This window comes from Mytilus edulis, chromosome 4 (genome assembly GCF_963676685.1).
Source record: "Mytilus edulis chromosome 4, xbMytEdul2.2, whole genome shotgun sequence".
Classification (NCBI taxonomy): domain Eukaryota; kingdom Metazoa; phylum Mollusca; class Bivalvia; order Mytilida; family Mytilidae; genus Mytilus; species Mytilus edulis.
The window spans coordinates 58,363,981-58,478,773 of record NC_092347.1 but is presented as its reverse complement, the minus strand read 5'-3'; the positions used below and the strand labels follow the sequence as shown (position 1 = coordinate 58,478,773).

General features: G+C 32.3%; 1 protein-coding gene and 2 long non-coding RNA genes across 5 annotated transcripts; 2 read left to right on the top strand and 1 right to left on the bottom strand.

The window, feature by feature from the left end:
- Positions 1 to 3,941: 3,941 nt before the first annotated feature.
- On the top strand, positions 3,942 to 19,477 carry LOC139520070 (uncharacterized). Its single transcript, XR_011663812.1, has 4 exons — positions 3,942 to 4,045; positions 9,477 to 9,554; positions 12,515 to 18,320; positions 18,812 to 19,477. It is a non-coding gene; the product is annotated as an uncharacterized lncRNA (long non-coding RNA).
- Positions 19,478 to 19,500: 23 nt separating this feature from the next.
- Positions 19,501 to 29,067, top strand: LOC139520069 (uncharacterized). 3 transcript variants are annotated; one of them, XR_011663810.1, is made up of 12 exons: positions 19,501 to 20,505; positions 20,856 to 21,049; positions 21,419 to 21,487; positions 21,829 to 22,035; positions 22,407 to 22,475; positions 22,824 to 23,475; positions 23,824 to 24,475; positions 24,814 to 25,019; positions 25,389 to 25,457; positions 25,775 to 25,842; positions 26,475 to 26,539; positions 26,781 to 29,067. It is a non-coding gene; the product is annotated as an uncharacterized lncRNA (long non-coding RNA). The 3 variants fall into 3 exon arrangements; XR_011663811.1 differs by having other exon boundaries at positions 20,844 to 21,049; positions 24,826 to 25,019; XR_011663809.1 differs by having other exon boundaries at positions 20,844 to 21,049.
- Positions 29,068 to 40,360: 11,293 nt separating this feature from the next.
- Positions 40,361 to 102,617, bottom strand: LOC139520068 (scavenger receptor cysteine-rich domain-containing protein DMBT1-like). Its single transcript, XM_071312487.1, has 33 exons — positions 102,385 to 102,617; positions 89,895 to 90,052; positions 84,389 to 84,554; positions 79,695 to 80,033; positions 77,774 to 78,094; positions 75,468 to 75,791; positions 74,772 to 75,086; positions 74,132 to 74,284; positions 73,419 to 73,586; positions 72,804 to 72,960; positions 71,576 to 71,736; positions 70,697 to 71,023; positions 70,091 to 70,411; positions 68,852 to 69,175; positions 67,690 to 67,998; positions 66,641 to 66,958; positions 65,724 to 66,092; positions 64,888 to 65,211; positions 64,007 to 64,336; positions 62,721 to 63,023; positions 62,281 to 62,385; positions 60,685 to 60,897; positions 59,909 to 60,052; positions 58,179 to 58,352; positions 56,858 to 57,187; positions 55,828 to 56,154; positions 54,768 to 55,097; positions 49,692 to 50,045; positions 48,940 to 49,257; positions 47,654 to 47,980; positions 46,894 to 47,244; positions 44,167 to 44,478; positions 40,361 to 41,758 (listed from the first exon to the last, which is right to left on the bottom strand). The coding sequence occupies exons 1-33, from the start codon at positions 102,479 to 102,481 to the stop codon at positions 41,376 to 41,378; spliced, it is 8,952 nt and encodes a 2,983-aa protein (XP_071168588.1). The 5' UTR covers positions 102,482 to 102,617; the 3' UTR covers positions 40,361 to 41,375.
- Between the last annotated feature and the right edge of the window lie 12,176 nt (positions 102,618 to 114,793).

Here is a 114,793-nt window from a genome sequence, read left to right as displayed (position 1 = left end):
TTGCTTACGCAAATTTACAGATCTAACATTGTTGGGCTGTTGTTTAGACGAATGATACGAAATTGACCGGTCTTATGATGACAAAAATATATATATATATATTCGAGTATCATACATTTGAATTAATAATATGAGTGGAGCTTTCACTTCTCTAATTTAAATCACCTTATTGTGATCCTGTCATTCGTGATACATCCCCCTTTTTTCTGACAATCTTCTAACAGATTCTATATGCATACCTAATCTAAACAAACTTACTGTAAAATTGAAATAAAAGGAGATTTTTTAAATTAAAAACACTAATGAAAAAGTAAAAACACAAAAATACTAAACTCCGACGGGAAAATTCAAAACGGAAAGTCCCTATCAAATGGATAACAACTGTCATATTCCTAACTTGGTACAAGCATTTTCTTATGTAGAAAGGGAAACAACTCTAAATGAAAATTACCAGAAAAAACGACGAACTTGCAATAAATTAGGTTATTTGTAGAAACGGTGGTTGTGTTCGGTAATTCATTGTTTAATTGTTGAAAAGGAGGATCGGGTTATTTTAACGTTTGTCTTTCGCTTACTTATGGGAGGGTCTAATACGCGGAAGTGAAAAATGGGTATATTATAACTAATATCTCTGGAACCGCTAAAGCTAAGTTAATAAATAAAACTGATTTTGAAAGCTTTTATAATTGTCTATAAGATTAAAAATATATATTTGAATATGCTTTTTTACCGAAAAGTTGACCGGAAGTCTTAGCGTGTCTCTGACAACACAATTTTGAACATTAAAACTTAAATTCACGAAAAAGAATAGAACCCGGTCAAAATCTGTTAATTGATTCATAAATTCAATTTAATGACAAATAATATGATATAAAGAAAAAAATATAATAACATTACGTAAAAAGGGTAAAAAGTTGACCGGAAGTCCCCCTTGTATAAATGACGAAGTCAAATTTTCAACTTTGAACTAAAATTCACAAAAAAAACCAAAAAAAACCCGATCAATATCTTGAAAACGATTCTATTCTGAAAGGCTCCTGGGTTTCAATAATTTAACCTCAAATTATGAAGAAGCTAGACTAATAAATATCTCTCTATTTTAGATTAGTTTCTGATTTCTTTGAGCGACACATGACACAAACAAACACTGAAGTATAACGTTCGTTCATTCTAAATATTGTAGGCTTTAATGTGGAATACGTGACTATATGGAAAATTGACCGTATTGTACAACGAAGTTACTTAATTACAAATAATGTGATTTAAAAAAAAATATATAAATATTACATCAAAATTGAAAAAATCTTGCCCGAAAGCCTGTCTTGTGTATAAATGAAGAAGTTAAAATTTCAACTCCAAATTCACGTTAAAATACATAAATCGGACAGAATCTATGATAGAAAATATGAAAAAATAGATAAAAAATATCTAGATAATATGCAATAAAATTAATGAGCAAAACATTAAAATAAGATAGCAAAGTCTTGACCGACAGTTTCTTTAATGCTGTTATATCAATAAAAAATGTCCCTATTGTTATAATGAAAAAAGTTACGGACAAGTTGTTTTGATGCATTAATTGTATTGTTATTCTATAGAAGAGAAGTCTCTAACCGACGCAAGACGGCTCCATCTTGGTGAAACGGAAACACAACCAAAAGTCCATGAATATGGTTGACTTCAAACGATTTTTCTATCTTTCGACTAATTTTGGTATTGTCAAAGTTGAAACCACTTTTCAGTCTTTTTCTACATGTTGGTAATTTTTGTGAAAAAATCAAAATATCGGATAAAGTTTTAAACTCGACAATCTTAGAATCATTCACACAATGTTTGGAACAACTCTTTTGAGTAGTTTCAAAGGAGTCAAATATTTTTCAAAAAGAGTTTTCGTTGACAGACGACAACGGACGACGTGTGCATTTAGTGATATCCACTGAACTTACATGGAGGTCTATAAGCCATCGAAACAGATAACAAACGACAGAAAAAATCTGATTAATTGATAAACGTCCAGTGTCAAATATTTCACTGATGCATGTTTAGGACGAGAAAAATATTTGAAGGTCAAAGAAAGTAATTAAATGCCTACAAATATTTTTTTTAATTTTGCTACAGTAAAAACAAAATATAATAAAATCTTAGAAATTCGATTAAACTGAAAAAAAATGTGTTCCTTTTTACAGAATTGGCTATATTGATGTAAAAAAACTTTGTAAAAATCCTGACCAAAATTTATTCCAACTACATTTTTCTCGGTTGTTAATAGAAATAATACCACTTATAGTTATAATCCAGGTATCCGAACCCCGGCCTTATGAATGTTTAAAGCCTAACTGCAAGAATACTATTAATTTTAATTTGTTGTTAATCAGTCCTGTTTGTGAAATGCCCTGGTAGAGGGTCCATAGGGAAGCTCAAAAGCTCCTGGGTTTCAACAATTTAACCTCAAATTATGAAGAAGCCAGACTGATAAATATCTCTCTATTTCAGATTAGTTTCTGGTTTCTTTGAGCGACACATGACACAAACAAACACTGAAGTATAAAGTTCGTTCGTTCTAAATATTGTAGGCTTTAATGTGGAATACATGACTGAATATGGAAAATTGACCGTATTGTACAACAAACAACACTGTTTAGTTCCGATAGGTGGTATATGGTACATGAATAAATATGGTGCTTGAACTTGATGGCTAAATGAAGGTCTGATGATGTCACTTAGTTGCTCACTAATGGATATTGAAACAATATGATATTTTTTTTTTTTTTTAATTATAATCATCTTTATTGCAAAATTACACCCATGAGGGTCAAGCAATACAATCAAACAATAATTTTATACTATACAATGCAATACAATGAAATACAATGTAATACAATGAAATACAAAATGATACAATACAATATATAGAATAATAGAACATTCGAGTTCAATTATAAATTTATGTAAAAAACACCATCATAAATAACCTTGCATGCACGGGTCTGACTCCCTCAGTTCTAAAGACTGTTTTATGAAGTCTCCAATATGACAAACAAGTTCAGGGATGGGGTTTAGAATGTGTTTAAGTTTATTGAATGCATCAAGATGTTGAAATAATGGTACATAGTCTTTTAGATAAGCAAAAAGATTAGAACACAAAGATAAGTTAATGTCACAATACAAAAAGAAATGAAATTCATCATCTAGGACTTCACATTTTTTACATAATCTTTGTGCTCTTGGAATGTTTCTGTACCTTCCTAATTCAATGCCTAGGGAATGATCACTTAGTCTAAATTTTGAGAGTAACTGCCTATGTATAAAGTTATTGCAATTTAAATATTCCTCAGACTGACAATTATTTTTTAATTTCCCATAAAGACAAAGTTTGGATGAGGAATCCATTTTTGAAAGTTTAATTAAAGTATTTTTTTCATATTCCTCTGAAACACACTTTTTTATATTACATTTTAACATGTTTTTTGATTGTTTAAAAGGTACATTATTATTAGAGTAATTTTCTGGGTTTATTTTCATTTCTTTAAAAATTGTATCTGCAAATGAGTACCAAGAATAATATGATACTACAAAGGCTATCCAGATTGGGGAGTCAAAATGCTATAATTATTATACCAAATATACATGTTACTAGTACAAATGTACATTATTGCGATGCCGATATATATAAAAAAAAATTTGACATTACGCCTGTACCTGGACCCGCCCCTGCAAAATGCTATTGTTCTGCAAACGAAAAACAAAATGAAACAAAATAATCCTCATTTAATTTTTCTAGTGTCTTTGCACCTTAAAAATCCCAATGAAACAGAGGTTGGCCTATTTTTTTTTATATAACTTTAGAAAGGTTAAACTTGTGTTTTGAACTTGAATAGATTTTACAATACTGTATTTAGGCTTCATGGTTCATTAGACAAAATACCTCACGGCTATTTATTGGGCACTGAGTACTTTTGTTCTTATTTGTGAACACTTTATCATGATGAATTCATTTCGAATTACTAGTTATACAGAAGTGGCTGTTGGAAAGTCTCTTGCTTAGGTAGGTGTCATTCTTTCTTTAAAAAAGGTTTTACTTTATGACCCCTTCTAGTACTATTCTGCAGCCAGTTTAGTACGAACTTTTCAAACTGCAATACTAGTATCAAAACAACAAATATAATGAATAATAGAGATAGGCCATTTTGTACATGTACCAAGGGGAAACTTCGTGCAAAGCATTATTATTTACTGTTTCACTGCATTTAATAGAAAAGTGGACTTGTGGCAAATAAGCTAAGATTTTTATAGAACATCCACAGCCTTTAATACAGAGATTTTTGTTATAAAATTTTAAACGTAGATTAATTTTTATGACGTGCTAGTGTTTATTTTTTACAAAAAGTTCTAAACAACCTTTAAGTTGCAAAAAAAATCGTGTTGAGTCACTTCAGTCGAGCGCACCATAAAAGGTGTACTTGATTTGATCCATATTTATATTTGTTTTCACCAATAACTAAATTTATTAACTTGTTTGAAGGAAATCATTGCTATCAAGTACCGAATTGCCAGTACATGTACAATGGGACAGGCTGTGGATTTTTGTCGAGCCTGCAACTTTTGTTGCAGAAAGCTCGACTTAGAGAAAGTGATCCGGCGGCGGCGGCGTTAGCTAACTTCTTAAAAGGTTTATATTTTAGAAGGTGAAAGACCTGGATGCTTCATACTTTGTATATAGATGCCTCATGTTACGAAGTTTCCGTCACTCACATGTCCAATGTCCTTGACCTCATTTTCATGGTTCAGTGACCACTTGAAAAAAAAGTTCAGAATTTTTGTAATGTTGAATTCTCTCTTATTATAAGTAATAGGATAACTATATTTGGTATGTGCGTACCTTGCAAGGTCCTCATACCCGTCAGACAGTTTTCACTTGACCTTGACCTCATTTCATGGATCAGTGAACAAGGTTAAGTTTTGGTGGTCAAGTCCATATCTCAGACACTATAAGCAATAGGGCTAGAATATTTGGTGTATGGAAGGACTGGAAGTTGTACATGCCCAACTGGCAGATGTCATCTGACCTTGACCTCATTTTCATGGTTCAGTGGTCAAAGTAAAGTTTTTAAGTTTTGGTCTTTTTATCTATTATTATATGCCAAAGGTCAACTATATTTGGTGTATGGAAATATATTATGATCTATATGTCAGTCCCGCAGGTTTTATTTGACCGTGACGTCAATTGCATGGTTCATTGCACAGTGTTAAGTTTTTTGTGTTTTGGTCTATTTTTCTAAAACTATAAGTAATAGGTCAACTATATTTGTTGTATGGAAGCTTTGTTAGCTGTACATGTCTGCCTGGCATGGTTCATCTGACCTTGACCTCATTTTCATGGTTCATTGGTCTTTGTTTAGCTATCTTGGTTAATGTTAAGTTTATGTGACCGTTGTAATAAAGCTTTATACTTAACACTATCAATATAATATCAATGATTAGTAAAGAAGGCGAGACATTTCAGTGTGTGCACTCTTGTCTATAAATGTTCCATATTTTTAGCATTGAATCAACACAAGGGTACACAATCCTTAATGATAACATGTTATAACTTAACAAATTAATGGTATAGTAATAGAAGTGTTGCACAAAATGAATGTCAGGTTTATTTTGGTGGCTGTCGAAAATGAGTTTAAAGACCATCTGGAAAGATTTAACATTCAAATTTCATAATTCAGTAATCTGCTTTGAATTTGTTACACTATTATATGCAGCCTAGCCGATCAAGTAGACCGGAATGGCATGCATGCTTTTTTGTGTAAATCGATTTGAAATAACATGCCATAGACATCAATAGAAATTTTAAAAAAAATTCTATAAAGTATTATGTAGTATAAAGCATATTCAATACTTTACCAGCTCTATGTGTTTTATAACGACCGCAAACATTTTTTTTTGGACTGTATGATGGGGGGGGGGGGGGGGGGGGGTGGCCCGCTCCAGTCATGCTTCAATGATTCCCTATATAATCAACCAAATTTGTCCCACAAAAGGGGGGCCCTTTATTTATAAAGGTATAAACACCATATAGAGGGTTTGTTCCTAACCTGTTTTCAGGATTGTATTACATGTAATATAATATAACTTTTTTAGCACTAACGCATTAACAATAAATGGTTATGGATAATTATGAGAAAAATATATAAAAATAAAAGAGAAGCATATAAATTATTACAGAAATCAAGTACCTTTTAAAAAATAGTTTCTCACCATCAAGCATTCATTCGAATGGTTGACAACAATTTTGAATATTGTTGGGGAATTACTATTCAGAATTGATATAAGCAAGTTATATGATAGAGAAGGTAATTTGTTGTTCAATAGAACATTATTTATTTTTTTAATGAGGTTATCTCTCACATAGTTATAGGATGAACATTTTAAAGGAAAATGTAGTTCATCTTCAATGTCTCCATTGTTGCAGCAAAGACTTGCCCTACTCTGCTTTGGTATTTTTAGATATCACCCTCTTTCAATAGATCTATAAAGTATGAGCACTTAACCTTAATTTACATAATGTTGATCGATCATATTTGGATTTGCATTGATCAACATCTTGGATGTCAGTCTCTTGCATCTGAAAGGCTATATCATTGATTCTCTCATTAATGGGTTTTTAATACATTTTAATATCAAAAAGATTTAGATTAATGAAATGAAATCCAAGTCTTGAAATAGCATTTTTAGCTCACCTGGCCCGAAGGGCCAAGTGAGCTTTTCTCCGGTGTCCAGCGTCGTTAACTTTTACAAAAATCTTCTCCTCTGAAACTACTGGGCCAAATTTAACCAAACTTGGCCACAATCATCATTGGGGTATCTAGTTTAAAAAATGTGTCCGGTGACCCGGCCAACCAACCAAGATGGCCGCCATGGCTAAAAATAAAACATAGGGGTAAAATGCAGTTTTTGGCTTATAACTCAAAGACCAAAACATTTGGAGCAAATCTGACGGGGTAAAATTGTTCATCAGGTCAAGATCTATCTGCCCTGAAATTTTCAGATAAATGGGACAACCAATTCTCGGTTGCTGTCCCTGAATTGGTAATTATACGGAAATTTTTGCTGTTTTTGGTTATTATCTTGAATATTACTATAGATATAGATAAACTGTAAACAGCAATAATGTTCAGCAAAATAATATTTACAAATAAGTCAATAATAAGTTGACCCCTTTAGGAGTTATTGCCCTTTATAGTAAATTTTTAACCATTTTTCGTAAATCTTAGTAATCTTTTACAAAAATCTTCTCCTCTGAAACTAATGGGCCAGATTAATCCAAACTTGGCCACAATGATCTTTGAAGTATCTAGTTTAAAAAATGTGTCTGGTGACCCGGCCATCCAACCAAGATGGCCGCCACTGCTAAAAATAGAACATAGGGGTAAAATGCAGTTTTTGGCTTATAACTCAAAAATCAAAGCATTTAGGGCAAATCTGACATGGGGGCAAAATTGTTTATCAGGTCAAGATTTGTCTGCCCTGAAATTTTCAGATGGATCAGACAACCTGTTGTTAGGTTGCTGTCCCTGAATTGGTAATTTTAAGGAAATTTGGCCGTTTTTTGTTATTATCTTGAATATTATTATAGATAGAGATAAACTGTAAACAGCAATGATGTATAACAAAGTAAGACCTAAAAATAAGTCAACATGACCAAAATGGTCAATTGACCCCCTAAGGAGTTATTGTCCTTTAAAATAAATTTTAACAATTTTCATAAAATATGTAAACTTTTACTAACATTTTCCACTGAAACTACTGGGCCAAGTTCATTATAGATAGAGATAATTGTAAGCAGCAAGAATGTTCATTAAAGTAAGATGTACAAACACATCACCATCACCAAAACACAATTTTGTCATGAATCCATCTGCATCCTTTGTTTAATATTCACATAGACCAAGGTGAGCGACACAGGCTCTTTAGAGCCTCTAGTTCATATGTATTATACAATAGTTTTTTTTTCAGTTGCTTTTTAGCTCACAAGTGAGCTTTTCCCATCACTTTGCGTCCGGTGTCCGTCGTCTGTCGTCTGTCGTCCGTCATCCGTCGTCCGTCGTCGTTAACTTTTACAAAAATCTTCTCCTCTGAAACTGCTGGGCCAAATTAAACCAAACTTTGCCACAATCATCATTGGGGTATCTAGTTTAAAAAATGTGTGGCGTGACCCCGCCAACCAACCAAGATGGCCGCCATGGCTAAAAATAGAACATAGGGGTAAAATGCAGTTTTTGGCTTATAACTCAAAATCCAAAGCATTAAGAGCAAATCTGACAGGGGTAAAATTGTTTATCAGGTCAAGATCTATCTGCCCTGAAATTTTCAGATGAATCAGACAACCCGTTGTTGGGTTGCTGCCCCTGAATATGTAATTTTAAGGAAATTTTGCTGTTTTTGGTTATTATCTTGAATATTGTTATAGATAAAGATAAACTGTAAACAGCAATAATGTTCAGCAAAGTAAGACTTACAAATAAGTCAACATGACCGAAATGGTCAGTTGACCCCTTTAGTAGTTATTGCCCTTTATAGTCAATTTTTAACCATTTTTCGTAAATCTTAGTAATCTTTTACAAAAATCTTCTCCTCTGAAACTACTTGGCCAAATTAATCCAAACTTGGCCACAATCATCATTGGGGTATGTAGTTTAAAAAATGTGTGGCGTGACCCAGCCATCCAACCAAGATGGATGCCACAGCTAAATATGTAATCTTTTAGATATTTATTGAAAAGTAGAATGCTTCTGCTACATAAATATGGGCTGTTTTTGACAATACAATGTACATATATCGGGTACTAGCATCATTAAGTCATGCTAAATTACTGAAATCTTCACAATTTTAGCAGTTTAGTTAAATTTTAGACGGTTTCCGTCTTACATGAAAGTGGCCGCATTCGTGTTCATTCATAATATTGAAATGCAAGTTGTATTTGGTGATAATACATAACATATATAAAGGTTGAGGATGAACACGGATGCGGCCACTTTCATTTTTGACAAAAACCATCTGAAAAGAGACGTTTTTTGGCATATTTGATGGATTTTTCATATTTAAGCTTAAATTGGAGCATTTTTAATGACTAAATCAGTTAAAATCTTTCCCAAAAACTTATTGAATCAATTGAAATAGACACTCAAGTGTTTAAAAAATGTCAAAAATCTTTCGCTAGATGAACTTGAAATTTGAGGCCAAAATCGGTCCTTACCAGACCTACTCCTTTAAAACATTGAGGACTTATGGAACTTTATTCTTCAAAAGCGTCCAGCGTATCATGCGCTTGGAAATCTTTTCTCTAAATTAGTCTAACAGAACGAAAGAAAAACTTCTGATTGTCAATTTGGATATCTTCATATTACTTTGATTTAAGTATATTTTTTATTTCAATACTAACTGTTTTCTCATACATATAAGAATAATTTTATTTTGTATTACAGATGGATGAGCCCAGATGAAAGTTCAGTCCTGACACCTACAGGCAGACGATTTCATTTTAGTTGCCAGGTTATGATGATGTAAGTATTTGCTCATTACAATTGTATTTGAAACTCAGGCGCGTAGCTCCCTATACGCCAACACGCAGTTGCGTGCACATCAATTCGGCATTGCCTTTTATAATCAATTTTTCGTAAATTTTTGTAATCTTTCACAAAAATTCCTCTGAAACTACTGGGCCAAATTTAACCAATCTTAGCCACAATCATAATTAGGGTATCTTATTTAAAAAATGTGTGTGGTGACCCGGCCAACTAACCAAGATGGCTGCCATGGCTAAAAATAGAACATAGGGGTAAAATTTAGATTTTGGCTTATAACTCTGAAACCAAAGCATTTAGAGCAAATCTGACAGGGAATTAAATTGTTAAAAAAATCAATATCTATGTTTAATAATAATATATAATATGATTCTGTTCAGCAAAGTAAGATGTAGAAATAAGTCAACATGCCCAAAATAGTCAGATGACCCCTTAAGGAGTTATTGCCCTTTTTTAGTCAATTTTCAACAATTTTCATTAATTTTGTTAATTTTTACAAAATATTTTCCTAAAGGGCCAATTTTATTATAGATAAAGAAAATTGTAAGTGGCAAGAACTTTCAGTAAAGTAAGATCTACAAACACATCACCATCACCAAAACACAATTTTGTCATGAATCCATCTGTGTCCTTTGTTTGATATGCACATAGATCCAAGGTGAGCGACACCGGCTCTTAAGAGCCTCTAGTGGTACCGTAGTTTTCAGTCAATAACTTGTCTTATCAAAAGTGTATAAATCTCTCTGAAATGATACCACAAGTTTCCATACTATAAAGGATGGTTATAGGGGGTAATGGAACAAATCATTAAGCAATAAGGGGCAAAAAAGGGGGCACAGAGGTTTTTCTGGACAACTTAAACAATTTAAAAGCAGTGTAAGTAGCATATTAATCTATTGCAATAAAAATTCATAATATCTAATAAAATTTGTAGATTTAGCTAACAGAGTCCTTATATTTGTATAAGTAACATTTGTTTATAGGGGAAATTGTTTTAACCTTGAATAAGCTTCAATTTAAAATTGCTTGCTAGTGCCTCTTTGTGATAACCATTAGATAACTCTGGTTCATTTCTCAATCATTCTATCATGAAGGGACAATCAATAATTCGATTTTGATTGATAGTCTTTTTCAAAAATGATGAATGGTTCTTCATATTGGTATGTTATCATTTTAAACGTTTCAAATTTATGAAATGATATTCGTACACCAATGTTTTTGATACACCAATAACAAAAACTGAAATATATTGAATTGATACATTTTGTAATTATTCAAAATTATATCAGAAACATATATTATAAAATAATGAACCTGTTAAAGGGAGACAATACTTGCATAACTTTTTCGAATTGGCACATAATACAACGGAATGTCACTCTTGCTCACAAATGGCACATCAATATAATTAATTAACTCTACAATCGTGCTCCACCTTCAATGATGATTCTAAATTAATTATAAATATAACCAAAATTTGTTAATCTATAGATAGTGAAGACTAATGAAAGCTAACCCACTGTTAAAATATTTCTTTGCAATTTTTTGAAACTTCCTCAGAAAAATGCTCGAGCCACTTGACTTTCATAGCTCATAATTAACGTTTTTACACAATATTTAAATAAAGTAGCTAAAGATTATTCACTTCTCAAAGTGTAAGAAGCAATAAAAATCGTATGCTTGCACCATCTTACCCAAATACAGATTTAATTCAGTTCTGAACATTTCGACATTTCTTTTCGTTTATTTTGATGAAAACTGGTTTTAAACAAATCACAAGTACGTGTTAAGATCCGACTAAATACCTATATCCCGATATCGTCAGGTAAATTTGCTAGTAAATGGGAGGTAATCCAATTAAAATTTTAAGAATACTATTAAAATTATCCTTACTTGTGGAAAGACCTGCAATTGTGAACAATTGGATTTTAAGTTTCTTTATATTTTTTATAGCCTATAGAAAATATATAACATAGGTAACTTCAAAGAAGTGAAAGTGATGTATGTTTATCTATACTGAGCTAAAAAAGTTTAGCAACAAAAATATGAAATTTTATTACAAAATGATAATAAAAAAATGGAGTTATGACATGTCAGAAGCAACATGAATGTTGAACACTCATATTCATTAGGATATTTTTTGTATGGAGCACGGGAGGGTCAAAATGCGGAAATGAGTATAGTGTTATTCAAAATCAATTTCTCTGCCATGTTCTAAGTGCATCAATGAAGGATTGGCAGGAACACCAGCAGCTACCCTTAGTCAATGCACTACTCTTGTGGCCAGAAAAAACTTACCACATGTTGACGATTATTGTTTTTGGTCTACGGCATATCGACCTATCCTGTGTTGTTGCAATTTATTGATTTCTGTTTGCTAGTCCCTAAACTGTTGACTTATGCACATAAAATCGAGCCACGACGTCAGCAACACTCATGCCGGCATCAACCATTCTAAGAGCCATCTGACCGTCATTTTCCGAGAGGCATGGTTGACGCTTCATCCATTTTTTTCAAACTTTTATGTGTTTTTCTAACTAATGGTGTGTTTCTGAATGTGTGTGCAAAAAAAAAAAGAATTTTGTTTTAAAAGTACAGGTACAGAAAGTAAATATCAATTACACGTGCAAAGCTGAAATGGCATGAAATCAATCACCTGGCAAAAAGTACGACTGTTTAAAATTTCAGGTAAAACTAAGGATTATATCAATGATGTTTAATAAAAACAACAAATAACAATGAAAAAAAAAGTGTTGCTAAACTTTTTTGGCTCAGTATATTTCATTTTTATGTTTTCATATGTATGGTGTTTTTTTCTTTCTGTTTTTTATAGGTGTATTTCTTTCTTCTTTTTTTTTTTGGATCTATTTCCATTTTCAATAGGTCACTTTAAAGAATTATAAGTGAGGTATGGTTATCTATTTCATTTTATGTTTTAGGTGGCGTCCAGGATCAGACAGCAGGTAAGTTTTGATAGGATTGTGTGCATGTTTGTATGCCTTTTTGTCCAAGTTTCCTCTAGGTGGCGTCCAAGGATCGGACAGGCAGGTATGTTTAGATAAGATTGTGTGTTTGTATGCATTTTTGTCCAAGTTTTTTCTAGGTGCCGTCAAAGGATCCAAGGGAAAGGTATGTTAAGATAAGATTGTGTGGTTGTATGTATTTTTGTCCAAGTTTCCTCTAGGTGTCGTCAAAGGATCCAAGGGAAAGGTATGTTAAGATAAGATTGTGTGTTTGTATGTATTTTTGTCCAAATTTCCTCTAGGTGTCGTCAAAGGATCCAAGGTAAAGGTATGTTAAGATAAGATTGTGTGTTTGTATGCCTTTTTGTCCAAGTTTCTTCTAGTTGTCGTCAAAGGATCCTACGGAAAGGTATGTTAAGATAAGATTGTGTGTTTGTATGCCTTTTTGTCCAAGTTTCTTCTAGGTGCCGTCAAAGGATCCAAAGGAAAGGTATGTTAAGATAAGATTGTGTGTTTGTATGCCTTTTTGTCCAAGTTTCTTCTAGGTGCTGTCAAAGGATCCTACGGAAAGGTATGTTAAGATAAGATTGTGTGTTTGTATGCCTTTTTTTCCAAGTTTCTTCTAGGTGCCGTCAAAGGATCCAAGGGAAAGGTATGTTAAGATAAGATTGTGTGTTTGTATGTATTTTTGTCCAAGTTTCTTCTAGGTGCCGTCAAAGGATCCTATGGAAAGGTATGTTAAGATAAGATTGTGTGTTTGTATGCTTTTTTGTCCAAGTTTCTTCTAGGTGCTGTCAAAGGATCCAACGGAAAGGTATGTTAAGATAAGATTGTGTGTTTGTATGCCTTTTTGTCCAAGTTTCTTCTAGGTGCCGTCAAAGGATCCAATGGAAAGGTATGTTAAGATAAGATTGTGTGTTTGTATGTATTTTTGTCCAAGTTTCTTCTAGGTGCCATCAAAGGATCCAAGGGAAAGGTATGTTAAGATAAGATTGTGTGTTTGTATGCCTTTTTGTCCAAGTTTCTTCTAGGTGCCGTCAAAGGATCCTACGGAAAGGTATGTTAAGATAAGATTGTGTGTTTGTATGCCTTTTTTTCCAAGTTTCTTCTAGGTGCCGTCAAAGGATCCAAGGGAAAGGTATGTTAAGATAAGATTGTGTGTTTGTATGCATTTTTGTCCAAGTTTCCTCTAGGTGCCGTCAAAGGATCCTACGGAAAGGTATGTTAAGATAAGATTGTGTGTTTGTATGCCTTTTTGTCCAAGTTTCTTCTAGGTGCCGTCAAAGGATCCAACGGAAAGGTATGTTAAGATAAGATTGTGTGCTTGTATGCTTTTTTGTCCAAGTTTCTTCTAGGTGCCGTCAAAGGATCCTACGGAAAGGTATGTTAAGATAAGATTGTGTGTTTGTATGCCTTTTTGTCCAAGTTTCTTCTAGGTGCCGTCAAAGGATCTGAGGGAAAGGTATGTTAAGATAAGATTGTGTGTTTGTATGTATTTTTGTCCAAGTTTCCTCTAGGTGTCGTGAAAGGATCCAACGGAAAGGTATGTTAAGATAAGATTGTTTGTTTGTATGCATTTTTGTCCAAATTTCCTCTAGGTGCCGTCAAAGGATCCAAGGGAAAGGTATGTTAAGATAAGATTGTGTGTATGTTTGTATGCCTTTTTGTCCAAGTTTCCTCTAGGTGTCGTCAAAGGATCCAAAGGAAAGGTATGTTAAGATAAGATTGTGTGTTTGTATGTATTTTTGATCAAATTTCCTCTAGGTGTCGTTAAAGGATCCAAGGGAAAGGTATGTTAAGATAAGATTGTGTGTTTGTATGCCTTTTTGTCCAAGTTTCCTCTAGGTGCTGTCAAAGGATCCTACGGAAAGGTATGTTAAGATAAGATTGTGTGTTTGTATGCTTTTTTGTCCAAGTTTCTTCTAGGTGCCGTCAAAGGATCCAACGGAAAGGTATGTTAAGATAAGATTGTGTGTTTGTATGCTTTTTTGTCCAAGTTTCCTCTAGGTGTCGTCAAAGGATCCAAAGGAAAGGTATGTTAAGATAAGATTGTGTGTTTGTATGTATTTTTGTCCAAGTTTCCTCTAGGTGTCGTCAAAGGATCCAACGGAAAGGTATGTTAAGATAAGATTGTGTGTTTGTATGCATTTTTGTCCAAATTTCCTCTAGGTGCCGTCAAAGGATCCAAGAGAAAGGTATGTTAAGATAAGATTGTGTGTATGTTTGTATGCCTTTTTGTCCAAGTTTCCTCTAGGTGTCGTCAAAGGATCCAAAGGAAAGGTATGTTAAGATAAGATTGTGTGTTTGTATGTATTTTTGATCAAATTTCCTCTAGGTGTCGTCAAAGGATCCAAGGGAAAGGTATGTTAAGATAAGATTGTGTGTTTGTATGCCTTTTTGTCCAAGTTTCCTCTAGGTGCTGTCAAAGGATCCTACGGAAAGGTATGTTAAGATAAGATTGTGTGTTTGTATGCTTTTTTGTCCAAGTTTCTTCTAGGTGCTGTCAAAGGATCCAACGGAAAGGTATGTTAAGATAAGATTGTGTGCTTGTATGCCTTTTTGTCCAAGTTTCCTCTAGGTGTCGTCAAAGGATCCAAAGGAAAGGTATGTTAAGATAAGATTGTGTGTTTGTATGTATTTTTGATCAAATTTCCTCTAGGTGTCGTCAAAGGATCCAAGGGAAAGGTATGTTAAGATAAGATTGTGTGTTTGTATGTATTTTTGTCCAAGTTTCCTCTAGGTGCTGTCAAAGGATCCTACGGAAAGGTATGTTAAGATAAGATTGTGTGTTTGTATGCCTTTTTGTCCAAGTTTCTTCTAGGTGCCGTCAAAGGATCCAACGGAAAGGTATGTTAAGATAAGATTGTGTGTTTGTATGCCTTTTTGTCCAAGTTTCTTCCAGGTGCCGTCAAAGGATCCAAGGGAAAGGTATGTTAAGATAAGATTGTGTGTTTGTATGTATTTTTGTCCAAGTTTCTTCTAGGTGCTGTCAAAGGATCCAAGGGAAAGGTATGTTAAGATAAGATTGTGTGTTTGTATGCTTTTTTGTCCAAGTTTCTTCTAGGTGCCGTCAAAGGATCCAAAGGAAAGGTATGTTAAGATAAGATTGTGTGTTTGTATGCCTTTTTGTCCAAGTTTCTTCTAGGTGTCGTCAAAGGATTCAAGGGAAAGGTATGTTAAGATAAGATTGTGTGTTTGTATGCCTTTTTGTCCAAGTTTCTTCTAGGTGTCGTCAAAGGATCCAAGGGAAAGGTATGTTAAGATAAGATTGTGTGTATGTTTGTATGCCTTTTTGTCCAAGTTTCTTCTAGGTGCCGTCAAAGGATCCAACGGAAAGGTATGTTAAGATAAGATTGTGTGTTTGTATGCCTTTTTGTCCAAGTTTCTTCCAGGTGCCGTCAAAGGATCCAAGGGAAAGGTATGTTAAGATAAGATTGTGTGTTTGTATGTATTTTTGTCCAAGTTTCTTCTAGGTGCTGTCAAAGGATCCAAGGGAAAGGTATGTTAAGATAAGATTGTGTGTTTGTATGTATTTTTGTCCAAGTTTCTTCTAGGTGCCGTCAAAGGATCCAAAGGAAAGGTATGTTAAGATAAGATTGTGTGTTTGTATGCCTTTTTGTCCAAGTTTCTTCTAGGTGTCGTCAAAGGATTCAAGGGAAAGGTATGTTAAGATAAGATTGTGTGTTTGTATGCCTTTTTGTCCAAGTTTCTTCTAGGTGTCGTCAAAGGATCCAAGGGAAAGGTATGTTAAGATAAGATTGTGTGTATGTTTGTATGCCTTTTTGTCCAAGTTTCCTCTAGGTGTCGTCAAAGGATCCAAAGGAAAGGTATGTTAAGATAAGATTGTGTGTTTGTATGTATTTTTGATCAAATTTCCTCTAGGTGTCGTCAAAGGATCCAAGGGAAAGGTATGTTAAAATAAGATTGTGTGTTTGTATGCCTTTTTGTCCAAGTTTCCTCTAGGTGCTGTCAAAGGATCCTACGGAAAGGTATGTTAAGATAAGATTGTGTGTTTGTATGCCTTTTTGTCCAAGTTTCTTCTAGGTGCCGTCAAAGGATCCAATGGAAAGGTATGTTAAGATAAGATTGTGTGTTTGTATGCCTTTTTGTCCAAGTTTCTTCCAGGTGCCGTCAAAGGATCCAAGGGAAAGGTATGTTAAGATAAGATTGTGTGTTTGTATGTATTTTTGTCCAATTTTCTTCTAGGTGCTGTCAAAGGATCCAAGGGAAAGGTATGTTAAGATAAGATTGTGTATTTGTATGTATTTTTGTCCAAGTTTCTTCTAGGTGCCATCAAAGGATCCAAAGGAAAGGTATGTTAAGATAAGATTGTGTGTTTGTATGCTTTTTTGTCCAAGTTTCTTCTAGGTGTCGTCAAAGGATCCAAGGGAAAGGTATGTTACGATAAGATTGTGTGTATGTTTGTATGCTTTTTTGTCCAAGTTTCCTCTAGGTACCGTCAAAGGATCCAACGGAAAGGTATGTTAAGATAAGATTGTGTGTTTGTATGCCTTTTTGTCCAAGTTTCTTCTAGGTGCCATCAAAGGATCCAACGGAAAGGTATGTTAAGATAAGATTGTGTGTTTGTATGTATTTTTGTCCAAGTTTCTTCTAGGTGCCGTCAAAGGATCCAAGGGAAAGGTATGTTAAGATAAGATTGTGTGTTTGTATGTATTTTTGTCCAAGTTTCTTCTAGGTGCCGTCAAAGGATCCAAAGGAAAGGTATGTTAAGATAAGATTGTGTGTTTGTATGCCTTTTTGTCCAAGTTTCTTCTAGGTGTCGTCAAAGGATTCAAGGGAAAGGTATGTTAAGATAAGATTGTGTTTTTTTATGCCTTTTTGTCCAAGTTTCTTCTAGGTGTCGTCAAAGGATCCAAGGGAAAGGTATGTTAAGATAAGATTGTGTGTTTGTATGTATTTTTGTCCAAGTTTCTTCTAGGTGTCGTCAGAGGATCCAAGGGAAAGGTATGTTAAGATAAGATTGTGTGTTTGTATGTATTTTTGTCCAAATTTCCTCTAGGTGTCGTCAAAGGATCCAGCGGAAAGGTATGTTAAGATAAGATTGTGTGTTTTTATGCCTTTTTGTCTAAGTTTCTTCTAGGTGCCGTCAAAGGATCCAAAGGAAAGGTATGTTAAGATAAGATTGTGTGTTTGTATGCCTTTTTGTCCAAGTTTCTTCTAGGTGCCGTCAAAGGATCCAAAGGAAAGGTATGTTAAGATAAGATTGTGTGTTTGTATGCTTTTTTGTCCAAGTTTCTTCTAGGTGCCGTCAAAGGATCCTACAGAAAGGTATGTTAAGATAAGATTGTGTGTTTGTATGCATTTTTGTTCAAGTTTCTTCTAGGTGTCGTCAAAGGATTCAAGGGAAAGGTATGTTAAGATAAGATTGTGTGTTTGTATGTATTTTTCTCTAAATTTCCTCTAGATGACGTCAAAGGATGAGACAACAGGTATGTTAAGATAAGATTGTGTGTTTGTATGCATTTTTCTCTAAATTTCCTCTAGGTGACGTCAAAGGATCAGACAGCAGGTATGTTAAGATAAGATTGTGTGTTTGTATGCCTTTTTCTCCAAATTTCCTTTAGGTGGCGTCAAAGGATCAGACAGCAGGTATGTTAAGATAAGATTGTGTGTATGTTTGTATGCCTTTTTGTCCAAGTTTCTTCTAGTTGGTGTCAAAGGATCCAATGGACAGGCATGTTAAGATGGATGAGCACAGATGAAAGTTCAGTCCTACACCTGGAGAAAGATGGTTTCATTTTAGTTACCAGATAATGATGATGTAAGTATTTGGTCATAACAATTGTATTTAAACTATTTAAAAAAAAAATTTAGGTAATAAAAATCAGTTTTTCAAGTCTACTTGAAAATTTATTACAAAATTGTCATTAATTTCTTGTTCAAATTTATTCTCTAATGAAATATAATTCTAAAAGAATTATTGTATTTGTAAATAGACTGATCCCCCCAATTTAGGATTTGAAATAAAACAGGCATCACATTAATATCTAATTTAATTATTACAACAAATAGACTTAATATTGACAATTTGGATATTTATTTACATATTTATTTACATTTTAATTGGGAAAATATGACTTTGTTTAGATTGTTTGTTCAAAATGTATTCATCAGATTGTTTTGGTTTAAGCCACCACATTCTGATAATTATCTGCATACATTAATTTCAGAATTAGTGATGTGATCATAATAAACAGTCGATCTTCATAATACTGATTAAAAGATAAAATGAAAATGGTTAATGAATTACAGGCAAAAAGAGCAAAGACACAGAAAATTGCGCCATTGACACAGATCTGGATAAGAAGCTTAAAGGAATGTCCAAGTTTCAGTGGAGATGGCAGATGAGTAGCAACTCCATGGAAGATGTTTACTTAGATCTTCAACCAAGTCCGAGGCTTTGCCATGTAAGCAATCAAGCAGCAAGAATAGCAGCTGGAATGAAGATTAATTATTACATTGATCTTCAAACAAGTCTGAGGCTTTGTCATGAAAGAAATAATGCAAGTATATTCAAGCTAATTAATTCTGTACATTATCAGGAAAAATGTGATAAAATCCATAAGGATTACATATAAGGCAACACACATTTTTGTTATTTTGCACATTTACAACAAACAAAAATAGATGTTTATTAGTTTGATAAATGTTTTTCCGGTAGACGAATACAATTTTATATCATTAAAAATAAATCCTGATAGAACTTTTCACTTCAAGGGAGACTAGTACAATAAACAGCAAGAAAGTTTCTTTCAGTGGGGAATAACTCACTATTACGCAATCAGAATACAGAATAGATTAATAAAAATTTAGGCTGGCAATTTAACAAATTTGTAAAATATATAATTTGTGTCAATTTTAATTCCTTTTTAGGTTATAAAACAGTGCCAATGTTTTCATGAAGGGGAGTAAGACTTGTGGTATAAGATATCTTAAATACAGGTACATATATAATTCCTCTATTTAAACAAATTTTATCATCATAAAACAAGTTTACAGGATAAAAACGTACACTAGGCTTAAAGTTGAAAGAGGTCAAATGGTTTTTTGTTGTTGACTAAAGGTTCTAAAATTTTGAATTGATCACACTGAATTCATTGTAAAGATTTGTATGCAGGCTTTGGCTAAACCACAAAATGAAGTACCAACAAAATTACAATTGTTCACCAAATAAAACGCTGAAAATGGCCCCGTTGATGTAGGTCAGGATATGAAGCTTGAAGGAATATATGTCTATTTCATTTATATTAACCAACAGAAGTCTTATAAATATAATTTAATTGATAATTTTAGTTTTTGTTCAAGAAGCTGGCCAGTCAAAGTTTCAGTCCAGATGGCAGATGAGTAGCAACTCCATGGAAGATGGTTACTTAAATTTTCAACCAAGTCCGAGGCTTTGCCATGTAAGCAATCAAGCAGCAAGGATAGCAGCTGGAATGAAGATTAATAATTACATTGATCTTCAAACAAGTCTGAGGCTTTGTCATGAAAGAAATAATGCAAGTATATTTAAGCCAATTAATTCTCTACATTATCAGAAAAAATGTGATAATTAAAGTCTATAAGGAATATCTGTAAGGCAACACACATTTTTGTTATTTTGCACATTTACAACACACACAAATAGATATTTATCAGTTTGATAAATGTTTTTCTGGTACAGGAATAAAATTTTAAACCATGAAAAGTAAATCCTAATAAAATTTTTTACTTCAAGGGAGACTAGTACAATAAACAGCAAGAATGTTTCTTTCATGGGGAGATAACTCTCCTCACGATTACACAATCAGAATACAGAATAGATTAATAAAAATTTAGGCTGGCAATTTAACAAATTGGTAAAATATATAATTTGTGTCAATTTTAATTCCTTTTTAGGTTATAAAACAGTGCCAATGTTTTCATGAAGGGAGTAAGACTTGTGGTATAAGATATCTTAAATACAAGTACGTATATAATTCCTCTATATAAACAAATTTTATCGTCATAAAACAAGTTTACAGGATAAAAACGTGCACTAGGCTTAAAGTTGATAGAGGTCATATGGTTTTTTGTTGTTGACTAAAGGTTCTAAAATTTTAAATTGGTCACACTGAATTCATTGTAAAGACTTGTATGCAGGCTTTAACTAAACCACGGAATGAAGTACCAACAAAATTACAATTGTTCACCAAATTGGCCCCGTTGATGTAGGTCAGGATATGAAGCTTGAAGGAATATATGTCTATTTCATTTATATTAACCAACAGAAGTCTTATAAATATAATTTAATTGATAATTTTAGTTTTTGTTCAAGAAGCCGGCCAGTCCAAGTTTCAGTCCAGATGGCAGATGAGTAGCAACTCCATGGAAGATGTTTACTTAAATCTTCAACCAAGTCCGAGGCTTTGCCATGTAAGCAATCAAGCAGCAAGGATAGCAGCTGGAATGAAGATTAATAATTATATTGATCTTCAAACAAGTCTGAGGCTTTGTCATGAAAGAAATAATGCAAGTATATTTAAGCCAATTAATTCTGTACATTATCAGGAAAAATGGGATAAAGTCTATAAGGAATATCTGTAAGGCAACACACATTTTTGTTATTTTGCACATTTACAACACACACAAATAGATATTTATCAGTTTGATAAATGTTTTTCTGGTACAGGAATTAAATTTTATACCATGAAAAGTAAATCCTAATAGAATTTTTACTTCAAGGGAGACTAGTACAATAAACAGCAAGAATGTTTCTTTCAGTGGGAGATAACTCACTATTACACAATCAGAATACAGAATAGATTAATAAAAATTTAGGCTGACAATTTAACAAATTTGTAAAATATATAATTTGTGTCAATTTTAATTCCTTTTTAGGTTATAAAACAGTGCCAATGTTTTCATGAAGGGGAGTAAGACTTGTGGTATAAGATATCTTAAATACAAGTACGTATATAATTCCTCTATTTAAAAAAATTTTATCATCATAAAATAAGTTTACAGGGAAAAAATGTGCACTGAGTAGGCTTAAAGTTGTAAGAGGTCAAATGTTTTTTTGTTGTTGGCTAAAGGTTATAAAATTTTGAATTGATCACACTGATGTCATTGTAAAGACTAATGTATGCAAACTTTGACCAAACCCCAAAATGAAGTACCAACAAAATTACAATTGTTCACCAAATAAGACTCCATTGATGAAAGTCAGGATATGAAGCTTGAAGGAATGTCTATTTCGTTTATATTGACCAACAGCAGTCTTATAAATATAATCTAATTTATAATTTTAGTTTTTGTTCCAGTAGCCGGCCAGTACCAAGTTTCAATCCAGATGGCAGATGAGTAGCAACTCCATGGAAGATGTTTATTTAAATCTTCAACCAAGTCCAAAGCTTTGCCATGTAAACAATCAAGCAGCAAGGATAGCAGCTGGAATGAAGATTAATTATTACATTGATCTTCAACCAAGTCTGAGGCTTTGTCATGAAAGAAATAATGCAAGTATATCTAAGCCAATTAGTTCTGTACATAATCAGGGAAAATGTGAGAAAGTTTATAAGGATTATCTATAAGGCAACACACATTTTTGTTATTTTGCACATTTACAACACACAAAAAAAAGATATTTATCAGTTTGATAAATGTTTTTCCTGGACACGAATACAATTTTATATCATTAAAAATAAATCCTGATAGAACTTTTCACTTCAAGGGAGACTAGTACAATAAACAGCAAGAAAGTTTCTTTCAGTGGGGAATAACTCACTATTACGCAATCAGAATACAGAATAGATTAATAAAAATTTAGGCTGGCAATTTAACAAATTTGTAAAATATATAATTTGTGTCAATTTCAATTCCTTTTTAGGTTATAAAACAGTGCCAATGTTTTCATGAAGGGGAGTAAGACTTGTGGTATAAGATATCTTAAATACAAGTACGTATATAATTCCTCTATTTAAACAAATTTTATCATCATAAAACAAGTTTACAGGATAAAAACGTACACTAGGCTTAAAGTTGAAAGAGGTCAAATGGTTTTTTGTTGTTGACTAAAGGTTCTAAAATTTTGAATTGATCACACTGAATTCATTGTAAAGATTTGTATGCAGGCTTTGGCTAAACCACAAAATGAAGTACCAACAAAATTACAATTGTTCACCAAATAAAACGCTGAAAATGGCCCGTTGATGTAGGTCAGGATATGAAGCTTGAAGGAATATGTCTATTTCATTTATATTAACCAACAGAAGTCTTATAAATATAATTTAATTGATAATTTTAGTTTTTGTTCAAGAAGCCGGCCAGTCAAAGTTTCAGTCCAGATGGCAGATGAGTAGCAACTCCATGGAAGATGGTTACTTAAATCTTCAACCAAGTCCGAGGCTTTGCCATGTAAGCAATCAAGCAGCAAGGATAGCAGCTGGAATGAAGATTAATAATTACATTGATCTTCAAACAAGTCTGAGGCTTTGTCATGAAAGAAATAATGCAAGTATATTTAAGCCAATTAATTCTGTACATTATCAGGAAAAATGTGATAATTAAAGTCTATAAGGAATATCTGTAAGGCAACACACATTTTTGTTATTTTGCACATTTACAACACACACAAATAGATATTTATCAGTTTGATAAATGTTTTTCTGGTACAGGAATAAAATTTTATACCATGAAAAGTAAATCCTAATAAAATTTTTACTTCAAGGGAGACTAGTACAATAAACAGCAAGAATGTTTCTTTCATGGGGAGATAACTCTCCTCACGATTACACAATCAGAATACAGAATAGATTAATAAAAATTTAGGCTGGCAATTTAACAAATTGGTAAAATATATAATTTGTGTCAATTTTAATTCCTTTTTAGGTTATAAAACAGTGCCAATGTTTTCATGAAGGGAGTAAGACTTGTGGTATAAGATATCTTAAATACAAGTACGTATATAATTCCTCTATATAAACAAATTTTATCGTCATAAAACAAGTTTACAGGATAAAAACGTGCACTAGGCTTAAAGTTGATAGAGGTCATATGGTTTTTTGTTGTTGACTAAAGGTTCTAAAATTTTGAATTGATCACACTGAATTCATTGTAAAGATTTGTATGCAGGCTTTGGCTAAACCACAAAATGAAGTACCAACAAAATTACAATTGTTCACCAAATAAAACGCTGAAAATGGCCCGTTGATGTAGGTCAGGATATGAAGCTTGAAGGAATATGTCTATTTCATTTATATTAACCAACAGAAGTCTTATAAATATAATTTAATTGATAATTTTAGTTTTTGTTCAAGAAGCCGGCCAGTCAAAGTTTCAGTCCAGATGGCAGATGAGTAGCAACTCCATGGAAGATGGTTACTTAAATCTTCAACCAAGTCCGAGGCTTTGCCATGTAAGCAATCAAGCAGCAAGGATAGCAGCTGGAATGAAGATTAATAATTACATTGATCTTCAAACAAGTCTGAGGCTTTGTCATGAAAGAAATAATGCAAGTATATTTAAGCCAATTAATTCTGTACATTATCAGGAAAAATGTGATAATTAAAGTCTATAAGGAATATCTGTAAGGCAACACACATTTTTGTTATTTTGCACATTTACAACACACACAAATAGATATTTATCAGTTTGATAAATGTTTTTCTGGTACAGGAATAAAATTTTATACCATGAAAAGTAAATCCTAATAAAATTTTTACTTCAAGGGAGACTAGTACAATAAACAGCAAGAATGTTTCTTTCATGGGGAGATAACTCTCCTCACGATTACACAATCAGAATACAGAATAGATTAATAAAAATTTAGGCTGGCAATTTAACAAATTGGTAAAATATATAATTTGTGTCAATTTTAATTCCTTTTTAGGTTATAAAACAGTGCCAATGTTTTCATGAAGGGAGTAAGACTTGTGGTATAAGATATCTTAAATACAAGTACGTATATAATTCCTCTATATAAACAAATTTTATCGTCATAAAACAAGTTTACAGGATAAAAACGTGCACTAGGCTTAAAGTTGATAGAGGTCATATGGTTTTTTGTTGTTGACTAAAGGTTCTAAAATTTTAAATTGGTCACACTGAATTCATTGTAAAGACTTGTATGCAGGCTTTAACTAAACCACGGAATGAAGTACCAACAAAATTACAATTGTTCACCAAATTGGCCCCGTTGATGTAGGTCAGGATATGAAGCTTGAAGGAATATATGTCTATTTCATTTATATTAACCAACAGAAGTCTTATAAATATAATTTAATTGATAATTTTAGTTTTTGTTCAAGAAGCCGGCCAGTCCAAGTTTCAGTCCAGATGGCAGATGAGTAGCAACTCCATGGAAGATGTTTACTTAAATCTTCAACCAAGTCCGAGGCTTTGCCATGTAAGCAATCAAGCAGCAAGGATAGCAGCTGGAATGAAGATTAATAATTATATTGATCTTCAAACAAGTCTGAGGCTTTGTCATGAAAGAAATAATGCAAGTATATTTAAGCCAATTAATTCTGTACATTATCAGGAAAAATGGGATAAAGTCTATAAGGAATATCTGTAAGGCAACACACATTTTTGTTATTTTGCACATTTACAACACACACAAATAGATATTTATCAGTTTGATAAATGTTTTTCTGGTACAGGAATTAAATTTTATACCATGAAAAGTAAATCCTAATAGAATTTTTACTTCAAGGGAGACTAGTACAATAAACAGCAAGAATGTTTCTTTCAGTGGGAGATAACTCACTATTACACAATCAGAATACAGAATAGATTAATAAAAATTTAGGCTGACAATTTAACAAATTTGTAAAATATATAATTTGTGTCAATTTTAATTCCTTTTTAGGTTATAAAACAGTGCCAATGTTTTCATGAAGGGGAGTAAGACTTGTGGTATAAGATATCTTAAATACAAGTACGTATATAATTCCTCTATTTAAACAAATTTTATCTAGCATCGGTAGTCTTAAAGTTGTAAGAGGTCAAATGTTTTTTTGTTGTTGACTAAAGGTTCTAAAATTTGAATTGATCACACTGATGTCATTGTAAAGACTAATGTATGCAGACTTTTGCTAAACCACGAAATAAAGTACCAACAAAATTACAATTGTTCCTCAATGAATTGGTGCCCAAGAAAATAAAGAAATCTACAATTATATGCAAACCATATTCCAACACTGATTCTATTTATTTTGTAAGATTTTTTTATTGACTAAACATTTTACTTTTCAGGCTAGCAATAATTACTGCTTTTCGGTAAGGATAGAGTTTTAGAATGATCATTAGAGTAGACTTTTGAGGTAAGAAAAAACCATTGCATAGATTTATAAACTTGTTAATTACAGATTATGTAAATGCCCTTAAATTTTGTTTAAGTCTGTGACATTTAAGACAAAAGCTAGGCATGTGGGTTTCACAGAAGTCTAAGGGTGAAATGGGATTGGCTGATTTTTTATTAGCATGACACAGGAAAGTCAAGGGTCTGGGATTAGATGGAAAGCCATAATACTTGGTCAAATTGTTTTCCATCGTGTGTAGTTGACCATAATGTACCACCATTTTGATTTGACAATTTTTAAAGAAGTCATGGGAAGTCTATCACAATTTTAAATATTATGACCAAAAATCAACTTCTGAACACAACTCTCTGATCGAGACTCTTTTACAGAAAGCTCCTGTACGTAATTGGATTGTTTTTCCATTATGTATAGTTATAAAAATAAGGAGATGTGGTTTAACTGCTAATGAGACAAACTATCCACCAAAGTTTAAATGAAGTGGATGGAAGCAATTATTGTCACATTGATGTTTTCTCTGCATCTTCTTTCACCTTGATATGTTATATATCACATATTTCTATATAATGTACATAAGTATACCAACAGTGATTACTTTTTTACTATTTTCAATGACTAAATATTTTATTTTTCAGGTTAGCATTAAAGCTTGTCCTTACAGATTGATGTTGGAAATGGCTATTAGAGTATACTTTAAAAGGTAAAGAACTATTTTATAGATTAAAAAAAAAAATCTATTTTTAAATCATGTAAGTTCCCACAATTTTTATAATCTTTTTACAATTTAAAGTTCTCTGGAATGACATTTCAAGTTTTAGGAAGCGAAAAATTATGATTTTGAAAGTTTCTCTGCTTTAATTGTTATTCCCAGTTTGCTATTTGTTGCCTGTTTCAGTTTCTTAAAATATTACAGAAAATTGAAAAGTGTATTTCTTTTTCAGATAATAATTACTGTGGCTGAAGGATATAATTATGTGATTAATTCTACATACTCCTTGGAGATGTTGTGAAGGTTGTTAATATGTTGACAGCTGGGCATGCTCTCTTTGCAAGACATCAGATTAAAATCCCCATTCTGACAGGACATGACTGCTGATTTGTATATCCTGCGCTACCAAACAGATGCCTTACTTTTGCAAGGATTTTACTGCCAGTCTGAAGAAGACCAAGAGTGACCTTATTTCCGTTTGGGGTCTTTCTAACTCTACCGAACAGTTTCCAATATGAACAGTTCATATAAATCTTGCATAAACAAGAGCAAGAATGTAGTTGATAAATTCTAAGATAATTAATTAAAGATTATCCATTTTCCACAAGAGTGGAAGTTTTAGTTAAGGTTAGTGTATTGTGTTTTGAATTTTCACTTAACTTTCTTTTTCTCTCTTCCATTAAATGCTATGGATTTTTGAAGTCCATGGTTCAAGTTTCTTAAACATCAATAACCATGTCAAACCTTCTTGGAATTTTGTGAAAACTTACACAGCAGTAACACAGACAAATCTTTGGGGTTCTGCGTAATCCTTTCAAAAGTTTTTTATTGCTGTTATTACAAGTTGTGTAGTGTACATGCATGTGTTCATTATTTTTACTTGTATCATATACATGTTTTTTGATTGATGATTAAACTGTAAAACTATTGTAATTTGAGCAGTACCAGAGTAAATGAATGATTTACAAAGCATCCATAAAACTTTTCATGCATTGAGTTATGCCAAGGCCAAAAAAAAACCCAGAATATTGATGAATTAACATCCTATTTTCAGGGAATGTCAAATAATAGTTTTTGTAAAACAATAATTTGTGTACTGAGTGTGCTTAATGAAATGTAAAATTTAGTATGTTATTGAATTACAGACCACCTTAATTTATAAATGTCCATATTTTGAGTTAAAGCCGATAGACTTTTCTATAATTTTGATATAATTTGTCTCATAAGTAGTGCACTACACCTTAAAAAACTGTCAAAACAAGAATAATTTTTTGTATTTGTGTTTATTGTCTAAAAGAAATGCACTTTGAAATAACTGTTCTTGGGCCTAAGAGATGAGTTCAGTAAATGTAGATTTTTCAAATTCCGTGATAAGCAGCTATGTACATAAAAGTTGAATTAGTTGAATTCCATCTTAAAGAGTTCGCTTAGTCTGTAAAAAAAATCACTTTTCAAAGATAAGTGTACCCATTTCCTTTCATATGAAACTTTTTCTTCTTCTGTAGAATAGTTAGTGGTTCAAATATATGCCTGTTGAGAATAAAAGTACATGCAAGTTTCAGAATTTCCACTAAAAAATGAAAATAAAATTTGCATCAAAGTACACTGTCTGCAAAAAAAGTTCAATGCAAGAGTCTTATTACACTCAGACTTTTTGTATCATGTCAATTTATCATAGAAATAACCAAAAAGAAACAAATGTCTCTTTCCTATAGCTTCTATATGCACTTTTATATGTAAATATGTGTTACGGCTTTAATTGACCTGAACTTATTGTTAGTCTTGTATCTCCTTGGACCATTTCCTAACTGTGTGGTATGCTATTGTAAGTTTTCCATCCAGAAAGAATTATTTATGGCAAAATTGCTTCACAAATTTTAATTTAGTGGACAAAATTACATTTTTTTTTAAACAAACCCCCCCCCCCCCCCTCATACCATCTTTAATTTTCATTTTATTTAATGCATAAAATAACAAGCCCCCTATTTAAAATATGCGTTGAAATGGGATAAATAAACTTGGTTATCAGAATTTGTGATTGTCTCCCCTTATTAAAAAGAACTTATGCCAGTGTAGGAATTTTACTGGAAATATTTCATTGTAAAGGAGGGCCTTCAATACAATTTGAAGTAGTAAGCTGAAATCTAAAAGTAGGTGGCTATTTGACATGCCAACATACTAACTTGCTGCCTTTACGTCATGGGGTCTGGGGGTAATTAGAGCAGAATCTTGCATTCTTGCAATCTCCTGGCATCTATCTTTCAAATTACATTTATTAATGTATGGAATTAAGGAAGTTCGCTTGTCGTGTTTTGGGATATTTGTCAAATCTTAAGAATTCTCTGGTTTTAATCATTTGATTGTCGTAAAAACATTTGCCCATTGAACCTGTACTTTTATTCCCCAAGCCCCACCTACAATATAAGAGGGGCATTATGTTTTCTGGTCTGTGCGTCTGTTGGTTAGTACACCTGTTCCCTATGATATGATCTTTTTAATTTAAATGCCAAATTAAAAGTTTTGACCCCAATTTTAAGATCCACTCAACATGAAAAATGATAGTGTAAGTGGGGCATCCGTGTACTATGGATACATTCTTGTTCTATTTAAAAATGTTTTACATGTATAATGATAAGCCATCTGTAAAAGTCTCATTAAATTTTAATAATTTTTTAATAGTTTTTGAGAACTTAAACTTGTCAATGTTAAAGCTATGATAAGTCTAGAGAGAATATTTTTCCTGCCAAATTTCAATGGTTTATATCTTGGCAACAAGCACATTGACCTTTAAATTATTTTTGCTCTTTTGATTCCTTTATTAGTCACGTATCAATATAAACTAGTGTTTTGAAAAGTTCATTATTTTGAAACTGAAAAGAAAACTACTTTCCCTTTAAAAAAAAAACACATAACAGCTATGATAAAATCTTTAAATTTCAGCCTTTTCATACTTCATATAATTTTGTTTTGCTCATACATCGGTGACAATTCGTAATTATCTAATATTATAGGGGATGATATCTATTTGTTTGTCCATCATTATCTCCAATTCAAATCTCCAATATGTAATCCCTAAAGTGCATGCCTCGAGTACATATATGTAAAGTTGGGTTACATTAAAACAGAATTTAAGGTTTCAGCAACACCTGAGGGATTGCTCCAGTAATTTAAGAAGATAGACAAGTTTTGGTTCCTACGGCACCCTCATCAGGATTAAAACTACAGAAGAGCACAAAATTCCCAAGTGATGTGTTCTTCACAATTTGTCACCATAAGAAGAAATTACAAATAGAGTGAAAGTTGTTATGACAGTAAACTGCTTTAAGAATGTTAAATAAAATATGTTTTTTGCAAATTTGGACGACAATTAATTGCAATTATGTACCATTTCAACAATAGAAGTAGTATAGACTTGCAAATCCATACCATTCCAACACTGGAAGTAGTATGGTTGTCTGAGCGAAGCCAATTGGAAGTATGTACCTCTTAGTGAAGCTAATTGGGAGCACACCCTCTGTCTTGTTGCGAAGCTGATTGGAAGCAGTACATATATACCTCTGTCTGCAAAAGCTAATTAGAAGCAGTACCCCTGGCAGAGTGGTCCCAATTAGAGGCATGTAACTCTGAGGGAAGCCAATTGGAAGCATGTACCTCTGCAAAATTTGATTAAAAATTATTCAACAAATTTTATTTAACATCCTTTTTAAAGTTTACTTTCCAAATATACATACAGCCAATAATAATGGTTTTTTTTAAAATAAAATCATGTATAAAGACCATTTGTGTCAAATTTTCCTGAAATCGTGAAAATACATAGGCGGATCCAAGGGGTTGGCCCTGGGGGTCCCGGGCCCACCCTTTCATGGGAAAAATTTGGTTGATTATATAGGGAATCATTGAAGCATGACTGGAGCGGGCCCCCCCTTAGGTCAGTCAACGGCCCCCCCTTAGGTCAGTCAACGGGCCCCCCCTTAGGAAAAGTTCTGGATTAGCTACTGAAATATGATAAAAATGAATTATTTCAAAAGAATTGTTACACAAATTTAACTCAAAATACTCTTAATATGTAGAGATGATATTCCAGTTTGGTCTTTTTTTGGTTTTCCCCTTGTGTTTATCTTTTATAAGAAAAAAGTTAAGTATGTCTTTCCATTAGATGGAAATATCCAAGAAACCAAAATGTCTAGTATAAAATGTCTGAAATTTGACCGATCATCTATAAAAGTAGTGAATGAAGGAACATGTATAATTATGTATTTGAATTGACTAGGTGAATAAAAAGCGTGTAAGCAAACTTTGGTTTTTTATTTTCAATAAATTCATTTAAATGTAAAATACAATAAAATATTTTTTTTAGATTAAATTGTCAGAGGATGGGGTAGATACATCCGTTTTTAAGTTAATGAATTCTAAAGAACAGAATTTGCAATCATATCAATTTGTTAATATATTTGGTCTTGAAAAATCCTTGAAATTAAATAATTACTCTTTGCATCAAATAGATTTTACTCAAAATTATTTTGTTATGAAGTAGTTTAAGTGAAAATGGAAACCCTTATTATTTCTTTTAACTGTTTTGAATTATCAACCTCATATACACTTTAAAAATTTGATTTTAATAAATGAAGAAAATAGTTGACAAATTTCAGTTTAAATTCAAATTGTAGATTTGACATGATAAATTATGAGATTTATTATTTTTCTTAACGACTCCCTAGTAAGCTTTAGATTAGAAAATCTTGAAAAAGAAAAAGAAAAAAAGGTGTACTGGCAGTGAAAGGATTAATCATTTTAGAACAAATTCAAAGTTTTCCAATGTTTATAGCTGCATGTGCAAAAAATGCATGCATACTAGGAATTGGTATTTGTTTACTTGACAAAAAGAGGATTTTTATTTTCAGTCTTCAGGTCATGTATTAAAAAAAATGGATTTCTTGAAAGTTGGCTTTTGAGGCTTGAACTTCTTTTCTTTACACTATTGAACCCCAACCAAAAAGATATACTAGTTTTCTCTGCCAATTAAAAGTGGTGTGTTTACAAACAATTTAAAACGTTTTGCTATTTCAGTTATTGTTTGGATATAAAATACTCTTTTACTTTGATAGAAACAGAAATCATCACAAATTCAATATCTCAAAACAGAAATCATAAGGACTCCCCAGTGAGAATGTGGGAGCCCTACAGTTTTCACTTTTGTTCGTTTGTCTACAATATTTCTAAATGTAAAATCTCCCCTAAATTAGATAGGTAAATTGAAACAATCTTTACCATTCACTGTGCTTTCGTTTCTGTTATCTTAATTTAAGTTTGTCTCAACTAAATTTAACTAAATGTACATATTATAATGCTTATTACCACTAAACTCAGTTTAAGTTATAATTTTGGCAGCTTCACGCTTACAGTTGAGTTCTTGAGTTATGTCCCTTTATAACATTATATGCTAGTGAGGGCATCATCTGTGTCCCAATGGACACATTGACCTCATTATTTTTTAATATAGTGGAAGCAGATAAGTTGTTATTTAGGTATTATGTAGCATGATTAATTATAATTAAAGTTTGCTTATGTTTCATAGACTTATGGTCAGAAATATTTTGAAAACCTTCACTTTCTACCCAGAGTGTCGAGTTTCTTTTTATATACTCTAACTTATATATTTTAACATGATTGTGTATTTTGTTTTGATTAGTTCTCCTTTTTTAATACTGTCCAAAGTATACATCTTGAGACAATTCTTCCAAGCAAATAGTTTCAAAAAAGGTTTCGAACATTTTTCCACTACATTGATTTTATCTCGTTTTAAATACAGTTTACAAGTATTTCATTAATTATCATTATAATGATTTTCTTTATGTGTATATTTTTATGCTTATGAGTTGTATTCATGTATATTGTATGTATAACAATTCCCTAGCCTTAAAAGTGCAACAGGAATTGATTGTCCTCTTGTGTATGTGTAATACATGTACATATATGCGTAGGAATTTTAGCACCAAAATATTTGGGTTGTAAAGTGACATCTTTATGTATTTTAGTTCTAGCTTGAACTTTTAACATTGTATTTTTTAGGGATGTTTAAAGAACAAAGTGGTGCATAATTTTGTATTTAAATATTAAATTAATTTTTATGTAGGTAGAATGGCTATTATATATATACAAACATAATCGTATTTCAACTTTTGTACCAAATATTTTATAGCTGTAGTCCTAATGACAAGATTTTTTTTTTACTTACATATTTACAAACAAAATCATGTTTTCTTTTTCTCATTTACCTACTGAGGTCAAACACTAGAGTTTAACTGGCATTGACAAAAGGACACAAATTTTTTCCCCGAGATTATCATTTTCTAGCCCACTGCAGACAGGGCAACATTCAAGTTCTATTCATATTATGAATATACTTTGATACATGCATTTAAATATTTTTCAAAACAATATACGTCCGAGTATGTCTCGTGAAACGACTTGTCGCATTGGGTCGGAGCATATATGACTGTTTCCGGACCCTTAGGTCGGACCCAGGTTTCCAGTTTATCCCAATATTGGGTTTGTTTGGTTGTTCCTGGCTGGCGAGGTCGTTGATGATCGAGTTATTCATATGTTCAGATATTCAGTTTACAGTCATGTCAACCATTATATCTCTTGTTCATACGAGGTTTACTTTTTCTAGCTAAGTTGTACCTAATAGTATATTTCAAGGTTTTTGTTATTAGGAGTAATTGTGGTTATTGCTTTTTTCATATGTTTATATATTAAGACACATGTATGTAATTATTTAATAAATTCCGTTGTCCACTATGCTTGCTGGGCTATCACACTATATAACACTGTATATATTGTATTCATTTATGCCTTATAATAGATATGAGCATATAAGGTATACATATAGTTATTCAAATGCAAAAGGTTGACATGAGATTATTTCTCTAGTACTGGTACAAGTTATTGAATTCATATTGTATAATGTATGTTTATATTGATAATTTGTCTTATTAAATGGCAGCTCACAATATGCTGTACTCGAGCTAGTCAAGAAACATAAGTTTGTGTTGTGTTCTTCTTTAAGGAGTTAGAGGTTAAATGTATTTAGTGGAAAGAAGACTAATTTAAGATCTTATGTCCTTTAAGCTGTCTGAGTAATTGATAAAAATAAGATGTGGTATGATTGCCATTTAGGCTCAACTCGCGAAAATAAAAACAACCATAGGTCTCGGTATGGCCTTCAACAATGAGCAAAACCCATACTGAATAGTCAGCTATAAAAGGCCATGAAATGACAAATTTAAAACAATTCAAAAATTTGTTTTGTTAGCCTGTGTATTTGAGGGAAAGAAGTTGGGATAATATTATATATATTTTATATATAAGTATGTCTGAACCAGTGACGACTCTACAATAGATTTTATCCATCTGATCACCAGCAGTGATGGTGATACAAGGCTAACAATACATTCTGTATATGTAATTCATCTAAACATCTGGTGAGCAAGTTATTTGGCAATTGCAAATGGCAGTCAGCAGGTTTGAAGAACATGCCTTGTTCAACCTGCTTAAGTCAAATGTGTTTTGTTAAAATATACTTTTTCATTGTTTTGGTCTTGTACATCTTTATAGATAGGAGTATGTAGACAAATTTATTGTTTATGTTTGAATTCATAAAGTGAGACAAATAAAATATTGGAACTATTTAAATTTATTTTATGTTGTACTAAAAGATGGTTTACAGCCTTTAAAAGGGCCTCTGGGAAGAATAAATTATTTTACCCTATTATTATTATTATAATTATTATATTAATCTCTTAAATAGGAATGGTGATAAAATTGATCAGGACATGAAATCAGAACCAACCAATAGTGTTATACTATTTAATAGTGGTTTGTTAAAAAGATTTTGTTTTCATCACACTTCTGAGGTCTAAACAGGGTCAGCATACAATTCTAAAGACCTGAACAGCTGACATCTAAACACTTGAGAAATCTAATATTTGACATCTAAACACTTGAGAAATCTGAACATCTTACATCTAAACACTTGGGAAATCTAAACATCTGACATCTAAACACTTGTTGAAATCTAAACGTGTTTAGATGCTAAACATGTTTCAAAATGTACACAGAAAAAGTGTTTAGAATTGTATAAAATCAATGTTTGCAAGAAATGGACTGGATATAAACATTAGGGTCTTACTCTTACAATAGAAGTGATGCTTTTATTACAACAGTTAAATTGTTGGCAACAAAAATTGAGCACAACAAATGGAACAAAGTGATGCCGTATTTTTTCTCATGTCCACTATACGAAATGGATCAAATTTCCTTCAGTATCTGGTTTTAAGATTATGAAAAAATATTATTGTACAGCTTAGTATGTGCTTGTAAAATCTTGCCCCCCTACCCAAACTCAAAATAAAATTGAGAATTGAAATAGGGAATGTGTCAAAGAGACAACAACCCAACCAAAGAGCAAATAACAGCCTAAAGCCACCAATGGGTCACAAGTGCAGCGAGAAAATCTCGCACCCGGAGGATGTCTGAGATCATTTTTTGAACTAAATTCATAGAGCCATACCAAGAAGGTCTTTTTGAATTAAAAAGATTTTGGTAATTTTATACATAAGCATATTTGAGAACTTCGGAGAAAACCTAAAGCAAAAAATGCAGGAGAATTCTAAAACGTCAGCTAAATACCAATATTATAATAACAAACGGTAAAGCTGTCTACATCCAAGTCAAGAAGATATGAATATATGAAAGAGATGCAACAAGCTTTTGAGCTGGAGCTGGGATGTCAGTAACTGCTTGTAGCTTTGTTAATTTATGTATCTTTGTCATTTTGTTTAGCTTCTTTTGTTACCTATTCTGGTATGGGACTCAGACTTCTTTTAAACTCAGTTATACTGCACGTATAGTGTTGTGTATGTTTTTTTCTACATTGGCTAGAGGTATAGGGGGGGGGGGGGGTTGAGATCTCAAAAAAACATGTTTAACCCAACGCATTTTTAACAAGGAGGCTATTTTGCCGGAGCCGGTAAAATAGCCCCTGCCTATATGAATCATTGACCTTGACCTTGCAGATACACATTTCAACCTTATTCAAAATACCTGCTATTGATGAGTGCAAAAATATAAGATATCAGCTGTATCCTTTAAAGTTATTAAGTTCTGAGATAGACACATCTTTGTATACTTTGATGGCAAGTCAAATGAAATATAAGTGATCTTCACCTTGCAGAAAGACATTTAAACCTTATTTGCAGCACACCTTCTGGTGATTTATAGCAAGGATATCATAAAGTATTAATAATATTCTGTATGACATTGAGAAGTTCAAAGTCTGATTCAACTTTGAAGATTTGAACTTAATTAAGTTTGAGACCTTGACCTTGAAAACAGACATTCCAACCTACTCATGACTCATCTTCTTATGGTGATGAACAATCACATCAAATATTATTTCAAAATATCTTTCAATGCAATTAAAAAGTACTGAGATAGATAAGACTGTACATTTGAATAAGTTTATCTATATTTGTGACCTTGGCATTGAAAACAATCAGTTCAATCATATTCAAGACACACCACACCCTCTGTTGGTGGGCAAAATTGATACAAAACATCATTTATATCCCTCAAAGGCTCTCAGCACTGCACACAACTTGCTGACAGAGAAATACAAGAAAACAGTGTAACATCCCTCTTTTAAACATCTTTTGTGAGGGTTGGGGAATGAGTAAATTTAATAAAATGTAAGAAAATATATGCTGTTACTAACTGAACAATAGCGCCTGATGATATATGCCTGACCGGGTTCAGTCTTTTACAGGACCTTCTTCAGAGGCTGAATCTTGGAGCTCACTGGTAAACATTTCAACCAGACAGGGCACAACATCCACCACATGTCTTTTGAAATCATTGAAGTCCTCTGAAACGATCCTAATGACCACACGTCAGACGTCCTTAGGAGTAAAAGAGAGGATTATTGGATTCTCCAACTCAGAGCGCTAAAACCCATTGGAATCAACAGTTTAGAGACTTCCAAATTTCAGTACACCACTCTCTCTATTCTCTAGAATGAGTAAATCTAGTTTGTCATGTTATTATTTTATTCATATGGTTTACAAAATTTTACAATAAACTTCTAAAGCAGATTAATCATCATCTAGTCTGTTAAACAATAACAATGACAATTGAACTACATCCAACGGTAATTTATAAAGCCAACCTGTCTGAATGGTACACAAGTTTATATAGTTTATAAGGCCCTTTAAAGCTTGCTGTCTGCGTGAGCCCATGCTTTGTTTTAAAGGCCGTATTAACTATAACTGTTTACTTTTTCCACATTGTGACTTAGATGGAGAGTTGTCTCATTTTGCATTCATACCACATCTTCTTATTTCTATACTATTACAGAACCACAAGGATGAATAAGCAAAGATGTAGTCTATGTGGTTTTGTAAATGTTGTTCACTGGAGAAAGGAGACAACATTTTTCAGGTTTAGTATTGTTTTTTGGTTATTTTGATTTTCCTTTTGAAAAGGGGTTTTGGGTTGATGGTATTTTTAAGACTACTGGAGATCAATGTGAAACGAATTTAGAATTTGAGGTATGGGAATATGATTTAACATAGTGCATACATTGTAGAGAATCTATCCTGCAATTGATGCCCTTTTGTTTTTATGCATTGCATTGTATTCACACAGAAATCTTCAAAAAAATGTAACTGCTGCAGGATTGATGGTAGACATGGACAGAATCAGACCCCACTTCTTCACACAAAAAGAAGAAAATACAAACTATAAAAAAAGAAGATGTTGTATGAATGTCAATGAGATAACTCCACAAGAGACCAAAATAACACAGAAATTAACAACTATAGGTCCCCATATGGCCTTCAACAATGACTAAAGCCCACACCGCATAGTCAGCTATAGAAGGCCCTGAAATGCCAATGTAAAACAATTCAAACAACAAAACTAACGACTTTATTTATGTTCACATTTTATTTGGGCTTCCACATTAATAATAATAGCATAATGGATGATTTTTCTCACAAACTCATCTTTCATTCATCAAAAAAAATTACAGATTGGAATGATAACAAATAAATGACAGAAAAATATAACAGATATTGTGGATTCATTATTAAATATTTGTTGGATATCAATTTCCGTGGATTGCTAATTCAAATGTTCAACGTATTTCAATTTATTTTATAGGCTTTGTATGCATAGATTTACAAATCCACGAAATAAAATATCCATGAAACTGCAAATTTTCCTCAATCCACAAAAATTGATACACACTAAAATAAATGAATCCACAGTATTTAGTTTTTACTGCTATTAAACTACAATTTTGGCTTACAAATCATTTATTTCAAATATATGCCAGGGATACAAGGTATTTGAGAGCTCGTATAAAAACTTTTTTTTATGGATTTCATGATAGAATAAAAACCATACATCTCTGAAAATGATTTTTGTTTATAGATTGATTGATTGTTGCATGCTTGCAGTCCTGATTTTTCCTATATATGATTATATTAATTATACTTCTATATTTGACACAAGATGCAGATTTTAAAATTCACATTTTATGAATCAATACATGTTTTCTCCAATTTTGGATACATTATTATTAGTTTGAGACCAATTTTTGTGGATTTGGTATGTACAGGTGAACCCCAAAATTAAATGTTCCACGAATGACAAATATTCTAAAAGCTTTTGAGTAGACTTAGGCAAAACAACAAAAACAAATATCCACAAACATCCAAATTTTCTTTGATCCACCAAATTTGGCACCCACAAAAATAAATGAATCAACATTTGTAGTGTTTACTTCTATTCAAATATGAACTGATGGCCATTTAACATTGACAAAATTCTTCAAATATAGAACTGGATGAAGTGTTATGCACAGAAAACCAAATCTCAAATAAAAATAAAATAAAGATGAACAAATTACAAAAATTGGAAGTTGCATGAAGCAAGTCAAGTGTCTGTCCAAACCTAGGGCAAACAGTTATAAAATTTTCTAGTACAATTATCATCCTCAAACTCTGAAATCAACCAATCAAAATACTTGATTTGCTGTTTTTGAGCACACATTTTTACTCTGAATACAGGTAGTTTTATATAACCGAGAGCACATGTTAAATATGATGATGCATTTAAGTAGTGGACTTATATAAAGATGTAAAAGACTTAGAGGGGACATAATTAAACATTACCATATGACTCCTGTACCTGCATAAAGTCAAAAGATTAAGCTGGAATGGTTCTAACACAATATGGAATGTGAATATAGATAACGGTCATGACCATACCTTGTAACAATTATTTTGGAAGCATATGTTATGCACAGGTATCATATTTTGTTGGTATATAAATGCATCAAGCAGGATTCAAAATTTGTCCAAGAGAGATTCTGAATGCATTAAAGCTTGTAAAGCATTTTTTAAAGGAGCAATGTTATTAACTTTTTCTATCATATCTTTAAAACAAAGTGCTTATACTGTTTTTTTATATGTAATAATAATTTTCATAAATCAGAATGTTAAACATGTAAGAGAGTATACAGTGTTGATATGTGTCATCTGCCACAGATCATTTATGGTTAACTAAAGCAGTAAAGGGATATTTGTGACCATCAAATCAAACATTGATGCCTACAAATCTTAAAAATACAATAATACTGTTATCAGAACTATTATTCAACTGTCAGAATTAAAACACAGGCTATTGAACAAATTGTAAAGCATCTATCCTGCAATTGATGCCCTTTACTTTTTATGCATTTTCAAATCAAAATATATGTAACAAACAGCGTTATTTTAAAATTCCTGTGATAATTGTGAAAAAAGTGGGAAATAATAAAATATCTAAACTAAATTATGGGAAAAAACTAAATGATGAGAAATGTAATCTATGCATATACATAGGTAGTCAGTATACTTAAATGGAAAACACATAAGAGCATAAAAAAAACACCCATGGAAAAGAGAAAAAAGTAAAAAATATTCTGTGCATTAATTTGCTTGCTTTCAAACATCCAGTTAAAGATAAAAAGATAAATGTCACATAAGCAACTCTACACAAACTTTGAAGACATTCTTTTTGTAAACAGGAACAATCAAAAAATTTTAAAAATCCTTTTCAATAGAAATTGGTTGTTTTAACTGCCTGGTTTATAAAACAATAATTGATGATCCTTGTTTGTGCCTCAATGTTGAAAAAGCATGTGATAAACACATGTTGCATGATTGGTGAATTCCAAACCAAAAAATATACACAATTTTCTATCTATCTTATTGATATCCATTAATACAGAATTTGTAAATTTGGTTAGAGCTATTTTCCAAATGCCTGCAGGTTAAAGGTTTGATTGGTGTGCCTAACTTGTTAGCATAACTGTTTTCTCAAGCATTGCAATTAAGTTTTACAATTGTAATGAATAGATAGGTGGGGCTTTAGCTTGTATTAAGCTTTTGGATGCTTCTGCAAATATTTATACAAACAAAGCAAGCAAGCCAACCAAACCTTAAGAAATCAGCTCTAAACGTTGCATTATTTTACTTTTTTGTAATGTTCATTCATTAAATAATATTTATATACAGACCTGCCAACTTTCTGGATTGATAGGTTTCGTGCATGAGAGATGTTGAACCCTCTATTAAGAAAGTTGGCAGGTATGAGTATGAACTTGTAAGCACTATTATAAATGACTTTGTTTCTACAATACTGTAAATTCAGAAATTATTGCATGTATTTATTATTGCAATTTTAAATTTTGAAACTTAAATGCGATTTTTATTTTTACGATTTTGAGATAAATCCTTCTTAATTCAGATAAAATATTACAAAATGGGAGTTTTAATTATTGCGTTTACAACTCTGTCGCATTATTCACAATAATAAAAACCTCACAATAATTTCTGAGTAACACAATTACATAAAATATCCACAAAAAAACACTCTTTCTACTCATTGCCAAACAATTGATTAAAATTATCATTTGATTATGGCAATTTTAGAAAAAAAATCACCTAGGAGGTTGAAACTCCATTCTTATTCTGAGTGAGAACAGATTTTTTAAAATGGTTCCTCTTAATCTAAATTTTTGTGAAACTGGTGATACACTCCCAACTACTGTGGATTCATTACTATTCGTTGAATACCTATTTTTGGCGGATTTTGTTGGTAATGGAAACCATGAATTTAAATGTTTAACGAATTGTAAATGTGTTGTATGATTAAATGCAGACCTTTTGAAAAACCACGAAATCCAATATCCACAAAAATTAGTACCCACGAAAATAAATGAATCTTCAGTAGGTTAAAAGAGGAGATCCAACCCAGGTATTTTTTTTCTGGAAATGCCCTTATCAAGGTCAAAGTTTTACAACAGAAATACCTTCTACTGTTGAGTCATTATTATTTGTTGGATACCAATTTTTGTGGGTATAGGTGATCCACGAAATTAATTGATCAACAAATGACGATTTTTCTTTAGGCTTGTATACAGACTTCAACAAAACTGCTAAATTACATATCCACTAACATGTGAGATTTCCTTCATCCATGAAATTGGTTCCATGAAAATAAACGAATCCACAGTATTTCAAGGAACTTCAGACAAGTTTAACTGTAGGAAAATAGTAAGCTGATCTGAATTAATCAAAGGATAACTTTAACCACAAATGTCACATTGGCAATATAAGGTTAAATCAATCAATACGTTATAAAAATAAGTCTGATAAGAAGATATAAAATCATAGTTAGTTCTGTACAAAATTACAAATCACAGCTTTGCCATCACAAATTATATATCTGATTCCGATTTCCCTTCATTTGAGTCAGTCATTTGATCGTAATTTGGATTACCCAATGACATTGTAGGAGATTTTGTGTCTTTGCTACCATTTTGAAAAGATGTTCTTGCTTTAGAGAAATGAGCTCGTAATTTTGTCAGTGTCACTCCAACTCCACCCTCTGTATGAACTGTTGTAGTTGGATTAGGATCGTTCATATCGTTTTCAACTAAGACTTTTTTGTCTGGGGATGCAGTCCTCTGCCTCCAAAAATATAAACCGACACCGACAATTAATGCCATCAATATGAGAATTATGGGTATTGTTGCTGCTAACACTACACCTTGTCCACCTGTTAACTCGGATATTAAGGACTCACTTTTTGTCTTGTTACCTGAAATGATAAAATAGTATTTCTTTTTAAAAGGTGGTACATGAAGCTACAGAGAGACAAATCTGAAAAAAATCTAACAAACGTTTTAATCACTTTCTATTGTTAAGGAAATTTGAAGTTTCTCAATATTTTTTCTATAAAGTGTCTGAGAGGTTCATTATTATTGAAATTTTATTATTTCTGTCATTATCATTTTTGTTCAAAAATTTTTTTTCCAAAAGCAAATTTTAATAACACAAAATTCATATTTTCATGCCAGTACTGAAGTACTGGCTATTGGCAGGTGACGTATAGATTTAATGAAATTATCAACTAAAAGGTTAAAACTTAGCCTTTTTTTAAAACTTTTTTATCATCAATGTATTGTGCAAATAAAAGGAGAATGTGTCTGATGACACGAATGCTGTCACTCAAGATATGAAATCACTATCCAAATTTAAACCCTGTCTGCTAGTTTTGGTTCTTAGTATTGTGTATAAAAAGTAAAATCACAAAAATACTGATCTCAGAGGAAAATCAATTCGGAAAGTCCATAATGAGTTTCATAAAATTTGGATGAGGGAAACTTAAATTAAAGAAAGAAAGGAAATCAAAATAGGACAGATGGACCTCAAGACAGATGTTAGCCCTAAATTATTTTCTATATGTAGCCCCTTGATACCCTTGTCAGGTGGTAGTGTAGGGGTAAATGTATGTTAAATCCTGACTATTTAAAAACAAATAAAAGATAAACTAGAGGCTCTAAAGAGCCTGTGTCGCTCACCTTGGTACATTTGTATATGTGAATATTCAACAAAGGACACAGATGGATTCGTGACAAAATTGTGTTTTGGTGATGGTGATATGTTTGTAGATCTAACTTTACTGAACATTCTTGCTGCGTACATATATCCCCATCTATAATGATTGGCCCAGTAGTTTCAGTTAAAAGTGTTAGTAAAAATTTACAAATTTTATGAAAATTGTTAAAAATTGACTATCGATTCGTCTGAAATTTTCAGGGCAGATAGATCTTGACCTGATAAACAATTTAACCCATGCCAGTTTTGCTCTTAATGCTTTTGTTTTTGAGTTATAAGCCAAAAACTGCATTTTATCCCATGTTCTATTTTTAGCCATGGCAGCCATATTGGTAGGTTGACCAGGTCAATGGACACAATTCTTAAACTAGATACCCCAATAATGATTGTGGCCAAGTTTGGTTTAATATGGCGCAGTAGTTTCAGAGGAGAAGATTTTTGTAAAAGATAACTAAGATTTACGAAAAATGGTTAAAAATTGACTATAAAGGGCAATAACTCCTAAAGGGGTCATTTGACCATTTCGGTAATGTTGACTTATTTGTAAATCTTATTTTGCTGAACATTATTGCTGTTTACAGTTTATCTCTATCTATAATATTTTTCAAGATAATAACCAAAAACAGCAAAATTTCCTTAAAATTACCAATTTAGGGGTAGCAACCCAACAACAGGTTGTTCGATTCATCTGAAATTTTCAGGGCAGATAGATCTTGACCTGATAAACAATTTTACCCCTTGTCAGAATTGCTCTAAATGCTTTGGTTTTTGAGTTATAAGCCAAAAACTGCATTTTACCCCTATGTTCTATTTTTAGCCATGGCGGCCATCTTGGTAGGTTGACCGGGTCACCGGACACAATTTTTAAACTAGATACCCCAATGATGATTGTGGCCAAGTTTGGTTTAATATGGCGCAGTAGTTTCAGAGGAGAAGATTTTTGTAAAAGATAACTAAGATTTACGAAAAATGGTTAAAAATTGACTATAAAGGGCAATAACTCCTAAAGGGGTCATTTGACCATTTCGGTAATGTTGACTTATTTGTAAATCTTATTTTGCTGAACATTATTGCTGTTTACAGTTTATCTCTATCTATAATATTTTTCAAGATAATAACCAAAAACAGCAAAATTTCCTTAAAATTACCAATTTAGGGGTAGCAACCCAACAACAGGTTGTTCGATTCATCTGAAATTTTCAGGGCAGATAGATCTTGACCTGATAAACAAATTTACCCCATGTCAGAATTGCTCTAAATGCTTTGGTTTTTGAGTTATAAGCCAAAAACTGCATTTTACCCCTATGTTCTATTTTTAGCCATGGCGGCCATCTTGGTTGGTTGACCGGGTCACCGGACACAATTTTAAAACTAGATACCCCAATGATGATTGTGGCCAAGTTTGGTTTAATTTGGCCTAGTAGTTTCAGAGGAGAAGATTTTTGTAAAAGTTAACGCAGGACGACGACGGACGACGACGACGACGGACGACGACAGACGCCGGACGCAAAGTGATGAGAAAAGCTCACTTGGCCCTTCGGTCCAGGTGAGCTAAAAATATGAAAAGTGGGTTGAGTTTAGAGTACAGGACATTACAGTAATACATACCACTACAAATGACTCCTGCATCTTCCATATGGTTACAGTTTTGTATATTAAATCCATTATGTGTACACTCCTCTATTCCTAGTTCTGTTCCCCGACAGTTGACATTGTCTAACCAGATTGGCCCTGATCCTAAACCAAACTGTCCAGATTTCTTTGCAATGCCACTTTTAAATCCTAGTTGGCGGCACACAACAGTTGCATCACGATCGTCCCAGTAGTCATCACATACAGTGCCCCATTCATTGGGTCCACTTAATAATATTTCAACTCGACCATAGTATGAACCAGTGGATAATCTGACACCTTTAATAGCTGAAAATACAAAATTATTCTTACATTTAATATAAACAAACATTTGCAATACTGTGGATTCATTTATTTTGGTGGATACCAATTTTTCCTTGATTGAGGAATTTAAAAAAAAAGTTGATATTTGATTATGAGTTTTTCACCAAGTCTACATACAAGCCTATAGAAAATTTGTACTTTGTTGAACAATTAAAGGAGTAGGTTCAGTAAGACCCCTTTTTGGCCCCAAAATATAGCAGTTTTTCAAAATTGTGACATTGTAATCTTTTAGCTATTTATTGGAAAGAAGAATGCTTCTGCTACATAATTATAGGCTTTTTTTGACAATACAATGTACATATATCGGGTACTAGCATCATTCAGTCATGCTAAATTACTGAAATCTTCACAATTTTAGCATTTTAGTAAAATTTTAGACGGTTTCTGTCTTAAATGAAAAGTGGCCGCATCCGTGTTCATTCATAATATTGAAACGTAAGTTGTATTTGATGATAATACATAACCTATATAAAGGTTGGGGCTGAACACGGATGCAGCCACTATCATTTTTGACAAAAACCATCTGAAAAGTGACGTTTTTTTTTTGGCTTATTTGAGAGATTTTTCATATTTAAGCTTGAATCAGAACGTTTTTAATGACTAAATCAGTTAAAATCTTTCACATAAATTAATCAAATCAATTGAAATAGACACTTAAGTGTTTAAAAAGTGTCCAAAATCTCTCGTTAGATGAACCTGAAATTTAAGGCCAAAATCGTCCCTTACCGGATATACTCCTTTATAGTTATCCTTTACACACGAAATCAACAAAAATAAGTATCTTTTTGAAACTGACATGAAGAAGTGGCAAGATTTTAAAGAGAAGTGCCCATTTTCTTGTGGCTTTACAATGTTTGTCTGTCAATATTGCTGTGTTCTGCCATTTGTATCTTACTGATGAATTTCATTCTTTTGGCTGTGTTTTGCCATTTGTATCTTAATGATGAATTTCATTCTTTTGGCTATGTTCTGCCATTTGTATCTTACTTATTTCATTCTTTTTGCTATGTTTTGCCATTTGTATCTTCCTTATTTCATTCTTTTTGCTATGTTCTGCCATTTGTATCTTACTTATTTTATTCTTTTTGCTATGTTCTGCCATTTGTATCTTACTTATTTTATTCTTTTTGCTATGTTTTGCCATTTGTATCTTCCTTATTTCATTCTTTTTGCTATGTTCTGCCATTTGTATCTTACTTATTTTATTCTTTTTGCTATGTTCTGTCATTTGTATCTTACTTATTTTATTCTTTTTGCTATGTTCTGCCATTTGTATCTTCCTTATTTCATTCTTTTTGCTATGTTCTGCCATTTGTATCTTCCTTATTTCATTCTTTTTGCTGTGTTTTGTCATTTGTATCTTACTTATTTCATTCTTTTTGCTATGTTCTGCCATTTGTATCTTACTTATTTCATTCTTTTTGCTATATTTTGCCATTTGTATCTTCCTTATTTCTTTCTTTTTGCTATGTTCTGCCATTTGTATCTGACTTATTTCATTCTTTTTGCTGTGTTTTGCCATTTGTATCTTCCTTATTTGATTCTTTTTGCTATATTTTGCCATTTGTATCTTACTTATTTCATTCTTTTTGCTATGTTCTGCCATTTGTATCTTCCTTATTTCATTCTTTTTGCTGTGTTTTGTCATTTGTATCTTACTTATTCCATTCTTTTTGCTATGTTTTGCCATTTGTATCTTACTTATTTCATTCTTTTTGCTATGTTCTGCCATTTGTATCTTACTTATTTCATTCTTTTTGCTATGTTTTGCCATTTGTATCTTACTTATTTCATTCTTTTTGCTATGTTTTGCCATTTGTATCTTCCTTATTTCATTCTTTTTGCTATGTTTTGCCATTTGTATCTTCCTTATTTCATTCTTTTTTTGCTATGTTCTGCCATTTGTATCTTCCTTATTTCATTCTTTTTGCTGTGTTTTGTCATTTGTATCTTCCTTATTTCATTCTTTTTGCTATGTTCTGCCATTTATATCTTCCTTATTTCATTCTTTTTGCTATGTTTTGCCATTTGTATCTTACTTATTTCATTCTTTTTGCTATGTTCTGCCATTTGTATCTTCCTTATTTCATTCTTTTTGCTGTGTTTTGCCATTTGTATCTTACTTATTTCATTCTTTTTGCTATGTTTTGCCATTTGTATCTTCCTTATTTTATTCTTTTGCTTTGTTTTGTACTGTATATCTTATCTATATCATTCCTCTTGCTGCATTTTGACAATTGTATTTTACTTATTTTATTTTTTTGTTTCTTAAGTTCTAAAATTTATCTTTCCTACAAAAAGAGAGGGTAAAACTTAAATTGGTCATCATTTTTAGTATACCATAAGTGACATATACAGCCCATCTGCATTAAGTCTTACCGATTTCATTATTAAAACATCTAGCAGCAGCATCATTTGGTCTTTTCTTACACAATTTCTCATAAGTTGTCTCAAATCCTCGAGATCTATTGAAGCCAGAATGACTACATTTGAGTACATTGTCCTCGGAACCATCACATGACATTCTAGAGAACCAATACACGCCAGGATTCTGTCCAAATTGAGCTCCAGCGATCTCTATACCACCCTTGTATCCAATACTTTTACAGAAAACTTGAGCATCACGAGAATCCCACAGGAAATTACAAACACCACCTGCCTGGCCGTCATACATAATCTTTACTCGGCCTGTTGCATTATTTGGTCCACCAACAAGAGAATAATGGATACCTGAAACACGAATAAAGATTGAAAATAATCAGTTTGAAATTCACTATAAAAAGTCTGAAAAAAAGCAGTGTTTCCTGTCAGCACAAAACTTCATTCACTAATAAAACCAATTCTACCAATTAAACTTAAATTCACTATTTAGTGTCCTTTAATAACACCAGTCATTCTTACCATTCCACTTCAAGCACAAAACCTCATGTTTGTTCAGAGATTATTTAATTATACTAGACAGATGATATCTTTTTTTTGTAAATCTTTCAATATTATTGTTTTATTATAAACAAAGCTACTACTGATTATTGAGAAAATAAACTGACTAAAAAGGGCTAAACACAAAAATAGCATCTGCAAAAAATATACTTGTTAACAATATTCTATTATATAGTAAATTTAAACAATCCATGCTTACCTGATGTTTTGTAACAGAGTACACCTGCCCTGGTTTCTGTGTACTCACAACTGTCTATCTGTCCTGACCTTGTAAAAGAACATTTATCTAGGTCAGCTTCTGACCCCTGGCATCTGACATTGCTCATTAGTATTGGTGGTTTGACCTGGCTAGTTTCTGGTACCCTATATGGTACCCCACCAGCAAAGCCATTTTTCCTGCAGACTAGATTAGCTTCTGCATTACTCCATCCTTTACTACAGACCGATCCCCAGACTCCACTTATCTTCACCTGTACTGTTCCATGAGTGTCAGACTTATCATCAGGAACAATCCTACTGTCAAATGCTGAAATTAAAGTCAAAATGTTAATAACACAAACAAAAAATAAACAAAAGCTTTTTGGAAATTATGGATATTAAACACAGCACTTGTTTTCTATCTATAGCAAGATCTACTATCCCTATATATAAAGTTAAAGGTCAGAAAAAGTGAAAGTGTTTGAAGCGGAGACAGTCAAAAGAAATCCATAATGGCAGGTACACAACTTAAAAAAACTGTGCAATCTTTCTATTTTCTATAGGATTAAATGCAGACTTTGACATGAACCAAATACCCTTAGAAATAAATGGATGCAAAATTATAACAGAAACCAACAAGTTTAAAAGCATGGGGTTATGCAAGAAAAGCTCACAAAATTATACCCCTGCCACTAAAAAGTCCATAATTGTCTATTAAAGGGAAAACAAAAAAATTATTTCAAACCAAAGAAACACAAAATAAGAGGTACACAATTAAATAACTTGGTAAATATTCTTGGAAGTATTATTAAGTTATGATTAAGATGCAGATAAGACAAAGTCCATTTCCATATCATCACAAAGTCAAACCCCAAAAGTCAATCAGATGGAGAAGCAAAATAGAAGGTAAAAAAAAACACATCATGTGAGTAAGATTCTGTGATAGTTTCGCAACATTCTATCGATTCATGAGCAGATATGTAAACAAAAGCCGGACAGAAGGATGTATGAACGAATGTACTCACAGAATTTAAATATGACCTGAATAGGTATTACTGTGGATTCATAATTAATTATTGTATACAAATATTCGTAGATTTTGTAGGTACAGGTGAACCAAGAATTTAAATGTACAACTAATCACAAATTTTTTGTCAGGTTGTTTGCAGAATTGGCAAAACCATGAAATCAAATTTCCACAGAAATGTTTTTCTCAATCCACTAAAATTGGTACCCATAAAAATAAATGAATTCACAGTAATTTGGGATTAAAATCTGTATAATTACCAGTAGCTACTATATCCTCATTACTGCAATAAACAGAGGCATACTTCTTACTACGACAAGCTATTGAATTCCATTCATAACGACATTTAAACAGATCACTTTCATCACCACCACAAAGGACATCAATCAGTCCTATTGGTCCAGTCTTGTTTCCAAAGACAGATCCTTCCATTTCTGTTCCATGAGAAAATCCCATTGACCTACAGATGACCTCAGCCGCAAGCTTGTTAAAGCCAACATCACAAACCGTCATCCATTGCTTGTTATGATAAACTTCTACTGCACCCATGGTAGCATTCAAACCAAGGCTTAGTCTCACTACAAAATAAATGTATACATTGTACTGTAATTATTCACAAAACAATGATATTGTAATATTTCCTTTAAGCTTGAAAATGATAGTGAGTTTATTATAAGAATATAGATATTAAATTCAAACTGGTTTCTTTTTCTGAGCCTTAAATTTTGCTTCAGGTACTCAACCAAATGTAATCAAATCACAAGTATGAAAAATTGCATGCATTTTAAAACACATTTGTAAGTAAAAATTGACTGAAATCTATGTATATTTGTGAAAGAATTCAAAAGTGATTTTATTTTTGCTTCAATTTTCCCAATGAAACGGATTTTATGCTTTGTATTTTTCAGACCTAGATTTATTGTTATCATGCACCAGTATATATGAAAATCTTAAAATCAAAGAAAAAATTTAAATGAAATGAAAATTAGGCAACTAGGAATGATATACCTACCTTTATCAACACATGCCACTGAAGCATCATTTCTATGGTTTGTACATTTCTTCCAGCTATTTTTAGTAATTGCATCATTGAATCCTCTATGTGAACAAGAATGTATGTACTTTTCAGTACCATTACAATTCAGATACCCTATCCAAACTGGTCCTGTTCCCTGTCCATAATGAGCATCCTTGATAGCATAGCCATCACTAAAGTTAAGGGATCGACACAGAACACTGGCTTCACGGTCATCCCAGTTTGTATCACATACTGTGCCCCACTGTCCATTTAACTGCAACTCTACTCTTCCTGTTTTGTTACGACCAAAACTGTCTTTTTCTCCTCCTACTATTCTATAGTTTACACCTGCAGAAGACACAATTTTATGTTTAGTAATTAAACTTCAGACTCTTTTGCAAGTTGTTTTTACTTTTAAAACGTAAAGGATCAAGTATATACCAAACATTCTCCTCATTAGTGGAATGATTTTCTTTAAATCATTGAACTCATATACCATTTAGTTTGGAAATATAAATTTCCTTACGCATAATCCACCCAATATCACGGTAAAATACAGTTATATAAAATGGTAGCAGTTTATGAGAAAGAAAATGAGAAATATGAAGATTCTAGACAATGTTTTGCAATTAAAATGTATAGAGACAACAAACAGATAATTGTAAGTTCTAAGAACACAAGATGAACTTGAAATATGATTTTTGTAAACTTATTTAGTCTCATCCTATCTTTTTGCAAATCATCCCCCCCCCCCATTTTTCCAAATCAAAACTTTTTTCTTTGTTGTGATCAAATACTTTCATTTAGTTTATTAGTCACTAGAAAGCTTTTATTTTATTTTACTTCAACTTTTATGCCTAAGAACCCAATTTGAAAGAGGTTATATGAAATCTTAATAATTTTTTCTATGACCTTAAGACTATGAGGCACACAACACATGATCTATCAAAACATTAATAGAGAGTCCCTATGTAGAAGGTTGACTAAAACAACTATTGTGAAACTAAATTGTAATTTTCTGAAAATGTGTTATCAAAGTTTTATCATTTCAATGATATTTTTGAGAATTTTCACCTATAAATAAATATTGATAAATATTTCATATGTGTATCAAAATAGGACCACTTTTTAATAATCTTATTATGAGCTGAACTAAATAGAAATGAGCTGACTTAGCATGGCAACATCTACCCCAAATCAACAATGTGCTGTTCTGTGTCAATCGTGTGATAATCCAAAAGTGATTTTGAAGTGTATTCTTTGTGACATCAAATGGTGTACAGATTGTAAAGGCAAAATTCATTCAAGATGTAAGTTACAAAAGGATCACAAAATTGAAGAAATTATATACTTGCAACAAGAAGTATTAGGAATAGTAAATCCAAATATGAATCCTAGATTTACAGTTGAATTAACCAATATCAAGAAATACCGGACAAAACTGAACTGTATTAAACTGTTATCCGGATACAAAAACGATTCCTTATGGATTGGGGATGGAAACATACAGAACGGACTTCAACGATTGTTTGCTAAACGGTCCACTGCTCTGCAGAAAATTGAACTTCAAGAAAAGGACACCAATGTAAAATTAGATTTCGATATAACTGTTTTTGATATTGCCCGTACTTCTACAAATGACCTGCTCTCAGGCCTGCTATTAGCTACTGGTGAATCAAAACTTAAACATATATTAGATTTAGACCGGCTTTCTGAAGTTAAAGACTCTAAATACGGTGTGGAAATATTAAGTATAAAATGTGTACATGTAGCAAAAGATGGAGCAGTTATAGTAGGGGGAGACCATCCATGTTCTGCAGTAAGAAAAGCGGTTCACACCATGGACAAAGCTGGGAAAAAATTGACAACATATGAATTTGATGAAAAGGATTTTATATTCAAAAATCCCCAGCGTATAACAAGTACCAGTAATGGCAACATTTTTGTACTTGATCAATGTGGAACTTCAGAAGTGAACCCAAAACACAAAGTACTAATTTTAGGGAAGACCGGCGTTATCAATACTTTCGAAAAGACTGAAGCTAATTTATCAAATTGTCTAATAACCACACCATCAGACAATGTTATTCTTGTTGAGACAGACTTTCATCGACTACATTTCCTAAATAATAATGGACAACAACTTACTAGCTTTGACACATCAGACAAAGCTATACAGTATCCAATGTCTGTAGCTGTTACTACAGATGGGCCATTTAGTGTGCTTTATATAGGATGTAAAACACCCGAAGGAAAGTCTAACAAAGCAAAGCTTTATAAGATGAACATACTAGAATATTAACTATGAAATATCAACAAGTGTAATGGAACAAAGAAAAGTTTTCACAGACTAAAAAGTGACTTTTTGTTTCAATGTATTTATTTTAAATTGCAACGATTAAAATAACTACAAATTGTATAATGGGCAGAATTGTTTGCTCCCTTTTTTTGTAAACTCATAATTATAATAATTTCAAATTGTATTATGGGCAGATTTAATTTTTGCCACCTTTTTGGTAAATTGGTAACAATTACAGTAACTTCAAATTGTGTTATGGGCAGAGTCATTTGCCCCCTTTTTTGTAAATTCCTAATGATTACAATAACTTCAAATTGTATGGGTAGATTTATTTGCCCCCTTTTTTGTAAATTCGTAACGATTACAATAACTACAAATTATACTATGGTCAGATTTATTTGTATCCTTTTTGAAAATTCCAAACGATTACAATTAAGAGATAACTGTATTGTATTTGAAGCTTTCAGGACGCCCATAGGTAGTTTTACTGTCGCAAATTTAGTTTACCTGGCGAGGCGTAGCGGAGACAGGTAAACGGGTATTTACGACAGTAAAACTACCGATGGACGTCCGCAAAGCTTCAAATATAATACAGTTATCTCTATTCTAATGCAAAACAAATTCATAATCAAATTTCAATCAATATTTCAGTGTAAAATCTTCATTAAAGAAATTTCCGCGAAAAAATGTTATCTTCTTTGGTCCCTACACTAAGTGACGTCATAGGTATGATTCCGGCGTCAACATAAACACCGGGTGTTTTCTGGCTTCTGTGCCGCTTCAGAATGTAATAAAATTTGATAAAAAGACGATTTTAAGGTGCAACATGCGAGTTTTTTGGCTTATTATTGTAGAAATTACATGTCAATACATTCAGCAATTCAAAATGTCAGCGTCCTTAGTTACAGACAAGGAGATAGAGAATTTTACCCTAACTGTCATCCAATCAGAACCATTGATACAAAATGATTGCATTAGAATAACATATTTATTTACACCCTTTTCCTTTTCGACACTAGCTATATATAGTAATAAGAGATTATTTCACTTGGATGTATTATCTTATACTTTGAACTTCTGTATTCTCTATCACCAAAATAAAGATTACGTATAAGGAAAATTCTCAAATTTTTCCTCATGTGATTATTGACAGATTAGTGAAAATTTTCCAACAAAAACATGATAAAAACTTTTATGTTTGAATTGTGTTGCACATAAATTTATCAGCAGTAGATTATAATGTGTGTTCAAAAGAGATAAAAAAGAAAAATAGGTCAAGCTAGCACTCTAAGATATGTTTAAAAAAAGGGAACACTTGTTTTATTATCCTATTAAGGTTTCAGGAAACAGTAATTGTCAAACTCACCATGTTTTTATCAAGTTTATGTTATCCATTTTGTGCCTATTTAATTATACTTAAAACAATAAAATTGTGAATAGAAATGGGGAATATGTCAAAGAGACAACAATCCGACCATAGAGCAGACAACATTTTTAAGACTTCATTTAAAAAGCTTAGTATCTAACTGATAGTCTAGTGTCATAAGATCAAGTTTACATATATTGAAGGTTAAAAGATAACAATAATACAATGATATCATTGTAGATCCCTACATTTCTTTATCGTTACAAGTGAAAGTACAAAATCCATATGCATGAGTATCTAATAATTTATCAATTCATGAATTACATTACTACTTTTTTCTATTCACTTTTTTTTTTATACATCAAACAATTGTTTGCTTTCCTCCTTTAATGACAAAAAATCCCTAAATTTTAGATTGAACATTGTAGATTAAATTGACATGTTCCTGTATTTCACTTTAAAATTTGGCAAAAAAAAGATAAATTTTACTGATGACTACAGATCTCTGCAAGGAAACATTGGCAGTGTGTTTCAGCAGACTTGCTATATTGGACATAAAAAAGACTTGTTCAATTTTAGAAAATACTGTGACCTCTTCATTTGAACAGCTGATGATATTTTTAATCAATGAGGTATAGGTCCATGGGACACAGATGATGCCCCTGCTTGCATATAACATTATGAAGGAACATAACTCAAGAACGGTAAAACTTGATCTGAGTTTTGTGGTAATAAGCATAAGTTTCATAAAATTTGGTTGAGGCAAACTTAAGTTACTGTGGAGAAAGAAAACAATAAATTCAGCAATCTTTTTATGACAATTTTAAAGAGGCATAACTCTAGGAAGAAAATTGGACAACCATGAATTAGGTAACAGTAGTATACCGTTGCTCAATGTCATAAATTGATTAAGGGAAAACAAATCTGGGGTAACAAACTGAAACCAAGGAAAACAAATCAATTATTAGAAGAAAACAACAGAAACACTGAACTGCAACAAAAACAAACGCCAACAAACAACATGACAACTGCCATATTCCTGACTTGGTACCAGACGATGAAAAAATAAGTCTCAAACCCTCACTTTGTTAGTCCTGAATTGTTATTTAGACATAGATTATCATTTAATGTCTGTCTTTCATTGATATGATTGATAAGATATCAAAACAAGATGCCAGGATTTGATTGCCAATGAAAACTATATGTGCCAAAGACTAAAAAGACAACAAATATAATACATGTATCTACACATCTACAGGTCGCCATACAACCTTCAACAATGGATAAAGATCAATACCAAAAGAAAAGCTGTAAAAAAATATGCATAAAAGGAATTTGGGTACACATCATTAAAACAGTACATGTAATACACAAACATACAGTAAAATAAAACAAAGTCGCTTACCTGAATGGTTGTAACAGACAGCTCCAGCTCTATTACTCATTGTATTATTACCCAGGTTAAATCGGGAATTAAAGGAACAGTTCAGTAGCGAAGCCTCATTCCCTGTACAATTAAAATCTCCCACTGTAATTGGTGGATCTTTGTGGAATGGGTCTGGAGACTTTTGGTACATAAATCCTGACTTGAAACCCTTAGATTTACAGAAAACCATTGCATCTGTATCATCCCAGAATCTACTGGAGATGTGTCCCTTTACTCCATATTGTTCAACAGACAGTGTACCAGCTGATATGTTGACACCAGTTGCCTTCTCAAAGTCAACTTTATAACCTGTGAAAAAAAAACCAAAAGTAATTGTGATTTCTTTCAATTCAAATTTATCAGTCAGAAATTTTGCTCAAGTAGTTCACTCTCTAAAAAATCTTCTCAGTTGTGAAATTTGAGACTCAAACTGTGTATTGAGTAATCAATTTGTTAAAAAATTCAATAATTGGATCAAGAATAGTTACTAAAAGACTAAAAGTCCAATCAATAGTCTAAGTTCACATTATTTTTACAGATACTTATTCAATAACCCAGTAATCCCATTTTTTATTCTCAATGTTAACAAGAGTGATGTATAAGTTCACATTATTTTTACAGATACTTATTCAATTACCCAGTAATCCCATGGTTTTACTCAACGTTAACAAGAGTGATTTTTAATTGAAGTAAATAGAGTGTACTTTATTCCACTCTTAAGATGAAGAACAGTAATACAAGCACTAGTCCTTTGCTTTTTGTATGTTTTCTGCTGTGCATGTACTCATTTTGTGTCATGGATGGGTACCCTTTGTTTTTCTACTGTGGATTCATTTATTTTCGTGGGTATAAATTTACGTGGACTGCTGAAATCTAGCATATTCTTTGATATTTGATTTCGTGGTTTTGCCAATCTCAGTATACAAAGCCTATTGAAATCATGATATTGGTTGAAGATTTGAATTTGTTGTTCATATTTACCCACAAAACCCACGAAAATTGGTATCCAACGAATAATAACGAATCCCATTACCATTACCTGGACTCTTTATACTATCAGACATCATATAACACATCACTGAGGCATAATTATCATAACGTCCACAATCAGAACTTGTCAGACATTTTAAGGCATCTTTCTCATTTCCTTGACAGATCAGTGATTTATTCTTCAAAACTAGGTCAAATGTTTTCCCGTAGGCAGAACCTGTCACAGCCTTGCCATCATCAAAACCAAGTTCTTTACATACAACTTTGGCAGACTTGTCTGTAAAGCCTTTATCACAAACAACACTCCAAGATTCATTGTAATAAATCATCACTGGACCATGTTTAACCTCAGTACCAACTCCTGTGTCTAGTTTAACTAAAAAGATATGAATTCAAATAAATATAATACATTAAGGTTGTTTATTTTCAGGAGGTTTAAATTCCATGGTTTTAAGGTTCCAACTTCTTTGAATTATTTTATTTTTAGATTTTTCTTCTCGCTTAATCTAATATCCCTTAAAGATGAAATATTACATGGGCGTTTTTTTAATGTTATCTTAATCACACAAGTAGTTAAAATTGCTTTGGAAAAAATCCTAACTTCACAGCATCTATTTGAAGATATTTGCTTTATAAAAAATAAATGTGTAAAAAAATATATGGGAGGGTTAATGCAGCAGACAAACAAATTAAAAACATATTTGTGAAAAATATATGGGTGGCACCAATTCATGCATTCTATTAATCAGGAAGCCTATTGCTCAACAACACAATTGTTCAAGTAAATTGATGTTCCAAGTCTAATTCTGTAAAAGTTCAAAATTTGGAAAAAAAAAGGAAAAAAATATATAATTTGTATCTGTCTGGCACATAGAAAATCTGAAGATTTTTTCAAAGTTATCAATTAATTTCACTTTAAAAAAAATAATACTTTTTAATTTGCCAACCTTTTCACGAAGTATCTTTAGTGCATATTTGTAATTATACAAGTAAGAAACAGTAATCAACTATACTTTTGCAAACGTTTTTTTGGCAAGCAGTGTACCATTTTATCATAAGTTTATAAATAAAATGACAACCTGAGTTATAACAGTGAACTGTTGTATCTTTTTCATGTGAACTACACGGTCCAACGGAAGAAGCCACTTTCCATCCTTCGTGAGCGCATTCCTTCAATGATGATTCATCTCCATTACAATGAAGATTGGGTTCGTAGATTCTTCCTGTCTGAACCTTAATGCTATCTTTATAATATGGGAAACCAGTAGCAAAGCCAATAGATTTACAAAAGACCGAAGCATCCATCTTGTCCCAGTATCGATTACAAATTGTGCCCCATACGCCATCCACAGACATCTCAACACGACCATACTTAGAAGAATATCCTCCAGCTAAGCGGAAATATACACCTGAAAATAGGAAAAATAAATTATAAGAACCCGGTAAAGGTTTAAAATCTTTTAATAAGGTCAAAGAATTATTTTCCATGAATAATGTAGTGCTGAAAAAAAGATTAAAGATTATTTTCCATGAATAAAATGGAGACACAACATTGATGCAAAAAACCCTGAAATCAAAAACTGACAAAAATATTAAGTATTATCCAAAAGTTTAATGACTGACAACATACATATGCATATGAGTCAAGTGACTTAGAAATGATTAAGTAAGGATGTTTTGCTTGATCTTAGTACCAAACCTTAGAGTCAAAGACAATCTTAAATGGATTTTTGTTTGTTTTTATGTTGTGCTGTTACCCACTGTGCAATTGTCATTTGTTGCTGTATGTTATAAATGGTTATTTTCTTTTAATGTTAATAATAAGCTTAAATCAGGCTGTTGCATTTATTTTGAATTATGTACATGTTTTCCCCATGCCTTTTATAGCTGACTATACAGTATATGTTATGCTCATTGTTGAAGGCCTTACAGAAACCTGTAGCTGTTTAAATCTTGTCCTTAGGACTTTGTGAAATAACTGTCATATTAGCAATCTACTGTATTTCCTTTTTTTAAATTGCAAAGAAATACTTTTGGAATTACAATTATTTCGTTTTAAAATATGCATAAATGAAAGCACAGAAATTAAAACAAGAATGTGTCCATAGTTCATGGATGCCCCCACTCGCCCATTTTCTATGTCAGTGGCCCTGTGAAATTGGGGTCAAAACCGTAATTTGGCATTAAAATTAGGAAGATCGTATCATAAGGAACATGGACTCATGGACAAATGAAAAACCGAACACATGCTCAGATCAATGACATAAAAATAACAGAACAAAATTTTAGGAAAGACAACATCAAACAAAATTTCTTAGTTATATGTACGCTACTCCTATTTTTTTTATACATGTAGATGAAATTAAATCATCTGAAATGTATTACACTTCCTATATTTACCCATGTTAGAATAGCAGACGACACCAGCATCTCTCCGTGATGTACACATTTTGACAGTTCCTGGATTGAATCCAGGACAATCTGCCAGTTTGTACTCATTCCCAGTACAATTGATATTGCTGGCCCAAATTGGTTTGCCTTCACCAAACAATACTTTGTGATTGTATGCTGATCCTACAAGAAATGTATACAAAGTTAAGAATGAACTTTCTTATACTCAAGGTGGTTTTTTTTTTCAAAATGAAATGCTCAATGTAATGCCAGTATAAATTTATGCAAGCATCAATATTAATAATAATTAAAAGAAAAGTTATATTTCCTGAATTTTTTTTATCAATAAATGGCAACCCTCATATTTTTTTTCTTTAAATTTTATGTGTGGTATTTTTCCTGGATACAATTTTCTTTGATTGAGGAAAAATACATTTGATGGTTTTGTTAATTTCTGCGAAGTCGACAGATTATTTGTTTTTTTTAAACAATTGAAAAATAGGAGGCTAACCTTAACCTATATGATCCATCAAAATAAGAATACAAACAATACACATATAAATCTATAGCATATCACAATTAGCCCCTACATTTGGGTGTTCAAATAATCACATAATCATAAACTATTTTCTCAAACAAGATAATCAAATAATCATAAACTATTTTCTCAAACAAGATAACCAAATAATCATTAACTATTTTCTCAAACAAGATAATCAAATAATCATTAACTATTTTTTCAAACAAGATAACCAAATAATCATTAACTATTTTCTCAAACAAGATAATCAAATAATCATTAACTATTTTCTCAAACAAGATAACCAAATAATCATTAACTATTTTCTCAAACAAGATAATCAAATAATCATTAACTATTTTCTCAAACAAGATAACCAAATAATCATTAACTATTTTCTCAAACAAGATAATCAAATAACTACAATACAGTCCTAGATGATAAAACAATAAAATAATCATGAAATATTTCGTCTAGTAATCACATAATCACTATGAAAAGGGCAAATTGATCACATAATAAAAAAGCGCATGAAGATGCTCCACAATGGTTTATATATAATATAACTTTGACTAACATCTTGTTTATATAATACAACTTTGACTAACATCTTGTTTAGCTTCTTTATGTATCATCTTGCATAGCATCTATTATTCATCTTGTATCTTTTTCCCTTTATAGTGTAACCTACCTAATCTGGCACCTGTGTATTCTAACATCCTGCTTTAACCGACACAAATTCTTGGTCCCAAAATATGCCTATCCTTGCAGAAAAAACCTGAGTATTCTGAAACCCTACTTAATCCAACATTTTTTTCTGGTCCCCCAGTGTGTCTGATTATACAGGTTACAATGTATTTTTCTTAATCTTTTTTTTTTTTTACAAATGTGCAATACTTTTGTCCTTTGAACAGATAACTCTTAAAGTCAATGGCTGTATGACACATAAAATAAAATGATTAAACTGTAAACCAACTTATTTTCACTGATATTTTATTACCCATTTTCGCTCTTTCTAGCCCAATTGATGGCAATTAAATTCATGATTTTCAAATTTACATGATGTAATCAGACAAGGAAGGATTCAAGTTTTAAATTATCAAGACAAATCAATTAGTTTTTTTCTTGGGAAAGTTGCGAAAAATTAGTTTACAGTATATATAGGGCAAGATATCTGCAGTCAACCTGCCTGCCTAACAAAGTGGCATTGATTAATTACCTTTGCTGTAGCCCAGCTGCTTACAGGCCACGGTGGCATCTTTATCGTCCCAGCCGTCAGCACAAATCCTACCAGTTATATTCAGAAAATTCATGTTTAAGGAACCAGAAATATTGCTTCTACCTTCAATGTCTAAGGTGTAATCTAGAATAAATAAAATATAAAAGGTTATAATAATTCATTTTTAGCGGTTGTTAATTTATGTCAGTACAACAAAAAATTCAGAAATATATTTTCAACTTCTGGTATTTTCCTTTTATTTGCGTCCTTTTAACTTTAGTTCAAATAACATAGTTAAATATTTAACTTTTAAATCTGAAATCTGTAAAAACTAGATAGATATTTAAAAAAAAAAACATATTTATAAAACAAAATCTTGACACTTTCTTATCAATTAAACATTTTTTTTTAATTTAAGTTTAATTTTGAAAATTACATTCTCACATACTCTTTTTATTTTTGAAAGTATAAAAATTCCTGGAAACATATTTTCCAACATGATGGCAGATATGACATACTGTGAATTCATTATTATTCATTGGATACCAATGTTCATGGATTCTTTGTGTACAGAGGAACCACAAATTCAAATGATTAACTAATTACGAATTTTTAAACAGAAGGTATGCAGTCTTTGCCAAAACAAAGAAATGAAATGTCCAAAAACTGCAACTTTTCCTCAAACCACAAAAAATGGTACCCACGAAATTTAATGAATGCACAGTATATCTCCAGAGGGATCTAAGAAATTTTCTCATTCACTTTCATCTTCTTACTTGTTTTAGGTGGCAAAGTTCCATTATAACAAGCTACAGCTGCATAGTCTCTCGAACATGAACTGTATGGAGCAGAAGTAGAACATTTCAACAAACTGTCTTCTGTGCCTGCACAGGTGACATTGTCAAGTACGCCTTTGGTGTACATGTATCCATATGCTCCACAGCATACTGAAACACCACGCTGCAATCCTAATTGTCTACATGTTACGTCTGTAAAAAATTTAATTTATCAATCAGTAGCTGACACTTTTTACAAACATGTTGAGTTGTAAATAAAATCTTATGAGTTGTCTCCCTTTGGATTCAATTAGTTCCAAGACCACAATTGTCGTCCCTAGATTTTCGTTGTCCACAAATATAGTCCTAGCGTGGACAGTGTGTTACTTGCCAATTATTTTTATACCCTTTCCAAATTTATTTCTCCATGTTTTATACCTCAAATAGCAAGCAGGGGGTGAAATTACACTGTAAAAAAATTGGGTCATGAATTTTAGGTTAAAGTAGTGATTTGGTCCAGGTGAAAAAGGTTAAAAATGAGCACTTCAGAAGCTGTCAAAAGATTTCAAGACCCCCTTAACACCAAATTGTCAACATTTTGAGTTAGAGCTGATGAAGTTTTCTATAATTTTGATATAATTTGTCCCAAAAGTAGTTCAACACACTGTAAAACTATAATTGAAAAGCACAGGTATTTGTTTTTTTTTTAATTTTAATTTTTTGGCTTAAAGTAATGCACTACCAAACAACTGTGGTCTCGGACCAATATCCATTACAAAAAAAAAAAAAAAATTATTTTGTCCTATTACTTTACTCTTCTGAAAATTTCTACAATACTAAATACTCCAAAACCAAAACAGATGCAATTTCAGAAGCACAGATGGGGAAATTCTTCAGCTATAACTATCTTATTCTAAATAATTATCTTAATCCTTTAAGGTAGATTCATGGTATACCGCCATCTTGGATTGTACAATCACAGTACAAAATCGGTCTAGTTATTTTCCCAAATCAGCAAATTTGGAAACAGATTTGCATTTTAATGGTTAGACTGTTTATCAATATAAAGAAAACTTGTTGATTTATTATATTATTCAAAATATTTTAACAAATATATATCTTTTTGGTTTTAAAATCATTTTTTTCTAATGAGCCATTTAAGGGGAGATAACTCTTCTAGTACAAAATTTATACTAGGCAAATAGGGAATTTTTTTATTTTTACTTCTAGCAAGAAAACAAGTTCAGTGACACCATGTTTTCTTTTTATTTTCTTAAAACATATTATGAAACCTATCTTCTCACAATTTATTTCAAAATTCTATATGCACTCTTATGTGTTTTTTCATGAACAATCTAACCAAAATTAGGCAATTTTCAACGACTCAATGCTTGAAAAATAGCACGGTGACCCGTACTTTTTATTATATTTTTGAAAAAAGCATAGTAAAATCTTCATTTTGGCAAATTTTAAGAAAATTCTGTCTCAAAAAACATTTACTTATGATCTACCTTAAAAGAAATCTTATCAATTAGAGCAGATTTTTTTTTTTATTATTTCTAACAGTAAATCTGTGAACTGGTACCAGAACCTTACCTATTTCTTCCTGGCCCCATTTATGGTTACATACTGTTCCCCAGTTATCATTGATATGTACTTGTACAACTCCATGTGTCTTATCATCTCCCTTGTTCAATCGCACTGAAAATGAAAAATAAAAAAGTAAGGTATAGCAACAATGTTACCAAAAAGCCATTTATTTCATAAACCTTTAACAATACAATACCAAAACTAGGAGACAAAGCTTGTCCAGGCAACTCTTCTACAAAGAATTTAAAACTAACATATATTCTCTTTGCATGAAATTTGTCAATATACTGTAAAATCAAAAAAAATTATAATTTTTTTTTATTGCAAACAAATTGTAAAATAGATAGGTTTCACAAAAACCATTGAATTTTTTATTATATCATAATTTGTAAGTGACATTTCCAGAAATTGAAATAATTAAACTCATATTTTGTTCAAATACCTACCAGCTTCCATACAAACAACTGTAGCATCATCACATGACGAATAGTCGGCATCCCAGGTCAGACGACACTTGAGTAACGAATCCTCTGATCCATCACAGTCTACATTATCTATCCACACATATCCTGAGCTACGAGACACAGCTCTTTGACCAGACCTTCCATCTATAAATCCCATTTGTTTACAGAAAACTTTGGCGTCTTTGTCGTCCCATCGTCTGTTACAAATACGACCCCATTCACCGTTAAATTTTACCATTACTTTCCCTGTAGTTCTGGTACCGTTTATACCAATTTTGATACCATCTGAAAAAAGTTCACAATATAGTACATGTATTCAAAGCATATGTACAGGCAAGCAATATATTTTAATCAATTTGAAGGTTTACCAATGAATATACTGTGGATTCATTTATTTTCGTGGGTACCAATTTTCGTGGATTGAGGAAAACTTGTATATTCGTGGATATATAATTTCGTGGTTTTGGCATAGTCTGCAGTCATTCCTTTCGAAAATTAGAATTTCATTGAACATATAAATTGGTGGTTCCCCTGTACCCACGAAAATTGGATTCCAACGAATATTCATGAATCCACATTATAACAAATTTAACAACCACTAATAACAAAAACAAACATTTCTGAAATAAGAGTAACAAATTTTGAAATGATGACAGATGTATGTTGTATTGATTGATTGATTGTTGATGTTTTTACGCCACTTTTAAGCGCCACATTTGGGCTGTTTTGTTGGGGCCAGTTTTTATTGGTGGAGGAAGCCGGAGGATGAATGTTGTATGTTGTTTACCTAAGACTGATAATACTGTGGATTCAGTTATTTTCTTGTTACCAATTATCATGGATTAAGGAAAACTAACATGTCTGTGGATATTTAATTTTATGGTTTTGACGAAGTCTGTGTACAATCATTAAGAAAGTATGTAATCATGTTGAACATTTGATCTGGTGGTTCACTTGTTCCCACAAAATCCACTAAAATTGGTATACAATGAATGTTAATGAATCCACATGTACAGTAAACTCATTCATATCGATATGATCAAAACACCACACCCCAGCTGTAGGCCATGAATATTAATGAATCCACATGTACAGTAAACCCATACATACCCATGCGATCAAAACACAACACCCCAGCTGTAGGCCATGAATATTAATGAATCCACATGTACAGTAAACCCATACATACCCATGTGATCAAAACACAACACCCCAGCTGTAGGCCATGAATATTAATGAATCCACATGTACAGTAAACCCATACATACCCATGTGATCAAAACACAACACCCCAGCTGTAGGCCATGAATATTTATCAGCAATCTTCTCAGCACATCCTAAATCTGTATTCATCTTCTTGTATTGACATTGTCCAAGTCGGCTTTCCACTCCTGTACAGTTAAACCTGCCAACTGACACAGGGTTGGAAAGGTGTGTTATACCATTAAAGGCCACACCCCCTAAATAATTAAGCTGATGACAGGTTGCATTAGCATCATGGTCGTCCCAATCTACATCACAAACTGGGCTCCAGAAACCATACACATCAACTTCTAAGGAACCATAGTATTTCATTTCATGGATTCTTATTTGTAAATCTGAAAAAAAGAATTTGTTCAGTTAAAAAGTATTTTTGTACATATAATGTGAGAAAGAAGTAGCCTTCATTCATATTTACACTTTAAGTCTTTTACTTTGGTCTTGCATAAAAGAAAAAGTTTTATAATTGAATCTGACTACTTTACTTGAAATATTAGGCATTGACATAAAATTGGCTTCTTATGTTCCTAAATAAGAATGTTATTTTAAGACTAGTGAACAATTAAAACTTTTAAACCTGCTGTACTTGTTTGAACCTGTCCTTTGTCATGAACCTGTTGTTCAGTGGTTGTCCTTTGTTGATGTGGTTCATAAGTGTTTTCTTAAGTTTTTTTTTATATAGATTAGACCTTTTGTTTTCCTGTTTGAATGTTTAACACTAGTCATTTTAGAGACCTTTATAGCTTGCTGTTCCATGTGAGCCAATGCTCTATGTTGAAGGCTGTACTTTTACCTATGATGGCTTTTTTTTAATCCAATTTATGACTTGGATGGATAGTTGTCTCATTTGTACTCATACCACATCTTCTTATATCTAATTGAATCTTACCTGATTTTGGAGCCAAGACGTCATAAGAACAGTAAACAGAAACATAATTGCCAGACTGACATGATCCAAACTCATGTGGACAAACATCCAAACTTTCCTCACCTCCATTACACCTGATGTTTATAATACTTATGTTGGCATTTGGTACATGTCCTAGAGCAGAGCAACACTGGTACAGACCATCTCTGTAACCAAGACGACGACATACAACCTTGGCTGCCAAGTTTGTGAATCCTGTATCACAGACACTGTAGAATTTTTTATCTGCTTTCACAAACATTTCTACTCTTCCGTAAGAGACATCTTTTGAATCTACTAGTCTAACTGAAATAAATATATAATTAAGAGATTATAAAATAAGGTAGTTAGAAATTACATTTAAATAAATATTGGACACCAACTTCTTAACCCAAACACCCACAATCAAAACCAAAAGAAAAATTTTCTATGGACCAAATTTCTAAATACCAATCTTACTTTATGCTTTTCAAAACTGTTTTGTTACAGACCACTGCATTTTGCTTCTGTACAGTTTCAAAGTTGTATTTAACTTTTATAATATATCATGTATGGTGGTCCACATTATTTATTGAAAGTAAAATAAATTCATTAACTTTATGCTTTATTCTATCAAAAAATATATTTTAAAACTGATTTAGTATGTAATTGCCTCAATTTTTATAACCAATTAGCAATATCTGCTAATTATGGTTTTCAAATCCACAAAAATTTGAATACATGAAAAATAAGTGAATACACAATTTTCTTTTCAATTTGACTGAAAATTCATAAAACTGCATTTAAACAAAATGAACACATTTAAATAATAAACTAACCAGAATCATAACACTGAACAGCAGCATCTGTACTATGTGAATAACATACACCACGGATTGGTCGGAATCTACGAAGTCTCCTACCGGAACGTTGATTTGGCTGTGCGTTGAAAACAATTGGACACTGGAAAATGTTTGTCTCATCACCTTTGCACCGAGCGTATTCCACCCATATTGGTCCTTGTCCAGCGCCAAACTTGCCATAACGTAATGCCCTTCCCCATGAATGGCCGTTCATGCGACATACTACTGTAGCATCTTCATCATTCCAGGATGATGTCCCGCATACACTACCCCACTGTCCACCAATATTTATCTCTACACGACCATGCAGTGGACTGGTTCCATTTACAAACCTGACCTGGACATCTGAAAATAACAAATATTACTTACAATTGACATCTGAAAATACCAAAATTACATGAATCATTTTAATGGACATCTGGAAATAATAATATTCAATTTCATTAAATATTTAGCTTAATTCACACAACAAATGATAAAAGAAATTAATCCTCTGCCAGTTTAAGAAGGAATAACAACACTCAATGTTTTTCATAAATGACTTTTGTTACTAATGTTTTTTTGTTTTTTTTTGGCTTAGCAAACTTACATGTATTGTGGATTCATTAATCTTCGTTGGATACCAATTTTCTCGGATTTAGTGGGTACAGGGGAACCACGAAATTAAATGTTCAACGAATTACAAATTTTCTTAAGGAATGTATGCACACTTTGTTAAAACCACAAAATTATATATCCACGAATATGCAAGTTTTCCTCAAACTCAATATGTGTACCCAAGAAAATAAATGAATCCACAGAATTAACAAACATATACAAAATTCTTAATTACAAGATTGAAATTAAGATATTACAAATGTCCCCTCTAATATCAAAGAAAAAATAAAACTAACCTGGATTATCATGACAATAAACAGCAGCCATAGTATCAGTAGAACAATCTCGTACATCACCCCAACGAATATTACCACAGCGAGCTAGATATCCTTCTGATCCAGTACAATTCAGATATGACAGCCATGGTAGGTTTTGACGATTTCCAGATACAAACTCATGTTGATAGTAGGCAAATCCTCCTTGAAAACCTTTCTCACGACATATCACCTTAGCATCATTATCATCAAAGCCATTTGTGCAGATTGATCCCCACACATCAAGATGGCGGACTGATACAACACCTTGATTTTCAGAGGATAACCGCAACTCATATGCTGTAAAAGTAAAAATCATCATCTATACCTCATCAAAAGATAAAATTACATGGAGAAAACAATACATATAATTTTTTACTAAAAGCATTCTGAATTATTGAAGCATTTATGCAAACATTTAATTATCATTATTCTATTATTCTAGAATTTAGTTTCATTTATACTGCCATCTCAACTTCAAAAACAGAAAATATTCCAAGTTTTATAACCTATATTTTCTTCTTTAAAATATACACATTATTTTCAAAATGTAGAATAGACAAAATAATTTCGCAATGAAATTTTTTTGCTATTTTCGCATATAAATGCCAGTATGTACTTTAATTTTATTGCAATTTTATTGCTTTGGACAGTTACCCTATATATATAATAGTCTCAAAATCATATTGGTCATGAATGCAATTTCCAATCCAAGTTTTATCAAACACATTGGGGATACTGGATAACTATCAATAATGAATACACATCAGGAGGCCATCATCTCACAGCCTTCAACATATTCATCCTATTTTTAAAGAAAATGCTTCAATTATTGAAATATTTTATTGAATTGCATAACATTTTGTATCTCTATATATCAATATTATAGGTGTTTTATATGAATGTAATATACTATACTGTATATTGTAAAGATCATATCATTTTTATATGAGTACGTTTGGAGACCAAATTTGGAAAATAAAATATCTGATCTTATCTTATAAAGAAAAACATTTTTTTTGTCAACAAACCTCCACTAGATGCAGAATCTGAGCAAGCTACAGCAGCATATTTTTTACTTGGACACGCCTCTCTCAATGTATTATGCTGACACTGCAGAATAGAATCCTCGTGTCCTGTACATGCTACGTTGTTGATGGTAATAGGATGTTTCATGTCTCCAAACACAGAACAACAAATACTGATGCCATTTTGTTTTCCCAGCCCTCGGCAGACGACCTGAGCATCAACGTCATCAAACTGATCTGCACAGACCAGCTTGTAGCCATCATCCTGCCAAACCTGTACAGCACCATAGGTTATGTTGGGTTCTAATCGTACTGTAAACATAACATAAAATACAATAAACTATGAGGAGGGGTTAGTTCTTAGATACGCATTTGTTTAAAAATCCAGGAAAAATGAAAATGTAGTGTAAACAATAATCACATTACATGTATGTTTCATAAGAATCTGTACTTCTGATTGGCTATAAACAATCTAGAGGCATTCCAAAATTATTTTTTACCCTAATAAAATGCAACATTCATGACAGCTCAACAATGTCAAAATATTGGATTTATTTAGCAGGGAGGATAAAATTGCCTGTGATTGATGTTGACCACTATTAAAGAAGAGTTTTCTTGTGTTTGAATGTCTAAGATAATCACATCACTTTTGATTGAAATATTGACTGAATGTAAAAATGATAGTTACAAAAGGACCAAAACTCACTCAGCTCCAGCATTTGATAGGGTCAATGGGATGCTTTTAAAATGCAACATGCCCGTCATATCTACCTCTTTAGTAAAACGTAAAACAACCTTACTACCATATAAAAAGCAAACCGTGATAACATTTTAATTGTTTAGCAGAAACCTTTTTTACTTTCAATTTATGATAGATAGAAAATAGACAAGTATCTCAATCTAACTTAAACATTTCTATCATATTAAACAGTTAACCAGATGGCATAAGATAATTTATAAAGAGTGATCACGTGTATTACGATGTAGAATGTGTTTACAGGATGTAACAAACAATATAGGGCATACATAACATTGAACAAGCATGTATTATTTTATATCAAACATTTTCAGTACATGATTTTGATTTTAAAATGATAAATGTTAATTGAAGTTTTAAATTAAATTAAAACATAATGTTTGACATTAACTCCCACATTTAATTTACCTTTTCCTGTACAATAGACTACAGCATCATTCTCGTGAGATCTACACGATGAATGCGTCACATTCCAACCGCTATTTGTACATTCCCAAATATTTTTCTCGTCTCCATCACACCTAACATAGTATAACCACGACCGACCAGTCCCCGGTCCATGCTTCCCCTTGGGTTGGGCAACACCATCAACATAGCCTAGCTGACGACACACAACCCTGGCATCAGAGTCGGACCAGTAGGAGTCACATATGGTCCCCCATTCTCCATTAAAAGCTATTTCTACTCTTCCACTGTTTGGTGTGTTAGATCCAGCCAGTCTGATCTGAAATCCTGTAAAATATTATGTTCATCTTATTTTAAATTGTTTTCAGTCATAAATTATTGTTTTTGTAAATAGAACAACAATATGCCTATCCCAACTTTATAGGAACATCTTCTAAATAATAGGAAAATTCTGTGATTGTTATAAATTCTTATACATGAAATATACAAAATTACAAATAAACCATAATTTTAGAATGATATGCGTCTTTCAAATGTAACAAAATTGAATTTTGCACATCCTTGTTATATAATTTTCTTATGATATTTTTTTTCTTTTCTTAAGGATTATGTACCCTTGTGTTGATTCAATGCTAAATATATTGAAATTTTATAGAAAATCCACAGCCTTTACCCTTGTATTCTCATTTTTGGCAATTCGGTGCTTGATAGATAGAGGATTATTGCATGCAGTGATTTTCTTTATACAAGTTTATAAATTTAGATGTTGGTTAAAACAAATATAAATATGGACCAATTCAAGTACACCTTCTAGGGTGTGCTCAACTTTAGTGAATTGTATTGTGATTTTGTAATTTTGAAGGTTGTGAAGGACTTTTTGTATACAATAAACACTAGCACAACATAGATAAACAAGCGAGTAATCTATGTTTACAAATTTTATAACAAAAATCTCTGTATTAAAGTCTGTGGATATTCTACAAAAATCTTGGTTTTATTTGCCACAGAATCCCTTTTTTTCTATAAAATGCAATATTAATGAAACTATGATAATAATGCTTTGCACAAAGTTTCCCCTTGGTATATGTATGAAATCACCCATCTCTATTGTTCATTATCTTTGCTGTTTTGATACTATTGCAGTAAGAAAATTTCAAAATTCACATGGCTACAGAAGGGGTCATATTTTTCTTGTTTCTTTCCCTTATCTTTTACCATCTCCTCTGTAACAATTAAACTTACCATCTCCTCTATAACAAAATACTCTAGCAGCATGCCTACTTGATCTACAACTCCTACTGATGTCCAGTTCTCCCTGGGGATTACAGAATTTGATATCCCTCTCTGTGCCAGTACATGAGACATTTGACATCCATATTGGGGTACGAGAACTATAGTAGCGAGGACCAAATGGTACACCACCAGCATAGCCCATCTGTTTACACACCACTGTTGCATCATTACTGCCCCAACCCTCAGCACAGATTGTACCATTTATACCATATTTCTGGATCAGGACGGGAGCAGGAAAACTATTTTCCACCAATCCCCACACTCTTATATCTAAAACATAAAGGAAAAAGTTAAACATATAAGACATTGGTACTGTAAATTCAGAAATTATTGCGTGCATATATTATTGCAATTTTGTCATTATAGACTAAAATGCGATTATGATTTTTGCGATATTGGGAAAAATCCTGTTAAATTGATATAAAAAAATGGCAAAATGCGAGTTTTAATTATTGCGATTATATCCCTGTCGCATTTTTCGCAATAATAAATGGTGCCAAATTATATTCATGTTTATTTCAAGAAGACACAAATTTTGTTGTCAGCCAATTTTACCTTGTTCATCTATCCTTTCTTTGGTACAGAGTACACTAGCATAGTTATAGGCTCTGTTTGGACATTCTCCTTCCTCATAATGACAATCTTTGATAGTCACTTCACTGCCGGTACAATTCAATTTGATCACAGAGTCCGTGTAATACTTTGAACCAAAGGCTCCATTAACCAGACGTTTGCTGTTAGGAAAACCAAGTTCTCTGCACACAACTCGAGCTGCATTGTTATCAAACGTGTCGCCACAGACGGTAATCCAAGTAGAACGAAGGTACATCTCAGCCATTCCTAATGTGGTATTGTGTCCGTTATCTCCTCCGCTGACTCTCACTGAATAAAATATATTCTATATTATAAATTTGTCTCTTGGGGAGTACTAGTACTGAAATTTCTTAACATTTTAAGCACAATAATCAAGTTCAAAATACCTTAAAAAGAAAATATTCAATTTAGTAAAAACAGTTTTTTACTATATAACACCTTTTATAATAATCCTTCCTATGTGAACTGTTCTTTGTCTTTTGCTTGTTTTGGGGTTGTTGCCATGACATTGTCAGTTTTTTTTTTCAATTATGAGATTGAAAGCTCCTTTGGTACTTGGTATTTGGTATTTTTGGTATTTGGTATTTTTTGGTATTTGGTATTTTTTCTCTTTTATACAGTGTTCTTTAGCCAAAGAATAAAGTGTGGTTAAAGTTGCCCTAAATACATTCATTATAAGTATTCCATTTACACAATGTAGGTAATATACAAAAGTTTACCATTGATGGTTAACTTCATTTTTCATTATTCTAAATTTAAATTTCCTCGACAGAGTCTAAAAACATTTTATGCTTATAATTCTTTTACAAGACACTTAAACAAACCCTCAAATTTCCATACCATTATTGTAACAGAATACACCAGCATCTCGTTTAGGATTTGAACATGAAGAAGGAATATCTTTCTTCCATCCAGGATTTCTACACATAAATATACTCGATTCTCCACCAAAACAACCCATTCTCGACAATACCTTTGGACGATTCGGACCTTCCAATCCCCTACAAAGTCATTTCAATTAACAATCGTTTTTTCTTGAGCATTTTATTTCATATAAGTATGTTCTAATGCAATATACAGTTAAATTTTCAAATTGCTTTAAAAAAAATGTTCGTTGCAGAATCTTATTTTGTTTGTATATTTTCTGGGTTTCTATTTGTCCTATTCACATTAATTTTATATAATTACATAACATGTATGTTTCATTTGAACCCATAATTTTGATTGGCTGTCAACAATCGAGTAGCACTCCAATTTCATATTTTATGTCCCTATAAATTACTACAGCTTTCAAGGAATGGCTATCTGTGACAATGATAAACAATAAACAAAAAATAAGAAACAGCAGAAAAGCTTGAATATAACTATTCAATATTATATAATGACTTCATGTACCAAAAAAAAAGTAATCATAAGAATTGAATGCTTCTTTTTTTTTTTTAAATGTCTAGGGTTGTAAAAGTGTACGGTGACCTATAGTGGTTAATGTCTGTGTCATTTTGGTCTTTTGTGGATAGTTGTCTCATTGGCAATCATACCATATCTTCTTTTTTATATTTGATCTTGGACACACTCCTGTCCTACATTTAAAATTTGCTTTGATCAACGATTTAACACCTCATAAAATTATTAAAGTAAACATTCAGTTTTAAAATAAATTAATTTGTCTCCCTAATGTCACCAGTTACAAACATAATGTCCACTGATTCCCAGAACATATACTTGTATCATAATGCCAACATCAAATATAAGCACAGCAAACTAACAAATGGCATTATGGGAAAACAAAATTATCTGGGTCACAGGGTCAACAGATTTTCTATTCAAATAAGGCTAATGTGGATTAATTTATTTTCATAGGTGCAAATTTTCCTTGATCGATGAAAACCTGCAATTTTCATGGATATTTTATTCCGTGGTTTTGCCAAAATCTGTAAACAACCTTATTGAAAATTTAAAGCAGGTCGAACATTCAAATAAATTTGTGGGTCACATATACCCATGAAATCCATAAAAATTGGTATCCTTAAATAATAATGAATCTACAGTAAACCAATTTGTAACTTACCTCCTGTATTCACCATCAGTAAAGCCAAGCTGTTTACAGGCCACTGTGGCATCATACCTTGACCATCCCTCGTCACATATAGATCCAACTTCATTGTCCATTGTTACTTCCAGTCGGCCAGAGTTATGAGTCCCACCAACCAGCTGCAGGGTTGGCTCTAGAAGACAATAAAATTATCATGCTTCCTGTTAAACTTGTATTTATCATTGGTTAACACAAAGGTAAAATTCGACTCGAACACAAGGATCAGCAGGTAACTTTTTTTTAAGCTTAACCAGCATTTTTTCCCCTCTTATTAACCATTAAAAATATTCAGTAACTTTAAAGTCAAAAGTAGCTGCACATTCAGTTAAATTAATTATATAACAGATAGCAGCAAGGGATATAAAGCAGGTAAGCATTGTCAACCAAGATGAAATATCTATTTTGTCCCAATGACATTAACTTTAATTCAGTAATAAAGCAACATTTAAATGCTGAAAACATTTGTTACAAATTGTCATACAAGTCAAAAATGTAATGTTTTGTGTACCAGATAACCTAATTACAAATGACACAATATATATGTGACTTTTAAACCGTTTAATTCAGCTAAAAATGAGAAATAATATATACTTCTTTGATTGTAACACAAAACGCCAGCATTTCCAGAGGTAAACTGTGAGTCACACTCATCACCACCAATAGGACATTGGAACAAGGAGGTCTCATTACCACGGCAATTTACCTCACCCAGGAAGTACGGCCCACTGCCTGATGCCGTCTGCTGAAATGCAACACCACCTAAAATATATCAAGTATACTGTAGAGGCCACTTTCCTGAAAATGATTGATCTAAAATGAACAATGGAGATAGATGATATTAGTATTTCTTGTATACATTCCCCTGAATTTCTATTACTAATAATAAAAAGAACTTGCAATTTACCCATTTGTTCTATAGCTATTTTTAGCCATGTCAACCATCTTTGTTGGAAAGCTGGGTCATTGGACAATATTTCCAAGCAAGATACCCAAAAGATGAATGTGGCCAAATTTGGTTTAATTTGGCCCAGTAGTTTCAGAGGAGAAGGTTTTTGTAAAAAGTAAGAGACAACGAAAGACAACGGATGCCTAGTGATAAGAAAAGATCACTTTGGACAGGAATGCAAAAAGTAACAATAATCATTTCAAACATGTGAACGTATCTCATGCAAGCAACCTTGCTGGTTTATTGATTCAATTATATTTCTCTATGTTCTATCAAACAATATCACCATTAAAATTTATTTCAGATTCTTGATCATTCTTTCTGAGATACCACACATGTTACTGTAACTGTTACCTACCCCTATGTCTCAACTGTTTACACACAATATCAGCATCAACATCATCCCAGGCACTTGGACAAATTCTTCCCCAGATACCATACTGGTTTACAGATACCCTTCCTGTTTGGTTTATATATCCGTCTGATCCATCTTCCAATTTCAAATGTGTACCTGAAAACAATACAGTACTATTTACGAATCACAATTTATCATCCAAGATCCTAAGTGCTTGCATTTTGTTGTTGCAATAAGAGAAACAAGAATGTGTCCATAGTACATGGATGCCCCACTCACACTATCATTTTCTATGTTTAGTGGACCATGAAATTAGGGTAAAATCTCTAATTTGGCATAAAAATTAGAAAGATCATATCATAGGATACATAAGTACTAAGTTTCAAGTTGATTGAACTTCAACTTCATCAAAAACTACCTCGACCAAAAACTTTAACCTTTAACGGGACAGACAGACGAACGAACGGACGAACGAACAGACAGACGCACAGACAAGAAAACATAATGCCCATAAATGGTAAAAGGACATAATAAATGGGGCATAAAAACAAGGAAACCATGGAAATTAACTTTGTGAACAGCTTTCAGATTTGCTTAATTTAATATCCAAGAATATTAACACACTTTACGGTATTTATCTTACCTCTAGTCATTGTTCCGTTGTAACAAGACACAGAAGCATAGGCCAAATAATTATCTCTCTGACATCCACGGAATCTGTCGTAATTACAATTTAATATACTGTTTTCACTTCCTGTACAGTTGATGTTGGGTCTAGCATATCGACCATAAAATGTACCGAAAGATCCCATTGGTAACACACATCCATTCTCAAATCCAAGTTGTCGACAAACGACCCTGGCCTCTGTGTTATTAAAACCTTCTCCACACAAGACGGACCAATACTGATCCATAATTTGAACAACCCCATGTGAGTGATCTCCCCTGGATAATCTCACTACAAAATAAATTCTTATTATTGAAGAAATATAACTACATGTATTATATCTGTATATAAAATATTTCATTCAAAACTTTTAACTTTTTTTTTTATTAATCTAGGTATCCATATTCTAGAGGATACAACAGAAAACTATTTTTCTGTATTAAATTAACAATTTGTATAATTTATTGATCTGGCTGAAGTAAGGATTTTTGTTTTAATACTTATAACTTATATATTTCTGTCTTTACAATCCCATATTCAAAGTATTTTTCAGTATACATTTCTATAAATGAAATTGAAGAAAGTAAACAATACTAAATGATTTTGTTTCTTTTTAAAATTTGTATATATATGGAATATAAAAAAACTTCAAGCTCTTTCCCTGAATCATACCATCTTTATGACAGATGACTGCAGCATCTTTTGTGTGATTTAAACATTCCTGCTTAGGTGTTGTCAACCATCCCTTATTTCGACATTCAAGGAGTGAATCCTCGTAACCATAACAACCCAGGCCATCCATCATCACTGGGCCTGTTCCACCACCATAATATGACTTAGATATAGGATCCCCATCAGCAAATCCTAATTGTTTACAAACTACTCGTGCATCACTGGATGACCATGAGTTATCACAAACAGTACCAATTTGGTTGTCATAATTTATCTGTACACGTCCGTAATACTCCCCTCCACCAACCAACTGTACTGTAACACCTGAAAATAATCACAATTAGAAATAAAAATGTTGACACAGAGATATGTCTTGTCTGTTGAGATCAATTAATACTCCCCTCCACTAACCAACTGTATTGTTGACACAGAGATATATCTGTCTGATAAAATTCAGAAAGAAAGAAAAAATTCCATGGATAGAAACATGGTGAATAAATTCAGTCCCTGGACCATAATCTAGTGGGCAAGGCCTGAAAATATTTGTCTAACTAAATTGTACTGATAGTAATGCAACTTCATATAAAATATCAATGATCTAGACTATCTGTAGTAGTTCCTAGCAAACTAACTTAGGCAGAGAACTGAACAAATGTTGACGCTGTTGTCGCCTCAGGCGAAACAAAAAATGTGAACAGACCTTACAAATTTAAACCCCTATTCCCTCAACCTATGACTTCATCAAAATTGTATATATAAATTCACTGTAGGTAGGCAAGACAAAAATTGTGAACAGACCTTACAAATGTATACCCCTATTCCATCAACCTATGACTTCATCAAAATTGTATATATAATTTCACTGTAGGTATCAGCTTCTAAGATTTGATGTATGAACAATTTATTTTGAAATAGATTTCAATGATGTTAAATTAGAATGACCAATCAAATCCATTGACTCATTGATTTGTAGGCAATGGTCTTGTATTTCAATGTTTCTAAAATCAATGTTAAATCAGCAATTGAGGTTACTGGCAATGTGTAAGTGCCTAGTATCATAAAATTGATGCAAGCAAATATTTTAAAATCATGATACAGTTATTTCTATGCATAAATGAAACTGAAAATTATAGACTAAATAAATGCATCTTGATTTCATATCAATAACATCAACCACAAGAAGACTGTGCTCCAATTGTCAAAGTACAATTTTTCTGCTTATTCAAATGTTACCCTGGAACTTTGTTATAAACAATGCCATCATATCTATTCCTGTTGGAACAAATATTACATACCCTTTACTCTGTAACGAACAAATGATGTAATATTTGTTCCAATGGGAATAACATTACAGAATATTTCTGAAGTCCCTTAGTGCCTTGTATTAAAGTTTGACATCATATTTTTATACAATAACTGTTTGTATTTTACAATTTCATAACATGTACTTAACCACATCAAATATATTTGTTCTGATCTACAAGGACACATATGAACCAATAAATAATATTGTTATGATACAAGAATATCCTTGTTCCAATTCAATTATTTATTCTGACAAACACAATATGTCAATTTCAGATGTATATTTCCAGGAAGTTGTTATTTTCTGATTCTTGTAACGTTAAGAGAGATATATTAAACCCATAAACAGAACATACAAGTAATCTTCAAACAATTGTAGCAAAAGTACTTCATCCATTTACATTTCCAGTATGTGTGAATTATTAATAAAACTATTTTTTAAATAATTTGGATTTTGAAAAAAAAAATTGACAACAAAATAATTTTAAAAAGAGCCAGTGTAAAAAAATAGTGTGCAATTCATTTTTAACGTGCGACTAATGTATGAATATTGACTTACATGTTATAACAAAGTTAAATTCATTTCTTTTTTTAATTCGTATTCCAGGGCAAACAAAGTTAACAATGGTTCATTTCATTGACTTTTCAAAGCATTTATCCGTATCTACAGCATATATATCTAAGGAACACAAAATAGCAATACATTGTACAACAAAAAACTGTATCAATTCCTAGAAACAAGCAGTTGTAACTTGTATGGTCAATTTTTATCATTTTATAAACAAAGATTATAACATAATCAACTTCATAAGCTAAATCAGAACTGTGGCCTATGTCCTACCTTCCATTAGGCTGCATGAATAGAGAATTCTCAACTATGATCAAGTCAATTGGATCATCATATTACAGCATAGTGGCCTATGTCCTACCTTTCATTAGGCGGCATGAACAAAGAAATCTCAACTGTAATAAAGTCTATTATACCATTATGTTATACTTACTTCGACGAAAGCACAGAGCATATGCTGGTCTGCATGAGTAAACTGCATCTCCCCAGCTGTTCTCATCATACACACAATCTTTCAGACTTCGCTCGGTACCGCTACAATTTAATTTCGTTATCCAAATAGGTCGTAAGGTTTCGTTTACTGTGCCATATGCTTTTCCTCCAACAAACCCTTGGTTTAGCTCCTTACATAAAACTGTGGCGGCTTTGTCATTCCATTCGGTACCAGAGGCACACACTTGACCCCAAATTCCTAATTTTTTAACACTGACCTCACCCCATACAGATGTTCCTTTTTCCAATCGAACACTAAAAGCTGAAACAAAAATTTTATAACTAACAAAAGTTGATTTTTAGAATTTTCAGAATATGACAAAAATTTGATAAAAGGTTAGAAGTTATGGTTTGCTTATTTGCAGATTTATAAGCAACTGATTATTCGTATATTTTAGTATTTTCATCAAAACCTGTTTCAAATTATCAATTTCTCACTATGTGTAAACCAAAATGTGTAATTTAAAATATGTAGGGGCTGTGAACATTATTTGGTTACCAAAAATACATAAAGGTTGTAATGTAGAAAATATTTGTTTCTGAACTTAACAGAAGAGTTTTATAATAAATGAAAGAACCTGTAGTGAGTAAGTGCACATACCCCTTCTTGGCATTAAAGTAAGATAGTTTTCATTTATGATATTCACAACAGATCATGTATCCTACAGAAAAAGAATTCAGAATATCTCCTATAAATAAGCAACAAAAAAACAAAAACCCATGAATTTTTTACATTTAAAAAAATATATTTACAAAACCTTTATCACTTCTTTTCATTTGTTCTAGGATAAATGATTTGCATATAAAAATCATTTATGAAAGTTTCTTGCTCATCCCAGTGTAAATTTTAAAAAAGGGAAGAAGGAAATTGGTGTGTAATATATTTAACAAATTTATCACAAGAACAATAACACAATAATTGATCTTGTTTTTAAGTACAAATGCAAGGATATTTTTTTTCAAACCAACATATGAACATGATAAAAAACTTACAAATTTTTTAAAATGCATTGTACTAACATTGACATAAGAAGTTTTGTACATCTATATCAATCAACTGGTAAATGACAACCAATTACGTAAATATATTAGAGCACATGATAATAAAATCATAAAATAATCCTTTTGTCGAGGTGACTATTTACCAATTTTAAGAGTGATCAGTGTACAAAAATAAATGTATAAAAATTGAAGAAAAAAAAATAAAAATTAACTGCTTGTCCTGTGTCATGTTATTGAGATCAAAAACAAGCATGCAGTATTTAAATTACCAAGCCTAAAGCAATGTAAAGTTTGAAAAAAGACAAGGTACAATTTATATGAGAAGCTCTACTTTACAGTATTTGATAATGCTTAACTACTATTTTATATTTAAAAATAGCAGTATTAAAAAATAAGGAATTAAATTTTAACAGGAATCACCCAAAATATTTGACAGTACATCCCCTCCCCCCCCTAAATTTTTTTTATGGTGTAACAAAAATTTATAATGAGTGTCCAAAATCTACGTCAGCAGAAGTTTCAAACTTTTCATTATATATAGTTATGATGAAGCTAAAATTGGAAGTTAATAATTTTCAAGAAAATGAATAATAAGTATAAAACTTTGGGCAAAAGCCCTGTCATTTATTTTAAATTGATGTATGGCTTATAGGAAAATTCAATCCATTTGAGTAATGAACAAAAATATAATTTCATGATAAGTTCAAATTCCTGCTCATTAATGTTTCCAAGTTTATGCTAAGAATGAAGCTTATAAGGGCATACTAATTTCAAACTGCATTGTATGTACAAGCTATATACAGAGTCAAAGAGCGCTTTACTTGTAAATCTAATAATTACAAGATACTAAAACCACAAACCATTCAACTGCTGAGGAGTTGGTCTTGTTTCATAACATATAGCTGAGGCTCTATGTTTTGTCTCACATTTTGATCTTAGAGCTGTGTGGTTACAGGTGATCAACCGATCTTCTGAGCCTACGCAAGAGAAATCCGTGAATGCTTTGGTGGAAATTGACGACGAAGATACTTTTCCAAGCTGTGATCGTAGTAATGCCTTCCCCCAGGAAAAGCCCATTTCTTTACATAGAACGGTGGCATCAATATCGTCCCATCCTGCATCACACACCTGTACCCATGCTCCGTTCGTATGGATTTCAACTGTACCAACATCTGTTCGTCCTCGTGAATTTAACCTAACTGAAAAAAAGACATTTTGTATTTTTTAAAAGAGAAGATATGCTTATTAATGTGAAAATGAAAAAGGATGGGATATTGATCAAATTTATCATGACACTATTTGCGAGTATGGTCTTGAGATATGATGATAGTCTAATGGCTGATCTGTTTTAAGAGAGAGCCATATCTCTTGTATGTAAAAGAAACCCTCGTAGATTTTGAAAAAGAGCTGGCTAATTCCACTACAAGGTAGTACTCGCAACCGCAAAGTGGAAAGGGATTTATATAAGTTGCAATAACTTGTTTCCCAATCCACTATAAATAAAATATGTTTAAAATTATAAAAAAATAATTATACTATAAATTAAATTGCACTTAAATAAGCACATGAACTCTCATGGTTTCATAAATTAGAGTTAATGAAGATTAATACTATGAAATAAATACAAGTTTCATGTTTATAATCTATTGTAATTAAAGAAATGCATAAATACAAAGAGGTGTACATGCATTGAATATGAATTATATACATATACATGTATTTCATGTCTGAATCATATTTATCTTATTTTGAGCTTTGTGTGTTAATTACAATATGCCATTGGGTTTTCATTTATCATTGTAACTCAGACAATACCTCTACAGGTGTTCAACCTTTGTTAGTCCTTTTTTTTTCATTTTTCAGTCCTTTTTTTCATTTTTCAGTTGCTGTTTCATTAACAAAAGGCCCAAATATCTTTTTAATTAAAAAAGAAAGATGTGGTATGATTAACAGTGAGACAACTGTCCACAAGACCAAAATGACACAAAAATTAACCATTGTAGGTCATTGTACGGCCTTCAACAATTAGCAAAGCCCACACATAGTCAGCTATAAAAGGCCTCGAAATGACAATGTAAAACAATTCAAACAAAACTTACAGCATAATCTCTTTTTATTTGTATGTTTATAAAATTTATTATTTACAGATGAACGGGAAAATTGAATTGCAATGAAATGCGTCATTCTTTAGAAGGAACAAACTCTTTATGCATATCAAATCTTTTGTAGCACCTAAAGTCATTTCAAAAAATTGCTTTTTTGACTGTTCTCTGGATTCATTTATTTTCGTGGGTACCAATTTTCGTAGATTAAGGAGAACTTGCATTTTACGACTTTTGTTTGTGGATATTTAAATTTAATAATCTTGTTGAAGCCCGCATTCAAGCCAATAGATAATTTGTTATTTTGTTGAAATTTTTATTTCCTGGTTCACCTGTACCCGTGAAAACTAAGAAAATTGGAATCCCACGATTAATGATGAATCCACAGTACATTTAATTTAAACAGATCCTTGAATAACCTCATAAAAGTTTATTTATGTGTAATCAAAATACATGTACATAATAACTGTGTTTGTCATTCAATTACCAAGCTAATTGTTATAAAACATGCATACATAAATTTAAAAAAAAACTTTTGTGATGACGCAGACATTTCCTTATAAAAGAGTCATCGGGTTCAAGGATGTTTAAAGCCCTTTCATTATAAATCGTATTATACAAAAATATATAACAATGGAAAGGCCTGATAGAACAGTGGTGGATCAAGGAGGAGGGGGAGTTCGGGAGTTGGAATTCATATTTTTTGGACGATCAATGCATTTGAATGTGGATAAAAGTCCTCTTTCAAAAATGGCTAGATACACCCCTACATTTAAAGTTTTAAAACTTTTTCATATTTGGATACACCAAGAAATTAGAATTGTATGGAAAAATTTGGCAAAAGGTTCTAATGAAAACATCAAGCGTATTTTAGTTAGTTTGAGTAATTAAGTGCGAAGTTGCAATCAATATGTATGGACAGTAAGACAAGGAAGCTTTAAAAAGACATAACTGCACGACAGAGTAACTAAACTGTGGCAAACAATGTCAAACTACTGTATACTATCCATAAATTATGACGAATTTCTGAGAAAATGACCAAAATGCCAATCTCTCAAGCTTGAATGAAGATTACAGTTCTCTTAAAGTTGCTTAATATGCGTACTACGGGAGGTGATATATCTTTAATTAACACTAGAACTGTACGAACTGTGCATTTATATTGCATTGACTATAATAAATATTTGTTATATACTTCCTCTGATTGTATAACATCTTGTTTGTTCATTGCATGTTTCTTTAGAGTTTAATTTATGATGTCAATTAAAGAATACAGGTTGACAGAATTTAAATCATCTGCTTCAAATTTTAGAGTGTTAGGATTTACCTTCATTATATTCTTTGAAAGGGTTGTAATGGTTGCAGTATAGAGAGAACAACAATAGTTAGCAGATAACTGTATTGTATCTTGAGCTACGACAGCATCAATTGGTGATTTGATGATTGCAAATTAAGTTAACTGGTGAAGCGCTTTTCATAGCAATTATTGTGAATTGATGTCATGAAAATAATAATAAAAATGATGTTGCATTAGAATTTGTCTTGAATCAAAAAATGATAGAAATGCTCTGCAAAATATTGCATTATTACTAAGGCGCTTTAAGCCTTGTACGAATAATGTTTATATTTTATGACTATGTATAGTTACATGATATATATGACTCATCAGGCTAATATTTTTTGAAAAATGGACATGTTTGCAAAACTTAAAGAAGATTGTTTTTACATGCAAGGTCATTTTGTATATTCAAGCAAGATTGTGTAAACTTCAGTCAAGGTATAAAAAAATAAAGAAAGTAATTCATTTTGAAAAATGTTAATAGTAATACATTCTACAAATTTCCAACAAAATAATGTGAAAACTAATTATAGTTTCTTTTTTAAATGAGAATGAATCAGAAGCTAGAAGGCAAATATAATTAAAAAAAAAGTTAGGGTGTGCAATTAAGGTTAAAGTCCAGTAATTATATAAGGTTTTTTACTGAAAAATGTTTTGAAAATATTCACATGTGATCAAGTTGGGGTGTGGAATTAATGTTAAAGTCCATAAGGTCTTCACCGAAAAAAGTTTTGGAAATATTCACGAGTGATCAAGTTGGGTGTGGAATTAATGTTAAAGTCCAGTAATTACATAAGGTCTTCACGGAAAAATGTTTTGGAATTATTCACAGGTGATCAAGTTTGGGTGTGGAATTAAGGTTAAAAGTCCAGTAATTACATAAGGTCTTCACAGAAAAAATGTTTAGGAATTATTCACAGCTGATCAAGTTGGGGTCTGGAATTAATGTTAAAGTCCAGTAATTAAATAAGGTCTTTACCGAAAAATGTTTTGGAATTATTCACAGGTGATTCACTCTTTTGTTTTATAACATGGACACAATATTTTGACAACTCACAACAGATACATGCCCCTAAACTGCCAAAACATTTTGTTTCAGTGCATTTGTTAAAAACCAACTACGTAAATTAAAATATAAACAAAATTTCAAAAACAGAAAAACAGCATGTGATGTATATTATGAATTTAAATTTCTTGTCACAACTGTTTTATTTGAAATATGACATTTCAGATATATGTGACAGAAATGCATAGTTTTATAAAATCTAAATTTCTAAATTAAATAATTTCATAGATAAGTGAATTTTTACTGAAATAGAACACTGTGAATCTGAAAAATGGAATCATGAGACTTTTAAATATTTTTTTTTGCTCAATGAAAGAGAAATGGCAGTTCGATAAAGGAAGCCATTTTCCACTCTTATCATGGACATGTAGACTCCATTCTGCTTAATTAAATGAATGCATCATGATGGATTTATAAACTATAGACATAACCTTCTACTAGGAGGGTGTTAAACAACTTTTACTACATATGAGGGACTCACACTGTGGGCTAGACATTACCTACTACTAGGAGGGTGTTTAACAACCTTTACTACAGGGGCTCACACTATGGGCTAGACAATACCTACTATTAGGAGGGTGTTAGACAACCTTTACTACACATGAGGGACTGACACTGTGGACTAGACAATACCTACTACTAGGAGGGTGTTAAACAACCTTTACTACATATGAGGGACCCACACTGTGGGCTAGACAATATCTACTATTAGGAGGGTGTTACACAACCTTTATTTCAGATGAGGGACTCACACTGTAGGCTAGACATTACCTTCTACTAGGAGGGTGTTAAACAACCTTTACTTCAGATGAGGGACTCACACTGTGGGCTAGACAATACCTACTATTAGGAGGGTGTTACGCAACCTTTACTTCAGCTGAGGGACTCACACTGTAGGCTAGACATTACCTTCTACTAGGAGGGTGTTATACAACCTTTACTACATATGAGGGGCTTACACTGTGGGCTAGACATTACCTTCTACTAGGAGGGTGTTACGCAACCTTTACTTCAGATGAGTGACTCACACTGTGGGCTAGACAATACCTGAGTTGTTATAACAGGAGACTCCAGCATCCTCGTAATGACGACAATTATGTACACCCCATCCATTACTCTGACACTCAAGTAAAGTTCTTTCAGATCCCGTACATTGAACATTGTCAAGATGTATAGGTCCTAAGCCTTCTCCAAAAGGGGAATTAGTATGTGCCTGTAAAGTAAACATACTTTTAAGATTAACATTATAAAATTCTTCAACATTTTATACAAAACTAGAGGCTCTAAAGAGCCTGTGTCGCTCACCTTGGTCTATGTGCATATTAAACAAAGGACACAAATGGATTCATGACAAAATTGTATTTTGGTGATGGTGATGTGTTTGAAGTTCTTTCTTTACTGAACGATTTTGCTTCTTACAATTATATCTATAATGAACTTTGCCCATTAGTAACAGAGAACTATATTTGGTAAAAATTTACATAAATTTACCAAATTAATGAAAATTGTTAAAAATTGACTATAAAGGGCAATAACTCCTTAAGGGGTCAACTGACCATTTTGGTCATGTTGACTTATTTGTAGATCTTACTTTGCTGAACATTATTGCTGTTTACAATTTATCTCTATCTATAATAATATTCAAGAAAATAACCAAAAACAGCAAAATTTCCTCAAAATTACCAACTCAGGGGCAGCAACCCAACAACCGATTGACCGATTCATCTGAAAATTTCAGGGCAGATAGATCTTGACCTGATAAACATTTTTACCCCATGTCAGATTTCCTCAAAATGCTTTGGTTTTTGAGTTATAAGCCAAAAACTGCATTTTACCCCTATGTTCTATTTTTAGCGGTGGCGGCCATCTTGGTTGGTTGACCAGGTCATGCCACACATTTTTTAAACTAGATACCCCAAAGATGATTGTGGCCAAGTTTGGATTAATTTGGCCCAGTAGTTTCAGAGGAGAAGATTTTTGTAAAAGATTACTTTAATTTACGAAAAATGGTTAAAAATTGACTATAAAGGGCAATAACTCCTAAACGGGTCAACTGACCATTTTGGTCATGTTGACTTATTTGTAGATCTTACTTTGCTGAACATTATTGCTGTTTACAGTTTATCTCTATCTATAATAATATTCAAGATAATAACCAAAAACAGCAAAATTTCCTCAAAATTACCAATTCAGGGGCAGCAACCCAACAACCGATTGACCGATTCATCTGAAAATTTCAGGGCAGATAGATCTTGACCTGATAAACATTTTTATCCCATGTCAGATTTCCTCAAAATGCTTTGGTTTTTGAGTTATAAGCCAAAAACTGCATTTTACCCCTTTGTTCTATTTTTAGCTGTGGCGGCCATCTTGGTTGGTTGACCAATTCATGCCACACATTTTTTAAACTAGATACCCCAAAGATGATTGTGGCCAAGTTTGGATTAATTTGGCCCAGTAGTTTCAGAGGAGAAGATTTTTGTAAAAGATTACTTTAATTAACGAAAAATGGTTAAAAATTGACTATAAAGGGCAATAACTCCTAAACGGGTCAACTGACCATTTTGGTCATGTTGACTTATTTGTAGATCTTACTTTGCTGAACATTATTGCTGTTTACAGTTTACCTCTATCTATAATAATATTCAAGATAATAACCAAAAACAGCAAAATTTCCTCAAAATTACCAATTCAGGGGCAGCAACCCAACAACCGATTGACCGATTCATCTGAAAATTTCAGGGCAGATAGATCTTGACCTGATAAACATTTTTACCCCATGTCAGATTTGCTCTAAATGCTTTGGTTTTTGAGTTATAAGCCAAAAACTGCATTTTACCCCTATGTTCTATTTTTAGCCGTGGCGGCCATCTTGGTTGGTTGACCGGGTCACACCACACATTTTTTAAACTAGATACCCCAATGATGATTGTGGCCAAGTTTGGTTTGATTTGGCCCAGTAGTTTCAGAGGAGAAGATTTTTGTAAAAGTTAACGACGACGGACGACGACGGACGACGGACTACGGACGACGACGACGGACTACGGACGACGACGACGGACGCCGGACGCAAAGTAATGGGAATAGCTCACTTGGCCCTTCGGGCCAGGTGAGCTAATAAAAGCAGTAGGTTTTATCAAAAGCTTCTTGTGCTTTCTTGAACAGCGAACTAACAAGTACCGGAACCTGTAAAGATAAGTTTTGAAAAATGTCTTTCTGTGCTGCCTTTTAATGAGATGACAGTTATTTGTTTTGTCTTACATGTATCCTATGTCTATAAGACTCAATTTAATCCCTGCTCTGGGGAGAAATTTCAGACTGAATTTTCGGCTCTCCCTCGACACCATTTGAGAGTAGGGTCTTGAGAAATGATGATAATCTGTCGAGTTAAGAGAGAGCCATATCTCTTGCACGTAAAAGACACCCTTATAGATTTCGAAAAAGAGTAGGCTAATACCGCTACAAGGCAGCACTCACACCCGCAGAGAGGGATTAACATAAGTTGCTATAACTTGTTTCCCAATCCACTATAAATAAATATATTTAAACTAAGACACAATTTGCCCAAAGATGTTTTATGATATATACATAGGTGAAACACCTGCTCTACCACATCTGCAGCAGTAATTTATAAAATATGAAAACAAACATTTCATAAATTTAATGCGTCCAAAAACACTGTTCTGAATTTTTAAGTTCAAAAGGAACCCTCAAAGTAGAAAATTTGAAACCAAGATACCAAAACTGAAAATGGCAATTTAAGAAAAGTTTAAATCATGACAATATGTAATTACAAACTGCTGAGCTGATGATACCCTTGGGGACTAACAATTCACCAGCAGCAGTATCAACCCAGTGCTGCAAAATACGAAAACAAAACTTTTTTTAAATTCATCCATCTGAGGCACCCTATCTTTGTTTTTCCAGTAAATTCTTACATATAAACTTCATATTTACAGGTTGAACAAAATCAACATTAAAATTTAGAGCTTTACTTGAAAAATATGAAACATAGTCAAATATCATATTTTGAGATTAGTACAATGTAATATGGAGACTGACTCATAAAACAAATAAGTATGAATCAGAAACATAAATTATAAATATGCAAAAGCAAGAAATGTTTAATCAGTAATTCATGCAAAAATGTCAGCATTCTGGCAAAATATAATTATTCTAATAATCTTGATACATACTGATGTCTACTCTAGTAAACTTATGATGATGACTGGATGTGTATCTTGACTTTTACCCTACATCAGATTTTTTCCCTTCATATGATTTAATTTAATTTTATTCATATATTCACAACATTAAATCTTGCATTTCCTAAGGAAAATTATAGTAACATTTATGGTGTACTTAGATTATAGCAAGTTTTACACAGACTTAACACAAATTACTTAAATAATCTTTACTAAATTTTTTTGAAGCTACAAAAATTAGGTTTGGAAGTGTGGCTGTTCCTGTAGATATCTACCTGATTGTTGAAGGATAAAACAATCACATTTTCAGATGTTGTTTATGGAGTTTATAAATTTAGATACAATCAGGATGAACTCGTTGATCCATCAAATAAATTTATTCTAGAAAGTTACCAATCTAAAACTGTAATTAGATCTTTGAACATTGTTTTGTTGGCATAAATATTGATTTTCTTATCAATAAATTAAAACTCTTAAATTTTGACATACACCTATGAACATTCATGGTCCTCTTTATTCTCTTGGATTTCTATATTTTGGCATTCCAAAACGGTCATGTTTTCTGAGACAGATCCAAGTGCTTTTTATATTGCATTCTTGTGACAGAACTTGTCCATTCTAGAAAACCCCATACAAGGATGCGTTTTAATCAGAAGAATTTTGTACTAATTTATAAATTAAAACATGTCAAATAAAGCAGAAAGAAATGCAGTGCAGTCAAATCTGACATTTTTAAAAAGGATAACTGAATATATCAGTTTCTTTGGCTTTTGAAATTTTTTCTTTTACACTCCTATTGTTAGATTAGATTTATGTCACACAAACAAATACAACCACATCAAAATACATATATGTGAAAGGTAAAATCACAAAAATACTGAACTCCAAGGAAAATTCAAAAAGGAAAGTCCCTAATCAAATGGCAAAATCAAAAGTTCAATCACATCAAACGAATGGATTACAACTGTCATATTCCTGACTTGGTACAGGAATAATTTCTTATGTAGAAAATGGTGGATTGAACCTGGTTTTATAGCTAGCTAAACCTCTCACTTGTATGACAGTCGCATCAAAATTTTATTAAAAAAACAAAAAAAAACAATCAACAGACTGTAAAGTTATATTAAGGTACTACTTTATAAACAAGGTACAAAATGTATATTGTATTATTGTTCAAATCAATCACTCCTCCAGAAATAATAAATCACACATCAAGTAGTAAACATCAATTATGCTTATTACGTAAATTAACATGTGTTTGTCATATGACCGCAATTTGACATTGTTTCAAGGAAAAGTCCGGGATTAGCGAATTGATGACATAACCTGTTTGTTTGCTTCATTTTTTTTAATTAAATTTATCATTTTTACTCTCATTTATTTTACATATACTAGTATAAACAATTGTAATCTTCTTAACTTTTTGCCTTTAGCTTTTTCACATATTAAACACAAGAGACAAAAGATCAACTCTCTACCACGGAGACCAAACAGTGGCGGATCCAGAACTTTTCATAAGGGGGCTGGCCTGCTGACTGACCTAAAAGGGGGGGGGGCACTCTAGTCATGCTTTAGGGATTCCCTATATAATCAACCAAATTTTTCCTGCGAAAGGCCCCCTCCCCCTCTGGAATGAAATAGTAGGAAAGCATCTATCTATAGGTCCCTGCATAGCAAGCTATTAGATTAACGTATGTAAAACAATTCAAAAGGCAAAACTAACAGCCTAATTTGAGTACACAACAATAAACTAAAACGTATGTGTATTTGTGTCCAGACATTTAAGGTGATACCAAGCTACAACTCAAGGGTATAAAATGGACTATACATGAATGTATAATGTGTGATTTTATTTACCATTAAGTGTAGAAAATAGTACAAAATGTTTTAACATCACTCATACATTGTACATAAAAAGTACTTTCTATAAATCTTATATACATGCATTTACACTAATCCTTATGAATGTTATACCTAAGTATGTCTGTTTGAGGAAAACTGTGACCATTTAGTTTTTATGATGTCAAGATAATTAGACCACAACACAATGTGTTAGACAAAAACATGCCAAAATCTCATAATACTAATAATATAGACAAACAAGTGGTATTACTGAGGTCAATATCTGTTGACATTGACAAGTTTCTTGCTAGCTTTGAGTCTAGAGGTACTGCTGCCACAAAATCTGACTTAGAGATGTCATTTTCTGAAAAAACATCGTGACTTATTAATAAATTTTATTAAGTCTGAAAAGTCTAGGACCATCTAAGAGTAAAATTTGTCTTAGTCATAAAATTGTATGTTAATACATGTACAGTGTACTCGAAAGTATTTAGCATAAAACTTACAATCCCCCATTGGTAATGAAGCATTCTACAGACCACTTGGGCCTCAGCTTCAGACCACAAATCATCACAAATGGTCCCCCATTCTTCTGTACCATTCTGTGCTATTTCTACTCTTCCTGTTGATGTACCATCTCCTCCAACAAGACGCACTTGGAGACCTAGAAAATAAATAGATATCAATAAACAAAACGAAAATATTTTCTGATATGTTTCATAATACATTTTGTACATACATAATATACAACACATCAGACCAGTACAATATTTGTTTTTGCCAAACAGTGCCGAATCCAGGAATTTTCATAAGTGGGGGCCCACTGACTGCCTGAGAGGGGGCCCTCTCCGGTCACACTTTAGTGATTCCCTATATAATCAACAAAATGTTTTTCAGATACATGTACATGTAAGTGGGCCCCCCCCCTAAATCCACCTCTGTCATATGTTATAAAAGATCCTTGTGATAATGGAAAAATACACATCTCCAAATATTGCGAAAGTGATTTTTTTCCCATTGTTTACTAGATAGATCATGTACAGTGGTCTCGTTAGCCCAAAATAGAAGGGCGCCGCGCCCTGGGTGCCCTCAGCCGCGCCCTGTTTGCCCTCAGTCGCGCCCTTCTGCCCTGACGCCGTTTTCCAAAAAAAACCTTGTGCCGTTTTGGTAAAATTGCCTTTGTTTCATCGATTTCTTATCAGAAGTTAAATTACAAATATGACACCTGGTGATTGCCCCCAGGTAATGAGGTTTATCATGTCATTACAATCAATTAATGTGGATAAGACTTCAAAGGTGTTAATTACTAGGTAATTTAATTAAGACAATGTACCTTTTTGTCATAAATATGATGAATGTGTCGGCATTTTCCTTCAATCTTCAAGTCACAATGAAAGAGTGTGCGAATGAAGACTTTCATGAATTTTGAATTGAATTGAAGTAATCAAAATAAAACTATGCCTTCTGACACAGAAACATCGTACATCTCAATTTGTGATCGACAAGCAGACGTAAACATGGAAATTAATGTTGGAGTTATTTCCCCTGAAAATGCTTATTACAAAATTGTGCTCCTAAAATATTATCTAGCACTAAAAATAGGAAAAAATAACCAATTGAATACAAAATTATATAAGAATGTTACCTTAAGGATATTAACTGTCTTTGAACATACAAAAAAAAAATATATTGCAATTTATTTTTGATAATCATACTTTGGCAATCCATGTTTTATACATTCTCAATAAAGAAATATGAATAATGCACCTGTTATATCTAACTAAAATGGAAGTGTGCAGTAATACTCTCATCACAAATCAACTTGATGAAGCTACACTAAATAATATATTCTTAAACGACATTTTGAAATACAACTACTCTGTCATGTACATGTATGGTAAACTATGAGATGTTTAGTTTATGTTCTTTCTTTTGGAAGCAGAGGGGGTGGGGAGAATAGTAAGTTTATTTTGCCTCTTTTGGTTAATAGTATGAATGTGTATTGCCATGTATTATGAACATAATATAGTATGAATTACTTTTCTCATGCAAATTTTATAGAATAAATAATCAAAACAACAACTTTATAAATGCATCTTTACTAACAATATATACAGTAAAACAATATGTGAACTCGTGATACACGCAGGGTCGTAGACAAAAAAAATGAGCAGTGCCTTCTCCTATCATAAAAAAGTGCCCTGTCCTCCACTGGCACCCTGCCCCTTTGGAATTCTAGCTAGAGCACTGATGTAGATAGTTTATTCTCATAAAACCATGCAAGTACAAAGGTTACAGAGAAGTTAAAAATAATATACACAAAAATAAAACAACTTCCAGCATGTCCAGTGCACTTTCTTACTGGGAAAATTATTTCAGGACAACAGTACAGTGCATCCCTAACTCTGGTCTGACCAAAAAAATGGTGGACAAAAAATATTTTGGTCAGACAGAAATTTTTTCAGTTGACAATATATTATAAAAGGCCAAATTTCTTTTTCGGTCAAACAAACCCTAAAACAGTTTGGTACAGACTGATAGTATGATAAAGATCATACTATTACTTGCACTTAAAATCCAAAGTTATAAAAATTATTCATGGAGTTAATCTTCAATCACTTCAGTTTGAAAAAGCATTAAATGACAACATAGACAACAATAATAGGATGTAATCTCAAAAACTGTAAAATATGCACCTATATCTTGAAGGATAATGAGTCTTAATTTCCCATATGTTCTTAACGTACATTTATTTGTTTGACATTTAAACTTATGATTGTTAATATCATGTACAATGTCTTTGTTAAACGAGGTTCAAAACATTGAATAAATTTTACATTTGACATGATAAAGCTTTAGCTTATACTATGTTACATTTGAATAGAACAAAATTTGGGGAAAATTGAATAGCATTTGAATGACAAGTCATTTATCAAATTTCAGACCCTATTAAGGCTATTTTTGAAAATTATCCAGTAATAATTGTTTTCGTAAAAAACATACAAATAATAACCATGTGCAATAATCTAGAGTTCTTGAAGGACACAAGTCTGGCAGTCAAAACAAGTAAAACACTGTCTGACAAGCATAAAATGTGATTTTTATAAGTCTCCTTGTCTGATGAAATTTGGGGGAATTTTTAGTCACAAATGTACATGTATATAAAATCACTGAATTTCCAGTAGTATGAGGTTCCATGGACCAAATAATAATAACTTTCAAAGCTGTTAAATAGACCAAATATTCAGTAACTAGCCAGCATCTTTATTTACCATGATTTACAAACTAGACGAATTAACAGTACAACCATGGCCAGAGCTCAGACATAAACATGTGTTAGTTTTGTTTCAGTCTTTTAGATGTCACAGCATGTGTTTATGATAAACATTTAATAATAATTTTGGACATGTTAGAAAAAGACACTCATGAGACTTGTTTAGGTAAATTTAATTTCTATCACTTAGTATCATTAAATCCGGATAAAAAGTTAGAAACACTTCATTTTACTGTGTGGTCAAGAAGAATACATTAATGAAAAAATCTTAGAATTTACCAGGATCTCATTGTCAGCTATATATATGTACATGTATATAACAGGGATCTCATTGTCAGCTATATATATGTACATGCATATAACAGGGATCTCATTGTCAGCTATATATATGTACATGCATATAACAGGGATCTCATTGTCAGCTATATATACATGTACATGTATATAACAGGGATCTCACTTATGATTTTTGAAGGGGTATTTAACTTAAGGACTCATCAATTTTTGTGTCCAACAGTGAGAAGATGAAATTTTATTGATATTTTAATTTATTTTAAAATTCTGTAATAAATGATGATAAATAGGTATGTATATGTTTACAATCTTGATACATTTGTACATCTTTAGACTAACCATTGCTAACCAGTTAATGAGTTTTTAAAATATTGTGAGTCTAGGATGGATGGACTTGCCAAAGTCAAGATAGTGAGAACCCTGTCATATATTAAGTAATGATTTGATTATAAATCTTCAATTTTTTTTTATTGGTTATAAACATTATAAACATTATAAAATGGTGGTTGCATTAGAAGCAATGAGAAAGTGAATTAAATTGTCTCTGTAGTTTAAAACTTTTAATGATATTTTATTCAGAAGAAAGAGGACATATAACAATGTAAATTACACAAGTTCATTCACATACTATACATGTAGATGTGCCTTGGTACAAATGTACATGGGCTTTGAAGAAAGCCACTTTTGGTTGCTTTTAAATATTGCCTCCAGGAATTTCATATTTGGAACATTTTGATTCAAATATTATTTGTTAAACATTAGCTGACTTACTCAAGTCATATTTGCTACATTGTACAACCCACGTGACCCATGAAACATACAACTTTGGATCTCTAATTATTTGCAAAAAATGAACAAGGCCAGTTTGATATAGGACTGATCAATATATATTATGATATATCTAAAAAGGCTTGTTAAAATGAATATAGTATAAATATATGTTGTAAATTGCAGTTATATTGTAAGCTGTTTAATTTTGCAAATAAAATTGAAATATCCTTCACCATGTCTACCACTCATGCTGCTTACATAAAAGCCGTCTTAAGCCTGATAAGGAGCCTTGTCAACAACAATAATAATCTTAATATGTGCATCATGATGTGTAGAAATGTATTTTCAAGTCGTTTTCAATATTTTATATCATGTACAGTATGAAAACCGTTACAAAGCCAAATGTTTTTGATTCTTGTTACATTCTTCATGGCAGGGGCGGATCTAGTCAAAACATTTATGACGTCTTGAAAGGCTATTTTAAATTTTTGCTTTGACACCTTCCTATCGATGTAAGGCGTCAAAAAAGTCTTTCAAGCAGGGCTCACGCTACCAGGCGACTTGGGCGAAGAAGTCGCTTTCCTGACCGTCACTTCGCTTTCCCCGACCCCCAAAAGCGAAAACAAGTCGCCCTGTTCTTGACGATACTCGCTTTCAGTCGCTTCCGTCATCGGACATTTTCAATTTTTACCAAGTTGATGAAACATCAATTTTTTATTGATAATTAAAGAAATTTAGACCTAAACGATTGATTATCTTAAGAAAAGAGGTTGAAAGATTGTCTTTGCAGTGTGTAGCAGGTTATTTGATAAAAATACAACTTTTTATCACTACGTGCATTTCCGCAAGTTCCGGTGGTTGTTACTCGAAAACGTACATCAACCTAAATTTCGGCGGCAAAATAAGTTTGTTACTTCATTTAAACGTGATAAAAGTTGCCTCCAGTAAATGTTCAATCCATTTATTGCATTAAAAACGTCATGTTCCTTTCCAATAACTTGTCAAACATCGTTTATTTTTGTAAATTTTCTTGCATTCGTCCGCCATTGATCGATTTCTTAACTACGAATCTGAATCGGACCAGCTATGACCGAAATCCGTACTTTTACAATAATTACTACGGACACACGGATGGAACAGCTGACAGAAGAATATTGATCCCAAAGGGAAAAATTACGTATTCCATACGCATTAAGAGACTTTTGGTTACATCTAATTGATTGGTGTATATAATTCCCTATATTTTATGGATTGTTTCAAAGTTGCTTAACTCTGAGACTATTAATTATATTATGGCCCAGCTTAATAACTTTTATATTTTTTTATGAGAAACACTGAATTTCATACACAAGATAGATTTGAATTAAATTGTAATTGATATATTATAATTTCTTTACATTTTTTAAAATAGAAAAAAAAAAATTTAATGCTAGATATAAATATTTAGTTTGTAGTTTCTCAAAACCTTAGTTAAACTTAAACAACTTTTAATTTGAAATGTTACTTTAATTGTATACTCAGATATGAATTGAATAATATAAAAAGAACATTATTTACATATGACCCTTTATACTATAGTAAAATCCAAACATTGTAGCGCACCGCGCGAATGAGCACTTCTCTTTCAAATCTCACCACTTCTCCCTATCAGTTTCAAAAAGAGAAGTCATTTCTCCCTATAATTCTGAAGTAGTGTGAGCCCTGTTCAAGATGTCATATTTATTTGGACTAGGACGGATCCAACCATTTAAAAAAGGGGGTCCCAACTACATGTCCCCATAAACCTTATCGCTAATCCCGGCTGACCCGGCCGCTTGAACTTTTGACATCAACAACAATCACTTTTCCATTGTGGCGTCAGATATTTTGTTTTATGACGTCAACATTTTACGGGAACCTGTGTGATATCCAGCAATGGTGGACAAATAACGATAAGGTGTATTCAAATCAAATAGACGTCTTTACACTTGTATGCAAATTTGTCCACCATTACATAAAATCACACAGGTTCACAAAAACTTTTACATCATAATTCAAAACATTTGACGTCACAAATAAAAAGTGGTTGTTGCTAGGCGCACAGTCGCTTGAATTTTAGTGATATATGTATGAAAAAAAAATTTAAAAAATACTGTTATATGTATCCCTATATTATACATATAACAGCATTTTTTTTCTCTTTTTTTTCATACATATATCACTAAAATTCAAGCGACTGTGATTGGCGTCATAAGGTTATTCGGAGGTGATATAAGGTCATTCGGAGGCAAAATACAGCTAAATACCAAAAGTGTAAATACGAGAAAGGAAATTGGGAATGTGTCAAAGCGACAACAACCCGACCATAGAGAAGAGAACAGCCAAAGGCCACCAATGGGTCTTAAATGTAGCAAGAAACTCCCGCACCCGTAGGCGTCTTTCACTGGCTTTAGCTGACCCCTTAAAAAATATAAGTACAAAGGAGAAACTACATTTGTGATAATTATTTTACAAGAGAGGATAATTTACAAGAGAGATTACTCTGTCATCACGACAAAGATTGAAGATTGAAGAAAAAATATATTCAAAATATAAAAAATGCATTGATCGTCCAAAGAAAGTGGGGGTTCCAAGATCTAAAGATACCATCAGGGGTATGTGAATGTGAATATAAACAGTAATTACAACAATAACATGTATCAGATTCTTTTACAAATTCCCTCCTCAGAAGAAGCTGGTACGGCAATTATATTTACCCGATGTAAAGTACGAAATCGAACCAGAAACTAGTTACAAAGTTTATCTGTAGACCATTTTTGGAAAAATTTATATAAAAACCATAACGTACGTTTTTAACACTACAAAGTTTAAGGTGTTGACTATTTATTGTTAAAAATGTACGTTATGGTATAAGGTGACCTTATGACAATTATGGGTGAATAAATTTGCATTTTTCTTCATATTAATTTATAAATTAAAAAGAAGTTTATATGTACTAATGATGCGACGATTTACTTCTGGAAGTTGCTCTACTCACGTAACATGTTCATTATGGCTCAGTAAATTTCGATGTGTGCTTTAATTTTATTTGTGGTTGATTTTAGTTGTGGTTAATTTTAGTTGTGGCTAATTTTAGTTGTGCTTAAATTTTGTTGTGCTCAGTTCAGTTTTTGGCTTGCTTGGATATGTATTTTAATTTTTTGAATGTATTTCAATATGCCTGTGCTGATATATACCTTCTCTGCATGTTGGGTGTTTTAATGTATAGTCTATGCTCTTTTATATTCGGTAGAAATACAAGTCAGTCATCACTAGTCGAACACAAATTGACTGACAACGCCATGTCAAAAACACAAAAAACAACCGAAAAGACAACTGAACCAGTACCTAAAACACAACATAAAAAAACTAAAGACTGACCGAGCAACAACAACCCCACCAAATACCGGGGCTGATATCAGGTGCTCTGGAAGGGTTATCAGACCCTAAAATATACATTCAATACATATTTCCGAATGGTTTTTAACGTTTGTAACACTCGCTCGGATTTTAACCTTACTTTAAGACAATATACCTTTTCGAAATCCTCAAAGGTAGTCAAATGAAGCTAAAAAAATTATAGTCATAATTGAAAAAAAATATAAGCAAAATCATTATCAAAGTGAAAGAATATGATTTTCCTCAATACATATATATTATCGTCTTTTGAAAGAGCTGTGTTATTTACATATAGCGGATTAAAACTCCCGGAAGCGCTTAGTGAATTGCACCTAGTCGAATTATGATATTGCACGGTCATGAAAAATATTATTGATATTTTTCACTGGTCAAACATGGGGTTGTTTTTTTGCAGACAAATTTATCATAGCAAAAAAAAGAGAGAATTAATTATAAAGTATTAAAGACTATAAAGATAAAGATAATTCTGTGCCTGAAGGAAGTTCAAAACTAGTATGCGACTTTGACAAATGCGTAAGCCAAATCACGGCATGCTTCATAATACCAGGTTGAATCAAACGTCTTTCTCCTGAAATTCAAGTATACTAATTTATGAATGGCATAACTGACGTTTTGATAGCAAAAATAGAAGCACATTTTCTAAGATTTGAATTCAATAAAGATGATGGAGATGAATTACAGCATAAGCTTTAAGACAATACATTTTCAGTATAGGAACCATGCATACAAATTTGAATCACAACACCATGCAAAGTAGCTTAAAATATGAGAGGTATTCGTTGTTTCTCAATCTCAGAAGCGTTGCTAACCGCAATAATATAATATTATAACACAAGCTTGCAGCGAGCGAGAAAGATAGAGGGGGATTCAATGTTTCAACTTTGTATGCTGATGTTTTCTGTAAATTTGCACATGAAAAGCAACCGTTTTTGTCATTTCTTTCATATAAAATGCAGTAAAAATATGGACAGATTACAACCGTATTGCTATGCATATGTACGTGTATGGTGTTTCCTTACTAGATTGATTTTCTCTACCCCCACCCTTTTCCAAAGATATAATTCAAAGGAAGTGGACAAACTTTACAAACAAAAAATATTACTGAATTCACTTTGGAAAGAATGACATGCGAGTTAAAAGTCCTTAGTGTCTCTCATTGTCTCTTTGTTAATAAGTTTTCCAATTAATTATATAATATGATAATTTTTGGTAATACTATTAATCTTATATATATATGTTACTATGCTATAATATATTCTTCCAAGCTTTGGCGAAAATGTGTTTCTATGTCAAATTTGAAAATGAAATAGTCATGTGGTCTATAAAATAAATGACCATACGTGAACTTAAGGTCGATATAATTTTCGTTACTTCTCTTGAGATAAATTAATGCTTTTGTTCGTTAAAAAAAAAAGCTGTCACGGTCAACATTCTTTACTGATAAATGATGATCAAGTCTGCTAGGGGTTTTTTTTCAGCGTTATTTATACATTGTCATCGAATTTTTTTTAACACATGTCATGATTGGCAAAGTATAAAAGAAGAAGAGTCAACAGATAAGAAAAGGACAATATTAATGCATACCAGTTAATGGTTAACTGTCGAAGCCGTGAAAAAAACGAAAAGCTACGAGACAAACCATTAGATTTACCAACCAACGTTTACTAAAACTTCTTATTTCTTGGCCTTTTTTTCTCTCTCTGTTCTGTACTTTTTGACCCATTTTCTATTTTCTTGGTCCATTATTCTTTATTTTGTAAACCCCATCCAGACCCTCATTTTTCTCTCTCTGTTCTGTACTTTTTGACCCATTTTCTATTTTCTTGGTCCATTATTCTTTATTTTGTAAACCCCATCCAGACCCTCATATGCATAGGCTTTTGTTTACAAGAATATAAGAATATATACTTTGAAGTTTAGTGCATTTGTTATTCCCTATATCCTTCATCTAAGATAATCATGAAATCGTGATTAGTAATTTCTCTCCTGACGTAAAGATTTAAACATTGTCAACCTACTTCGTATAGTTATGCTTTACTTCGCTTGAAGCTGAAAACAGGGTCAGAAGAAAAAAAATTAATATAATTATTCATAAATCAGATAATTTGACGTCACAAACGTGCTTCTTCTGAATCTTTTGCACGTGTTATATTGTCCCCGTGTGACTTACAAATAGCATTTTATGATATTACTTCATCAGCTGATATATATATATATATATATATATAAAGCAAATTTACAGATCTAACATTGTTGGGTTGATGTTTAGACGTTATATATATATATATGTATACCTAAGTTTACATCTTTTTTAAGACTTAGTTAAGATTTGCACTTTTAAGTTTTGCTTGATGTTCGGTTTAATCGACTTCGTATGACAATAATTATTTTCAAATAGTTTTAATGCATTTATATTTAAATAAAAGGAGGTGTGTTAATACGTGTCTGTGATAGCAATGCTTTAATACAATACAACTATAATGTGTTCACTAAACATATTAACTATATACATGTAGTAATGTTTGTTATATGTGGGCTTTTCTAAACAAAGCAAAGTCTTTTAGCTTACGTATAATTATGATTGCCAATATCAGATTGTATTACCTGCTGATTCAGGAAAATGATACGAGATCTAAAAACAATGGACGCGCGCTCACTCACTTATTTGTATATGTTCGTATATGTTCCAGCTATGTTTGTTGAACATATAGGGGAGTTGATCTATTAATGCACTAACTCACATGTATGTTCATATGTTTCAGCTATGTTTGTTGTACAAAACGGGTCCCTGTTCGTGTGTTCACTCACTTATTTGTTGTTCGTATATGTTCAACCTATGTTTGTTGAACATGGGGGTCGTGATCTATTAATGCACTCACTCACTTGTATGCTCATATGTTCCAGATATGTTTGTTATACAAAGGGGGTCTCTGTTCATGTGTTCACTCACTTATTTGTTGTTCGTATGTTCCAGCTATGTTTGTTGAACATAGGGGTCGTGATCTATTAATGCACTCACTCACTTGTATGTTCATATGTTCCAGATATGTTTGTTATACAAAGGGGGTCTCTGTTCGTGTGTTCACTCACTTATTTGTTGTTCGTATGTTCCAGCTTTGTTTGTTGGACATAGGGGTCTTGATCTCTTAATGCGCTCACTCACTTGTATGCTCATATGTTCGTACACTCACTCACTTATTTGTTGTTCGTATGATCCAGCTATGTTTTTTTGACATAGGGGTCTTGCTCTATTAATGCGCTCACTCACTCATATGTTTATAGATTCTAGTAATGTTTGTTGTACATATATGGAGTCTCTGTACGTGCGCTTACTCACTTATTTGTATGTTCGTATGATCCAGCTATGCATGTTGTACATAGGGGTCTTGATTTATAAATGCGCTCACTCACTTTTATGTTTAGATGTTCCAGCTATGTTTGTTGTACATATATGGGGTCTCTGTACGTGCGCTTACTCGCTTATTTGTATGTTCGTATGTTCCGGCTATGTTTGTTGTACATAGGGGTATTGATCGTATTTTGACGTATTTTCACTGTCCAAGTGTGTTCTTGCATGCTCTTTAGAATAACAGTAGTATGTATGTAACGCCCATCTATACTCTTATTTTCCACAGAGGAGCATCATATACAAACAAGTGACGGTGGTTAAGAGCAAGAACACATTAGATAAGTGGAAATGTTAAGGAATGCATGTTTATTAAAACAAAATCTCTAGAAAAGTGGGTACCATTCCCATCCACCTGTGCAGTTTGGAAATGGGACTGCTAGCATATAGTATTGCACTTTCTTTTGTCGATTGGTTATATTTTGTTTGTTTTCTTCTCATGGTTGAAACTTTGTTTTCAGTTTCACATGTTGATAGGGGAACACCCTGCTCGATACACAATTTATCTGAATTATAATTTATAGAAATATTATGTAAGACTTGCATTCCAATAAGGACAACTGGTGTCTTCCCGGACGACCAAAAAGACGCGGGAAAAAAAACATCGTTTATCTTATAAACAAATAATATCATTCTGTAATTATCATAAATCAATACATATCAGCTGATTATATTTTGATTTATATATAATTAGCTGTTAGCTAGAAATAAATATACATATCCTATACAACAAAAGTAAAAGATATGTTGGACCAACTAAGCCTAAGGGCGTTAGAAAGTAGTGACAGTGAAGTTATTTCTTTTTAATGTCAACTATCAATCAAATAGGGGCCAGTTTAGGTACAAGTTAAGCAGGTTTCTTCGTATAATTATAAGATGATTAGTATATCTGATTTGTGTAATTATGCTGGAAAAATAATAATAATGTTAAACGGTCTATTAGAACGACCTAAAACAATGTTTCGATACTATTAGTATATAAAACGTATTATCTTTCAAATGCGTTGTAGCTAGATAAAAAGGAGATAGTATACATTAATGAATATATTATGAAGTTTTGTATGTGAAACAGTTTCATAAGGATACGTATACCTGGGTTGTTTACAAAATGAAATATTTAAATATGGTCATAGTTTAAGCCGAAACGAACTTAATTCTGGTTATTTTTTTTAAATCATATTACAATACGTTATTAAAGCAATAGTATAATTGCATGGTTAGACACTTCAAGGTATAACTTTTCTGCTGATAACAGTAACATTTTAAAACAAAGTCCTTTTATTATATATAGCAATCATCAATTAACGTGGATTTTTTTATTACTACAAAAATATAAAAGACAATACAATAAAGCAATGTGATAAAGCAGTCCTGCACAACCTCTTTACCAATTCTTGATGGGAAAAAAATCTGAGAAAACCGTCCATCATACGGGCAAACCCTTTTAAAACCTTACCATGTAAACTTTTGAAAACTTGAAATCCTTGGCATATGTAATTAGCAAAATTTATGATGATCACTTGTCAATTATTTTGGTTGGAAAAAAATATTAGCATATATATACATGGTTACGAGTCCTTGGAATTATATTAAGACATTGGTTTTTTTTTAAAGCATTTACACGTAATAAATCAAATGGAATCTTACATCCACACACACACACAAACACAGAGACACAAACATACATACACACTGAATTTTATATGAGGAACAATCAGCTTTGTTTACTGAAACACAAGGAAGAACACATAATCTTTGTATTCAATGCAGTCTATCATAAGATTTTTTAATTTTTTCAAAATAGTATTCATACCTGCTGAACTTTGTTGTTTTCCAGTTTCACTGCTTGAGACTGTTTTTATAACAAATACACTCAAAATGTAAATCCAAGGTGAAAATTGTGCAGTCATTTCTTTAGTATTCAACAACAACAAACAGTTGTATAAGAAACTGTAACTAGAACAGAACACCCACTTTTGTTCAAATTAGATATTCTTAATTATTCCAAATTAAGATAACGTCGTTTATAGATATTGAAGACGTATGACGTATAATAATAATATTCTAGTATCCTGATCCGGTGATCGAAGAGCTTATGAAATTCTGCTTTGCATCAATTCCCATCATGGTATTATTTGAATTAATGCGTCCTAAAAATCCTGCAGATCAGCAATGAAAGATCACAATTAAACAAAATGACAGGATAAGACACACACAAAAAACAATAAATCACTCTTTCAAATTTTTTTTCCTCTGGCGTAAGATCCTGTATGCGGTGCAGTTTGGGGACAAATTGTTCTCCTAAATGCCTTTTAGTTACGTCAGTCGTTTATATATTTTTATATGACAAATATGTCATATATAACAAAAACAATAAGTGAAACACAGGTAATAATTTAGCAAGAATATTAAACAATAAACGCGTTAGTCGTACATATTACCTGTTCTTTATGTGAAAACTTGTTATATGCTTGAATTCGAGAAACATAACTTCAGAACTATTTATTTATTTCATTTATTCATAATTTTAAAAAAAAACCCGAAGCTAAGCATACAATTAGAGACAATTAGCCTAGCATGTTTGTTCTCTAGTGCAATTTAACTGAATCTTTCTATCGAAGTCTAAAAGAAAACTTAAATTTGTGCACGCCAGACGCGCGTTTCGTCTACAACAGACGCTTCAGGGACACCAGAAAAAAGTTATTATGACAAAACAAGTACGAATTAGGTTTAAGAGCATTGTAGGTTCAAAATTCCGAAAGGTTTTGCCAAATACAGCTTAGGTAATATATCCCTTGGATAAAAAAAATAATACTTAGTATTTAAAATATCCCCACACTATTCCCTTCGTCGTGTCAACAATACTTAACTATTTTTGAATCCCTGGTCTTGTCCTATCTGATACTCACGACTCATATAGAACCTCATTTCAAACCAAAGTTTAGAGAGTTAGAGTCTAACACTTGGCTTCTATAATAATTAACTCATTTCGTGCATTATATAGGCTAAAGTAAAAACACGAAATCGCCATAATTGGTTCCATAGTTCGCTATTTCCGACCAGAGAGTGATAACAATAATTCTGCGTTATAATCTTTTTACAATCACTCGCTGTTAATCGATAATTACAATCACTAGATGCGTAAATCGATAATTACAATCACTGTGCGTAAATCGATAATTACAATCACTCCGTGTTAGTCGATAATTACTATCACCTCTGCTTTAATCGATATTTACAATCATCTCTGCGTTAATCGATAATCACATTTACTAGATGCGTCAACTGATTGTCCTTTAACACCATTTTGTAGTTCTGAAGTATCGCGATATATAAATCGACTAAAAACAGCAAATACTATCACCTCTGCTTTAATCGATATTTACATTCACCTCTGCGTTAATCGATAATTAAAATTACTAGATGCGTCAACTGATTGTCCGTTAACACCATTTTGAAGTTCCGCAATATATAAATTGACTAAAAAAAGCAAACTTACATTTTTTCTATGGTGGAAGAAACTTAAAACGATTTGACTACTGAGAAAACAGAAAATCAAATATCTATAGAGTTTTTTTTTCAAATCAAAGTTACGTTTTTCATACAATTAAGTTAAGTTTGCAGCGGTCATAGATCAAATGTATTCGTCTAGTATATGTTTACTTGTTTTTTTTAATATGTCTTTTGATTGAGTTAATTGTGACGTTATACTATTATTTCAGGTTAGGGTAAAGGTTGGCGCCTGATAAAACGTTAAAACCTCTGCTTGTGTTTGTACCTGTCCTAAGTCAGGAATCTGTTGTCCAGTGGTTGTCGTTTGTTGATGTGGTTTATAAGTGTTTTTTTGTAGATTAGACCGAGGGTCTTCCTGTTTGGATATATTTACGCTAGTAATTTTTGGGGCACTTTATAGCTTGTTGTTCGGTGTGAGCCAAGGCTCAGTGTTAAAGGCCGTACTTTGACCTAAAATGGTTTACTTTTATAAATTGTGACTTGGATGGAGAGTTGTCTCATTGAAACTCATACCACATCTCCTTATATCTACACAATATTCAAAGGTATGATGGCCACCTCTCTTGTCGTTCTCATAGATCAAAGGATTAAAAAACAGGCGGATGATACCAAGTAAACATTCATACAAAATTTAAAAAATAGCGAGAAACTGACAACGCTATGTTACTCAGTTCGTAAAGTGCAATGAGAATTTAAAATATGTATTTCCTTTTAAACAAAAATTGGATAAATATCAGTTTCCAAGTTATTTGAAGACCTTGGTATTAAACCCTTCCGCTTAACATGAGTTCACTTCCGGTTACTGGTTTGGTACCTCAGTGTTCTGTGCAGTGTTTTTAGTAACCATTGCTTGTCTGTTGGTAAGGTTTTTTTTCTATTTTGGATGTAATGATGTCCATTTTTCTAGCAAGTTATTGCCACACACACTACTCAATGTTTTGGAAAAGGGGTATCGTTTGTAACGGTTAAACGATGTATCTATAGTAAATTTAAGCCCGAATTGGAATAGAAATCTTGTTCAACCATTGTCGTGACGTCAGCCTATCCTTCTTCTAGAATCAACGCCTCCGAAATCTCCGAAATATTGGGGTTTCTCGTTTATTTTATTTTTTATTGGCTATTTCACATTATTGAAAATAAAATGATTACTTTTTGTCCAGTATTGTTATTAAAACTCACTTACAATACCTTCTATTTAAGAAATACAATGAATAAGCGTTGATTCATTAAAAACAAAGCATTCGCTCTTCGGGCTCACGGTTTCTTTTTCAAGAATCAACGCTTATCATATTATTGATTCTTAAAAAATGATTTCTTAATTATAAGATGTGGTATGTTTGCTATTGAGACAACTCGCCAGAAGAGACAACAATGTGTCGGGTTTAAGCATGTTTGCGGGCGCCCCCTTTCCATGCAGTCTGGTACATAAAAACAGACTATAAAATCAATTGAACTCTCGACAGAAACAAACGGGAGAAAAATAACCAAAACTCAAGAGACAAAAATCTGAGATTAATTCTGTACTGATTAATATTATAAGATGTAAGCTGCAGTAATATAGGTGGAGATTTGTGATCTCACAAAACATGTTTAGCCCGCCGCATCTGTCCCAAGTAAGGAGCATCTTGCCTTTGCTAGTCATGTATGATTTTTAATTTTAGTTAATTTATAGGTTTTGGAGTTAAGTATGACTTCCATTTTTAATGAACTAGCACACATTTTTGTTTTGGGGCCAGCTGAAGCCCGCCCCCGGATGCAGGATTTTCTTCCTTCGTTAAAGACCTATTTGTGGCCTTCGGCTGTTGTCTTCTCTTTGGTCGGGTTGTTGTCTCTGCAACACATTCCCCATTTCCATTCTCAATTTTACACTTAACTTTATTGAAAAATCACTTGATGACCAACTGGGGGAATGATAAGGTCTTTGCATCGGAACTAAACACATTTATTCTAAAAACAGTTGTTGGAATGACACGGGTTATGTTCTTCTCATATATGTTATGATGGTATGATACTAAACCCCTAACGGGGAAGGATTGTGCCTGATGTTTATATGATGAAATCATAATCTTTCAGTCAGTTTAATTGAAGTCTGGAGCTGGCATGTCTGTTAACTGCTAGTAGTCTTTTGTTATTTATGTATTATTGTCATTTTGTTTATTTTCTTCGGTTGTAACATCTTCTGACATCAGACTCGGACTTCTCTTGAACTGAATTTTAATGTGCGTATTGTTATGCGTTTACTTTTCTACATTGGTTAGAGGTATAGGGGAGGGTTGAGATCTCACAAACATGTTTAACCCCGCCGCATTTTTGCGCCTGTCCCAAGTCAGGAGCCTCTGGCCTTTGTTAGTCTTGTATTATTTTAATTTTAGTTTCTTGTGTACAATTTGGAAATTAGTATGGCGTTCATTATGACTGGACTAGTATATATTTGTTTAGGGGCCAGCTGAAGGACGCCTCCGGGTGCGAGAATTTCTCGCTACATTGAAGACCTGTTGGTGACCCTCTGCTGTTGTTTTTTATTTGGTCGGGTTGTTGTCTCTTTGACACATTCCCCATTTCCATTCTCAATTTTATTTCCAACAAAAAGAGAACAAACAACCGGACAAATAAAAATGTATCGTTATCATTCAATGGAAAAGAACTGGGATTCACTAGAAACTATGATAAATACAGATGTCCCATTTCCTTGAGTATAGAGAATAAATTCATAAATTCAAGTTAATCTGTAGAATTAAGATTCTATTACAGGATATTAATATGCAAAAGACATTGTTATCAAGTAATATTAGAGAATAATACATATCAGCACCCGGACTCGAGGCTTAAATCCTCATTTTCCATCCATTTGAACTTGAATATGACTTTAAAAGTATTTCATTTGTTTTGCTCAATAAAAGTTTGTCGATTGGTGCAGCGCATTTTGTTAAAAATAATCATTAAAATGTACTACCATATCGATATTAGTGCAGCTTCACAAAGTCCCTTAAATAACCATCAGAATACATATTCCACTTCAAAAGCTATTAAAACATAATTATGGGCATTAAATTATAAAGTTCTAAAACCTGAGTGCAACCATTGGTCCAAGACATAAAAGTTTGATTTTGCCTATGGCTTTTACAACAGTAATGAAAATCAAAATTATCTCAAGGTAGGTATATATAAAAAAGAAGATGTGGCCAGTATGATTGGCAATGAGACAACTCTCCACAAGAGACCAAAATGACAAAGAAATTAACAACTATATAGGTCACCATACGGCGGTTTAGTCCGACCATTTTTATCGTCCTTTTTTCATTGTGCTCGTGGTGTTGTAAATTTGTCTTCGACTGTCCCCAACTGACCAACTATTAAGGAATGCCGCCTTTGAAACTATGAATTGATGAACCTGCACGGTACCAATGAACCTGAACTGCCAAGTGATTAACCGTTCACATTCAATCTTCAAACTAGTCTAAATTATCAATCATGCATGTAAACGAGAGAAACCGGTATGACAAGACGTCCCTAGATTCGTTTTTACATAAATAAAATTGTGAATGGAAATAGGGAATACGTCAAAGAGACAACAACCCCACCAAACAGCAGAAAACAGCTGAAGGCCACCAATAGGTCTTCAACACAGCGAGAAAATCCAGCAACCGAAGTCGGCCTTCAGATGGCCTCTAAACAAAAATATGTACTAGTTCAATGAAAATGGACGTCATTCTAAACTCCTAAACATGCAAATAAATGAACTAAAATTAAAAATAACAAGATATCTGAGTATTGTGAACATTCGCATATGTATAAATTATGATGGTCCGCGACAAGTTTCTTAAACAAGTTTAATATCAGAATTCATGAGATATCAATCAACAATAACTACTGAAATACTGGCTGTTGTTTTGAAACTGACGTATATATATATATAGAATACGTCCGTGTTCAACATGATTGTTAAACTAGCGCTCAATGTCCCTAATCTTGGACTGGTGTAATAACACAACATAAAACAAACTGTAAAAATCGTCACATTGTTCCCTCTTGTAGTATTTAAATCAGTATGACTTTCTAAGATGACAATACGAATACTAAAAGTCTGGACTTAAAATAAGGCGGGGTACCACGATTTCCCGAGAACTACGAGAACAACATAATATCCCGAAAACAAGATTATATATCCCAAGAACAAGATTTTTTATGGTTTTATATGTGTTTTTTTGCTTAAATAAGTGTAACAGCATACAATAATTAAGGTTTATGGCGTTCATAATTAATAAAAGTACACGCAATCTTCAGAAAATAGATTTTTATGTCTTGTTACTTATATGCAAATTCCTTGTTGAAAACAATATGGCGGACGTTATATTTTGTAAGGTAGATAACTCGACTTGAAAGCAAAGTACTGTAGTACTGTTTGCTCACTGAGGATTTTGTGTTGTAGAATTTCGTTATTTGTGATCTGGTGCATTTGCAATATCTAATTGTGATCATTCTGCATTTGAACTGTGTTGATGCTATTTCATTAATTCTAATGAATGAATTTATGATTGACTCATTGACATAGTACCACAATAAATAACGTATGCTTCTCTTTGGATATATAAAATAAGAAATATAGAGATCAGATTATTTATTTGAAGTACAAATCCAATGTATACAATGGTATAAAATACAAGAAATTTAATGTTTAAAAAAAAAGTGGTACAACATATAATTACATGGTCTTTTCAATCATAGTAACATAATTTGTTTAAGAAATCTTGAAATTATAAAAGTAACATATCAAACAAACCATTCAATTATCAAAATTCCAAAATAAGATATTCAAAATTTGCCATTTTTTTTTTCTTAAAATTTTATATGTGTTCTCTATTATTTTTTCCCTAAATATCAGCACCTTTCTGTATAATAAACATAAACATATATAAATATTACATAGCAGTACCGTACATAGTCTTCAGAAATATATACAATAGAAACCAGTAGTTTTGTTTTCTTATAATTGTCAAAAGAGAAAAACAAAGGTTTTTGTTACCTCTGGTCAGCCAACCTACATTTGTATACTAGTAACACATGTTTGATTCGTTAATAAATAGAAATCTCAATACAAAGTGTTCTTATGGATTCCATAAATATAAACAATAATGTTATTTACAAAGAATGTTAAAGAACTGAAAAGTATGTCTATGTACATAAGGAAATAAAAGTCTTGTGTATTCTTATAATCGTGTGTATTATCTTTTATTTTAGGGCTGTATTATACACATCCAACTGAATATGGTTTAGATTCCCATGCTATGGACCTTTTGAGGACATGGTTTAACGACTCACTATTGTTGTTGGTCCATGGCTTATCAAAGTGTCCTTCTGGGAGATCGGTCTCCCATAGCTGTTGAATGTTATTTTTTAACCGGTTTTCAAAGTATCTGTTGAAGGTGTTTGTTGATTCCATGGTCTTCTTACTTATTTCATCACTTTTGGCTTCAAAGCAAATTACATCATCAGCGGTTAAAAGTCCTGAGTTTCCAAAGATTGAGTCCAAAATAACATCTCGATCTTTCTTATTGACAGCGTCGTCTATTAATTTCTGTTTGGCGTTTTGTCTTAAATGACGTGTACATAAAATGTAACTAATAGTATTAAAATGTTATAGACCTGAATTGGTAATAAATTAATAATCTTATCTCTAGGCTTTGAATATACATGTCATAAGTGGATATACTAATTAACAAGTTATTGTAAAAGTTGGTGGACACGTGCCTGTAATCGTTGTTAATTGGAAAGATCATAGGTCATAATAAATATATCACAGATTACTTACACATAAAATATTACTCCTAAAATAGATACAAATCAGCACCAATAACACAAAGGACACATTAAATGCCATTATCGAAATATATGTAAAAAAAAATGCCTACCTTTTCAATGATTTTACCCCGTCGAACTCTTCATTTGTGAAACAACAATTCTCACATAGAAAAGACAGGTTAGCATCAGACCATTTCTGTAACAATACATCACTCATGGGTACACATTTGGTATGGATCCATTTCTCACAGCCAGTGCACTGAATTGCATCAATGACACAATCATCAGTACATTCAGTACATTTTATACACGGATATTTCATTTCCTCTGACATTTTGGAAGAATAAGCACCAAAATCGTAAATTACTTTTTATATGCAAAATGTTACTAAAATAATACCAAGCCGTTGTCTTCATATTTCTTTGATGAACAAAATTTGAGACCTTACGATTTTTTTATCTTTACACGGAGTTTTTAAACATTGTATATTGTTTTCCCATTTAGTAAAGTTTATGAGCTATGAGGATCCAAATTATGGGTGGATCCAGCCATTTTGGGGGTTCCAACGTAGCCCAGATTAAAAGGGTTGTTTCAAACCTCACGTCGCCTTTCAAAAACTTTGATTGTCAAATAAAAGGGGGATTCAAACACCTGGAACACCCCCCCCCCCCCCCCCACCTTAGGTCTAGGATCCGCAACTGCAAATATTTATAATGAAAATATACTGCCATCAGTGTTTAATATTACTGATTAGGTATTAAGAGACTGAGTCAATAAAATGTCTCATATTTTTTATCTGACACAATTTACAAAAACAAGCACCTGTTATTAAGAATCTAGGAAATCTCATATTCGAGTGTCAGATATATTTCAAAAGAAGTATTATACCACCGTTGGGAGACAACAATGTATGATTTATGTGACTAGTGCTTGTTTTTCCAGATCATCACAGAATAGGCCCTATATGTTTGATTTTTTTTAACTTCCAACGCATCTATAGATGCTTCTACGGTTAGTCCGAGTAAGAAATGATAAGTATAAATGATCATAAATTGCATCAATATTAAAAAAAAGAGCATGCAAATATCTCAGAGGAAATAACACGGATAATTTATATTGACCATTTGTTATATGGTTGTGGTCTTCAGTGGCGACACGTACATGCAGGTCATGTTCCGGAGCACCTGAGATAACCCCTAGTTTTTGTATGGGGTTCGTGTTGCTTATTCTTCAGTTTTCTATGTTGTGTGTGCTATTGTTGTCTGTTTGTCTTTTTCATTTTTGGCCATGGCGTTGTCAGTTTATTTTCGATTTATGAGTTTGACTGTCCTTTTGGTATCTTTTCGTCCCTCTTTCATAAATTAATTTCACTTTACAATGGATCAAATCTACGAATGGATCCCGGTAATGGGTGCAGTAGGAGGTCTACCGGAGTTTTGAGAGAGGAATTCTTGGCATGTAACAGATGGAAAATTTATGGTCAGAATTCATAAAACAGACATGGGGCAGTGGCAAATATGGCATGCGTATTTGAACACACAGAGGGTACCCCTGGCACCGGCTGTTTTCCCAAAAAAAAACATAAATCTATTTCTCTGGTATGTGACTTCAGACATCATGTTTTCAATTTTAGTTTCACTTTCTATATTCTGCATTTATTCTTATGTAAGCCCAAGGTGAAAAATAACTTAATGCAGGAATATATTAATAAAAAAACATCTTGGAGTTGGGCTATTTCTTTCTGTCCGGGTTGGGATCAACTCCAAGCAGACAACATGCATGCGTAAAACGACACTGAAACTTTTCTTTTTTTTTTTAAATAAAGAAAGTTGTTGTCAGTCATGACGTCCTTGAATAGATCAGTTAGAAAGCAAGGTTTGAAGTTTAAGTACACTGGAAAACCTCATTTCTAGTGTGGAAAATAGAGGGAGCAAAAGTTCCACCTCCAGGGAATATTTTTATATAAAGAACTTTTTATTTGAAAGGTTTATCTTTTTTCAGTTTAATTTAAAAATAAAAACATTAGACAAATTGTGATTGGTCTTTCTTCCTTTCTTTTGTTATCTTGTGAATTATCATGTTAAAAATCCAGTGGCAAATACTTCATGCCTTTATATAACGGAGAACTATTAAGAGAATGTATTTCAAACAAGAAGCTAAACTTTTTGCCACAAAAATAGATACAAAATCATAATTCATGGTTATTTTATTCACAGTAAGCAGCCATCTTTGTTGGTCGGTTGTAGCACATTCTCATCAAATGGTAAAAAAGACCACACAATAGTTTCAAGGACACAGTTATCGTCCTTTGGTTTTCGTTAGTTAGTCCCTATACTGTGAACAGTGTATAACTTGCATTTTTATTTGATACACTTTCACAATTTATTTCTTGATACCTAATGCATGAAATATTAAGTAGGGGGCTGTTATTACATGTTATAAAAATTTGGGTGCTGAATCTTTATGTTAAGTAGTGATTTGGTCAGTTTAAAAAAGGTCAATTGTTATTACGTCGGAAGCTGGTAGAAGTTTCTATTAATTTGATATTATTTGTCTCACTAGTAGCTAGTACACTACACTGTAAAAAATCTTTTTGAGAAAGAGTAGGTGCGATTTTTTAAATTTGAATTTATTGTCTAAAAGAAATGCTCTACGAAATAACTGTTTTCTCGGGCCAATAGGGACCAAATAAACATCTTCTACTTGTATACCGTAAATCAGCATTTGGATGTGCCTGTAATTCAGTTGTTGCATGTCGTTTGTTGCTATATATATTATTGTTTTAAGCTCTTAGTTTTGTTCATGAATATACATAAGGCCTTCAGATTTCTAGTTTGAATTGTTTTACTGCCTTGATTTGTCATATCTATAGGTCTTTTATAGCTTATGCTTCGATATGAGTTTTGCTCGTTGTTGAAGGCCATACGGTGACCTATGTTATATCTGTTAACTACTACATCTTTTGGTTCCCGATAGGGAATTGTCTCTTTGACAATCATGCCACATCTTCTTGTCTTTATATTTACTATTAGCAAAGCCCATATCGCATAGTCAGCTATAAAAGGCCCCGATAAGACAATGTAAAACAATTCAAACGAGAAAACTAACGGCCTTATTTATATATATATAAAAAAAAATGAACGAAAAACAAATATGTAACCCATAAACAAACGACAACCACTGAATTACAGGCTCCTGACTGGGGACAGGCACATACATAAATAATGTGGCGGGGTTAAACATGTAAGCGGGATCCCAACCCTCCCCTAACCTAGGACAGTGGTATAACAGTACAACATCAGAACGAACTATAAAAATCAGTTGAGAAAGGCTTAACTCATCAGATGGACAAAAATACAAGTGGACGTGGCCGGCCATTATGCACACCATCCCACGTGAATATTGGATACCCAAGATATATCATACTGTCTTATTACTTTCTTTTATCTCTACTATTGTATTTATTGAAAAAAAATGTTCGGACAGGGTATTGTCAGGGACGGATTCAGAGGTGTTTTCATGGGCCCCGGCCCCCTCCCCCTTTTGTGGAAAAAAATTGGTTGATTATATAAAGGGAATCACTGAAGCATGATTGGAGCGGGCCCGCTCTTAGGCAGTCAGTGCCCCTCCCCCTTTATAAAAATTTCTAGAACTAACAAGTTGTTATTTCAGTTTTAAAAAATCATTGAAAAGGTTCTCGGACTGTGCTAATGATTACACTTGCACAAGTGAATATTTAAAATTGTCACGCTGTATCTTCTTATGCCGTGTGAACTGCAATCGATTACAGTTCTGTTATTTATTACGATCTACACCATCCGTAAAAATGATCTGAAATGTTAACTTGGCATGCCATACTTGATAAAATGCGGACGTGAAAGAAAGCACCCTTCACATACGCGTCAATGGAGATTGTTATTCCCAATTATTTCGCCATTTATAACACAAAAGCGTATCTTTCGCATGTGTAGAAGGTATGACTTAATTAACAAAAAATATTTAACAGATATTTGAAGGAATCATTATGTAAAAACAAAGACTTCAACTGAATTATCATTGCAATCACGGACACTGTCGTTGTTGTCAGAAACCAAATTCCGGCATTAAAATCATGGCCATGAATGATGCATTTTGATTGAGGACCGAAGACTATCTCGGACATTGCTTCTGAGTTAGAACAGTCACATGTTGCATGATAAGACTTTTTCAACAATGATTGAAATTTTTTAATATAATTAAGAAACAAACTGATTTCAAGTTACTCATTGAATGTTGGTTTTTCGACCACCTGCATGACCTCATCATTTCAGATACCAAGATTTGTGAGCAATAACATGAAAAACTCTGGCCCTAGTCATAATTTAAAGTGGAATGCAGATGCTGATTATTACAAAATGCACCCTAAACCATTTTCATGGTAAATAAATGCATACTACTTTTGAATTTGAGATTACTTAATCAGTGTTAACAATCCGATTAAACACTTTCAATGGTATTTTTTAACACCATGTCAAATCAGAAACAGAAACAAAGGCAATTTTGCAATGTTGCGTTAATTTTCAAGAAATGCTGGATACAATACAATGATCTTTAAACATGTGACAAGGACTAATTGAGACAGCACAAGCTGAAAAAACATACAATTATATCACATTAAATAATCTTGTTGTTCTTTATAATTGTTTTAATCATAAAATGTCATACTTTACATTGAAGATAATAATGTGTAGATGACTTTAACGTTTGAATGTGGCCAAAATAACTAGATATTGTCGTGGTTTTTTTTACGTTACAACCAATTTAAACAGGATGAAATGATAAGCAGTGGCGGATCCAGGGGGGTCCAGGGGTTGGAACCCCCCTTTTTTGGACGATTAATGCATTTGAAAGGGAGCATATGGTTGGACCCC

What these genes read in the sequence shown, in the direction of transcription:
- LOC139520068 (XM_071312487.1), bottom strand. Translation starts at nt 102,481, where the DNA reads ATGACTGCACAATTTTCACCTTGGATTTACATTTTGAGTGTATTTGTT. An exon ending in TGTTCAGTGTTATGATTCTG is followed by an intron (nt 65,212 to 65,723) that starts GTTAGTTTATTA and finishes TATTTATTTCAG; the next exon opens with TTAGACTAGTAGATTCAAAA. An exon ending in TGAGGATATAGTAGCTACTG is followed by an intron (nt 47,981 to 48,939) that starts GTAATTATACAG and finishes CTTTAATTTCAG; the next exon opens with CATTTGACAGTAGGATTGTT.